Source organism: Budorcas taxicolor, chromosome 1, assembly GCF_023091745.1.
Source record: "Budorcas taxicolor isolate Tak-1 chromosome 1, Takin1.1, whole genome shotgun sequence".
Lineage (NCBI taxonomy): Eukaryota > Metazoa > Chordata > Mammalia > Artiodactyla > Bovidae > Budorcas > Budorcas taxicolor.
Window position 1 is genome coordinate 137,516,771 of NC_068910.1, and position 144,179 is coordinate 137,660,949.

The following is a 144,179-nucleotide window of genomic DNA, read 5'->3' on the forward strand; positions in this document are numbered from 1 at the left end:
TTCAGAGGTCCCATGAGTAACAGCACATGGCTGGCAACCAAAGGGAACAGGCAAAGAAGCTGGAGGAAGTTCATGACTGGGTGGATAGAGATGCTTCTCATTTTCTCTTGCTACACACACACACACACACACACACACACACACACACACACACTGCAGTTAGCTGTTCTCACCTTTTTAACCTACAGTTTCTAGCAGAGACTGAGGGAAGCCTTCTCATTAAGAACAATGGCTAGTTTCAGACCCAAAGATTAAGAGTCAACCAGACAAAGAAGAGGAACCATGTGTTCAGGCAGAGGAGGTGGCATGAAACGTCATGACTGGAGTGCTTAAGGAACTGACTGGCTTAGAGTGGCTGGGTATAAAGAGCTACGGGAGAGGAACCATCAGTGAGGCCAAAGAAGGTGACAGGCGCCAACTCATGTAGGGCCTGCAGGCCATATTAGGGTGCTCAAAACTCTGATCAAAAATCACGCAATGAAAGAGAAGTGACTCACTATCTACTCTAGACAGGCTCTGTCTTGGAGGCCAAGGGAGATGCAGTGATGTGGGCTGGATTTCTCTGGTGGTCCAGAAGAACTCGCCTGCCAGTGCAGCAGACACGGGCTCAGTTCCTGACCTGGGAAGATTCTACGCGCCATGCAGCGACTGGGCCTGTGGGCTGCAACTACTGAGCTGTGCTCTAGAGTTCAAGAGTCGCAACTACCAAAGCTCATGAGCCTAGAGTCCATGCTCTGCGACAGCAATGAAGACCCAGTGTACCTAATCAAAAAAAAAAGAAAAAAGACACGTCTGTTAACATTTTATTAAAAAGTGATGTTGACGGCCTTTAAGAAGCTCACAGATTAGCTAAGACAGTAAGACATGAGCAAATATAAGGGAGCCAATCAATGATAAAGGACCACATATAAAAGGAATGAATGTGAAATGTTGGGTTGCGGGAGGGAAAGAAAATTGGCTGGGAAAGTGGGACAGTGAGGGATTGGGAAGGAATGGAGCCTTGAAGGGTGGGTGCCATTTGGAAAGAGATGGGGAGATAGCCTTCTATATCAGACATTGCAAGAATAAACAAATGAGATCTATCTGATATATTTGGAAGAGACTGAGTAAGCCCACCTAGCCAAAGCATGGATGTGTGCAAGGAACATGAGAGAAACTTAAAAAGGGTGCATAAGATCAGGTCAGGACAGGTCTGACATGCAAGGCTAAGGAATTTGAATTTAAATTTTTGTGGGCAAAGAAGGGCCATTCTGCCCTTTTCAGTGCCAAACAACTTGAATAAGGGATTTTGTTTGATAATTAATATGGAACAAGAGAGATAACCAAGTCAGGGAGCCAACTTGAGAGGTCAGTGCTTACGCCAAAGTTCTGTACAAGGTTGGCCAAAATAAAGAAGAACCGAAAGACCAGAGGGAACAATGCACTGCATTATTTACATCTTTTTGCAGGAAAGTAATTTTCTTTCTTACCATGACGTACATTCTCTTTTCATGGTAATCTGCCTTCAAAGCCTTGAAGATGACTGTATTTAAAGTTCTGGAAGCCAAGTCAAAGGCATAGTATGATGTCTTTTAGGAACATGTACTCAAGTTTCTTTATTGGCATCTACCACTATATTTCATGTCCTAACACTCCTGTCTGCTGAGTTTCCTTTTTCTACAGGATGTTCATTATTGAAGGATTCTTGAGACAATAATAAAATACATTACAATTATTTAAGAGGATGTTTGCTTCTCTTGGGTGTTTTACTCACAGCACTTCTGTGGGTTTTCCCACACCAATAACCAGTCCTCCAACTCTCCAGACACCAGCTGGGTTCCTATAATTCAGCTCTGTTCTGACACCACCTACTCGGGGTTAGTCCAGGCTCTACAGGATTAAAGGTTCAGTCCCACAAAACTGTCCCACTTATAAGGAACCCAGGATTTTCAGATGCCAGTTGAAAGTACTGGGTCCCTTGGGTACCCACACTTCTGTCCAATTTGGTTACAGAATCAGGGGTTCCAAAACTCCCCCCACCAGCTTCAGGTTTGATCATTTCCTAGAATGGCTCACAGAATTCAGGAAAACACTTTACTGTCTACCAGCGGTTTATTATAGAGGGTGCAAATGAAGAGCCATGTGAAGAGGTATACAGGGTGTAGTCCAGAGGGGTCCTGAGCCCAGGAGCTTCTGTCCCTATGGAGATGGGGTGAGCCACCTTCCCAGAACAGAGATGTGTGTGCCCACATGGAAGCTCTTCCTGATCCAGGTTTTTATGGAGGTTTCACCACATATGTGTGATTGAGTAAATCACTGGCCATCGGTGATTAACTCAATCTCCAGTACTTCTCCCAGCCCAGAGCTTGGAGGTCTGAAAGTTCCAACCCTCAAATCACAGGGTGGGTTCCCACGGCAACCAACCCCACAAAAGATGTTACTTAGAGACCCACTAGAACCTCATTAGCATAAACTCAGGTAAGGTGGAAAGGGGCTTATTATGAATAAAATACCAAAAACACTTCTTTTCACTTCTATCACTCAGGAAGTTTCAAGGGTTTTAGAAGTTCTTGTACCAAGGAACTGGAGATGAAGACCAAATATGAAGGTATTGGGTTGGCCAAGAATTTCCTTCGGTTTAAAAAGAATTAGTTAATTATTTATTTTGGCTGCTCTGTGTCTTCATTGCTGAGTGGGGGTACTCTTGGTTGCAGTGTATGGGCTTCTCGCTGTGGTGGTTTCTCTTGTTGCAGAGCATGGGCTCTAGAGTGTGCCAGCTTCAGTAGTTGAGACACGAGGGCTCAGCAGCTGCAGCTGCTGGGCTCTAGAGCGCAGGCTCAATAGTTGTGGTGCATGGGCCTAGTTGCTCCAAGGCATGTACAATCTTTCTGGACCAGGGATCAAACCCATGTCCCCTGCATTGGCAGGCGGATTCTTAACCATTGGACCCCCAGGGAAGTCCTCCTTTGATTTTTAAGTGAAAATAAAAGATATGCTTTTCATTTTCACCAAGAACTTTATTGAACAATGTATTTACTGTTTTTTTCCTCTACCTTCTGCTGTTTTTTTCAGTCAACTTCAGAATTCCGTCTTCCCAAAACTGTTTATCTTTTGGAGCAAAAGACTGTTTCAGGTGTTTTTACAGTCTTTCAACGAATTAAAATCTTTTCGTTAAGAGAATTTTATAGAGACCAAGATAAATGGACATCGGAAAAAGCAATGTTTGATGAATATAGTGGATGAATCAGAACTTTGTAGCCAGCTTGTAACAATTTTTGCTTGATCATCAAAGAAGCATGCAGTCTTGCATTATCCTGATGAAAGATTATGTGTTTTCTATTGCCTAATTCTGGATGCTTTTCATCAAGTAGCTGCTTTCAGTTGGTCTAATTGGGAGCATTACTTGTTGAAATTTATTGTTTGGTTTTCTGGAAGAAGCTCATAATGGAGGACTCCCTTCCAATTCCACCATATACACAACATCACCTTCTCTGGATGAAGACCAGCCTTTGGTGTGTGGTTGGTAGCGGTTTATTTTGCTTGCCCCACAATCTCTTCCATTCCACATTATCACACAGTATCTAGTTTTCATCACCCATCACAATCTGTATTAAAAATGTGCCGTCTTTTTAAAGAGTTTCCAGTGAACACTTAGTGTTTTTTCATTATTTGGCCCTCCTTTGTAAAATCACGCAACTTCATGAGAACCCGCTTAAAAACCATGGAGCATCACCCCATCCCAAAACACACCATGTTCACACTTACACACACACATCCACACACACACATACAATTTTACCTGCAATCTGAGACAGCTGCAACTTGTAGCCTCTAGGTTAAGAATCCCTGTCCCTGTGTATCCAGGGAACAAATGCTGTCTGAAGGCCACAGAGAATTGAAACAAAATTCTATTACCTCTACAGTATTAAGTAAAAGGAAGAGAAGATATGAAATGTATTTCAATGATAAATTTTATTAGATTTTTGAAAGGTTTAAATGGTAAGATTCATAATAACAAAAAGCTTTGCAAGTACACACCATAAAATGCTAATAAATTTAAGGGATTCAGTTTCCACTTGTATATACCATATGGTACAGAGCTTAAAGCGGAAGAGAGGCCTCCTCATTTCCCCTTCCCCCCGTCCCATACAGTTGGCCTTTACTGGACTTGTTTTCAAGGATTTGTAATGTGGCAGAGGCTATGCTGGTTCACAGGTGATGGGAAAAAGAAAGATTGTGAAGACTCTTGTCTTCTAGGGAGGTTTATAGCCCTGGGGAGAAGAACAGGTGTATATAAAAAAAAAATCACACTAATAAAAGAAATCAATGATGTGCTAAAATAGACTTGTGGAAAAGCAGCAGGGAAGGAGGCAGTATTAATTTTGCCTGGAGGTGAATTTGAAAGGAGCCCTGCAGAATTGGGAAGAATGTTCAGGCCAAGTTTGTTCATTTTTTTTTTCTTCCCCTTTTAGCCATAGGAAGAGAGAATTCCAGGACACTTCTACCCTGGACTTGTCACTTGGACTCTGTTCCTGCTATTCCAAAAAGAGAAATGGCCAAGTACGTGCAACCCCCTCTTCAGTAATGACTGAAGTAGCTACTGTGTGTCAGGAACACTGCCAGGCAGTTTCTAGCTGTTCTCTCGAATTCTGATGACAACCAAATGGAGGGAAGTGTTAGCCCCATTTTTTCTGAGGAAACTCGGTTCTGAGTTAGGACTTCTCATGGTCATACAGTTAGAAAGTGGCTGAGACAGGACTGTCTTTTTCCTCTACCCCACTTGGTTGCTTTGCTGCTGCTGCTAAGTTGCTTCAGTCATGTCCGACTCTTAGTGACCCCATGGACTGCAGCCCACCAGGCTCCTCCATCCATGGGATTTTCCAGGCAAGAGTACTGGAGTGGGGTGCCATTGCCTTCTCCGCTTGGTTGCTTTAGGCCCATGTTAAGGGGCCTTATGATGTTGTGTGGTGCACTTAAGCACATGCACATATGTGCATGTGGATATTTGATACTTGTATGAATAAATGGATACCTGAGGAAAAGAACAAAAGACTAAACTTTCCTGTAGAGGCAGTTCCCAGGAAGCCTGTCTTTGCATCCTGCAGAATGAATTTATCTAACTAACTATTGCCATACCAGCTGTCAGACCCTGGGGTCCAGAGGGACTCACCCCAGCAGGGTGTGCCAGCCTCTGCTACAGGCAGTCTGAAGAAGTATATGTCTACCCAGCCAGAAGCCATACTTGTGCCTGAAAATTCACAGCACTACCTCTCAATTGTTCTGTCAGACTTTGCCACTGCATGCCCCGGATTTCACCACATGTAAAGAGGACTTGCTTTGCCTACAAAGGCTATAAGCTTCCTGACTGCATCAATGTTACCAAAAGGAACTCGGGTCTGCTCACCTGATATGCAGCAAAGCCAGTCTCCTTCACCAAGGAAAGTACAGCTTTTTTTTGCAAAGGGACAAGCAAGAAGAATGGGCAGCTAATGCTCAAAAGCTGCAAACTCCCTGATGACTTCAGGGAAGAGTCTTTAAGGTAACCTCTAAGGATGAGGGTCACGGAGTTCATGATCAGCTCGTAGACATTCTTCTGATTGGTTGGTGATAAGGTAATAGGGTAGTATTTCAGGATCTTAATCATCAACCTTCCGGTTCCAATCAGTCTGGGGTCTTGATGCCTGTGGTCAGTATGGAATCACCATACTAGTGATGGTGACTCTAGGTGGGGGGGTCTTAGTTTATGTAGAACAATACAAAATTATGCATCCAATTGTAATCTATCTTTGGGAGGAACTAGGAGTCTTGGGCAGAGAAGGCAATGGCACCCCACTCCAGTGTTCTTGCCTGGAGAATCCCAGGGATGGGAGAACCTGGTGGGCTGCCGTCTATGGGGTCACACAGAGTTGGAAAAGACTGAAGCGACTTAGCAGCAGCAGCAGCAGTAGCTGCAGGAGTCCTGGGACTCTATCGTTTTAATCATTAACTGCTTGAGTCTGTTCTTTGGAAACTCAAGGAAGGCCAAACAAGAAGCAGGGGCCATGGAGGAACTTTTGTATCCTGGAGGCCCTCCTTTTTAAAAATACTCATCGGTCTTGAGGGGAACAGAAGCAGGACAAGAAAGGGAATACAGTTTTGGATAGAGAGGTTAATCATCAACTCAGCAGGGGAACTCAATTTTAGTGAGACTTGGTTTTATCACCACCTTGCTCCCTGTGGCCCCTGGGGGAGCCAGAGCAGCTCTAAATTGGGAACCCCATCCACCGTTTTCATAAAGATTTACAGAGGCATAGCTGTCACTAGAAGCCCTTTAAATTATAGTGTCAAATACAATTACTGTTATTATTAGAGTAAGCACTTGATAAGTGCTTGCGAAATAATCAAACAAATGATGAATAAATGTTCCAGGAATTCAGATTAGTGTAGGGGAGAGGCCACTGAGTAAGGGAGACTGGAGAGTGGGAGAATTTGGCTATGTTGGCATATGGGAATGAGATTGGCAGTGGGGAATATTTCTGGAAGAGGAAAACTGCACCAGCATGCGGTTCAGCAACAAGCACTATTTATATGCAGCAACATCCTGGTGGTCAGAGGAGTTCTATAAGGAAGTTGTGTGGAAAGGTAACTCAAGATAGCCAACTTTGATCAAGAGTTGCTTTGTGCTGGGCACTAAGCTGTGTGCTTTACGTGGATGGCCTCCTTGAATCCTCACAACAGCCCCATGAGGTGATTACTGTTATAATCATCAGGAAATTGAGACAGAGAACTTCATTAACTTACCTGAAGTCTTTGTTGTTCAGTCGCTCAGTTGTACCCGACTCTTTGCAACCCCATGGACTACAGCAAGCCAGACTTCCCTGTCCTTCACCATCAGACCAAACCAGGCAGTGATTTGAATGCCAAACTATGCCCTGGACTCCCACAGTGGCAAAGGAGAGTTGCTGAAGGTTCTTGGACAGAGAAGTGGTATGGTAATATGGCTGCTGCAGAAAAAAAAAAAAAGCAATACAGTGCAGTAGTTAGGAGTTTGGACTTTGGCACCAAACTATCTGTGTTTTTTTTTTAAATCTCAGTTCTGCCACTTGGCAGCTGGGCTATCTTAGATGTATTATTTAACTGCTCTATGCCTCAGTTTCCTCATCTATAAAATGGGGGTAATAAAAGCATCTAGTTTTTAGGGTTTTATGAGGAATGTTCCCTGGTGGCTCAGATGGTAAAGAATCTGCCTTCGATTCAGGGAGATCTCAGTTTGGTCCCTGGGTTGGGCAGATCCCCTGGAAAGGGGAATGGCTACCCACTCTGGTACTCTTGCGTAGAGAATTCCATGGACAGAGGAGCATGAAGGGCTACAGTCTGTGGGGTCACAAAAGAGTCAGACATGACAGATCGACTAACACTTTCATTACTTCACATGAGATAATAAATGTAGAGCACTTCAAAACAGCGTTGGCACGTATGTGCATGACAGCTCTTCACTATTATCGATATGTTAGCTATCTGCTAGGTGAACTGGAGAGAGGTCAGAGCAGGGGCCCAGCAGGAGGCAAGGACTGAAGCAGTACTGCCTAGGGTGATGGCAACTGGAACAAAAGGGTAAGACATTTTAAAGTAAGATTCAATCAGCTTCATTAACTGGAAAATGAGATAAAGAAGAATAGTTAATAATGACTCTCAGATTCCTGGTCTCATTAACTGGGAGGAAAGGGGTGTCTGACAGCAACAGGAACGCTAGGAGAGAGCTAGTTTGTGGGGGGCAAGGCCATTTAGGGAAGGCATGGGTAGCATGTCAAGGGAACTCTGTGTTCTGTCGCTCACTCTGCTACCAGTTTGGCAGAAGTCTCCTTCTTCCTCTGGGCTTTCTCATTAGCAAAATGAAGCTTTTACACCTGAGAGCTCAAAATCAGATATTTTCCAATTTCACCTGAGAGTACCCTAAAGGGGAAATGATGTTGTCAGAATGGTTCAGCCTTTTTGAGGTTCGAGGGTAGATGACAAGAGGAAGGCAATAATAGAACGGGACTTCTCCCCTTTTTCTATTTTAAATTGAATTGTAATTGACATATAACACTGTATTAGTTTCAGATTTATAGTATCGCAATTTGATATTTCTATATAAAATGATCACTACAAGTATAGTTACCATCTGTCACCTTACTAACTTATGACAATATTATTGACTATTCCTAGCATATTCCCTGTCGTACATTACCTTTCATCCCTGTGACTCATTTATTTTGTAACTGGAAGTTTGTACCTCTTAATCCCCATCACCTATTTCACTCCTTCCCTCTGGCAACTACATGTTTGTTCTCTGAATCTATGAGTCTGCTTATGTTTTCTTTTTTTGGCTGCTAAGTCACTTCAGTCGTGTCCAACTCTGTGCAATTCCACATATAAATGAAATCGTACAGTATTTGTTTTTCTCTGAGTTATTTCACTGAGCATAATACCCTCTACATCCATCCACGTCATAATGGCAAAGTTTCATTCTTTTTATGGCTAATATTTCATTGCATATATATGTATATATATATACACACACACACATCACATCTTCTTTATCCATCCATATACCAGTGAGTACTTAGGCCCTTCCATATCTTGCCAACTGTAAATAATGCTGCAAAGAATATAGAGGTACCTATACCTTTCTGAATTAGTATTTTTGTTTTCTTTGGAAAAATATCCAAAAATAGAATTGTTGAATCATATGGCAGTTCTAATTTTTTTTTAAATCTCAGTTTTATTTAGTTTACTTTGCAATATTGTATTGGTTTTGCCATACGTAGTTCTAATTTTTTGAGGCACCTCCATACTCCACTACTCCATAGTGGCTGCACCAACTTACGATCTTACCAACAACGTGTAAGTGTTCCCATTTCTCCCCATTCTCGCCAACACTTGTGATTTGTTGTCTTTCTGAGAACAGCTGTCCATTCTGACAGGTGTAAGGTGGTCCCCCCTTATTTTTCTTCATTCCTCCTTAAATGTTGCTCCTTAGCCAGGCTTTGAAGATAGCTTGTCGCATGCATCCCTGGGGGAGAAGTGTCAGAGAAAGTCAAGTTCAGTGTTTATTTGATTTAGATGCTCTCTCTTCCCCTTGATTGGTTCCTGCCTCAGGCTTTGTTTTTCTACCAGATTAGAGAAGAAAGGGAAGCTTGTTTTTTAAATTTTTATTTATTTTTATTTATTTTTTGGGAAGCTTGTTTTTAAAAGTTCACTGTCCTCAGCACCGGAATGAGAGACACAGCACGTGAAACCAGAACCCTTGGTGGTGGCAGCAGCCCAACACAGCTTATGCTTACCCAGAGAGCACGCCTGAGGGGGTGGAGCACCCTTGCCTGGGACACCCCTGGAGCTAGCCTCCAACAGGTGTGTACAGCAAGCTTACTATTCAGAACAGCTATTGCAGAACGGGTAGGCACTTTTTTGAGAAGAGCTGCATTTCAAAATAGAGTTTTACATCAAGTAAAATAGAATAACAAAGCCAAGGCTTAATTAGGAAGATATTGAATGCATGCCAATCAACTGAGAAACACACACTGGGAGAAACATTTGTTAAAAATAAAGCACTACTTTCACAACATAGCAGGACAGTACTACACAAAGGAGGTGCTCTTTCCTCCCCTTTTTTTTTTTTAAGCTGACAACTGTGCTTAGACCATTTCCCTCAGGTTGGACAATATTTAGGAATTAAACTTAGGAAATAAAATTAATTCTTACATATGCTGGCTGATAGTCATTTAAAAATCTTAACTGGTTCTCAGGTTTAATGCTTGGAGGAAACTGTCATTAAGTAGCCTCCTTTCAGGCTTCCCTGGTGGCTCGGTGGTAAAGAATCTGCCTGCCAAGATCCATAAAAGATTATATTTTTATTACTATTCAAATGAGTGATTAAATTTACTCTTTGCAGTGAGCCAAGAGTTCACATGCATTCTTTAAACTGCTGGATTTTGTTGGGCATCATTTAAAACATTTTGTATGTTTCTTCTTATCTGTGTTTACAGCGTGTTCTTGAATAATGTTCATTTGTCAGGAGAACTGTGAGAAATAAATTATGTGGATACTGAAAAAAAAAAAGAATCTGCCTGCCAATGCAGGAGATGTGGGTTCAGTCCCTGGGTCCAGAAGATCCCCTGGAGAAGGAAATGGCAACCCATTCCAGTTTTCTTGCCTGGGAAATTCCGTGGGCAGAGGAGCCTGGCGGACTACAGTCCACGGGTTGCAAAAAATCAGACATGACTTAGCAACTGAACAAAAACAGATTCCTTTCAGTTAACACAGAGTCCTCACTGTCATTTGTGTCAGCAAATATTTATTGGGTATTTTTGTATTACATAAGGTCCTATTTATCAAAAGTATTTTAAACACTTTAAAGCACTGTGCAAAAATGTTAGTGTTCTTGGTGGAAGCATAGATTCCAAAAATTTCATGTTCCACATTTTACAGGTAGAGAAACTGAGGTTCTGGGGAGCAAACAGACTCACCAATGATCTTTCCCTAGTTTCACTAGAGTGCCAGGTTGTGATCATTCAAGGAGATGAGACATGCCAAGTAACTGATAGTCTAGTTCAAAAGAGAGGATATTGAGAAATGGAAACCATGGTGTTTTTTAAAAATTTTGTCTATTTTTGGCTGCCCTGAGTCTTCGTTGCTGCACGTGGGCTTTCTCTTGTTGTAGTAACTGGAGGGCTACTCTGTAGTTGTTGTGCCCAGGCTTTTCATTGTGGAGGTTTCTCTTGTTTTGGAACATGAGCTCTAGGGTGGGCATGCTCAGCAGTTGTAGCACATGGGCCTAGTTGCCCTGAGGCATGTGGGATCTTCCTGGACCAGGAATTGAACCCATGTCTTCTGCACTGGCAGGCTGATTCTTAACCACTGGACCATCAGGGAGGTCCCAGTCATGGTGTTTAATTCCTTGCTTGTGTCCCGTTCAAACAGCATGACTGATGTTTCTGAGGGTGAACTGGAGACCTAGGAGCCTGAGTCTTCCATGCAAGTTTGGAGAGAGAGTTCAGTTCAGTTCAGTTCAGTCACTCAGTCGTGTCCGACTCTTTGCGACCCCATGAATCGCAGCACACCAGGCCTCCATGTCCATCACCAACTCCCGGAGTTCACTCAGACTCACGTCCATCGAGTCAGTGATGCCATCCAGCCATCTCATCCTGGGTCATCCCTTTCTCCTTCTGCCCCTAATCCCTCCCAGCATCAGAGTCTTTTCCAATGAGTCAACTCTTCGCATGAGATGGCCAAAGTACTGGAGTTTCAGCTTTAGCATCATTCTTTCCAAAGAAATCCCAGGGCTGATCTCCTTCAGAATGGACTGGTTGGAGCTCCTTGCAGTCCAAGGGACTCTCAAGAGTCTTCTCCAACACCACAGTTCAAAAGCATCAATTCTTAGACACTCAGCCTTCTTCACAGTCCAACTCTCACATCCATACATGACCACAGGAAAAACCATAGCCTTGACTAGACGGAGAGAGAGTAGTGAAACCTAGCAGAAAAGAGGGCACAGAAGTGACCAGATGTGTATCCAGGACTCTCTGGAGAGATGGCAGGCTGCTGAAGGCTGCTGGTGACTGCCCTGAAGCAACGGTTCAATCTCTAGTGAAAAGCCTGGGAAACTTCAATGACTGGTTAAGTATCAACACAGAAAACATGGGGAAAGAGTGCAGTGTGGCGTGGGCAGAGCCCATCTTTGGCTCCGTCATTCCAACAGAGTCAATCTCAGTGAAACAATCAGAAATATGGACAAAAGTTTATATTTTTCAGAATTATTTATACTTGCCTCTGCACTCCTCATTTTTCTTTACACCCTTTGCACTAGTCATGCTGAAATTCTTGTAGTTCCTCTGTGCATGATCTATCTTTGTTCATGTCCCAAGGCCTTAATATAGGGCTTCTCTGGTGGCTCAGTGGTAAAGAATCCACCTGCTCATGCAGGAGATGCACGTTCGATCCCTGGGTTGGGATGATCCCTGGAGAAGGAAATGACAACCCATTCTAATATTCTCGCCTGGGAAATCCCCTGGACAGAAGAGCCTGGTGGGCTGTAGTCCGTGGGGTCACAAAAAGAGTTGGACATGATTTAGCAACTAAACAACAGTAACAAGACCTTAATATATACATTTACTTGGCCAGAAAGTCATTTATGTTTTTCTCTTACACCTTGCATGAAAACCTGATTGAACTTTTCGGTCATTTGGTCAACCCCAAATATCATACGTGTTATATTATACCTACTATTTCTATTTCCTTCCACTTTTCAGTTTTATTCCTCCTTCTACAATGAGCAAATTGTCACCTCCTTCCAGAAGCATTTTCTTGTCACTAAACATTTTGGGCTAAATTACGTCTCCTTAAAATTCTTGTGTTAAGGCCCTGACCCCATCCAAAGCCTCAAACTGAGACTGTGTTTGGAGATAGGGCCTTTAAAGAGGTGATTCAGTTAAAATGAGGCCCTTAGGATATGATAACTCAATCTGACCAATGTCCTTACAAGAAGAGGAAATTTGAACGCACAGACACCGGGAGTGCACATAGGCAGAGGAAAGACCACATGAAGACACAGTGAAAGGCCACCAAATGCAAGGCAAGGAGAAAGACCGTATAAGAAACCAAATCAAACCAAACACCTTCATCTTGGATTTTTAGTCTCCAGAACTATGAGAAAGTATATTTCTGTTGTTTAAGCCACCCAATGTGTGGTCCCTGTAGGTCCCTTCCTCTTTGGGTTATTGTAATCCCTTGTGCCTCCTCTTGGCACCTTATTTTCATATTAGATGCCTGCTTCCCAGGTCTTCTGTCACCTTTTGAGCTCCTTGAGGTCTCTCTAGACTAACTCAGTTTACATCTTCAAACCCAGCCCAGTGTCTGGCCCCTGATAGCCAAGGGTTCAATAAACGCAGGATGAATGACTTAATCTGAATGAAAACAATGTGCCTTGTAACTGATGAACAATGAGGAATAGGATAAGCAAATTATAGCATCTTTATAGGGCTAAAACATGCTTATGACTAGTTTTGAATAATGTAGGGGAAATGCTTATGTTCTTATATTAAGTGAAAAAAAAGGTGGAATAGCAGATTCTACCCTCAGGATGTGCACAACTATATTAAAACAATTCAAAGGAAATATATAAAATGCTCTCAGTGCCTTCTCCAGGTAGTGGCATGTTTGTCTTAGTTCTTGCCTCCTGTTTTGGAAATTTTCACCCGTAGCATTTCCTATTGAGAATCAATCTGTACTTACCTCCTTTGTTGCCTCTCTCTTTCTGTATTTCAACTCTCTGGTTTCTTATTTCTCTGTTTTATGAGTCAAGACTATAAACTCCTTGGAAAAGGAGCAGTGTTTTTGTACTAATATTTCTCTGGTGCTTGGCACACTCTATTAAACACTAAACATTTAGTCATTCACTAAATAATTCTTCAATGAATAATGGCAACAGCAACCACAAAAATGAAATTTGTTTTTAAGGAAACTCTTATTAAACTTCTTTTCCTTATGTCTGCTGCTGCTGCTGCTGCTAAGTCACTTCAGTTGTGTCCAACACTGTGCGACCCCATAGACGGCAGCCCACCAGGCTTCCCCGTCGCTGGGATTCTCCAGGCAAGAACACTGGAGTGGGTTGCCATTTCCTTCTCCAATGCATGAAAGTGAAAAATGAAAGTGAAGTTGCTCAGTTGTGTCTGACTCTTAGCGACCCCATGGACTGCAGGCCACCAGGCTCCTCCACCCATGGGATTTTCCAGGCAAGAGTACTGGAGTGGGGTGCCATTGCTTTCTCCTTTCCTTATGTCTGGCAATCTGGAAATATGTGAGGAGAGATGATGGCTTGTCACTATGAATGGAAGCCAGCAATGATTCAAGTAACCTTGTGTCAAAAAAAAAAAAGAATGAGATAGGCCCACAGTGATGAGAAATGTTATGCAATATGGGAAAACTTCCTAAAAGGCCCTGGGTCTCTCCACCCATGCAACATGCTGGGGGTGGAGAAAGAAAAATCTGACTCTATTTTGTCAGATTTCCTCAGAATCCCTTCAGAGTACCAGTCGGTCTATTTGTTCCTCTAAAACTTGAGGTCATGGTAAGATGATACATGAGTGTTTACAATGAAAAGTTACTATCAAAACATATGGAATGTTTGGTTTCCACAGCTATCACTTTTTGCTCTCTGACTTTAGCCTGTTTCTGGTGAAGTTTACTAGCAGATACCCACGGCCACACCTGTAGATGGGATGTCTCCATAAACACCAGGTTAAGGTCTTCTGAAGAGTGACTACTGGGGGAGCCACCGCAGAGCCCCACTGTGAGCTGGGCCCTCTGGGTTCACCTCAACTTCACACTCAAAACAGAAGGAAGCTTACTGGGCCTGAAGCAGAGGATGAATCTTAGAAAAACACAGCTGCCAGGGTTAGCGTGTGCATGCAGATGCTCCTCTGGGTAAATGCTCCTCCACGTAACGCCTGTGCATCTTTCTTATTTACTTGGCTCTGCAAGCTAAACTTCTGGCCTTTAATCTCAACCGACCTGAATGGATGCTTCTTAATTATGCCTGGGATGTAGTAAATTAACACCCTATTAGAAAGTCATTCAGGTATTAAATATTTAGGAACTTATTACAAGAGAATTGCAACATGTAAGCCCTCAGGCAGCAAAAGATGTTGCTAATCTGTTCCATGTATGAAGCAGTGCTAGCTGACAGGACAGGCTGCTGGTCATACATCCATTTCATCAAATCCTACCTTTTAAATAAGGAAAAAATCCAGCATAACCTTTCTCCTTCACTTTTCCTACTTATTACTATGATTACTTTTTTTTTTTTTTTTGGACCATGCTATGTGGCACACAGGATCTTAGTTCCTCGAGCAGGGGTTGAACCTGCCCCCTCTGCAGTGGAATCCATGGAATTCCAACCACTGGATCACCAGGGAAGTCCCACTACTTATTTTTATTTTATTTATTTTTTCTTTTTGCTGTGCTGGGTCTTCACTGCTACATGGGCTCTTTAATTTTGGTGAGCAGAGGCTGCTCTATAATTGAGGTGCATAGGCATATCACTGCGGCGGCTACTCTGTGGGCTCTAGGACACATGGGCTTCAGTAGTTGCAGAACTTGGGCTCAATAGTTGTGTCACACAGGGTTAATTGCTCCAAGGCACGCGGGATCTTCCCAAACTAGGGACCAAACCCTTGTCTCCTGCGTTGGCAAGTGGATTCTTTATCACTGAGCCACGAGGGAAGCCCCCCTTCTACTACTTATTATTAATTTTCTTCTTCTCTTTGGTCCCCTTTAAGTTGAAATTACGTCTTAGTTTGCAAAGAGAAAATATTCATTAATACAGCAAAAATTTCCAGGATTGAGTATCTTCTCTGTGCCAGGCATTGCTCTAGGCACTTGGGACAAACCAATAAATAAAATAAAGATCTCCATATTTGGAGCATATAAGGAGCATGTATTCCAACGGGGAAAACTGACAATAAACAATAAGCATACTAGCAAACACCCTCTTCCAACAACACAAGAGAAGACTCTAACATGGACATCACCAGATGGTCAATACAGAAATCAGATTGATTATATTCTTTGCAGCCAAAGATGGAGAAGCTCTATATAGTCAGCAAAAACAAGACCAGGAGCTGACTGTGGCTCAGATCATGAACTCCTTATTGCCAAATTCAGACTTAAATTGAAGAAAGTAGGGAAGACCACTAGGTCATTCAGGTATGAGCTAAATCAAATCCCTTATGATGATACAGTGGAAGTAACAAATAGATTCAAGGGATTAGATCTGCTGGAGTGTCTGAACAACTATGGATAGAGGTTCGTGACATTGTACAGGAGGCAGTGATCAAGACCATCCTCAAGAAAAAGAAATGCAAAAAGGCAAAATGGTTGTCTGAGAAGGCCTTAAAAATAGCTGAGAAAAGAGAAGCTAAAGGCAAAGGAGAAAAGGAAAAATATACCCATTTGAATGCAGAGTTCCAAAGAATAGCAAGGAGAGATAAGAAAGCCTCCCTCAGTGATCAGTGCAAAGAAATAGGGGGAAACAATAGAACGGGAAAAACTAGAGATCTCTTCAAGATAATTAGAGATACCAAGGGAACATTTCATGCAAAGATGGGCACAATAAAGGGCAGAAATAGTGTGGGCCTAACAGAAGCAGAAGATATTAAGAAGAGGCGGCAAGAATACACAGAAGAACTATACAAAAAAGATCTTCACGACCCAGGTAATCACGATGGTGTGATCACTCACCTAGAGCCAGACATCCTGGAATCCAAAGTCAAGTGGGCCTTAGGAAGCATCACTACGAACAAAGTTGGTGGAGGTGATGGAATTCCAGTTGAGCTATTTCACATCCTAAAAGATGATACTGTGAAAGTGCTGCACTCAGTATGCCAGCAAATTTGGAAAACTCAGCAATGGCCACAGGACTGGAAAAAGTCAGTTTTCATTCCAATCCAAAAGAAAGGCAATGCCAAAGAATGCTCAAACTACCCCACAATTGTGGTAATTGCACAATTGTGGTAATGCTCAACTACTGCACTCATCTCACACACTAGTAAAGGAATGCTCAAAATTCTCCAAGCCAGGCTTCAACAGTACACAAACCATGAACTTCCAGATGTTCAAGTTGGATTTAGAAAAGGCAGAGGAACCAGAGATCAAATTGCCAACATCTGTCAGATCGTTGAATAAGCAAGAGAGTTTCAGAAAAACATCTACTTCTGTTTTATTGACTATGCCAAAGCCTTTGACTGTGTGGATAACCACAAACCTTGGAAAATTCTTTGAGATGGGAATACCAGATCACCTGACCTGCCTCCTGAGAAATCTGTAGGCAGGTCAAGAAGCAACAGTTAGAACTGGACATAGAACAACAAACTGGTTCCAAATTTGGAAAGGAGTATGTCAAGGCTGTATATTGTCACCCTGCTTATTTAACTTATATGCAGAGTACATCATGAGAAATACTGGGCTGGATGAAGCACAAACTGGAATCAAGATTGCCGGGAGAAATATCAATAACTTCAGACATGCAGATGACACCATCCTTGTGGCAGAAAGCGAAGAACTAAAGAGCCTCTTGATGAAAGTGAAAGAGGAGAGTGAAAAAGTTGGCTTAAAACTCAGAAAACGAAGATCATGGCATCTGGTCCCATCACTTCATGGCAGATAGATGGGGAAGCAATGGAAACAGTGACAGACTTTATTTTGGGGGGCTCCAAAATCACTGCAGATGGTGACTGCAGCCATGAAATTAAAAGACGCTTGCTCCTTGGAAGAAAAGTTATGACCAACCTAGACAGCATATTAAAAAGCAGAGACATTACTTTGCCAACAAAGGTTGATCTAGTCAAAGCTATGATTTTTCCAGTAGTCACGTATAGATGTGAGAGTTGGACTATAAAAAAAGCTGAGTGCCAAATAATTGATGCTTTTGAACTGTGGTGTTGGAGAAGACTCGAGAGTCTCTTGGACAGCAAGGAGATCGAATCAGTAAATCCTAAAGGAATCAGTCCTGAATATTCATTGGAAGGACTGATGCTGAAGCTGAAACTCCAATTCTTTGGCCACCTGATGCGAAGAACTGACTCATTTGAAAAGACCCTGATGCTGGGAAAGACTGAAGGTGGAAGGAGAAAGGAATGACAGAGGAAGAGATGGTTGGATGGCATCACCGACTCGATGGACATGAGTTTGAGTAAGTTCTGGGAGTTGGTGATAGATAGAGAAGCTTGGCATGCTGCAGTCTATGAGGTTGCAAAGAGTTGGACATGACTGAGCAACTGAACTGAACTGAACTGATACTAGACGGGAAAAATTTATAGAATGTTTGAAGGTCATAGCTGATATGGAAAATAATGGATAGTGGGACCACATACTTTTGGGGCTGGTGGTGAAGGGAGCTGCAGTATTAAACAGGTGTTCAGCCTCATGGATAGACCAGAGCAGGTGTAAAAGAGTGGGAGGGGTTGAGGGGGGGTGAGCAGTTGGCCACGCAAATGTTTGGAGGAAGAGCATGGCAAGGAGGACCAGGAGAGCAAATGCTCTAAGGTTGTGTGTGCTGCTCATGTCAGAAGAACCCCAAGGACACCCTGTGGCAGGTTAGGAATGATCCTGGGGAGGAGAGTAGGCAGGGACAGGATGTTTTCGGCTTTTCAAGTCTGCATAGAAGTTGGAAGAGGTCAAGTGACTGAACCAGATAGTTCTTTGAACAGAGAGTGAGCTAATTGCCTGATCCTGGACAAGGTCTATTTCAGAGCTGCTGTCTCTAGGGTTGAATTAAATCATTCCTAACTTTCCTTCCTTTCAGTTCTAAGGTCCTGTGGCCTACATGTTATTGGAGCAGCAATTGCAATTGAATTGCAACTCAAAAATCTCTCACATTGGCAGGCATCAGACCTAACATCTTCAGACAAGCCTATAGGCCTCAGCCCTTCTGAAGGCATGGGACCGACCCCCTTGAACAGTTTGTGATGCTATTTAACCTTCTGACCCTCTGCTGCCCCTTTCTCCTTTTCCCTTCAACATGGTGTATTATATTTATTGATTTTCATATGTATGATCAACCTTTATATTCCTGGGATAAATATTAGTTGATGATGGTATAAAATCCTTTTCACATGTTTTTGGACTTGTTTTTCTAGTAGTTTAAAGACACTTGTGTCCATATTTATAAGGAATGTTGGTCTGTAGTTTCTTGCAATGTCTCTGTCTGGTTTTGCTTATTAGGTTAACGCTGGCCTCATAGACTGAGTTAGGAAATGTTCGCTTCTATTTTCTCTTTTGGAACAGTATGTGAAGAATTGATATTCTTCTTTATTTAAATGTATATATACTTTGTTGGTGAGGTCATCTGGTCCTAGGCTTTTCTTTGTGGAAACTTTAGAAAATAACGAATTAAATCTCTTTGTTACAGTTCTACTCAGATTTTCACTTTTGCTTGAGTCAGTTTTGATAGTTTGCATCTTTCTAGAAATGAACCCATTTTGTTTAGGTATCTAATTTGTTGAATACTATAATTATTCATAGTATTCCTTTACAAATCTTTTAGTTTTTATAATATAGGTGATGATATTCTCTTTTTTATTCTTGATTTTGGTAATTCTTGATATTCTTGAATCTCAAATTATCAAAATATTCAAAAATATTCTTAATTATTTAGATAAAGATTTGTCAATGTTGTCAAGTTTTTCCAAGAATTAAGTTTTGGGACAAGTTTTCTGTAATGATTTCTTATTCTCTATTCAATTTACTGTCATTTTAATCTTTATTATTTTATTTTGTAAATATACTATTAAATGTTTACATAATATTCCATCATGTGGATGTGCTATAAATTACATTCCAATTTTACTATCTTTAGGTTTTCCCTTCCACCATTTTTCCCCATTATGAATGATGTCTGAGTGACCTTCTCTATGTAAGCATTTTCTGTTTCAAACTCTTATATGAGTTAATAGAGGAGAAATGTCTTTGCAAGGGCATGCTGGTCCTTTAATTTACCCAGCTAATTTGTTATTAGGTTTCTATTATTGAAACATCTTGAGCAGATGATGTGAACATTTCTAAAGAAATGTACATATAGGATTGATACATATAGGATTATTCCTTCTTACCCAAAATAAGATAAAGAAATAAACACATAAATGGAAGGAGTCACTTTCAAAGTTCCAAAATAGGTATTCGAGGGATATGGTCTTTTTTAATGTGTTAATTTGACCAGAGTCCCCAGATACTCCGTCAAGCACAGATCAAGGTATTGCTACAAAGGTATTTTGTAGATATGATTAAAGTCCTTTGTTGACTTTCAGTAGGGAGGTTATCGAAGATGATCAGCTGGTTGAATCAGTTGAAAGGTCCTAAGAGCAGGGCTGACTCTTGTCTAGAGAAGAAGAAATCCACCTGAGTGTTCCAGCCTACCTTTACTGATGGTCTGCCCTATGGATTTCAGCCTTGTCTAGTCAGTCCCTGTGATTGTGTAGGCCAATTCTTTGCACTAAATCTCTAAACAGATATCTTCTACTGATTCTGCTTCTCTGATTGATCCCTGACTTTTACAAGGAGGGCCGGATTTAATAAAACTTCTAAAAAGTTAAAAATTCTAAAACTCCTTCTATTACACTTATTAAGGCTGTAGGCTAATCTATTCAAACTCTATTGAGAGGCTATGACCTAATGTTTATTGTTCTAGTTGCTGGGGTTATAGGAATGAACAAAATAGAGAAAGTTTGTCTTCATGGAGGTTACATAGCAACAATAACAATATTGACTACCTGCTACTACAGTCACATGTGGGGGATAAAAGGTGAATATGACTGTACCTTCTCTTTTGGAGCTTGCAATAAGTCTGTGAATATTTAATTGGTATGAAGGAGAGTGAGACTAAGCATGAATTTTAATTGTAGGAACACACAATTTCTAATGGAGAGATAAAATCAAGTGTTTCAGACACCCAAAGGAATATTCCCTTGAAGGAATATTTGAGATCTTTAAGATCCTGAGACTTCAACTTCATTTATATTTTAAAAATGAAACTAAGTTCATAAATGTATTTAAAGGTATCCTAAAGAAATCATATAAGGTTAAAAAATTATAAATGGAATTGTTAGTAAAACTCTCAAGAGGTTTCACTTTGGTGTTCTTTGTGGGCAATGTAAACAATTTATATTTAAAGAGCCCAGTGTCAAAAAACAATAAGGAAATAGTGAGATGTTGCTGGTGTTCTCCACCTTAACACCTTATTTTATTTCATTTTGTGCCTGAAGCTGCTGTGGAATTTGCAAAACCTTGAGCTGTTTGGACTCTGCTTTCCAGCCTGGATTAGGTTCCAGGTAACCTCATGGTGGAGTTGTCTTTTGGATCAACTTACTTTTGAAATGTTCCTGAAAGAAATTCTTTGGTAATGGGATTTCCATACAGTAGCTCAATCAGTACAGTATTGTCTTAATTTGCCAATTTGGTAGAGGTATTTTTTCTTTTGAGAAAAGAAGAAAAACAAGAAAAGCAAACAAAACAAAAAGGGTTCTTTTTCTTTATAACTATAAAGAAGCAACTGTCTTCAGCAAACAGACGATAATAAACAGCCTTCTAGTGATCTTGAGTTATGAACCCATAGTTTATAGCAGGATGAAAATCTATCGACTTGAAAGAGGCAATCATTCCCACCCAGCTGACCTATGCCGGTCCTTTCACCTTCACTGAGCAATTCTTTTCTGCTGCCTGGAGCGTAAAGGAAACAATCATCTGTAGCTGGGCTTATTCCGCGTTCGCTTTGGAAGCCAGAACTATCAGCTCTGAAAACAGGTCACGAGTGACTAGTAGTCCCTGAGAGGCTCACAGGAAGTAGTTGCAAAGGCAGGGGAAGTTTTTAAGGACTGTCCAAGAGGCCAGTGAATGGCAGGCGTTCAGGAGTTTCTCTGCTTGGCATCTGAAACAGCCACACGGAGGAGCTGCCTTGGGGACAGAATGACAGCTGTGAGCCTGGCACCTGAGCCCCATAAAGGAGGTGACTTTGCTCTGTTGTAAAAGAAGCCATGACTACACGTAGGGCTGGAAGGATGATCATGGAGGATTTACGGCATTAGCTTCAGAAACCCAATACAATAGTTCCAGGTGGAGAGTCAAGGTTGCGATGAAGAATTTCTGAATTAATTCCAGTTCTGTGAGGTTGGGATCCCATGACATCAGGTATATGTTTCTACTGATAATTGTTATCATGGATCATTTGTTACTGAAGTTTACACCTTACTGTTATAGTACAAATGTCAGGGGACAGTGGCAAAATTGCTATGGTACAAATGACAGGGTACAATTACAAACCTGACACTATTTTTCACTTGTCTTACTGGCTCAGAAAACAATTTCAGAACCAGTTTGGTCTTAGGAGTTACTAGGTTCTTAATGAAAATCATTGTCTCTCCCCATACAAATAGGCAGGATACCACAGAGCAGCCAACCTTTTCAGTAAAGGGCCAGATATGATAAATATTTGGGGCTTTGTGGTCATATGGTCTCTGTCACAACTGCTCAATTCTGTTGTTGTAACACAAAAGCAGATTTATGTTTATTTATGTAAATTTTACATAAACAAAAATGTTTATTTATGTAAATAAACAGACATGGTTGTGTTCCAATAAAACTCTATTTATAAAATCAGGCAGCTGCCTTGACTTGGGGCCCTAAAGTGTAAGAGCACAGACTTTGGAGCCAGGTTCAAATCCTGGCACTACTGCTAGTTGTGTGACCTTAGAGAACTTAGTTAACTTCTCTGTGCTTTCATCTTTTACCTCTCTCAGTTGATAATAGCTGTTTTTGTTCAGTTGCTAAGTTGTGTTCGCCTCTTTGTGACCCCCATGGACTGCAGCAGGCCAGGGTTTCCTGTCCTTCACTATCTCCCAGAGTTTGCTCAAATTCATGTCCACTGAGTTGGTGGTGCTATCTAATCATCTTATCTTCTGTTGCCCTCTTCTCCTTTTGTCTTCTATCTTTCCCAGCCTCAGGGTCTTTTCCAATGAGTCAGCTCTTTGCAACAAGTGGCCAAAGTATTGGAGCTTCAGCTTCAATATCAGTCCTTTCAGTGAATATTCAGGGTTGACTTCCTTTAGGATTGATTGATCTCCTTGCTGTCCAAGTGACTCTCAAGAGTCTTTCTCCAGCACTACAACGTGAAAGCATCAGTTCTTCGGTGCTCAGCCTTCTTTATGGTCCAATTCTCACATCCATACATGACTACTGAAAAAACCATAGGTTTGATTATAAACTGTTGTTATGAAGATTAAATAAGTAAATGTGTAAAGGATTAAATACTGCTTAGCTGATAGTAAGTGCTTTATAGGTGTTCATTAGATAACCAAGTGCTATATAAGTGTTTGTTAGATAACCAACCATCCTGTGAAGTAGGTAATAATATTCCTATTAAAATTGAAATTTTAAGAAATAAATGTTACTTCTAAGAAGGTTAATATTAGAACCTAGTTTTCCCATCTCCAGTACAATTGCTCTTCTTTGTCATCAGAGGTGAAATCATTATATCTAAACACAGGGAAATTCCCAGGAACAGCTTAGCTTGTATTTCTCCTCTCCCTATTAAAAGACGCTTACTGCTTGGAAGAAAAGTTATGACCAACCTCTGCATATTCAAAAGCAGAGACATTACTTTGCCGACTAAGGTCCGTCTAGTCAAGGCTATGGTTTTTCCTGTGGTCATGTATGGATGTGAGAGTTGGACTGTGAAGAAGGCCGAGTGCCGAAGAATTGATGCTTTTGAACTGTGGTGTTGGAGAAAACTCTTGAGAGTCTCCTGGACTGCAAGGAGATCCAACCAGTTCATTCTGAAGGAGATCAGCCCTGGGATTTCTTTGGAAGGAATGATGCTAAAGCTGAAACTCCAGTACTTTGGCCACCTCATGCGAAGAGTTGACTCATTGGAAAAGACTCTGATGCTGGGAGGGATTGGGGGCAGGAGGAGAAGGGGACAACAGAGGATGAGATGGCTGGATGGCATCACGGACTCGATGGACGTGAATCTGAGTGAACTCTGGGAGTTGGTGATGGACAGGGAGGCCTGGTGTGCTGCAATTCATGGGGTCGCAAAGAGTCGGACACGACTGAGCGACTGAACTGAACTGAACTATCCATGCAAGGAGGTACTATAAGCAGTAGTGTGCTGGCACTGGTTTGTGTTGGCTCATTAGAGCAGATTCCTACATTTTCAGGAATTTTGTGAGCTGTGTCTACTGTTGGTAGCTGGAATATGGCTGTGGTGGGAATACTGACACCAGGAAATTGGCAGGTGCCACAAATCAGGGCTTTTTTCCTCCAGGGGTACTGGGTCACTAGCATGTGATGGGCTATATGCCAGCAGTGAGCACTCCTCCAAGCATGGATACTATGGTCTGAACAGTGAGTTTGTAAACTACATTCAGTGGCACGTGACCCACCATATCCTAGGGCACTGTGGCCTGAGAAGAACGCAGATCCCTGGCTTTCTGTCTTGTGGCAGAGACAGAAAAGATTACATGCTTTGCTTAGCAACAGAAACGAGTTTGTGGTGGCCTCTGGACCCTGATTTCTAGACATCTGACTCACAGCTCTCCTCCTCTTCTTGTTCCAACACGCGCGCTCGTGCACACACACACACACACACACACACACACAAACACAGAGGCATGTGTGGTTCAAGCTAAATAGGGACAAAACGACTTAGGAGGAACTAAAGGAAATAGAGAGCTTGTTAGGTGAACACCATAAAGTACTTTAATGGCCACTTTTCATAGGAAAGGCAGTGAGTGCTACGGCATTTTTGCAATTGTTTTTTCTTTTTTAGTTTTTCCTAAGGTGTAGCCCTTCCTCAAAACCGTCCTCTAGCCTTTTGCGGAAGCAGCAGAAGAAATCCCAAAGAGGCTGGAGTCAGCCAGAAGGCCAGTAAGCCAAATCGCTTCCTCTTATGAAGTTGTGAACCTCAATTTTTTTCTCCATAAAACTGGGAAGCTTAGTCATTTCATTGTTAGTTTTGCATTGTGATTGTGAAAATCACTGAAAATTTGTTATTCATTTACTCAGCATATTTATTACTGAGTACCATCATGAACTGGGTCCTACATAGGTGCTAAGGATGGAAGAATCGGGTACCTGCTCATGAAAAGTCAGAGTCTGGGTGCTTAAACAGATAATCCAAAGCGTTTGGATCCCAGAGGCTGGATCCCTACAGCTTCATTTGGTTGTACTGATCAAGAGTTTGACCCTGGAGCCAAGCTTCCTGTGTTGAATCCAGGCTGTGTGCTGTTTATTAGCTCTGTGACTTTAAGAGAGTTATTTATTAATAGTATCTTTTCCTACTCTGTAAAATGAAATTTTAAGCTTTCCTCAGTTTCATCTGTAAACACTGAGATGATGATAGTACCTACTTCCTGAATTATTCCAATGATTAAATGAAATAATACATATAAAGCTTCCTCCATTTCTTCATCTTAAAAAATATAGATAATAGTAGCTACAGCTTTTAGTGTTGGTATTGCTGTAATGATCAAATACCATATGAAAGTAGTTGGAATTGTAAAAGCAAAAACATGAATGCAACATAGACTAATGGAAGACAGACATTAAACAAGGTACTTACTCAAAATTGTAAATGCAGTGGAAAAGATGAACAGAATAGGAATCCTTAGCCTGAGAGTCAGGAAAGGCATTTAACAGAGACGGTGTTTGAGACTGTAAATTCATTCATTCACATTTGACAACAAACATCTGACAGTCTACCATATGTCAGGCTTCATGAGTGGGCTCAGTCGCTTCAGTCGTGTCCGACTCTCTGCAAGCCTATGGACCACAGCCCGCCAGGCGCCTCTGTCCATGGATTCTCCAGGCAAGAATACTGGAGTGGGTTGCCATGGCCTCCTCCAAAGGATCTTCCCAACTCAGGGATTGAACCTGTCTCTACATACCTCTGGCATTGGCAGGCAGATTCTTTACCACTAGTGTCCAGTGGTAATCAGTCCTGGGGTTGGGAAGATCCCCTGGAGGAGGGCATGGAAACCCACTCCAGTATTCTTGCCTGGAGAATCCATGGACAGAGGACCCTGGCGGGCTATGGCCCACAGGGTCGCCAAAGTCAGACACCACTGAAGCGACTTAGCAGCAGCACGAGTGCCACCTGGGAAGGCCATGCAAGGCTTCATCTAGCGCTAGACCTGTAGTGATAAACCAAACCGACTCAGCAGCATGAAGAGGTGGCTTCTTGGGAGGGCAGGGGAAATGCTTTCTGCGTCCCTTCCCCTTAATTCCAAAACTCCTTTGCTCTTTACAAACATGGAAAACTGATACTTTCTCAGTCTTATGTAAGGTGCCATGCAAACATAGCCTCAAGACAAACCATTTCAAAAGACTCTCAAAAAGACTCACCACTATGTGGTGACTTGCTCTCTCAAAAAGACTACCACTTTTAAGCCCCTTCTAGAAAAATTCTGGCACTGTAGTAAGTCCTCATCTTTACAAAGTTGAAATCTGGTGGGGGAGATAGTGTTAAATACATATATAAACTCACAGGTAATTAAAATTGGGATGATGGTTATAAAGAAAATAAATGGAGGGCATCAGAAAATAAAGGAAAGAATGAATAGTTAGGGAAGGCCTTTATCAAGAACTGATGTACACATATTTAAGCCAAGAGCTGAATTTGCGAGGGTTAGCCAAGCAAGGAAACAAGGGAAAGAGAGAAAGAAATGGTTGTGCAAAGCCCCTGAGGGCAGGAAAGTGCAATGTGTTTGAGGAACTGAAAGAAGGCTTGTGATTGGAATGAGGTGAAGTAGGGAAAGATCTAGGATGGGAGGAAGGTGAAGGATAGGAGCGCCAGTAAAGGTGTAATGTTGGGCAGGCCACATCCAACACTGGACTTTGTAGGTCAAAGGAGTTCACACATTATTTTCAGTAAAATAAGGAGCAATTGAAAATGTTTGTCAGAAGCTATGCTCCAAGTCACACATAGTAATTCACTTTGCTGTTGTGTAAGAATGGGATTGGAAATGGGTAAGTATGAAATGGTTTCTGGGAAGGCAGGCCTTCCTGATGTGACAAGCCAACTCATTGGAAAAGACCCTGACACTGGGAAAGACTGAAGGCAAAAGAGAATGACAGAAGATGAGATGGTTAGATAGCATCATGGACCTCATGGACATAAATTTGAGCAAACGGTGGGAGATAGTGGAAGATAGGGAAGCTTGGCACGCTGCAGTCCATGGAGTCACAAAGAGTCAGACACACCTTGGCGACTGAACAACAAGGATGAAATTCGAAAAATTAGTTAGAGGGTAAGGCAGTAGTTCCAGGTGAGAGATGGAAGTGGCTTGAATTATTCTAGTGGAAGTAGAGACGGTGAGATATGAAAGGATTTGTAGTGGATTTGATAATGAATTGGAAAGAATGACCCCTAGGTTTCTGGTTTGTGGAGCTGCGTAGGTAACAGTGCCACCAGATCAGAACTCTTAGGTGAATGTCTGGTTTGGGGAAGAAGGGCAAGAGTTGAGTTTTGGATGAGTGAATTGATGAGGTGCTACTGAGGCATTATGTGACATAGGGCTCATGGATCTACGGGCCAGGGATTCGAAGTGAGACCTGGGCTACAGATATATATACATACCATTATGTTCTGAATGTACACACAGATGATAGCTATCACCATGGTGTTTCATATCATTTGGGGGAGCAAATATAGATAAGTGCTCTTCTCCTTTTGGTGGGGTGGGGGGGTGGGTTCCAGATGACTTTGAAAAGCTGATAGAAGCTATACTTCTTCCTTTAAAAGTATTTGTTTTCATTCAAGTTTAAGGAATTTATAGACCTCCTGAAGCCCATCCACAAGTTTTGTAAGGTCCATAGATGACAAAACCAAAGCAAACCAAAACAAAGACCAAAATCCAACAACAAATCCAAACAGACTGTTCAAACAGAAAAACGGGCCCTGGATTGAGCCTTGGGGAGCAGCACCATTTAGAGGTGAGACAGAGGTAGTGGCCGCAAGAGTCTGAAATGATACACACAAGGAGGGAGGAGGAAATAGGAAAGAGACATCGAAACAGAGAAAAGTGTTTCAGGAATGGGAGATAAAAGTTGCTGAGAGGGCTGAGAGATAAAGACTGAAAAGTATCCACTGGAGTTGGCAATAGCAGTGACCTTCGGGAGGCCCAGGACTATACTTACAAAGGGTTAGAGCTCTTGGAAGGAGGCCCTGTCTGCCCCTCTGCAAAAAGGTGAGTGAGGGAGATACTCCATGCAGGTGTGGGTTAATGAATAGACTTGTGGGTGTTTCCTCTTGACTGTCTACAATTTTTTTTCCCCCCAATGAACTAGAAAGGTAAGATGATGGTAAGAGAAGACAATCAAGAATAAGGGTGGGAAGTGAAGTGAGAGCTTACCAAATGACTGAGCGACTAAGCACAGGCACACGTGGAGGACTGTTACCTATTTGGAGTTGTAATTGGAGGTTGGGCCTTAAGGAATGAGTAGGATTAGAGGAGGGAAGGGCTGGGCTCAGCATGGACAGAGGTCCAGGCCCAGAATTATCTTGGGCCAAGAACCAGCGAGCCTTCCAGAACTTTTCAAGGTTTGCTCCACTCCCTTTTTCTTCATCTTTGGCTTCTCCTTTTCTAGCTTACCTTTCCCCTTAACCTATAAACATGCTCAAGCTTTTCCCAGTGACTCAGGAGTTCCTCCCATCAGTGTCCAAATTCTCTTTTTTCCATACCCAGAACATCTGTAACAGAAAACTGTTTGAAATATTCAATTGCCCTTTTCCTTCCTATAGCTTTTTCTTGTTTGGTTGTGTGTCGCCTTACTTTGGGGATGTTGGCTGTTTCTTGAAGTCTGGACCTCTCTGTGGTCTTTTAAAGGCATGAGTGCATCGACAAGTTCCTGTTGGGTTCCTTGGAGATACATGTAACAGCAAGACACCAGGGGAAACTCCTGCAGGATTTTAGATATGTTTGTGTTTTAGATAGTTCACTCTGGAGGCTGAGTGGAGGATGAATTTGTCTGAAGAGATTGTTAGGAGGCTACTGTAATAGTTCAGGTTGGAAAGGATGACTGGAATGTTTGCCAGGGGAAATGGAGGTAGAGATTTGAGGCTTATTAAGGAGGTGAAATAGAAATGACTAGATGATTGGATAAGACAAGGAGCTGAATCAATAATGACTCACACTTGGACTTTTCTAATGGTTTAGTGGGTAAGACTTTGCTTTCCACTGGAGGGGGAAGAAGCGGGATGGGTGGGCAGGTTCCATCCCTGGTCAGGGAACTAAGATCCCGCATGCCCTGCTGCAAGGCCAAAATAAAATAAAAACACTCACATTCATTCTCAACTTTCTAGTTCTGATGGCTGTGGATGCTGGTGCCAACAGCTGAGGGAAGGGCTGCTTTGAAGGCAGAGGACAAGTATAGTTTTGGACAAGCTGAGCTGTGAGGTGCCCCTATGATATCTAGATAGAGCTTCCTGGCAGGCAGTTGGATATTTGGGTCTAACTCTTGTGGAAGAGGTCTGGGCTGCAATGGCTGATTGGGTAATTGCAACCTTGAGGTTAGAGGTGATCTCCTAAGAGTGGAATGAGAAGAACTGTGGGTTCGGAGTCTTGCATATAAGGTGGAGACTCAGAATTAGTGGCACTTAAGGATGCCACCCAAGGAGGCAGAGGCCTTATTTACTGAGATGTTAGAACTGGAAGAATATACTCTTCTGCAAACCAAGAGAATGTTGAGATTCCAGAAGGTGGGAGTCATCTGAATTGTCAAATGCAGCAGAGAGACCCAGAAAGAGAATGCCTGCAGAATGCCACTAAGATTTGGGAGAGTCAGGGGTTCTCTTACCCAAGCAGGGTGAGGAAGGGTGTGTGTTGGGGAGAAGAGGGGAAGCTGGAATGCCCAGTGTCGAGAAATGAGGAAGTGGAGACAGCAGAGAGACCACTGTTTCAAGAGGTCATGAGAGGGAGAGGAGCCCTTGGAAGCTAACTGGAGAGGGCACTTGGAGTGAAGGTTGGGCACCATAGTTTTGTTTTTAGGAGCTAAGTTTGTTTAAAGGCCAAGAGAAAACAGCAAGGATCCAAGAAGCAACGAGAGGTGAGGAAGGAAGCTTTATGGGCTCAACCCCACCAAGACAGCTTCTTATACTTTGCCCAACAAATACCACACTCCTTATCTCATTTACTCATTTGAGGGAGGAAACAGACGGTGAGACTGACCCCATGGGTTGGAGACAGGGCTATAGATCCATCTGTGTACAATGTCCGCCCACACCACGCGGTACGAGAAAGTGCGCGTAAACTGTCCTGCTCCATGTGACGTAGGTGCCCAGGAGCAGCGTGTTCCTGGCTCCCGGTTAGGCGACATCGATGCCATGGGTATGTGCTGTCTCAGATGAGGTGTCACCACGTGTCGTGGATCAAGGGTAGCAACCCCCGACTTGTAGTATCATGTGCCAGGAACCAGAGCCTGAAAGCTCCCAAGGGCGGTGCACCAGAGGTCGGGAGTCTCTTCCTTACTTCCGCCCCTGCAGATGGGAGTTCTGTTGGCCGCGCGGTGAATGACACTAACAGTGATGGCGGGGCCTAAGGGGCGCGGGCGAGAGTCTCAGGGCGAAAAGATGGCCGGAGCCCGCGGCAGCAGGTGGCTGAGTGCGCTCCTTGTGCGAGTCGCCCAAGGGACACCGCGAAAACCGAACTCGCGATTTGTTCACCCGGCCGGAAGATCTGTTCATCTCCGTGCCCCGAGATAAATCTTTTGCTAGGGGAAGTATTTAATTTGCATCCAGCGCTGTCGGAAGAAAATCCCTACCGCTGGAGGAGATGTAGTGGGAGCGTGGGAGCTTTCTCTTGGGTACGCCTTCCAATCCTCCTCCCAAGGCTGGGCACCGCTGAGTCGGTTGTTAAATGCGATCTATAGTTTTTGGTTTCTGCAAGGGGGAGTGTAATGTTAAGGAACTGCGAGCCGAGCCAGGATCTGACCTCCTCTCCATCATTCTTGTACAAGCTACCTCTGTGACCTTGACTCTGGGCAAGTCAGGCTAGGCCCCTCAATACAACTCGGTTTCCCTGTTCATAAAATGAGGATTTGGACTGTAATCTGGTGTTTGCACGGCGGCCAAGATGGCAAATATCACCTCCTCCCGCCAAAAAAAAAGGCCGTCCTGCGTTAGAAACACCTACCCAACAGACAGCTCCTCTGCACCGCTCTTCCTCCCTCTTTCTTTTCTGCTCCAGCCTCGGGAAGGGGGGGCTAAAGGGGAAGATGTGGGCGGGGCCTGGTCATCGCCCCCGCCCACTCCGGCCCCGCCCCTCCCGGCGTACCCTCTGCGCCCCTCCGCCCTCCGCGCTGGATGAGGCAAGCACGTGACCTCACATCCGGCGCGGGAGTCCCGAGCTAGCCGCGCGCGCTCCCCTGTCCGCCCGCTGGCTCTCCCCGCAGCGTGATCCAGGCGCCACCGCTGAGGGGAGGGGGGTTCGCTTCGTCGCTGGCGGCGAGAGGCAGTTTCGGAGTGCAGAACGCCCCCTCCCCTGCCTACCTCCCCCTGTCGCCCGCCCTTGTTCTCTCCCTGCTCCGGCTGCACGCAGCCGCCGCGGGCGCAGACGAGGAGAGCGCGGACGCCCCAGCGCCCGGCTCGGCCCGGGCCCCGCCGCGGCGCCTCCCTCCCCTCACCCGGAGCCGCAGCGCGCGGCGGCGGCGGCTCCTCGAGCTCGAGCGACCCGCGGCCGCCGGCGCTGGCCGAGGGCGATGGGGCTGGGCTGAGGTGAAGCGGCGGCGGCGGCTACAGCGGCGAGCCCGGCCCCGGCCCCACACGGCCCTTTGGCAGCTCCGGACGGGAGGCCGCCCGGGAGACGACGCGGGGGCGCCAGGTGAGTGGCTCCAGCTTCCCCGTGACGGCGGAGGGCAGGGTGAACGGGGCGCGGAGCGGGTGGTGGTGGTGATGTGGGAGGTTGGAAGAGGTGAGTGGTATTGTTGGGGGTGGCGGGCACCAGGTGAGCTCGGGGTCGGCCTCCTCGGGCCGGAATTGGGCATCATTTTTCGGGGAAGGTGTGTGTAGGGTGAGGAGGGGAGCGCTAAGACTGCTGATTGTCTGGGACAGGTGCGGCGAGAAGAAGGGCTCCACGTTGTGGGTGTGAAGGCCTGGATGGACACGCCGCTAGTTGGGGAGGCAAGTGCGTTGGGGTTTGGGAGTGAGATGGTGAGGTGGTCCAGCGCTTTTAGAAAGTCCTGGAGATGGTGAGATCGAAGGTAGCGGTATTGGCAGGGAGCTTGATGGGTTTGCTTGGGTGCTTACTGAGGAATCACGGAGTAGTAGCTTTGCCAGTCACCGCATTAAGCCGAGTGAGGCCCAGAGAGGAAAAGTGACTTAACAACTTGCCAAAGGCCTCTCACTTCGGCTCTAGAAACACCTAGGGCCCTTTCCTCCAGTACTTCCGTGACCGCTCTCTCTATAGCTTTTCCTTCTCCCCGCGTCTTCGGGAAAGTTAGGTTCTGGTGGATGTGTGACCTGGGTTTTTTCTTTTTCTTTTGCGGCAGTGGGGAGCCGAGGGAATCTGATTTTGTTGTTTAGTCATCTAGTCGTGTCCGACTCTTTGCGACCCCCTGGACTGCGGCACTCCAGGCCTGCGTGTCCCTCACTATCTCGGAGTTTGCCCAAATTCATGTCCATTGAATGGGTGATGCCATCCAACCATCTCATCCTCTGTCGCCCTCTTCTTCTGCCTTCTATCCCAGCGTCAGGATCTTTCCCAGTGAGTCGGCTCTTCGCGTCAGGTGATCAAACTATTGGAGCTTCTTCGGCGTCGGCCCTTGCCAATGAGTATTCAGGGTTGATTTCTTTTATGATTGACTGGTTTGATCTCCTTGTTGTCCAAGGGACTTTCAAGAGTCTTCTCCAGCACCACCAGTGATTGGGGACTGACAAAAATTCAGAGCTTCCGAATTTGGAAAGCTTTTGTAACAGGTGTTTATTATTCCTTTTCCCATAGATCTGACAGAAACATCCTTGGATCTTGGTGTCTGGACATAGAAGGTATGAATCACTCACATAATTAACTACTTTTAATCATCAGTGTTTTAGAGCTGTATTTAGTGGTTATATTAGTGGAAAACGAATGGGCATGGAGTTGTAAACCTAGAAACAGAAACCTAGGTTTCCTGCACATGATTCCAAACTAAATGAGTAGAACATTTGTGTATGTAATGGCTATTTTGGATCTCTGAGTCAGGAAGTTAGAATTTTTTTAAATCTTTGAGAAATGCAGGGACATTTAAGATTATTGCAAAATGAACAGTTTTCTGAAGACTGCTGCTAATCTGATTTGATTGTCTTTTGAAGGGTGATTACCTAGTTAAAAATGCTGCCTTTGCTTAGAATTCAGCACACGTTTATTAATTTTGTTTCACTGGAATATATGTCGTATTCTTAGGATTGTTGCTTTGCAGAATAGGCTATAGTTGCCAAAGTAAAAGTTTGTGAGCATCCCATTATGGTTTAGCAACCCCTTTTCAAAGCAGTTGCTCGAAATAGCAGGCCTATTATTAATCACTGTCACGCAAGTACTTTTGCTACTGTCCTTGTTTTTGCATTACCCACCATTAGATCAGGTGAGGGTGAGACAGCTAAGTGAGATTTTTGAACATTAGAACAACAAAGCCTGTTTTTGATCAGAGAATTGAGTAGGAAAAATGTTGATCTTGGTTGCTTTAAATCCTAAGTAGTGCAGTTGTAATAAAAATATTAAGTAGCAGTCTCTTTTGAAAATAAAGTTGACAGTCGTTACTTTGACTCCATGTTCAAATTATGTAGTAAGAGGGCTGAGTTCTTTGTCTTGGAAGCTTTATTTGGAGTAGCTCTGGTTATTAAAATTATTGTACTGTTATTTTGCTTAACTTCTCTGTTCTTCTTTTTCTTTTTTTATGAACAAAGGAGAATACTAGTACTTACATCACAGAGTTTTGAGGACTAGCTGAGAGCGTATGTAAAGGAAAGAGCACTCTTCCTGGCACATAGTAAATAGTTTTTTTATCCCCTTCCATTCCATATACTGAATCTGGCTGTGCTAGTTTAGTATGGTGGTTTTGTAACCACTGTGAATATAAAGTTTCAAGATGTGAATATACTTTATTGCTAAAATTGATGGCAGTCCTAGGAAATGGGCAGTGATGAGTGATATGGGGCATCCTGTGGAATTTTGTCTTTCTTTTGTAACTTTTCCCACTGGTCTAGGTGATGGTGGAAATGGGAACTTCATGCCTGTGAATGACAATGAGGGTTGTAATTTCTAAAATCTTAGGAGACAGAAATAGAATTTCGTAATGATATTGATTACTTGGTTCATTTAAAGCTGGTTTCTGTTCACTGGTATACGGGGTAATCTAAGCTGGAGACCTTGTGAATGGATCTTAAGTTGAATAGGAGTTAGCAGCTTATCACTCGGAGAAGGCAGTGGCACCCCACTCCAGTACTCTTGCCTGGAAAATCCCATGGACGGAGGAGCCTGGTGGGCTGCAGTCCATGGGGTTGCTGAGGGTCCGACAGGATTGAGCGACTTCACTTTCACTTTTCACTTTCATGCATTGGAGAAGGAAATGGCACCCACTCCAGTGTTCTTGCCTGGAGAATCCCAGGGACAGAGGAGCCTGGTGGGCTGCCATCTATGGGGTCACACAGAGTCGCAGATGACTGAAGTGACTTAGCAGTAGCAGCAGCAGCAGCTTATCACTTACTGAAAACAACATTCTTAAAACAACTGTCAGTGGTATGCTAAAGGAACACAGTCTGATATCTGAGATCTACTTGCTACATATGCAGAAGGTTTGATCCAGTGATGGAATGTGCTCTGAATGTGCTATATAGCTCATCTGGTTCAATCTGGATCTGAGAGTTAGCTGATGAGATTTAGTCTTTGGTTTTGGAACATAGTTTTTCTGTGTGAAATGAAGACCACTGGTTTGTTGGAGAGAGTAAATCTGTAGTTATCAAACTGTATTCTGATTGACCCATTTAACTAGTCCAGGTAATGTGCAAGGAAATGATAGTTAGCGTCTTTAATCTTCATTTGTTGAGAGTAGAGGAATAAGAGAGGATCAGAATTGGGCCACGTATTTTAACATTCCGGTTAAAAAATAAAAGGTTCTAGGCTTTTTAATCTGGATCATTTATAAGGTAGAATGTGTTGAATTAATGGTGACGTGAAAGTCGTTCAGTCATGTCTGACTCTTTGCGACCCCATGGACTATACAATCTGTGGAATTTTCTAGGCCAGAATACTGCAGTGGGTAGCCTTTCCCTTCTCCAGGGTGTCTTCCCAACCCAGGGATCAAACCCAGGTCTCCCACATCGCAGGCAGATTCTTTACCAGCTGAGCCACAAGGGAAGCCACAAGGAAAGCCACAAGGAAAATTAATGGTAACTAGTAATTATAAAATTGAGATAAAAACATTTGTATTAGTAAGATTAAACATAGAGATAATATGAAATGTCATGAATAAATGGTAATTGGAAGAAACGATCACTGTTACAATGGTGAGTTGAAATTATTTTTTGATCTTCAGTAAGAAAGGAAAAAAGTGGAATGAAGGAAAAGGAGAGTTGGCCAGGTGTCAAATGTCTGAGAGTGAGGAAAGTTGAGGATGAGGAATGCTGAAGAGTTTCCATAGACCAACTCTCCAGAGAGAACTTTCCTAATACCAGACCTCAGGATACTTAAACCCAAAGGCTTGTACTGGGGCCTTTGCTAGGTGAGATAGTAAGTCATTAACTCAAATAACAAACTTAGAGACTGTCCAAATTTAAAAAGCACTTATGTACCATAAGGTGTCTCCCCAAGGGAAGAGTTCTTACAGATTTATGAAAATGGAGCTGCCCAGAGGCGTGTGTCTTCGAAGTTACAGGTGAAAATGCATCTTTCACCCCTTCTATCACCAAAGGCCACTAAAACTAGTATGAGCTGAGAATGCAGGAAGGAGTAGTACTCTGAAGTCTCTTTTTTGCATGTGACCTGAGATGAGTGAAGTAAGTTGTAATCAATCTTTTAGTCAGAATTTCTGTCTAGTTAAGCCTTTCACTTACTTGCTGTGGATCTTGCTTTTAAATAATCTGTTGAGGGAATTCCCTGGCAGTCCAGTGGTTAGAACTCTGCTTCCACTGCCAGGGGCCTGGGTTCAGTCCCTGGCTGGGGAACTAAGATCTCACAAGCCACCCCCCCCACCCCGAGAACCCCCCACCTCCACCAGAAAAAAAAAAAGCCATTGACAGTCAGATACTAGTTAGGTGAGAAATAAAATTTCCAGGAACAGTGAGTTGGAGTAGAATTTCCTGAGTACATGATGTGAAACTTGCTGATGTCTATATAATCTTTTTCAAAAATTTTAAATAAAAATATTTCTGACTGTTGTTGATAGCGAAGTCAAGAACTGTTCTACCTTAGCATAGTTGATTAATTGACTCTTACTTAGTTTTTCTTATTTTTTTCACAAAAGATTGATGAGTTGGATATTGAAATAAGGAGGTATGAGATTGGAAAATAATAATGTTGAACAGTCAAAGGTTATTTAGATTAGTCCCTTCTTTTTATAGAAAAGGAAACTGATGTCTGGAGAGGTAAGTGACCGCATGTTGGTAAAGGAGAAGCTTTCGGTTGGTTGGGTATTCTTTTCACCCTGTCTTTAGTTTGAACTGTGTAGTAATGGCACATCTGAAAGCTTGGTGGATGTTTGTGGGTTTGTTTTTTCCCTCTGTTGAGAACCAGCTTTAAAGGATTGCTTTTGAGCATTTGACAGACTTCTGTTACATTTTTAGTTTATTTTAAAGTAAGTCCTGGAACAGCTCTCACATGTGTTTAGTGTGGCTTCTTCACAGCATCCTATGCTCTCTTTTTCCCACTTGTGAAGTAGGATGGAAAACATGTTAGTAGCTTACTCTGCTATATAAAAGACAAGTGTTTTGAATCCTAATTCTTTCTGATCTAAAGACCTGAGTAAAGTGAAATCCAGGTTTATGTAGGGGCTTTGGGCTTAAATTCTCATTTAAGGTAAAATCCTGTGTAGTCAAAATCACCTGTGAAAAAGTGGTTTAGGAAGGCACCAGTTTGAAAACTGGTTAACCTACCTACTGTTTTTCAGTTCTCACAAGCTAGTGTTTTCCCCAGCTGTTAGTACAGGTGACTTTTTCTGGAGTCGTAATCTGGAAGGGTGACTGGACTTTGGATCGACTGAGGAACAACAGAGTCAGTCTCCATGACCTGCTCACTCTGGGACGAGGATGTGAGGGCAAGCATCCTACCACCGTTAGAGTGTTTTGTTTTTTTTTTCTTGCAGCACAGATAATTGGATTGATGTAATTGAATCCATGTGTGATGTGATTCTACAGTGTGAATAATAGAGAAAGAAATTAGGTGTTTTAGAAAATCTGTTTCCCTAGGGTCATACTGGGTGTTTTATACCACATACTAGCATAATTAAGGGCTAAGGAATAAAGTTGGGATTATTAGGGCACTGTTGGTACTTTTTGTAATTTTAGGTGGATATTCAGCTACTTTCAGTGTTTTTAAGAGTGAATGTCACCTTACTGGGATTTGCAAGATTTGCATTATCTTGAAACAACTATAAGTTGTTAATATTTTCCATGAAGCCTAAAGTATTTGAACTTAGTGTCACTCTGGGGGTAGCACAGTAAGAAGACCCCATCCTTTAAAGAAATGTCATGGTGTCTAAAGATTTAACAGTCATATGCCCCAGTAGAGGGCATGGTATATTGGTTAAAATGTGACCTCAGAGCCTTATACATATAAGAGATTTTGAATTCCAGCCTCATTGCTTAACTACCTCTGTAGTTAAGTAGTTTTTAGTTTCTTCATTTGCTGAATGGAGATAATAAAACCTAGAGAGTTCTGAGGGTAAGAGGCCCAGTAATTGGTAAATTACTATTGTTAGTTTAATAATATTTAACATAGTCAAAACAAGCCGCACTGTGTGTCTTTCTGTGTGTGTGATGAGAGAGTGTGTGGATTGTGATTGAGGATTGCTTTTTTCAGCTAGAGTAGCAGGCCATAATGATACACTGTTTAATTCAGGCTTTTCATAGGAAAAATACCATGATTTTGCATCTTTGGTAGCAACATCCTAAAAAGTGTTAATTTCATGTGTCTCATACATTTGATGTATATTTTTATCTTGATGTTACTGGGTATGTCTTCAGACTCTTGCCCCCCCCATCCTCTGTATTACTGTTACCTTTTTTTTCCTCTCCCTGGCTACATTATAAAATTTAAAAATATGTTTAATTATGCTTTCTTAGTAGGATTTTATGTTCCCTTATTTAGAAATTCTGATTAGTGAAATATGTCTTCGTCTTTTCTTTAAAAAGAGGGCTTGACATTTGTTTCACTTCTGTGGCCTTTGGATTGATTTTGTTAAAATGTGAGTCACTGGTTCTTCTTGGACCAAATATTTTTTCCTTACTATTTTTATTATATCCCCAAGCACCAGAGTTCTTACTTGCCTGCTAATTATCATAATATAATTCAGTTTACTAAGTAAAATGTAAAGTACTACAGGCAGGTGGCTTAAGTAGCACTTAATTACTTGAAAGACTAATTAGCAAATTCTTAGTTAAAATAGATTTTTATTTTATCTATTTGTTATTTACTTATTTTTATTTATTTGTTGTTTATTTTATTTATTTAATCTATTTTTATCTGAGTTCTTTTGATGTGAAAATATACTTGTTATAATCCACAGGTATTTTCTGTTCAGTTTTTAGTGAGAAGAATAGAAAAACTGCTTAATTTTGTCAGGTTCAAAGCATCTTAATGTGTTCTTTCCCCAAATCCTTTCTCTGCATCCCAGAGTGAATGACCTTTTCTGCATGTTCTTTTAAAAGTTGTGGCAATTACCGCTTACTGTAGTGCATAAGAGTTGTGATTTTATGGGCAGTAAGGAAGGAGGCTGGGTTAGGGCTTCTTGGTTGAGCCCTGAGATTGTGTTAGCATATCTAACTGTTGGATACTTTGTTAGATCCTGTCGGTGCCCAGCACAGGACTGAATGTTGGCTATACATTGATAAGTGAGTTCTACCTTCTTAGAGGTACACAGTCTAGCAAGGAAACTCAGAACTGCTGCATTGCACCCCATTCACATTGTCTTCTTTGGGAACGTGGGCCCCTCCTCATGGCCTTGGGTCTCTTTCAGTTGAGAGAAGTTCAGAAGCTTCATTACATACAAGTTAATCCATAACTTTATCAAACAAGGTCTTTCATCATAATTTGATTCTGTGCCATCTTTTAAAGCTCCATTTCCAACCATTCCTCAGAGGCCATCCTCTGCTCCAGCTAGTTCAGGCAACGTGTATTCCCTGACATTTTCTCCGAGTTCTCACCTTAGCACTTCTGCATGTGGTAATTCCTCTACTTGGATTCCATCCCTCTCTCGTTTCCCATCTTTGTACGGCTTGTTTGCCTGATGAACTTCACCCGTCAGGTCATCAGGTCTTAGATAAGGGAGAGCTAGCTCTTTTCTGCAGGCTTCTCCGTCCCCTTCACACCTCTTCCTCCCTCCCCGTGCCCCTCCCTGCTCTCAGTGCTCCCGTGATGCATACTTTACTGCAGTGTGCAACACTTGATGTGATATGTTTGTTTGCTTACTTACTTGTCTAACCTAGATTTGGCTTCTTGAGGTTAGAAATGTAATCTTTGTAATCTCCAGAATGTAGCACATACTTGGCATGTGTGGACATGACATTCCAACAAATGATTTTTTAGGAAATAAGAAATAGTGATCAACCATAGTGATTCTTGCTGGAATGCTAATGTAATATTATTAGATTTATTTTGAAATATTAGAGTACTTTGGCAAAATCTTGGTGTTCTCAATTTGCCTTTCCCTAAATCAAACAATTGGTCTGGGGTTAGATTTCAAGATACTAATACTTGGTTAGGATAAAGGCCCTGTTTTAAGTTCATTGATGAACATGTTGGGAGACTTTCTGTCCATAATAATGAAAAACTGACCATCAGTGGTCTCTAAAACAGAAACAGAGCTTTTCAGTCCAAGAAGAATGGTTGATCCATGGGGTTGCCACAGTGCCAGCTCCATCTGCCGCCACCAGCAGCACCCCTGCTGCTTCTGGGCTGGAGTGGATGAAATGACTATGGGGAGACCCTTCAGGGAAACTCAGTCAGAAGTACTCTCGACTCTTACATGAGCCAGCCTCTCTGCGTGCTAGAACCACAATGCCCGCTCCATACTTTAAAAAAGGAAAATTTCATTACTTAGAGATTCATCAAAGCTTCCTAGAGAAGGTAGTTGACCATGGTCTGGAAGGACTAGCAGGAGGTCTTCAGCCAGACTGTTAGGTAGGGGAGGGCATTCTTTGCAGAAGAAACAATGTATATAAAGGAATGGAATGAGGAATCAGTAGGGCTCTTAGAGGAACTGCAAGCTGTGTTCTGTATAGGCTGGATTAAGGTTTGTAGGAGGTGAATAATAACCATTGTTGACTGGAGGATGATGCTGACAGCTAGGCAGGGCCAGGTTCCGAAGGATTATTGTCTTCGAATTAGTTGTGACTTTGTCTTGGAGCCCTGTCGGGCGTCTTCTGCCCCAGTTTCCCATGGAGGACAAACACGTAGTAGTGTTGTGTGTTGTAAACTTTCCAAAGACTTGCTAGTAAAAAGGCTGCTGCACTTTGTTTAATTCAGTACTTTTCTTCAATTTATATGAGCAGGCAATGCCTTTACAATTTTGGAGGGACTTTTTATCAATTGGGAAATGCTGCTGCAGACAGTAGGAAGCTCTGGAAATTTTAAACAAAGAGAAATGATCCTATCTGGTTCTTCTATTGATTTGAATGAGGGAGACTGGAGAGGGCTCTGGACCCGAGCTGAGGCATGCCCGTGCAGATAGGGGAGGTGGGTATGAGACAAGCAGAGATGATAAGGCAGAGCCCAGATGGATATAGAAGGTGTGGGATAGGTAGGAGTCTAGGATGACTTCCAAATTCCTGGCATGGCTTTTGAGGCAGGGGCTATCTTATATTAAAGGAGTGGAGGGGAGCTAGTAGTGGTGGCAGCAAGTGGGGGAGTAGGTTTTTGGAAGACGAAACAAGCCTTTTGGGTGTTAGCAAAATGTGGTCAGTGGATGTTTGACTCTGTGGGTCTGGGAGAGACCAGTGCTGACAATACTGATTGGTGGTTGCCACGGTCGATGGGACAGTGGTATCACCCTTTGCTCCTGAAAGAAGCATAGAGAATAGTAATGGCTAAGAAGTGGGCAGAGGAAGTGGAGGCTTGGGGAGTCTTAATAATTAAGAAGTGGGCAGAGGAAGCGGAGGCTTGGTCACCTGGCTACCTGCCCCATGGCCCAGGCTAGTGTGACAGGAAGTAGAATCCAGCTGCATTGTGGCAGGTAACAAGGTCACTTGTGCTCTATCTCGGGAACTTGGTCACTGTTTTCTGTATGAAAGCGTGTATTTCAAGTATGTGTTGCTTCCAGATGAATTTTTGGAAAATGGATGGTGCTATCTACATGACATCCCTTAATTTGTTGATAAGGCTTTTCGATATAAAGTCATTCCATGCTTGGCCTTCTAGGGAAAGTGCAAAATGCTAATCTTAGTTAAGTGAAGATTATTTTCCTTCAGTTTTTAAAAGACAATATTGATTGAAAACTGGTAAATAAAGTAGATAATGCCAGTTAAAAGTATTTCGTAAACTAAAAATCCTTCTACAAATGTCAGTCAATAGTACCCAAACACATTGATTTTTTTTCTTTAATCCTGAATAGTGGATTACAGAATGACCATAGGAAATGAGGAAGTTTAGATTTCTGTGATAGTTGTGCCTTGAGTAACGCCATTATCCTCTCCAACAGAAATTTAAAGTTCCATATTATTGAAGTATTCGTTGAATGCAGAGATAAGGGCTTTATACTTGCTTTCCGTGCTGAGTCAACTTGGGTAGGTTTCAAATTGGAGAAAAAAGAGTAAAGTGGGTTTTCTCACATTCATATAATTGAGAAAAGCTGATCCAAGTGCCTGTCGGTTGTAGTTGTAAATGTGCAGGATTGGACTTTTTGTACAGAATGATTTTCTGGTGATTTTGTGCTTCTTTGTGGTTGAGTCTTTATAATGTTTGGAAGAATGAAATGTGAGCCATATTGTAGTATAGATCATGAGTAAATTATATTTTCTTACAAGCATAATACAGTAATCCTGAAGTGAACTGCTGAGTTAATGAAGAAAAATTATTTGGAGTTTGTTGTTATAAGAAAAATGAACAAATCTGTAGTCCATGTGTGACTCCTTAACATACTGAAGATTTAGAAGTATAATTCTCTGGAAAGTTCTCCTGTTCACCCCTCTTTTTTTTTTTTTCTCTCTCTCTTCTGTGCCCCCGCCCATTTCTAATCCTAGTTCTTCCTTTCCACTCTGCTGCCCTATTTTGATACTTTTCTGTGCAAATGATCACTTTATGTTTTAATATTCAACTACAATGTAGTCTTTCAGAATACTTTTAATCATCAACTTAAACGTGCCAATAATGCACTTCACTCAGCTGAAATGACAGTGCTATAAACACTACAGTCCTGGCTGTTCTTTGGAGGGAATGATGCTAAAGCTGAAACTCCTGTACTTTGGCCACCTCATGCGAAGAGTTGACTCATTGGAAAAGTCTCTGATGCTGGGAGGGATTGGGGGCAGGAGGAGAAGGGGACAACAGAGGATGAGATGGCTGGATGGCATCACTGACTCGATGGATGTGGGTTTGGGTGAACTCCGGGAGTTGGTGATGGACAGGGAGGCCTGGCGTGCTGGAACTCGTGGGGTTGCAGAGTCAGACACGACTGAGCGACTGAACTGAACTGATAAACACTGTCCTAGGAGCATGCATTGATGGCTGCATCACTGGGGTTAACTGTCAACCGCAACAGTGACATCTAAGCCATATCCCAGTTGTAACTATGCTAAAATGTGAAAGATCAGTCTTAGAATTAATGTGTCTAGATTTCAAAGACTACCTTTTGAACTGCTGATTGAAATGTCAAATAAGCTATTAGGGATTTGGATTAACAGCATTACAGTTTAGAAGAAATAGTTACTAATTTGCATTAAAATAGAAACATTCATGTATATATTGCTTAATGAAAACCTTTACCACACCTCTATAAAGTAACTTTTTAAAATTGAAGTATAGTTGATGTACAATATTATGTAAGTTACCCATGTAAAATAATAGTGATTCACAATTTTAAAGATTAGACTTCATTTATAGTTATCATAAAATATTGGTTGTATTCCCTATTTTGTACAAATATCCTTGTAACTCACTCTATACATAATAGTTTTACCATTTAATCCCTTAACCCTGAAAGTCTAACTTTTAGTTTGGGGAATTAGACTCAACCAATTTGATTTATTTACATAGTTGTTATTAGACTCCTGATTTGTCAGTTCCTGTTGTATCAAATGCCCATGCTCTATAGTTTCTTCTGTGAGTGTTTAAAATACTCTCATTAGTTTCAAGTAGGTTTTTTGTTTGTAAGTACTCATTCTCACTCCCAAAGGAAAAAAAAGTCCAAAACTTTTATATTCTGTTTCAGAAGTCTAACAATGCAGAGAGGAATTTGAAGAAAGGGTTTGTGGTAACATACACGTATAGGTACATGTGTGATTTCTAGTTGGGATTGTTGGATCAGAGTATGTAGAAGGTTTAAGTTTTTGTATATAGTCAGTTGATTTTCCAGAAAGCTAGCACAGATTCACTCTTAGCAGCAATGTATAAAGGTGCTTGTTGTTGTTGTTGCCAGTTTAATAGATAACTTTATCACATAACTTCATACTTTACCTTATCTTGTTCTCCAGTAGGATCATGAGCTCTTTAACTGTTAACTCTTTTCCCTCCTCCCTGGTTCTACAACACTGTACCCTAAATTCTAGTTTCAGACAAGTGTGAATTTGGGAGTCTGTATGAAGGGAATAATATCTGCCTTCCCCTCCCCATTATCATGTGTTTTATGTTTATTGTGATGTCTTATTTTCCATTGAGACACATGAAACAGAAGTTCTATTATGAGCAGCTCCTACTTTGTCATATTAGTATTTGCATTGGTACTAAAAAACAGCGTATAAAATTTCTTACCTTTACTCATACTTAATCAGTGATTGCCTTGTCAAAGTTCTGAAAGCTGTCAGTCTTTCTTACCAATGTTGGAGCACCACCTCGTGGTGAAAGAGTGCAACAGCGGACTGTGTACACCGGCAGTACTTCAGGAGGCCAAAAACGCACGGTGGGGATGAGTCGGGATTTATTACAGCCGTCTCATTTTAGTGGAGAAATGGAAACCAAGATGGGTGAAGGAACTTGCGAAGTAGTTCATGTGGAGTTAGTCGACATTTAAGAACAAGTTAAAGCTGACTTGAGTTCTGTACTCTTCTTTCTGTTGTTTTTTTTTTTTTTGTATTTTGGGATAATGTTGTATATCTCTTACTGTTCCTAATATAGTAACGAACATGGCATATATGCTCACTTAAGATTTATAGATGAATTAGTTTGATAAAATAATTTAGAATTTGCTGTTGCTTATGCTGTATCTTTGGTTAGTACTTTTCCTCAGTGGAGCCAAAATATGGAGGAAAGAGAAAAATAAAATAATAAAAAAATAAAAAGAGCCAGCTGTAGCTTTTTGAAGTATACTTGTTAAGGGAGGCTTCAAATGGCTCCTTTACCATGTCTCGGGTAAAATAACAGTGAGAGAGAGTGCTATTCAGGCACAGAGTGGAATGCTTTAATAGAGACCATTGGAGGTTCCCGTAGGTTCAGGCCCACAGGTGGCCATGTGTGGTGGATTTAGAATTCTGTGCATATGCTCAGTCTTCTTTCTCTCCTTATCTGTTTAAAAATATTATTGCACAGAGATGGTAGGAGCATTCAAAGAGTACTGAAGTCTCCTCCCTTCCCATCCTGACACACACTAGCTATGTCACCCGTTTACAGATCTGTTCAGCCTTTTGTTTTAGAGGTGGGTGCCAGTTTTCTTTTGAGGCCTTTTTGGTTCTGCCAGTTTTGAATATTCACTCTTTAGGACTGGTCTTAACCACAGTGAGCCTTTCTACTAGTAAGGTTTTGAAATAAATCTAGCAATTAAAGTACTTTCAAAACTCTCCCTGAGTAGGGAGTTTTAGAAAGTTGAATACATGAGAAAGATTTAAGGGGAAGTATAAAAGTGTTAAGATCAGAGTAACTTGAATAAATGAAAAAAATCTCATATTAAGTAGACAAACAACTATTTAATTATGCAAACTTCGTTATGATGTATGTAAATGGTTAATTTTACTCATTTCCTTTTTAAATTAAAAGAATGAAAGCATAGATGCCATTTGTCAGTTCAAAGGTGCCTTCTCCCAGTTTGTACTGATTAAATGCTATACAGTTGACTGTAATACTCAAAGCCATTATGTTGTGTAATGATAGTCTTACCAGATGGAGTTTTCTGAATAAATGGGTTTCTTTCTTTCTTTAAATAGTGTATATAATAGAAAATGATTAAAATGTATGTACATATGCTATAGTGCAGGTTAAGTTAGAACTCTTAATGTTCTTAAATTGACCCTAAGACAGAAAATTGCATTACCTTTCCTAATTATAACTTATTTTGTTAAGCTATCACATTGTTTTATAACTTACAAAAAATAAATTATACAAAGACTGCACTTTGCAAATGTAAATACAGTTTTGGTTTGGTGTATATTGGATACAATGGTCTTCCTTAAGCCTAAACACAGAAACAAAAGCATGTATTATAAGAGAAAGTTCAAGATGGGAAGTGATAAAATGGGTATTGAGTAGAGCTTTGTTAAAATTTAGCTGGTATCCTTGTAAAATTTCCATGTATTCACTAAATTATATTATGTCATTCTTATTGTTAGGAGATGACTTGAGTGCTAAGTTTTACCTTTTTCACAATTTTGTTACTGCAGTTGGGAGATTGAGACTTTTTTATTCTTTTTACACAAATATTTGTATAGATATTAAAATTAAGGTTGTGCAGTGAGTAAAGATTTCATGTTTGTTAGGTCACCTTTTATTTCAGTTGACTACTGCACATTTTATTTCAGTAGAACTGTTTTTGAATTGCAGAAGGTCATCTTAATTGCTGAGGATGCTACACATTTGACAATGAAATAATACTCAGAATGCTGGCTGTGCTGTTTATTCTCTAGGATTTTTATGACACCTTTTGCTTTGTGGTCTTGAAAGATGTATTTATCAAATCTTTATTTAACATGAGTAGGTATGTTTAATTCTCAGGAAAAAGAATCTAGAACTACAGAATAAAGTAGGATGATTGATTTTGTTTTTCAACAATACAAGGTAGCCCAAAAGTTTAGTGCAGTTTAATTTTAAGACTTCAAAAGTATGTGTTTACAAACTTACGAAGCGCATCATTGGAGAACTTTTAAACTCTTAATTTTGTGAACATTAAATAGTACGTTTTTATTTCTTTTAACTCCAGTCTCCCTGAAGTTGGCAAATACCACCTGAAGTAAAAAAGTAAAAATATTTATTCAGAATATAGCTTGCTTGAGGTTTTACTTGAGTGGCAGATCATTAATGAAATCACCTTGTAAAATTGTCTACTTTGGAATTTTAGGCTGGTACATATCCTCAAAGAAAACCCGCCACACATACTGTTATAATATTGTTACATGTATATTCTCTAGGCACATACATATCCTCAAAGAAAACCCTCCACACATACTCTTATAATATTGTTACAGCTCATGTGAAATTCAGGTTTGAGGCAAAGATACCTTAAGTTTCGGGATTTCTGTTCTTGTTGAGGCCAACTCATCCTGTTTTAGGAAATGAGATCTGACTCTTATTCTAGATTTAATACTGTACATTAGTAGAAAAAAGTTAACTTTCACAAAAATTAGATTTAGTGAGTTTTATTCCTGATAGCTTCATTTTGTCCTGTGCTTCTGTTCTTACTCAACACAAAAAAATCAGGTTCATTGTAAATGCAAGGAAGGGTTTGGTTAAGCACAATAGCCTATAAGCTGCTTGCTGTTTAGATAACATCAAGGCTCGTCATGCACTGTGAAATTGAGACTTCAGTACACTAGCTAGATGCAATTTATTCAAATACTAGGAGCTCTTCAGTGGCAGTCAGATGGCAGAAGGTGTATCTTCTGAAAATCCACTTAAAATTGGTACACTAAAAAATTCTGAATTTTAGTGTCTTAGTCATTTTGAAAACAGTTCAAAAAGAACTCAAGTACGTGGCAGAAAATTCTCATTTGAATGAATTTTTATGCGTAGTTTTATTGTTTTTGTTAAGAGCTGGCTTTTGAAAGTTCTGCTAATATCACGGTTGGAAGGAATGATGATATAGTGCTATTGGTAAGAAAAATTTCTCTGCTTTTTATGATCTAGAAATTGACTTGATTAAAAAACACATACACTCAAACCACCAGAAGTTATACTTCTGTAAGTCAGTGGATTTTAGAAGTTTGATCTTAAAGCTTTAAATATTTAATTGGATAATTAGTAGACTAGTGCTTAACATGTATTTTCACCTTTATAAGTAATATATTTTGAAATGCTTATGTAGATTTTTATCTTCATAGATATGTCATAGAAATGTTAAGGGATTTCCATTTATGTACATGTTTTTAAAATTTAAATATATATTTTCAGCATGTTTATGTTCAAATGTAAGCTGTTGCAGTTGTCTCACTGGGTTTTACTAAAAGTTTATGTGAAAGTGAAATCTTGGTAATTTCCTTTGAAGTATAATATATCTAGAGAGAATAGTAATTGGTGACTTTTAGAGAAACTTTTAATTTGAATTACTTAAATTATTTTTACTATTTCAACTTTGGTAAAACTTGGTAAGACATAAGAACTTTGCCTTAAAAAGTAAGTTAAATTTCGGAGAAATAACACTTGTAAGATGAGTAATGAGGTAATATGGTCAAGAATTATGTTTAAACAAGTGGGAATTCGGATTGTTCTAAGCAGTGCATCATGTAATAGCTCATTTAAGTATTTTTGCTGTGGTCATATGAGATGAAAATGTAGTTATCTTAGACTAATGTGTACTCTCTCAAGAGATATTTTAAATAGTTATGAGTATATGAAATTAATGAAAACATTGATTTTTAATGGCAATCCTTTTTCTACAATTATAAAAGCATGCTTATTTATCTACAAATATATTCTATGTTGAAAAATTAGAACTTACGTAAGTGAGGAAGTGCATCTATGTTTGTAGGCAATGGATAAAAGACGAGAGTGAAGAAGGATTAGAGTCAAAACCCAGGAGTAAGAGTTTATGGATAATACCTGATACATAATATGTTGAATCAGTAGATTTGGAACTCAGAGGCAGAGTCCTCAGGATCTTATCCCTTGGTGCCAGGAATGACTGTTCTCTGAAATTTTTCTTCTATTTTCACCTCAGATGGGCAGCTTTTAAAAAAAAATTATTTTATTCAAGTATGGTTGATTTACAATGTTGTGTTAATTTCTGCTGTATAGCAAAGTGATTCAGTTATTCACACACACACACACATACATACATTCTTTTTCACATTCTTTTCCATTATGGTTTATCACAAGATATTGAATATAGTTCCCTGTGTTATACAGTAGGTCTTTGTTGTTTATCCATTGTATATCTGATAGTTTGTATCTTCTAATCCCAAACTCCCAATCCATCTTTTATACGTATTAAAAAATAGAAAGAACAGAATAGTATCATTATTAAAGAGTAGAATAATTAGTATAATGAACTCTAATGGACCATCACTCAGCTTTTGAGTGAGCTTTAGCAGTTATCAACTCATGGCCATTCCCTGGTCCATAATAATTTAAAAGAAAAAAATGTTTTTTGAAAGTAAGTTCAGACCTGCAAAAAAGTTGGTATGTTTATATAAAGTTGGTTGTTGGTTCCTTGATTCTCCTTCTGATATCTGCATAATCTAAAGCAGTGTCTCCTGCCATAGTCTTAATATTGATAATTTGTACCCCCTCACCCCCACATGCAACTAGAAATGATAATTTTACTGATGTCAAAGAACCAGCTCTTTTTCTTTAATTTCATTTATTTCTTCTCTAAATTTTAGTCTTTCTCTTAATTGCTTACACTGGGTATTCCTTGCCATTCTTTTCCTGCTTTCTTAAGAACCTTATAAGAGAGTGCTTTCATTTCTCAGTGTTGTTTGTGCCGTTGTTGTATATAATTACCCATATAGTTACCATTTCTGGTGTTCTTCAGTCCTTTGTAGAGATCTGTATTACCATCAGTTATCTTTTTTACCCCCTGTGTCTGAGGACTTCCCTTTAACTTTTTATAGTGTAGGTTTGCTGTTGGTGAATTTTTACCAGCTTTTATATCTGAGAAAGACTTAGTTCAACTTTGATTTTGGAAGATTTTTTTTTGCTGGGTATAGAATTCTCTTCATAGTTTCTTTTTCTTAATACTTCAAAGATCTTGCTCTGTCTTTTTACCTGCATTGTTTTTAGCAAGAAATTTAATGTCATTTTAAATTTATTTTCATCACAATTTTGAGCAGTTTGATGATGATATGCCTTGATGTAATTTCTTAATGTTTTTGCTTAGTGTTGGTTGAACTTCTTGGATCTGTGGGTTTATACCTTTTCATATAATCTGGAAATTTTGGGGCCATTATAGAATTACATATTTTTTGTTCCTTTCTACCTTATGTGCATATCAGAGTACTTGAGGTTGTTTCACAGCTTACTGATGCTGTTATGCTAGCTTTTTTCCCCCTCCTTAGTCTGTTTTTTCCTCTCAGTTTTAAATTTTGGATATTTCTGTTACTTTGTCTTCAAGTTCATTGATTTTCTTTCCCCTGTAATACCTAATTTGCTGTTAATTCCATCTAGTATATTTTTCATCTCAGACATTATACTTTTTATTTTGTGTTCAGTTTGGTTATTTTTTATATCTTTCATGTGTCTGTTTTGCATGATTAGTCTTTCCTCTTGTGTTTTGAACATGTGGACTACAGTTACAGCAGTTGTTTTAACGGCCTTGTCTACCAATTCTGTTGTCTCTCAGATCTAGGTCCTCTTTGGTCCATTGATTTTTCTCATTATGGGATGTCTCTTTTTGGTTCTTTGGTTCTTTGTCTCTCTTTGGTTCTTTGTTAGGTTTCAGTTGGATAGCAGACATGGTACTAGATAGTTTGCATTCCTGTAAATCTCCTTGGACTGTGTTCCGTGAAGCATTTACTTGGAAACAGTTTTATTCTTTCAAGTCCTAGAAGTTTTGTTTGGCAGGACCAGAGTAGCTTTTAGTTTGGGGCTAATTTGAACCTACTACTGAAGCAAAGTGAAAGTCGCTCAGTCGCGACTTTCTGAGAAAAGTCATACTCTCAATCTGACTCTTTGTGACCCCGTGGAATTTTCCAGGCGAGAAAACTGGAGTGGGTAGCGTTTCCATTCTCCAGGGGGTCTTCCCAGCCAGGTCTCCCGTGTTGCAGGCGGATTCTTTACCAACTGAGCTACCAGGGAAGCCCACTGAAGCAAAATCCTCTGGGTCCTCCTGATTCCATGCAACTAATGAGGTTTCCCACTGTGGTTGGTGGGAACAGGTACTCTCCCCCGTGTGAACCTGATGCATTCTTCCCCTAAAACCTTTTGAATGGCTTTCTTCTGGTCTTGGTAGTTTCCTCACACAGAAATGCTGATCAGTATTCAGTTGAAGACTTGAGAAGAATCCCCACTTTGCAAGTTTTTAGTGTTCATGCTCTGTACACACCTCTTCTCTGGTAATCTGCCTTGCAAACCCAGTCACTTTGGCACGTCCTTAGACTCGCAGCTTCATCTCTTCAACTTGGTTGATTGCTGGGCTCCCCCTAGGTTCCTTGTCCTACCTTTTTTTTTGTGTGGCATCCTGTAATTACTCAGAGTGTAAACTGAGACAATTATAGAGCTCACCTAGATACTTCCCATTTTTATATCAGTTTCTTCCGTTGAGTGAAACAATTGTCAACAGTTGAAAGAAATGGTGACACAGTTGAAAGTGACAGCGGTTTTTTCTTGGCTCCAAAATCACTGCAGACAGTGACTGCAGCCATGAAATAAAAGACGTTTGCTCCTTGGAAGAAAAGCTATGACCAACCTAGACAGCGTATTATGAAAAAGCAGAGATATTACTTTGCTGACAAAGGTCCGTCTAGTCAGAGCTATGGTTTTTCCACTGGTCATGTATGGATGTGACAGTTGGACCATGAAGAAAGCTGAACTCTGAAGAATTGATGCTTTTGAACTGTGGTGATGGAGAAGACTCTTGAGAGTCCCTTGGACTGCAAGGAGATCCAAGCAGTCAATCCTAAAGGAAATCAACCCTGAGTATTCATTGGAAGGACTGATGCTGAAACTGAAGCTCCAGTACTTTGGCCACCTGATGGAAAGAGCTGACTCATTTGAAAAGACCCTGATGCTGGGAAAGATTGAAAGCGGGAGGAGAAGGAAATGACAGAGGACGAGACGGTTGGATGGTATCACCGATTTGATGGACATGAGTTTGAGCAAGGTCCAGGAGATGGTGAAGGACAGGGAAGTCTGGCATGTTGCAGTTCATGGGTTCGCAAAGACTTGGACATGTCTGAATGCCTAAACAGCTTTGGTTGACGTCCAGTTCCTTGAAAACTATATAGTTTTAGATCTTTTATTAATTTTGTTATTTTATTGGGTTGGCAAAAAAGTTCATTTGGCTTTTCCATAATATCTTACGGGAAAACCCAAATGAACTTTCTGGCCAATCCAGTAGTTAGGATGGCTAGTCTGGTCTGCGTTTTTACATCTTGGTTGGAAACAGAACTGTCTTCCATTTAAGTATTTGAATAAGTTCTTCCCCTCAAGAAGCATATTTCAGGTGGTGATGGGAAATGGGGGTCAGAATTATATGTTTTGGTTGTTAAAAATGACTCTGGGAAATCCTGAATGATGATCCTGAGATTCAGGCCAGGATTTAAGGAAGGAGCACAGATTAAAGGGTAAGAACCCCAGATTGGATTCTTTAGTGGGGACAGTGTCAGAGCAGAGTTCCTTTGCCTTATGCTTTGAAGGTAGGCATGTGTACATTTGAAACCTTGCAGGATTGGACTAAACCTTACAGGCTCAGGCAGCAACAGCTGACCTTTCTGCACGGAAAGAGGTTGGATTTGCTCATTCTGCATGTCATCTATGGCATCAGGTGTATAGCTCTTGAGAACAACTGCTACCTCAGGTCATATTGATTTGATGGGACAAGCTTACATTGGTGGGATGACTCTAGTACTGTACTTTTTTAGGGCTGCAGCACACCCTAGTGTGAGAAGAAATTGTCACTAAATTACCTAAAAGGTTTTGTATGATAATGTGACTTGTTTTCCTCTGAAAAACAGGATAACTCTGAGGCTTCTTTTCCGAGATGGCACCAAGTCCAATGTATATGTGTGTGTGTCTGTGTATGTGTTTGTCATCAAATTCTTGCATTTTATTTCTGTGGAAAGCCCTGACTCTACTTAACCTCTGGCCCTGTCTTCAGGGCTACCACAAGGTAGAGAAACTTTGAGTGCCCATTCAGGACACATCAGTGTTTTTTATTGGTCATTTTCTTGATGACATAAATCAGGAGATTTCAGTAGTCTGATGTGGGGGATTAAGTTGAAATTCTGCAGTTGGTTTACTTTGCTATTAATTCATATCAGATAAACATTATATAGCTAAATTCTTTATCAGGTCAGTCAGGAAGTATTTTTTGAGTACCAGCCATGTGTCAGGATTGTGCTGTCCACCAGGTAGATGAGTGGAGGCATGGCATCTGGAATGAGGGAGGTAACATTTGCACTGTGTTCTGCAGAGGTCAACCACATCTAAAGCAGTGGCTCTCAAATTCATCCACCTCAGGGCTCAGACCTTTTTACATTCTTGAAAATTACTGTGAACTCTAAGAAGATTTTGTTTATGTGGGTTTTATCTGTTATTGCCACATAGAGCTTTAAAAACATTAACTTACTAAAGCAGTAATAGATAAGTACATTTTCCCAAATAAATATATATATTTTCCAGAATCCAAAAAAAAAGGGCAAGAAAACCTGCATTGTTTTACATTTTGCAGCTCTCTTTAATGTTTGAATTTAATCTGTTTCTTAATACAGGAGGTATTTTTTTGTCAATGAGCTCAATAAAGTTTCTCCTAGAAATGAGCATCATGGTAGTCAGGAACAATAAGATTACTCAGTGGACCTGGAATCAGGGTGGTCTCCAGTAGGGGTCCACGTGCATTAGAGATTGACCCTTGGCCAGGGATTGCCATACATGTGGTAGGTGCTTAGTAGATGAGTCTGGAGAGTGAAAAAGGAAAATTCTGTAATTTGTCTTAGAATTTAAATGACTTTGCAGCAAGGCTAGTGCTAGTATAAATTAATTAGTGAAATATATCAAGTTTTATGATAGTAGTAAGTCATTCAGTTTCAAGAATTGGCACACCATTGAAAATATTATGAGAATCAGTTAGCACGTTAGTGATTACTTAAATATCAGTTAAACTTTTATCCAAACAAGAAGTCTGATAGTATGCAGTTACTATAAGATACTATAATCTACTAAGATGTTTGTTCCTCTTTTCCTCAGTTATCTTTAATTGTTCTGAAGCACACGACCTTTCTAACCACTGTAGATATGGACAAAGAAGAAAGAAAGATTATCAACCAGGGTCAGGAAGATGAAATGGTAACCAGCTTTTACAATTTACTTGTGAAGTGTGAGTTTATTTTTCTAGGGAAGTAGAAAAGTACATTTAAAAAAACACTAAAATAAAATACAATAAAATAGCAGCTAAGTCAATGTGGTTTTTTCCCTTCTGGCTGTGTTTTTGAATTGGGATTATGTAGTACCTCTGGTATTAGTATGGTTCTTGTATGGTTCTAGTGTGCTTCCTGTTTCACTTGTGAACTGTTAAAACTCCGAGGAAAATGTTTTTTCATTTGATAGAACTTAAGAAGTTATGTTAGCTAATGCTTATATATAGTCCTAAATGCAAAATTTCTAATTTTTCCTTTATAAGAAAGTTTAAAATCAGCTTAATAAAACTCCAACTCTTTCTTGGTGGTGTATGTAGGGGAAAGATAGGGTTGTTTACATTGAACTCTCATAACATTTGATATGTGATTATTAATCACTGTGTCCATGCAGGAGATTTATGGCTATAATTTGTGTCGCTGGAAGCTTGCCATCGTTTCTCTTGGAGTGGTGTGTACCGGCGGCTTTCTTCTCCTGCTCCTCTATTGGATGCCCGAGTGGCGGGTGAAGGTGACCTGTGTGAGAGCTGCAATCAAAGACTGTGAAGTGGTGCTGCTGAGGACTACTGTAAGTCCGCATGATTACTTGTAGTGGATTATTTGTGGGGTAGAATGATGTGTTTATGTGTATTCTGCTCAAAATAAAATATGATGAGAACATCATTGCTAGGATACAATGAGAAATACTAATCCTGGTATTTCTAAAGCATCTGTGTTCCAAGTGACTAATATCCCAATGATCTGAGTTCAAAGGAATCTTGAAAGTGAAAAAAAAAAAAAGCGACAGTGTTAGTCACTCAGTCATGTCTGACCCCTCGTGAACCCATGAACTGTGGTCCACTAGGCTCTTCTCTGCCCGTGGGCTTCTTCAGGCAAGGATACTGGGTGGGTAGCCATTCCCTTCTCCAGGAGATCTTCCCGACCCAGGAATGGAACCTAGCTCTCCTGCATTGCAGGCAGATTCGTTACTGTCTGAGCCACTCAAATCTACCCTTTTTTATAGCTCTTGATGCACTGAGAGATTAAATAGATGGCTGGTCTGTCAAGGTTACCCGAAACGACTGTATCCCAGATCCCTTCTACTATGCAGTGCTGCTGCTCCCCAGGTTTTGTTTTGTAATCCTACTTGGAAGCATTTTATGAGAGGCTTTAATACCTAGTCTCAGTATGTAGATGGATTAAATCAAGAAATTACTCATAATCTTTTATGAGATCCTCTATCAGTAAAGAATGACGTATATAAAATGGTAAGCAATCAAGAACACTTTGTGTTTGAATTTATGCATCTTCATGAAATGGTTTAACATTTAGTGAGTAGAAAGTGACACTTTCTCATTTAAAGATTAGTATTAATAATATATCATGTAAAAAATGGAAACTATATATGGTTATATAATATATAATTGACTCTTTACCCTTATTCCTTTCTCTTTGAAGGATGAATTCAGAACGTGGTTTTGTGCAAAAATTCGCTTCCTTTCTCTAGAAACTCCCCCATTTTCAAGTTCAAAATCTCTGGTTAATAAAGTTTCAAATGGCCATGCAGTTCACTTAACTGAAAATCTGGCTGAAGAGAATAGGCTTGAGATGAATAAATACTCACAGCCTCAATCACAACAGGTATTGTGATCTTGTTCTCAATGTTTCTTTAAAAACTGGAATTGTTACATTTTATGCTACGGTAGTCTATAATTTCGTACTTATTTTTAAGATAAAACTGTATGCATATAAAATACCTGTTTATCACTATATGTAAACAGTTTAAATATTTACTAGAAGAAATGGATTATGTCACATGTGATTGCTTTAATTTTAATAGTTATATGCTAAATTTGTGTTAGTAAACTTAATTATTAACAAGTGATGATAATGCTTTTTGATGTAACCTTTTTATATGTTCTACAGATTCGCTATTTCACCCACCATAGTATGAAATACTTCTGGAATGATACCCTTCACAATTTTGATTTCTTAAAGTAAGTATTCTTCTTTTGTTTGGATTGTATGAGGGTCTTGATTATGTTTTAGATAGAAAATAATTCATTTTAGTGTTATATAAGATGGAAGATTTCCCTTCACTTATTAACTCCCTGGTGGTGTTTGAATACTCAGTAATATTCAGTAACCAGTTTAGAATAAACCCCATCTGCAAGTTGTATCCTGGCAAAATTGACACAAAAGTTAGAAGCACCATGCTCCCAAAATCCAGTCCGAGTCTTTTTCTTTTGGAGGATTCATCTCAGAGTAAATTTTGAGTATACCTCTTAGCCTGCCAGAGTATCTGAATTATCACCTCTCAATTTGCTGATGGTTTCATCCATTTGTATTCAGTGCTTGAGGGATGGAGTGATAGACAAACATTAAATTTAACTTTCATATGTGGATAAAGATAGGACATGGTCAAATGTGTTAAGCCTTGGGTAGGATAAATTGGAATAATTCCTTAAAATTTGATTTTTATGGAGACTTCAGGTTACATCAGGACTGAATTTACTAGGATTTTATTTATTTTTGGTTGCACCATACAACTTGTGGGGTCTCACCTCCCTCACCAAGGATTGAACCTGGGTCATAGCAGTGAAAGCCCCAAACCCTAACCATTAGGCCACTAGGGAACTCCTTTAGGATTCTATTTTTATTGCTGTTAAAGTGATTATCGTAAATACCCATTAAGTATCCTTGCTTGAGAGTGGCAAAGGAATTCTTAATATTAGCAGTAAAAAGAGAATCACCTTATGAACATTTAAAATATTCATGCTTGGACTTTTTCCCTAAGACATTTCCTAAAGAATTAGATAATTCTAAAGAATATTGCTAATATTCCTGAAGAATTGGAATATTATGGAATGGAGCAGAGGAGTTCCACCTGCCTAGTTGTGAAGACCATTTCTAGTTAAGAACCATTGCTTGTTTTTTAGAGAATACTGCCAGTGAACTGTCATTTTGTTCTTAAAAAATTTTTTACTTGGAGTGCCCTGGGGGAAAATAGCAAACATGTTTGCTATGTAGCCTTTTCCAACCATAGCAACTTGTAGGATTTAAACTTATTCCAATGATAGCAGTTAATTAGGGAGCTTAGTTTTTTCTTTTGGAAAAAGTAGAAAAAGATTGGAGTTAAATGATGTGTCAGATTCTCTACAGAGTTTTTGGGAATAGTATCTCAGTTAAAATAAGCCTTGAGAGGAAAGCAGGTATGTTAGTCGAATCCCAGTTTTAATCATTACAGATTTTAGACATTGCCTGTGACTTAGACGGATTTTTCACTTCTCCTTAGATGAGAGAAGAATTCAGCTTGATGCTTTTTGTAGAAAGAAAAATAACTGAGTAGGACTTAGTAGTGTGAAGCTTCAACATTTAAGAAGGGAAACTCGATAAAAAGTAAAGTTTGAAACACTCAAGTTAGTCGTACTTTACCTTTAATATTTTTGGTTATTAACTGTTACAGCTTTGGCAAAGACTTAAAGGAGAATAATATTGTTATATAATCTTATCCCATGATAGATACATTGTATAGCTTAGAAGTTGCCACATTTGAGATTTAGGCCTTTTATTACTGTTTATCTTAGGAAGTAAAGATTTAAAAATTATCATCCGTTGTCTCAGTTTTTGTTAGGGGTTTCTATTTTTAAGGAAATCACACTTTAAAATCAGAAATAGAGAAAAATTTCTGATTAAGGCATTAAGAAATTTGGATATTTTAAACTTTGTTTAAAGTAAAAACTTTGGATTTATTTAGGGGACTGGATGAAGGTGTTTCTTGTACGTCAATTTATGAAAAGCATAGTGCAGGACTGACAAAGGGGATGCATGCCTACAGGTAATCTTTATCCAACTAAAGTTAGATCTATTATCAAAATTCCGAAATAAAGTAGTATATACAGTTTACCCTTTTACCATATAGTTTTAATGTTAACAATTATTTAAATATTAAAACATAGTATTTGACAGCTTATTGATATTTTATTTGGGTGAGACTCTTCAGTTTAAGAATTATAAAAGTGTTGAAGCCGATTTTGAAATGAATATCCCTGAAAATATACTGTATTTCATCATTTCTAAGGTGCACACTTTCCTACGTTTTAACATCTCTATAAGGAGGGTGTGTCATACAGTGGGTGAAGTGTCACCCTTTACTTGACAGCATTTTAATCTTTCTTAATAGTGCATAAAATCATGGAATGTCTTACAATTGATAGCATCTTCGATTTACTGAAATATTGGGAATTGTAAGCATGAGCTCAGATTTACTAAAATGAAAATTTGTAAATTGAGAGACAATATCTTTTTTATAGTGTTATTTGCTAAGGTATAAAAGTATACTAGTGTATTATGTATTGTAAAGATAATGCCATTTTCAAATTAGGAATTTTCTTGTACTCCTGTAGCATGTTCTTTTAAAGGGTTGCAGTATAAATTCATTCAATCAGACTTATGCTTCATAGAACACGAGAATTAATTTATCATCTAGAAAGTGCTATTATAAGGAACTTAAGTGGAAGATTTTAAGCAACCTTTCTTAAGCATTAAAAAAACGGCGCAAAATGTATACTGTTTTGAAATAAACGTTTTTAGTGCAATATTCTTATTAGAAAAATAGTATAGGACACCTCAAATTACTTATGTAGTCTCTTGAAAAAATTAATTGCATTTCAGAATTGTTGAGCTGTATTGTGTTTATGGGTGGAAAAGAAAATCTTTTGCTGAGACGGTTTATTGTAGATTAGTGGGAGAGGTACTTGTCACACAAAAGAGAAAATAATAACAGTGTAGTTATCCAATATTGACTATATTGATTTAAATACTGTAGATAGAGAATTTAAATTGTAGAAGACAACTGTTTAGAAAAACGAATGTTTAAGTTCCAGAATTTAGGAGCAGTTGGTGTTTTGAGCCTTATCTAATGCAGTGCCTTCTGTAAATTGTACTGTTATAATACAGTATAATGTAATATTATTGTTATTATATTTTCCTGTTATAGAAAATTGCTTTATGGAGTAAATGAAATTGCTGTGAAAGTGCCTTCAGTTTTTAAGCTCCTGGTTAAAGAGGTAAGACAGTTGTACCTGTCTTAACATTTGTGATCAATAGGTTTGTCAATTGAAAAGAGCCAGGATTTAAGTAATAAGATATTCTTGTTGTTTCCTAACTTATCTTTGCTTATTATTTTCCTTGGAAGGTCAGAAAGATCTTTCTCCAGTAGATTAGTAATTTGGGGGGCATGATTACTTTTTTATTTTGTCTGATTTTTTTGCTTTTCTTGTCTGTAAATTTTCTTCTTATTCTCATGAAGTTGTGCATCTAAACCTTGGCCTATTTTGCAGATGTGTACCTCTGTCTTCCCCCCTACCCCCCGATTTTAAAAATAATTCATCATGTTTTCTTCATGTGGTACACTGTTAGTGACTAGGCATCATGCCAGATGTTTGCAGTAAAAACATAACATGATGAGTGACAGTGAAGAATTCGCACTTTAGCCTAGGGGGAATACATGTCAGTAGTTACTGTGGTGACTTCAGTTTGTAAGAGCCATAGAGGAGGCATAAGTAAAGTGTTGCGGCCTGTAAAGAAAGAAAGTAGCTTTGCCTAGGAGGGTTAGGCTCTCCAGGCTTCTTTCTGATTTTGGGCTAAAGATCAGAATTAGCTGTAGTGGGTCAGTACTTTGAGTAGAAGTTAGATTGCCTTCCGTCATTTCTTGAGAGTAGCTATGTAATGGAGCTTTAGAGCACAGCAACATGTAAGGAGTCGGAATTAGAAAGACTGGCTTGTAACATGACTCCATCAGTAACTAGCTCTGATCATTAGAAGACCTTTCTCTCTGCTGCTCTTGTATTGGTAAAATTGTAGTAAATCCTTTAATGGCCTCATTTGATTTTGAAGTAAAATAGGATTATGTATGTAAAAGTGTTTTGAAAAGTACAGAAACATCAATTTTAAGATATTGGAGATTATTAATGAAATTGATAAAAATACTATAAAATTTGGGTAGTCAAAGTCTTTAGCAGGACTCCTTTTTTTTTTTGAAGTAAACCCGCCAGTTGGTTTTTTATTAGCCAAATCAAATGCAAACATCTTTTAAATTTTTTTAGATTATGGAAGAATGGTAACACATTTATAGGAGACTTGGAAAATGTAGAAGAAGGTTAGATATAGTTCCACTATACATTATAATTCTTTTTTTAAGTAAATTAAGGTTTTTAATTGGAGTTTCAATATCAAACTCTCAAAAATTAATAGAATAAATAGACAGAAAAGTAGAAAGATGTAGTAGACCTAAAAAGCAGTGTGAACCAGTTCAACATAGTAATAGTTAAGATTCATATAATTCTCACATAACAGCAGAATACAAATTCTATATGAGTTCCCACAGACTGTAAGCCAGAAGACACTGGAACATGTCCAGGGACATAAAACAAGGTGGAAAAATTTTATGGTCTAAAGGTATTGAAATCACACAGTCTGTTCCCTTTATCACTGTGGAATTATGTTAGAAATCAGTATCAAAATATACTTGAAAATAACACACATAGTTTCAATTGCTATGTGACATTTACCATTAGAGATCTTTGACTAAATTAAAAGCCTCAATAAAGTTGAAAGACTGAAAAAACTCAGAAGGTGATTGCAGAGAAGAAAGGATTTAAATGAGAAATTAATATCAAAGATACTTTAAAGGTCTCATGTATTTGGAAATTGAACATCCATGTTTAAATGATGGGTGTATGTAAGAAGCCATAACAAGGAAAATTAGAAAATATTTGTAATAGAATAAAAATGAAAAGAGCATTTATCAGAATTCGTTGCATGCAACTGAAGCTGCTTAGTGCAACTAAAAACAATATGGAGTCTTGAATAAGGTATGAGAACAGAAGAATGGACAGTAACATAAAATTTTGTGAAATTTGAACAAAATCTGTGCTTTTGTTAATAATACTGTATCACATGTTAATTTCCTGGGTTTTTTTTTTTTTTTAGTATTTATGTTCTCAGAATTGGACTAGAAATTTCAAACCTCATTCAAATTTTTTTTTTAAGTCACTAAAATAATAAGTGTGGAAGTGCACACACGCACATGCTTTCATCCACCCAGCCAGCCTACGTTTTTTGGTTGGTGCATTTAATCCATTTATATTTAAGGTAATTATCACTGTTGGTGATTCTGTCACTAGTTGTTTTGGGTTTTATTTTTGTAGGTCTTTTCTGCTTCTTGTGCTTAGCAGGACTCCTTATCTTTTTTTTTCCATTCAGGTTTTAATCCTCATTTATTTCCTTAGAGAAAGCAAAGCATTGTAACTTATATCATATTTGCCTTCTCTTTGGACTTCAGTAAACTTTTGACTTATAAGTAAATTGATGTTTCAGGTTTATAATAAGTAAATTTTCCATTTGGTTAAACGTTTTGTACTCTTTGGCGGCACCGTAATTATTGAAAGTAAATGTGTTTTATTGCTAAGGCAAAGTGAAAAACTGCTAAATTTACACATTTTAGCTGTTTCTAGCTGAATCTGTATTTGGGTTTGGTATCAATCTAACTGGATGCTCTCAATTTCAGTTAAGCTTATTTAGTCAAATTTTAGTAGTTTGATGATTCTTTTCTAAAAAGGTAGTATCTTGCTCTACTCTTTGGGTAGTTAATTACATGTTGCCCTAGGGTACTATAGGGTAATATCTTGTTAGTTATTTCTTAAATCTGTATGGTTTTAAATCTCATTCAATTTGACTTAAAAATTTTGTTTTTTAGGTTCTCAACCCATTTTACATTTTCCAGTTGTTCAGTGTTATACTCTGGTGCACAGATGAATACTATTACTATGCTATAGCCATTGTGATTATGTCTGTAGTATCAATTATAAGCTCCCTGTATGCCATTAGAAAGGTGAGTCCAATTTATTAGGGTTTTCACAACTGTATTTGTACTTTGTAATAACACATAAGGTGTGCAGAATGATATTTGGTATAAAGCACGTTCTTGATACAGTTTTTCTTTTAGTTATGTGAATATGTACTCCTTTGCCCTCTTTTTGAGGTGGGGGAAGGCAGATGCTTTTTAAAGTCAGAGTATCACTTGATTGCTTTGGGACTGTAGGGGTCTCTAGTTGCTTATCTTAGACTGGAATACTGGAGGGCTGAATCTCCTGTTTTTAGGGCTGTCATGTTAAAGTGCTTCTTATTTTGTTTGGGGCTGAAACATTGATCTTTGAATCTTTTGGTCTTGACTTTTTTAAAGGTAGAATAATATGTGTTTATTATTAGCTTGTGTGCTAAGTCACTTCAGTCATGTCTGACTCTTTGCGCCCCATGGACTGTAGCCCACCAGACTCCCGTCCATGGGATCATCTAGGCAAGAATACTGGAATGGGTTGCCATTTCCTCCTCCAGGGGGTGTTCCTGACCCAGGTATCGAACCCGAGTCTTGGATCTCCTGCATTGCAGGCGGGTTCTTTACCACTATATATTAGCTTATCTTAGTTTATATTACCCTTGCTTTCTAGTAGATTGAAGAGTGAGTTTATATTAATGAGTTCAAAATTTTTTTCCTCTGATTCAGCAATATATTATGTTACATGACATGGTGGCGGCTCACAGTACTGTGAGAGTTTCAGTTTGCAGAGTAAATGAAGGTAAGTACTTCAGTTTACTCTTAGAAAAGTAAATAGAAAAAGATATCCACTGTGCACTAATGTGTGAAGCAAGCCCAGTATATTATGCATATACACGTAGTTCCATAAGAAACAGAAATGTGTGTTTGGATTTATAGTCATGTCTCTGTATCAAGTTCATTCATTTATGTGAAATTTTTTTTTTCTGTAATGTGTCAGCCACTGTGCTAGGCTCTCAGGATGGCCATAGTCCTTGCCATCACTGAACTTCAGTCCAGTTGGAAAGACAGATGATAAACAGAACAATGAAGTGTGATAAACGATAGGGAGAGTTCAGGGAACTTAGAGTTCATTTAATACAGGTGTCTTCTATATAGACATCTTTCTAATATAGGATGGCTGCTTTGAACAGGTATATTTTAAATGATTGGATTAGCCAGGTAAAGTATAGGTGAGAAAGTGATAGGGCAGGGGTGATGTGAGAGTTGGACTGTGAAGAAAGCTGACTGCCGAAGAATTGATGCTTTTGAACTGTGGTGTTGGAGAAAACTCTTGAGAGTCCCTTGGACTGCAAGGAGATCCAACCAGTCCATTCTAAAGGAGATCAGCCCTGGGTGTTCTTTGGAAGGAATGATGCTAAAGCTGAAACTCCAGTACTTTGGCCACCTCATGCGAAGAGTTGACTCATTGGAAAAGACTTTGATGCTGGGAGGGATTGGGGGCAGGAGGAGAAGGGGATGACAGAGGATGAGATGGCTGGATGGCATCAATGACTCGATGGACGTGAGTTTAAGTGGATTTCGGGAGTTGGTGATGGACAGGGAGGCCCGGCGTGCTGCGATTCATGGGGTCACAAAGAGTCAGACACGACTGAGCGACTGAACTAAACTGAACTGAGAGAGGGAAATAAGAGGGTTCTAGTGCCCAAAGACCTGGAAATTAAAGAGAGTTCATTTGTTCATTGCAATAACTGGAAGAAATTCAGTGTGGCAGATGCAGCAGTTAGAGGGTAGACAGTCTTTTAAGGCTTGTGAAGGAATTTGGACTCTCCCAAAAGGCAGTGGAAAGACATTGAAGGGTTTTAAGCAGGAGAGTGATATGATCATATTTGCCTATTTGAAAAAATCCTTCTGATTGCATGTTCAAACTTATTTAGAAGGAAGTAATATTGAAGGCATGAATGAATCAGTGTGAGGGTTGTGGAGATGGAGGGTGGAGAGATGGCTTTGAAAGATACTTAAATGTGGGCATTGAACAAGATTTGATAATAGAGTGGTGTCAGGCTGGCGGGGGATGGATATTGGTGTCATTTAATTAAATAGGGAACACTGGAGAAGAAGCAGAATTGTAGGGAAGGATAATGTTTTGGACACATTGGTTTGTCCGGTGAGATATGGAAGAGGTTAAGGATACAGGGGAGGCAGCTCAGCATCATGGGTCTTGGAGACAGCAGCCTCTTTGATTTATCAGGAAAACCAAATCAGTGTGCATTCTCTTCGACTTGGTATCCCACATCCAAGTGTGAACCCAAGTTAGCCAGCCGGTTGTTTTCTTTGCGCTTCTTGGTCACTTGCTACTTTAGCTGATAATATCACCTTTCCTAGGTGCAGTCTTAAGATGTGTGGTTTATTGGTGTTCCTCCCCTTCCCACTCTGCCGTTGCCAAAGATGCTGGGCATCTCTCAATGTATTTCTTCCTTACCCCCTCAATAGTCCAACAGATCATTGATACTTAGATTCCCCATATACTTAAGGGTTAGAATTTCAAGTGGCATGAGGGTATTGAGTCAAGTTTTTAAAATAAAGGATCATATTAAGAAATGAAGAGTATTATACTTAATACATGCTAAATAACTTTAGAATTCTTTGCTCTTAGCTTAGTAAACTACTTATACCTTTTTTTTTTTTAAGAAAGAAAAGAATATTTGTCCTAAGGGCCAATATCACAAACAGTAGTTTTCTCTTCATCCATCTTTGCTTAGAAACTAGTGTAAGTCTCTTCTAAGCATAGTTTAATAAAATCTAGGGGTAGGGGAAAAAAGAATGCCCAAATATAAGGCTACCTTTTACTTGAGAAGATCTTGAAAGAAGTGTTTAACTAACTTGAATATAATACATAAATTTCTAAGGAAATAATGAACTATATATGATAGTTTTATACATTTATTTGAAATAATATCTAAGATTTTGAAACTATTTTAGAAATATTGAGAAGACAAACAATATAGATTATAAATAGTAGCCATAAGGAAAAGAATGCTGTTAGAAAAGAAAGTGTTAAAATTTCAGTGCTTTTCTCTGTTTCCAAGGGATTATAGAAATCTGAGATTGTGTACCTGTTGCAGGGGGGTGTCCTGGGTGGACTTACTGCCTGTTTAGCTCACAGGGCTGATAGTTAAGGTTGACCATCCGCTATTGAAATCCACCCATCTGTTAGTTTAGAGGGGGCTTGGCATTAACTGTGTGCACTTGGCATACTATCCTGGGACAAACTAGCTGACACATTATAGACACTGTGCTCTGTTAGCTTAAGGAATAATAATTTTATTTGTCAGTATTCCTCATCTATTGGAATTTTCTTATTTAACTCCATTATATTTTTAATGTCTTACTGAGATCAGGTGACCTTTGGATAGATCTTTAGTTTGTTGTATTTTTATTACAAGTTAAAGAATACTCTTTTCAGACCTTTCTTTCTTTTTCTTTCCTTAAATTCAGAAATAGAAGAAATCTTTTCTACAGACCTTGTGCCAGGAGATGTCATGGTCATTCCATTAAATGGGACAGTCATGCCTTGTGATGCAGTGCTTATTAATGGTACTTGCATTGTAAATGAAAGCATGTTAACAGGTAAACTAAATTAAATGAGTAAAAACCAGCTGAGTTGCTTATAATGATATTAGGACTAAGTAGTTACTGATTAAGCTTGTATCAGCATTAACTGCAGTTTGTATCCTTTACTCACAAACGTCATGTAATAGATATTGAAGTTTTCTATTTTTGAGGGAACCAAATCCTGCATTATACTCAGCTGTAATACTAAAGTATAATGCTGGTGCTCACATCTCTTGTCCAGCTTCTGTGCATTCTTCTGACAGGAGGAAATGCTTTATGGGAAGGGACTAGGAAAAAAGTTCTTTCCCCACAGCATATTTATTGCTGTTCACTTTGATGTGCAAAGTGTAGGAATAAGAGAGTTGATATTTTTGTTAAATTGGGGGAGAAATAGACTTCAAAATAACTTCCCTTTGGAAATTCAGAATCTAGAGGTGGAGCTGTATACCTTTTTATCATATGACTCTTTTAATTGTCATAGTCAGTCTGGCAAGAAAGTGATTCTTATATAATACATTTTTGAACTATTGAGAGTCTGTCTTAAAACATATTCATGCACATAAACATCCCTGAAAGGTGAGGGAGGTTAGGACTGGATCTTCACATGCTGTGTGTTCTTGGGATTGCAGAGTGCTTCCCAGGTTAGTTCTCAGGGGTGCTGTGGTGATCACAGAACAGGTGCTGTGGTAATGACAACAACCTTGTCTTCTTATGAAACTTGATGTAATTATTTCCAAGTGATTACCTTTGTGTCACAGATGACTTTCGAGAAATACTGTGGAAGACAAGATTTGCTATTTCTGGGTAAGGAAATTGGAAGACAAAAGGCTGATTGATTAAGCTGTATTATTCACATTTGAGAACTTTTAATAACTGTTGTCAACAGTATTTCACATTTAGTAAATGTAACAGCTCAAGATTTGTGTGTTTGATACTGATTTCTATGCTTTAGTTTATGAATTATTTTTTTTAAAGGAGAAAGTGTTCCAGTGACAAAAACTAATTTGCCAAATCCTTCGGTGGACATGAAAGGAACGAGAGATGAATTATATAGTCCAGAAACACATAGACGACATACTTTGTTTTGTGGGACAACTGTTATTCAGACTCGTTTCTACACTGGAGAACTTGTCAAAGCCATAGTAGTTAGAACAGGTAGAAAATACTTAATCTTTTCTTGCATGGTTTAGCACATTTGATGCTTATAGCATGTTTAAAGAGAGATTCTGTTTTGAGAGATAATTATCATTTTCTTATAGAGTTACTATAGAATCATTTTCTTCTTTCCTTTTTTTTTTAAAAAAGGATTTAATACTTCCAAAGGACAGCTTGTTCGCTCCATATTGTATCCCAAACCAACTGATTTTAAACTCTACAGAGATGCCTACTTATTTCTACTGTGTCTAGTGGGTGTGGCTGCAATTGGGTTTATCTACACTATTATCAATAACATTTTAAATGAGGTATGTATGTGGGAAACCCTTAATAGAGTTTGATTCTTAATTATCACATGGCTATTGAGGATTTGAGATGTGTTTAGCGAGACTGGAAAATTGAAATCTTAATTTAACTTGGAGCCATATGAGACTTGTAGCTGTTATGTTAGAAAGTACAGATGTACATCACCATCATAGCAGAAAGTTTTTATCAGGTTTAGATGGTCTTTTATTTACTTTCTTGTGACTTACGGGAGAAGTGATCACATACTCACCAAAAGCTTTATTCTTTTTTCTTTTTTTAACCTCTGGTATATACAGCATTAAAATTATTGATGATTACTGAATTGAAGATATTTCTAAGGGACCTTGTTAAATTTCTTTTTTCTGTACCTTGTAAAGACTCTGATAGTAGTAAGAGTCAGTATCTAAAAATGTTTACTTTGAAGTATGTAGTGTATGAAGTATATGGGGCTATTAAAGTAGGAATTAAAAAAAATAATAGCTCTCATTTCACAGCCCACTGACGATTCATTGAGCTTTCTATTTTGCAGCATCTCTAAAGGGGAAAAAAATTATAAATAATTAATAGATGAATATATGTGTGCTTAATATATAAAATTAAATACTCATTGGATTAATAAATATTTAATAGTAGCGGGGTCTGACATTTATTTTTATGTTAACTGTAGGTTGAAGTTGGGGATATAATCATCGAGTCTCTCGATATCATTACAATCACTGTGCCGCCTGCGCTTCCTGCTGCAATGACCGCTGGCATTGTGTATGCCCAAAGAAGACTGAAGAAAGTGGGGATTTTCTGCATCAGTCCCCAGAGGATCAACATCTGTGGACAGCTGAATCTTATTTGCTTTGACAAGGTTGGTTCAGTTTCATAATCATTCTTAAAGGTCCCTCTGTAGTTTTGTAAAGCTAAAGTATTTAGATTAATGGTTTCTGTGTTCTTTATCAACTAATTTGCACGCATTTTAAAAGAAATGTTTTTCTAATTTTCCTTTTTCTTAAACTTATTTGGCATCTGTATCATTTTTATATTATTTTTTCATTTTTTAAAATTTTTATTACTTTTGATATTGCTTATTTGCCCACATCTGCAATTAACCAGTCCTTGTAGAATTATACCTTGTAGTAGTAGTTAAATTTATTTGCTCTTTCATGTTTTTAACAGAATAGACTTCATACAGATATGTTTTCTGGAATGTTATTGCTATGAAGTATATACATTTAGTGTTTGCTCTATGATTTTATTGAATGTGTTATAAAATTACAAAGGACACTGATTATATAATTTCATGTGAAAATGACAGATTTTTTTACTCGTTTGAAATACAGAGGGTTCTCCTTTCCTCACGTGGGATCAGTTTTTCTGAAAGTTCAGAGAACTAAATCTTGACCAGGTTCTTTTGGGTAACTGATATGATACACATTTGATTTTTGTGTATCACCTTTATTATCAAGAAAAAAAAAGTGAGGTGTATTTTGTTAAGAAAAAAGAAAGTCATAACTTAATGACTGTTTCATATTAAATTAGTCTGTTCAGAAAATTTTTTTTATGTTTGATCTTTTTTGGAAATGTTTAAAAAGTTTTTAAGCAGACCCAGAAGTGGAAAAAAAGATGTAAGTGAAATAAACTCATTTACCCATTATCCTACTTAAACAGTTAACCAGCATTTTGTCAGTCTTAACTTTATTGTCCCCTCATTTTGAAGGTGGCAGCATTAGACGTTATATTATTTTATCCGTATATTTCAGTATGTAGCTCTAGAAGATAAAGTAATGTTTTAAAAACACATTACCATTATCACTGCTTACTACTACACTTAACAGAATTAGCAGCCTCTGTATTACCTAATATCCAGTACATATTCAGGTTTCCCTGCTTTACAGTCTGTGTTTTCAGCTGTAATCCAAATACAGATTGCAACGATTGCAGTTTATCGATAACCATTATTTTTCTTGCCGTTCTTTTCCAGTCATCTTATTGGAGAACCCAGGTTATTTATTTCCTGAATTTGGCTGATTACACCTCTTGATATCATTTAACTTTGTTCTTCTTCCCTGTTTTGGCTCCATATGCCCTAATCTCTCCCTCCTGTATTGGCATCTATTGTGATAGGTTGAGTGGCGCATTGTTCCACTGTTTAATAACACAAGCACATAAGTATACCTTTCTATACATATCTCCCCCCACCCCACCCACACAGAGGAACTGTACCAAGGGAGTGTTCTGCACCCTTTTCCTCAATTTTGTCTTGAAAGTTATTCTCTGTTAGCACACACACACAGATCTTACTCATCTCCTTCCCCATTTTGTGTCTGTATAGCACTCTATTATGTAGACATGGCATAGTTTTTCATGATTTTGTAAATATGTGCTTTTTTTTTTTGAAGACTGGAACCCTTACTGAAGATGGTTTAGATCTTTGGGGGATTCAACGAGTGGAGAATGCACGGTAATTATTAGCTAGACTTGACCATTTATTGTTGTTGTTGTCAGTCACTCAGTCATGTCTGACTATTTTTGACCCCATGAACTGCAGCATGCCAGACTCCCCTGTCCTTCACTGTCTCCTGGGGTTTGCTCAAACTCATGTGCATTGAGTTAATGATGCCATCCAACCATTTCATCTTCTGTTGTCCCCTTTTCCTCCTCCCCTCAATCTTTTCCAGCATCAGGGTCTTTTATTAGTTTATTTTTAATAAATATATTAATATATGAAACATTCAGACTCATAGAAAATAATACTACAGACAGCTCTGTACCCACTACTGAGATTAAACAGTTGACATTTTGCCATATCTGTTTCAGATCTCTGAAGCAAAAAGATTTAAAACATTACAGATACTGCTGACATCTTACCTATCCCTTTGTCTGTCTTTGCTGTTGTTCTGAAGTGGTGTTGTTATCCTTGCATGTTTTTATAGTTTACTTCCTGTGTATCTACCCATAAACGAGATCTGTCCATAAATAAGTATATACGGCTGATATGCACTGTATGTGTTTTTGCCGCCTTTTGGCTTCATAACATTGTTTCCAAGATTCCTCCATGTTGATATGTATAGATCCAAATTATGAATCTTAACTATTGTTTAGTATGCCATTGTGTGACTAAACTGTAGTATTTGTTCTTCATCCCAAGGGCAGTTTCAGTTTTTCTCCATTTTTCCTTCCATACTCATAAACAGTGTTGCAATTAAAGTTCTTAGGGTTACAACTCCTGTGAGTATGTGGTTGAGTTTGAGTAAACCAGTTTCTTCACAGTTTCAGTACTGGACCGTACAGCACATGTATGGCCACAGCTCCAGTAGGTACCAGAGAGTAGCTTACTCTCTAAGTGGCGGTGCAGACTCACTCTCCCTCAGTGTTTGGGTGATCCTGTTGCCCCGCATCCTTGCCAAACTTGGTATTGCCAGACTTCTAATTTTCCCAAATGACTAGCTATGAAATGTTATTTCATTGTGGCTTTGTTCGGAGTTTCTTCATAACTTATAAAGCTGAACACTTTTTCAGATTTTTTGAAGGAGGATTATTTGGCATTCTGTGTATTGTCAGTTTATATCCTGATTTTTTTTTTTAAATGGTGTTGTGTGTCTTTATCTTATTCATTTATTAGAAGTCCTTTGTATTTTCTGGGTGATAATCTTTTTCAGTGCTCTGCGTTATGAAAATATTTCTCCAGTCTCTTGTTTTATATTTTTTTACTTTATTGCTATCTTTTGATGCCTAGAAGTTTTACTACTATAGTTGTGTTTTTGCTGGGTTTTTTTTTTCCTCTCTTGAAAGTATGGGATTTTGGTGTATACAGTTTGAGAGATTGTTATTTGGTTCATGTAATGTCAGAGTTGGCACATCTTGGTAAATAGCATATCACATTGTGAACTTACTTATCCCTAATGATGCCTATTGCTTTTAATTCTGTTTCATCAAATATTTGTGTGCTTACATACCAGCTTGCTCTTGCCTGATATATGTATATAACTATGTATCTTTTTTCCATCTCTTTTCACTCTTTCTCTGCCATTGTGTTCACACTTATTGTGATTTCGGATTATTTGAAATTATTTCTACCACCGACTCTCTTACCCCAGTTCCCACACACAGTTTCCACATTTCTCTCATTTTTTCAGAATTTATACATCCTAATCTTTATTACTTGTCCGTAAGTTACTAATATTCATATTTAGAGTCTGAAGTCTATGAATGTCTTTTTTTTCTTTTTTTAAGATTTTATTGCTTCTGTTCTAAGTTGTGGTTTTTGGCCTCAAGGCATGTTGGCTCTTAGCTTCCTGAACAGGGATCGAACCTATACCTCCTGCATTGAAAAGTGAAATCTTAACCCTGGACTACCAGGGAAGATGCTATGGGTGTCTTTATTAGTTTCTAACTCCATAAAACCTATAGACTGTAGACTACTTTTACTTTTACCTCCCTTTTTGTATGCATTTGTTATATAGCATTTTATGATTTTTATGATTTTGGTTTTGTATACAGTCTACATGCTAAGATGTACCTAGGTGGATGGATGGGTTTGGTAACCATTGTTTCTTATATCCCATTCCTGTGGATTAAATTGCCATGTTCGTAGATGTCTTAGTCTTCTTTAGTAACTTTTTTTTCTCCTTTGTTGTTTAAAAAATACTTCTTTATGCTTGATTTCTGCAGTTTCACCATGATATTTTTGTTTGTTTGTGTGGGACTAATTCTGCTTCTTGATTCCAAAGATTCATTCTTTTCATAAATTCTGGAAAGTGTGCAGCTTCTTTTTAGTCCCATTGTGGCTTTCCCCCCATTCTTTCTCTCCATCTGGAAATCCCAACCATATCCTGGATAATAAATTTCATTTGTTTTTTTTCAAATCTGGCTCTCTCCTTTCCCCACCATGGTGTCGTGTTCTTTTTCGAAGTCTATAATTTTAAAATGCTTTCTTTGCATTCTTTCAGATCGCCATTCTATTATCTCCAGTTTATGGGATTCTAATTCTGTCTTTGTTGTGTCTATTGAGGCATGAGAATTATTTCCTGGTTCATTTTTAAATTATGGATTCATCCTTAGCGGAGTTTTTTTGTGAGACTCCTTTGTAGCTGTGTTGTGGGAGTGCCTCTCCTGAGAGTTTTGACCTTTTTTGGCCAAAAGTAATGTCAGTGGTACCAGGCAAACTTTAATGTTACTTTTATAACTTGGGGATTTCTGGACTGGACAGTAGCATATATATTCAAACCCAGATGCCATCCTGAGTAGCTTAATGGTTTAGAGTTCAGGCCCTGACGCCAGACCTCTTGTGTTTGAACCCTTGCTTTGCCACCTGTGTGCTGTGGCTTGGCAAGTGGCTTAAACCCTCCTGCTTCAGTTTCCTCATCTATAAAATGGTGATAATAAAACACCTTTCTATGGTATAGGATGAGATGAGGCAAGTAAATTTAAAGTTCTTTGAATAGTGCCCAATACATAGTAAATATTACATAGATATTAATTATTTTCTTGAACTTTGGGTGAGGGGAAAGGGATAAGCTTATTCTTACTTACGCATTTGAGTCTGTGGGTGAATCTTTTCTTTTTCCAGGGTTGTAGTTCTTCAAGAGCGTCTTGGTGAGAGGGATTCTCTCAGTTCCAACTTCCTACTTTGCATGTGCCCAGGGCTTTGTCTCTTGTTCTTGTGTGGTTATTAAAACCCAAGGCCTTAAGGGTACTGAGAGGGCTCCCCTCCCTTCTTCCTTCTCCCCCCCGTAGTCACAGCATCTGTTTAAGGTCATACCCCTTTGGTTGTCCTTTCCCTGTTTTTGGCACTTAAAAATTTCCCTTTCTTTCTTACAAGCTCAGGTTTGTATTTGAAAGGTAGTGTGTTACACAGTCATTTTATGTTTTTGCAAGAGATTTTTTTGTGTGTTCTAATTTCCCATATGTCCATAGACAAGCGTTTTAATTATTATTTAGTAAGTAGTATTTTCTGTACCAGTACATCTGGTCTAGTTATTTAGAATCTAAGAGAATACTATATTTTACTCATGTATAATAATTTTCATGGAAGAAAATATTTTTGAATGTCAGAATGTATGATGAAATGAATACATGCAATATGTACGTAAATGAGAACATTAAATTTCTACTTTTAAAAATAGTAAAACCTGAGAAGTTCTGTTAAACTACTCTCTTCAGTCTTGGGGTTTATGAATCTAATTCAGTGCGTTTTCTGTATAGTTTTCTTTTGCCAGAAGAAAAGGTTTGCAGTGAGATGTTGGTAAAGTCTCAGTTTGTTGCTTGTATGGCTACTTGTCATTCACTTACAAAAATTGAAGGAGTGCTTTCTGGAGATCCACTTGATTTGAAAATGTTTGAAGCCATCGGATGGGTAAGTTCAATGTTTTAAAGTACAGTTAACTTCAGGAAAATAGTAAAAATTAACTTGCAGAAGAATTATTTCTTCAACTTGTTTTGATTTTGGTCTGTCTCATATAAAGAACTATGTAATTTCTAAAGATATGTCACCGGAGAAATATTTACAGTTGTGTAGAAATTCTGTTTTAGTTTAATTGACTCATTCAAACAGCCTTTAATAGAGGAAGACCTGGACCGGCTCAGGGCCCTGTTGTATGTTTACGGGAGAAAGCAGGATCATATCTTGAGGCAGTAGGTCTAAGCAGTAAGGTGATCTCAGTGACTCAGTTTGTTGGCCATAGGGAAAAAGTATAGAGTGGTCATGTGTCTTCAGGCCCCACATTCTACTTCCTGTGTCCTTTCTCTGTCTCCTTCTCAACACACACATGTGCACACACACATGCTCAGAGAGGTTTCTGTTTGTTCACTTCTTTGTTTTGTCATCGATTATTTTAATTTCCGAGTGCTTGCTCTGGTTGTTAGTATTTTCCAGCATCCAGTTCTTGTTTTACAGGTATTAGTTTGTTTTTAAAGTTCCCTTCTTGCTTCTGAATTTTTCATTTTCTCTAGGTTCAGTTTTTTCTCCCTTCCTACACTTAATCTTCTCCTTTATACTTTTAAAAAAAATTGAGGTGTCATGGACATCTTCCTGTTGATTATCAGTATATTTCTTCATCCTACTTTCATATTTAAGAGAGTGAAGGTTTGATTTGATACTCTGGGTAGGTGCTGCAACAAGGTTTTTATCCTTGCCCATATGTATGTTGGTCCTGAGAAGTATGTTGGTATATTGGTTTTCCTGGGAAGGGTCTTCCCTGAATGGGAAGGCTGCCTGGGGGAGCCTGTTGTAGTGGGGCCCCATCAGCAGGCCTTGAGTTCAGGAGAGAAGTAGTAGTCTTTTGGTTGCTTTCCCACTCTCTCCCACAGTGCTTGCACAAGCAGTACCCAGGAATACTGCCCCTCATTTTAGCAGCCCTTCCTCCTCTCAGGGATGTAGTTTATATCTCTATAGAGTATGACCTCTGTGACTTTTTTTTTTCTTTTGCTTTGACAAGCTATTCTGATTGATAAGTTTGATCCCACCTCTTCTCTGTGTCCTTTCGTGTTTATCCTGGGCTCCTGTTTCCTTATTGCAGTATCCATCATTGTATTTCAGTTCTACTCTGTTTACTTTTACAGTGTTATTTCTTTTCCTGTGTGTTTGGTTAATATTTTGAAAGGTGGGGTTAGGGGGGATGAGTGACAAAGTTCTCTGCCATCTTCTGAAAGCCCACAGTAAATACTCATCAACTTTAATTCCTTAAAAGAGGCCCACTTCTTTTATAAAGAGTAAAACAAAGTATAGTTGATTCATCTCTGATATTTTCTAAAGCTTTTCTCCAGCTGATTTCGGTAGATTTATTGCTCTGTATGTGACCCTTAAAAAGTGGGCTAAATAAGTCAGTTTGTAGAGTAAATAGCGTGCTTTTTTGACTCAGATGCTTTGATATCTGATCTTACCACAGAGTATCTATGGAATGTTTTTACATAACTAGGCACTGCTGTTATTTAAAGTGATTAATACCATGTAAGATGCATGCCAATTTCAGAGGTGTTAAAATGTTTAAGAATTGTGTAAAATTGGCTAATTCAGCATAGCTCTCTTCCCCATCATTTTCGCACTCATGATTCCTTCACTTACAGAGTGAAATTAGTTTCTTATTCATATATGTGTATTCAATATAAGTTTTTTTATTGAATTTTCCACCAAAAATAGTTTAATATTAAATTTCAAGGAGCTAGCATAATAGTGCTTTAATTAGATGTGTTCAGACTGGGAAAACTGGGCTTCCCTGGTGGCTCAGTGATAAAGAACTCACCTGCCAATGCAGGAGACGCAGGTTCAGTCTCTGGGTCAGGAAGGTCCCCTGGAGAAGGAAATGGCACCCACTCCTGTATTCTTGCCTGGGAAATGCCGTGACAGGAGCCTGGCGGGCCTACAGTCCATCAGGTCGCAAAAGAGTTGGACATGACTTAGTGACTAAGCAATAACAACGACAAGCTGGAAAGCTAAATTTCCAATTCCTGCCTCAGTGAGCTCCTGACCCAGTGGTTCTACTAAACATATCTGAGCTCTGCATATTTTGAATCCTCTTCTGTTAGCAGCAGGGAATCTCTGGATGATAGACTAAAAATTTTTGAAACTGCAGGGACGTTCTGTATTTTACAGAACTAGTCTCTAGACTTAATTGGTTATAGGTGCAATATTAGAAGTTTTTCTCTATTTCTTTACTAACCTCTGCCTCCCCTCTCCCACAGGTTACTAGAACTTTAAAACTAGCTTTATTTATACTTTGTTTTACTTAAAAAAAAAAAAAAACAACCTTAACTGAGGATAGCCATAACGTTTTATTTTAAAATGGAACCAGTGAGTTGAATTTATGAGTTTCATGAATCAGTGTGTTGATTATTTTCCTTTCAGATTCTGGAAGAAGCAACTGAAGAAGAAACAGCACTTCATAATCGAATTATGCCAACTGTGGTTCGTCCTCCAAAACAGTTGCTTCCTGAATCTGCACCTGCAGGAAACCAAGAAATGGTATGGAACTGCCTGATAATTCTTTTGGTGCTTACATTTTCTCCTCATTTTAAAATATTGCTGGAAGATGGAATCACATGTCCTTTTAAAAACTCTAATGCAGATATGAATATCTTTACTGCATTTATCAGGAACTATGCCTGGTGTGTTGGAGGCATTCCATGGAAAACATTGAGATTTAATTCTCAGTGCTGTTCCTTTCTTTCCTACTTACCAAGCAGCTTGGAGCCTTGTGATTTAGATGCATGGTGGTTGAGACTTTTAGTTTGCATCGTATTCCTAGGATTTAGTAAAAAGAATACGTGGAAGCCTTTATTTTTAGGTTAATTTTTAAATATATACCTCTTAGTTCATTTAAGAACTTAATATGTTAATATTCCTAGAATAGCAAAGTGTTTTAAAATACTCAAGAATGAACTTTTCTTTTTTAAGAAATGGGAGCTGGTAGAGAAGCAATCTTAAGACCTGACTTTGAAATATTAAAAATTCTGTGTTATGTTCCAAATAAATTTGTGGATACGCAGTTAAATTTTTTTTTCACTTGAGTGTGTTAATTGACTTCATCTGTACTTTTACTTTATTCTTTTTGTCTTCTTTTCTTTTTAGGAGCTGTTTGAACTTCCAGTAAGTGAAGAATGTTTACTCATTACCTAAGTATATCGTAAAAAAAAAATTTTTTTTTAATTGAGGTATAGTAATGATGCTGGGAGGGATTGGAGGAGACAGAGGATGAGATGGCTGGATGGCATCACCGACTCGATGGACGTGAGTTTGAGTGAACTCCAGGTGTTGGTGATGGACAGGGAGGCCTGGCGTGCTGCAATTCATGGGGTCGCAAAGAGTTGGACACGACTGAGTGACTGAACTGAACTGAACTGAAATATACTGGTATATCTGTTTTAATTCTTTGAAAAATAATGGTTTGTGCATCTTTTGAAATTCTGTAGGCTGTTTATGAGATAGGAATTGTTCGCCAGTTCCCATTTTCCTCTGCTTTGCAACGTATGTGTGTGGTGGCCAGGGTGCTCGGGGACAGAAAGATGGATGCCTACATGAAAGGGGCACCAGAAGTCATTGCTGGTCTTTGTAAGCCTGAAACTGGTAAGGAAGCAGCAAGGCTTTGAGTGAAATTCTGATATTTGTGTAAGCTGGTAATCACAGTTCTAACAATGACCTTCATTTTCTCTTTTTTAAAAGTTCCTGGTGATTTTGAAAAAGTTTTGGAAGATTACACCAAACAGGGCTTCCGTGTGATTGCTCTTGCACACAGAAAATTGGAGTCAAAACTGACATGGCACAAAGTGCAGAATGTTGGCAGGTACACGTTGATGAATGGTTTTGCCTACAGTTTCCAATAAGGCATCATTTATGTTTATGAAAGTCTTGTGCAATCATTTATATTCAATTTATTATTTATTAAGTAAATGATTATTGGATATGTGCAAATGTATAGCATAATTCAATGTTTTAGGCAATTGAGATAAAAGTACAACTCCCTGGAACTATTTTTGATTATTTTTTTAAATGTTTATTGAGTGCTTGCTATGTGTTGGGCATGTCGAAGGAACATAATTATGTTTTTGGTAAACATTCTACGGAAGTTTATTTTCCAATGATCTACAGTTATTCCTTGGTATCTATAGGGGATTGGCTCCTGGACCTGCCATGCAGATTCAACTGTGGATCTTGTAGTACTAATAGTATTTATTGAAAAACATCCATGTGTAAGTGGACTGACACAGTTCAAACTCATGTTATTCAAGGGTCACCCATACTTGCTTTTGCCTAGTAGTTGAAACCAAGTGCTCATTTGATCAGAGTATCATGAGTCACAATAACACCTTCCACCCTCACCGCCAAAGGTTAGATGGCCATTACCAACATCACATTTACCTCCAGTTACAGCTATGTGTCACATTCAAGGATTGTCCTGTTATAATAAGACTGATCTAGCCTAACCTTTTGAAAATAACACTTTTGGTTAGGAATATTTCATGGTGGACTTAGCACTTCAAAGCAGAAAGTAAGATTGGCTCTCCTGCTAATTCTGCCTATCAAATAGACTTTTCTTTTCACATCCCTACTGTCATTGTCTCTCATTCAGGGACTTAGCTCTTTTCTCCACTTTTCTCTTTGTCTAATCTGTGTACCACACTCTGTCCACTGAGAGGTTTTAACATTCAAATCTAATACCAGTCTTCTACCTGGAATTCTTATAATAAGTGACTCCCCATCACCTTTCAGAGGAGTTCTTGATCAAGAATATAAATCAGGAAAGAAACAATGAAACACATACTTAATTTTTTTAAAAGGGTAAATGATAACAGATAATTATCAGAAAAGGACATCTAAGTGGCCACTGAACACATGAAAATGATGAGACACTTCAGTTTGGGGGGAGCTACAGAATTAAACCACAACCAGGGTTTTTTCTTAAAGTTTACAAAATTCAAAAGATTGATGATATCAAATGTTAGCAAAGGCTTGAGAAAATTTTAACAAAAATTCTCCAAAGAAGACATGCAGATGGCTAACAAACACATTAAAAGATGCTCAACATCACTCATTATCAGAGAAATGCAAATCAAAACCACAATGAGGTACCATTTCATGCCAGTCAGAATGGCTGCGATCCAAAAGTCTACAACCAATAAATGCTGGAGAGGGTGTGGAGAAAAGGGAACCCTCTTACACTGTTGGTGGGAATGCAAACTAGTACAGCCACTATGGAGAACAGTGTGGAGATTCCTTAAAAAACTGCAAATAGAACTGCCTTGTGACCCAGCAATCCCACTGCTGGGCATACACACTGAGGAAACCAGAATTGAAAGAGACACATGTACCCCAATGTTCATCACAGCACTGTTTATAATAGCTAGGACATGGAAGCAACCTAGATGTCCATCAGCAGATGAATGGATAAGAAAGCTGTGGTACATATACACAATGGAATATTACTCAGCCGTTAAAAAGAATACATTTGAATCAGTTCTAATGAGGTGGATGAAACTGGAGCCGATTATACAGAGTGAAGTAAATCAGAAAGAAAAACACCAATACAGTATACTAACGCATACATATGAAATTTAGAAAGATGGTAACGATAACCCTGTATGCAAGACAGCAAAAGAGACACAGATGTATAGAACAGTCTTTTGGACTCTGTGGGAGAGGGCGAGGGTGGGATGATTTGGGAGAATGGCATTGAAACATGTATAATATCATGTAAGAAACAAATCGCCAGCTAGGTTCTATGCAGGATACAGGATGCTCTGGGCTGGTGCACTGGGATGACCCAGAGGGATGGTATGGGGAGGGAGGTGGGAGAGGTGGTTCAGGATGGGGAACACGTGTATACTTGTGGCAGATTCATGTTGATGTATGGGAAAACCAATACAATATTGTAAAGTAATTAGCCTCCAATTAAAATAAATAAATTTAAATTAAAAAAACTCAAAAAAAAATACTGCTGCTGAACTACTGTAAATTCATAAAGAACTTGCATAATACCTATTAAAATCTAAGTTTACTTATGCAATTTGACCCACCATGTACAGTCCAAGGAATTCAGCTGAAAGAAATATATCTATGTGAGATAAGATTCAAGTTAAAATAGGGTAAATATCATAAATATGATAGTGGTTATGAAGTATTAATACTTTTAATTATTCTGAGCTCATTAAATGAAAAGTGAAGTGCAGTGTTTATAGTGCAATCCCATTTTTCTGGATGAAAATTAAGGGAGTGGAGTGGTTAGCTAAATAATAACTGAAAGGAAAAGGAACTTTAGGAATTCTACCCATTAAAACAGAATATTGGGGGGGATTTGGCCTAAGAAGGGACATAAAAAACACAGCAGTAATCAAATGGTTTGAGGCATATTTGTGATTAGGAGCCACACATGTGAAATACTGTATCCTAATTCCTACGAAGGGTACGTTAGAGTTGCCTTTTTTATAGCTTTGCCTTTTGCCACTCTTCCTCCCAGACCTTAAAAACTGAGAATTGAGTTGCCTCTGGTTCTTGAGCCTGTCTTTCAGGCAACCTTCCAGCCTTGGACCAACTGTTCTATCTGCCAAGGATACCCTACCCTCCCTATCAACTCCTCTCTCTCTCTGCTTCCCTTCTTCATCTTTCAATTAAGATCTTTTCCATGTTTCCATTCTACCTGTGGGAACAGATTTTGGCATTTCTCTTATAGCTTGAACCTGTGTATCTTGAATTGGTTATTATACTCTTCATTAATTAGAGGGCAAGATTTCTATGACCGGCATCACTCATAGGAGAGTTAGGAAACTGGCTGCAGGCAGAAACCAGTACAGGAAAATGGTTACAGAGCTTTGACCCAGTAGTTTTACATTGGCACAGCTTTGTGCTTTGAAATGCATTTTCAAGTTTCAAGACTGACTTCTCCTGTTACCTCCAGCAGTATCATTTGTATAAAGTTTTCTAATTATTCTCTAATATCTTTACTACCCATTGTATAAATATATAATTTTAAAGGTGTTTAGACTTAGTTGCTGTTTACTTAAGCACTCTTATAGTTTAATTTTGTGTAGAAAAACCACTTGGTTAATCCAAGTCTGAAATTTTGGTCCCTAATTTCAAGCCCTGCTCTCTCCATTGAAGAGAGTATTTCTCTTCAATGTAATAGGATTTCGATAGCTTTAGTTTAAGAATGCTGCTATCGCTGAACAGACTTCTCCGTTACAGTACTGAAGCACATATTATTTTTGTGTGGTCTCTTTGCTTGCATGTCTGTTTCCCCACAAAAGGGTCTTGAGAGGAGGAGGAGGAGTAGTGTTAGTAACTCAGTTGTGGCTGACTCTTTGCGACCCCATGGACTGTAGCCTGCCAGGCTCCTTTGTCCATGGGATTCTCCAAGCAAGAATACTGGAGTGGGTTGTCATTGCCTTCTCTAGAGGATCCTCCCTACCCAGGGATTGAACCCAGGTCTGCATTGCAGGAGGATTCTTTACTGTCTGAGCTACAGGGAAGTTGAGAGTAGAGATCCTGGCTTTTCATCTTTGACCTTCCAGTGACTTGTGTGGTACTTGGTGCATAGTAGATAATCACCTCTCTGAAGGAACAGCATCTTGATAACTACTGAAAATGAACATTGTAGAAAACCCATCTCTGAGTCCTGAATAGATCTCATTGTTGGACTGCTAATACTTTTTGCATTGCACTTCCAAGATCAAGATTTTGATCGAGTTTTATAAAATTCCTCAAAGACTTGATAGCGAATTCAGTATAACTGTTGAATGTGCCTGTGGTACAGTTTTTTCCTTTTCTCTTAACATTTAAATTAGAGTATGTTGTGTGGGAGGACAGTAAGGAATAGATATATTTTATGTTTATTCAGTTTGTAGGTAGGATACAAGATGAATATTCGTTAGTACAAGAAGAGTTCTGTGTCTTATTACAAAGATATACATTTCCTAAGAATCTTTATAAACCCATGTTTCAAAGGGTAAAACTTAATTTCAAAATGTATTTCTTGGGAATTACTTTTTCAGATTTAAACTTTTTGAGGTTGAACTCATAAACTTATACATTTATTCAGCATATAAAATGTTTTTAATTTATAATTGATGGCTATTTTAAATTGCCTTATCAACAAAGTGAACAAATGCTTGTTCTGTTGACTAAATCATTATGTTAAAATTTCTTTTTCTGCAGAGATGCCATTGAGAACAACATGGATTTTATGGGATTAATAATAATGCAGAACAAATTAAAGCGAGAAACCCCTGCAGTACTTGAAGATTTGCATAAAGCCAACATTCGCACCGTCATGGTCACAGGTCAGACTTTGTAAAAGGACACACGAAAAAACTCTAAGAGTGTGACTCTTAGAGTTCACGTTATCCATCATTAAGGAATGATCAGTGCATTATAAAAGCCTACTTACCACTATATAATTCCATCTAATACTGCATTATTATCAGTCAAGTAATTAAATTTATCATAGAGTAGCTTCATCCTACGTTGCCCTGTTTTCAGCTCTGAATACTTTTCTAAGATAGAGGACAACTTCACAATACACTTTGGAAATCCTTTAGATCTGTTTATAATAAGTATAATAAACTAGTGAAGGACATACTATGAATATTTAGCTGTGCTCTTTTTTGTTATCTCTCTCTAATCACGTTTCTTTTAGCAGTTATTTTCCTTTGCTTGTGTTAGTTATTTGTAGATTTGTTTTCTCTACTAGAATATAAGATTTTTGAGGATGAAGAATATGATTGATGTATTTTGGGATTGTCTATAATTTTTAGAACTGTGCCACCAGATACATCGGAAATGATTGGTTAAATTATATTTTTATGTATAGAATAGTACGTTTATTATTGTTTGAATGTGTAATAGTGAAAAGAGCCATTTTTTGGTTTCTTTTTTTTTTTTAATTTTAATTTTTACTTTATTTTACTTTACAATACTGTATTGGTTTTGCCATACATTGACATGAATCCACCACGGGTGTACATGCGTTCCCAAACATGAAGCCCCCTCCCACCTCCCTCCCCATAACATCTCTCTGGGTCATCACCGTGCACCAGCCCCAAGCATGCTGTATCCTGCGTCGGACATAGACTGGCAATTCGATTCTTACATGATAGTATACATGTTACAATGCCATTCTCCCAAATCATCCCACCTTCTCCCCCTCCCTCTGAGTCCAAAAGTCTGTTATACACATCTGTGTCTTTTTTGCTGTCTTACATACAGGGTCGTCATTGCCATCTTTCTAAATTCCATATATATGTGTTAGTATACTGTATTGGTGTTTTTCTTTCTGGCTTACTTCACTCTGTATAATCAGCTCCAGTTTCATCCATCTCATCAGAACTGATTCAAATGTATTCTTTTTAACGGCTGAGTAATACTCCATTGTGTATATGTACCACAGCTTTCTTATCCATTCATCTGCTGATGGACATCTAGGTTGTTTCCATGTCCTGGCTATTATAAACAGTGCTGTGATGAACATTGGGGTACACGTGTCTCTTTCAATTCTGGTTTCCTCAGTGTGTATGCCCAGCAGTGGGATTGCTGGGTCATAAGGTAGTTCTATTTGCAATTTTTTAAGGAATCTCCACACTGTTCTCCAAAGTGGCTGTACTAGTTTGCATTCCCACCAACAGTGTAGGAGGGTTCCCTTTTCTCCACACCCTCTCCAGCATTTATTGCTTGCAGATTTTTGGGTCGCAGACATTCTGACTGGCATGAAGTGGTACCTCATTGTGGTTTTGATTTGCATTTCTCTAATAATGAGTGATGTTGAGCATCTTTTAATGTGTTTGTTAGCCATCAGTATGTCTTCTTTGGAGAAATGTCTATTTAGTTCTTTGGCCCATTTTTTGATTGGGTCATTGATTTTTCTGGAATTGAGCTGCATAAATTGCTTGTATATTTTTGAGATTAGTTGTTTGTCAGTTGCTTCATTTGCTATTATTTTCTCCCATTCAGAAGGCTGTCTTTTCACCTTGCTTATATTTTCCTTTGTTGTGCAGAAGCTTTTAATTTTAATTAGATCCCATTTGTTTATTTTTGCTTTTATTTCCAGTATTCTGGGAGGTGGATCATAGAGGATCCTGCTGTGATTTATGTCGGAGAGTGTTTTGCCTATATTCTCCTCTAGGAGTTTTATAGTTTCTGGTCTTACATTTAGATCTTTAATCCATTTTAAGTTTATTTTTGTGTGCGGTGTTAGAAAGTGATCTAGTTTCATTCTTTTACAAGTGGTTGACCAGTTTTCCCAACACCACTTGTTAAAGAGATTGTCTTTACTCCATTGTATATTCTTGCCTCCTTTGTCAAAGATAAGGTGTCCATATGTGTGTGGATTTATCTCTGGGCTTTCTATTTTGTTCCATTGATCTATATGTCTGTCTTTGTGCCAGTACCATACTGTCTTGATGACTGTGGCTTTGTAGTAGAGCCTGAAGTCAGGCAAGTTGATTCCTCCAGTTCCATTCTTCTTTCTCAAGATTGCTTTGGCTATTCGAGGTTTTTTGTATTTCCATACAAATCTGGAAGTTATTTGTTCTAGTTCTGTGAAAAATATGGCTGGTAGCTTGATAGGGATTGCATTGAATTTGTAAATTGCATTGGGTAGTATACTCATTTTCACTATATTGATTCTTCCAATCCATGAACATGGTATATTTCTCCATCTATTAGTGTCCTCTTTGATTTCTTTCATCAGTGTTTTATAGTTTTCTATATATAGGTCTTTAGTTTCTTTAGGTAGATATATTCCTAAGTATTTTATTCTTTTCGTTGCAATGGTGAATGGAATTGTTTCCTTAATTTCTCTTTCTACTTTCTCATTATTAGTGTATAGGAATGCAAGGGATTTCTGTGTGTTGCTTTTATATCCTGCAACTTTACTATATTCATTGATTAGCTTTAGTAATTTTCTGGTGGAGTCTTTAGGGTTTTCTATGTAGAGGATCATGTCATCTGCAAACAGTGAAAGTTTTACTTCTTCTTTTCCAGTTCGGATTCCTTTTATTTCTTTTTCTGCTCTGATTGCTGTGGCCAAAACTTCCAGAACTATGTTGAATAGTAGTGGTGAAAGTGGGCACCCTTGTCTTGTTCCTGACTTTAGGGGAAATACTTTCAATTTTTCACCATTGAGGATAATGTTTGCTGTGGGTTTGTCATATATAGCTTTTATTATGTTGAGGTATGTTCCTTCTATTCCTGCTTTCTGGAGAGTTTTTATCATAAATGGATGTTGAATTTTGTCAAAGGCCTTCTCTGCATCTATTGAGATAATCATATGGTTTTTATTTTTCAATTTGTTAATGTGGTGAATTACATTGATTGATTTGCAGATATTGAAGAATCCTTGCATCCCTGGGATAAAGCCCACTTGATAATGGTGTATGATCTGTTTAATGTGTTGTTGGATTCTGATTGCTAGAATTTTGTGAAGGATTTTTGCATCTATGTTCATCAGTGATATTGGCCTGTAGTTTTCTTTTTTTGTAGTATGTTTGTCAGGTTTTGGTATTAGGGTGATGGTGGCCTCATAGAATGAGTTTGGAAGTTTACCTTCCTCTGCAATTTTCTGGAAGAGTTTGAGTAGGATAGGTGTTAGCTCTTCTCGAAATTTTTGGTAGAATTCAGCTGTGAAGCCGTCTGGACCTGGGCTTTTGTTTGCTGGAAGATTTCTGATTACAGTTTCAATTTCCGTGCTTGTGATGGGTCTGTTAAGATTTTCTATTTCTTCCTGGTTCAGTTTTGGAAAATTGTACTTTTCTAAGAATTTGTCCATTTCTTCCACATTGTCCATTTTATTGGCATATAACTGCTGATAGTAGTCTCTTATGATGCTTTGTATTTCTGTGTTGTCTGTTGTGATCTCTCCATTTTCATTTCTAATTTTATTGATTTGATTTTTCTCTCTTTGCTTCTTGATGAGTCTGGCTAATGGTTTGTCAATTTTATTTATCCTTTCAAAGAACCAGCTTTTGGCTTTGTTGATTTTTGCTATGGTCTCTTTTCTTTTGCATTTATTTCTGCCCTAATTTTTAAGATTTCTTTCCTTCTACTAACTCTTGGGTTCTCCAATTCTTCCTTTTCTAGTTGCTTTAGGTGTAGAGTTAGGTTATTTATTTGACTTTTTTCTTGTTTCTTGAGGTATGCCTGTATTGCTATGAACTTTCCTCTTAGCACTGCTTTTATAGTGTCCCACAGGTTTTGGGTTATTGTGTTTTCATTTTCATTAGTTTCTATGCATATTTTGATTTCTTTTGTGATTTGTTGGTTATTCAGAAGTGTGTTGTTCAACCTCCATATGTTGGAATTTTTAATAGTTTTTCTCCTGTAATTGAGATCTAATCTTAATGCATTATGGTCAGAAAAGATGCTTGGAATGATTTCGATTTTTTTGAATTTATCAAGTTTAGATTTATGGCCCAGGATGTGATCTATCTTGGAGAATGTTCCATGAGCACTTGAGAAAAAGGTGAAATTCATTGTTTTGGGGTGAAATGTCCTATAGATATCAATTAGGTCTAACTGGTCTAATGTATCATTTAAAGTTTGCGTTTCTTTGTTAATTTTCTGTTTAGTTGCTCTGTCCATAGGTGTGAGTGGGGTATTAAAGTCTCCTGCTATTATTGTGTTATTGTTAATTTCCCCTTTCATACTTGCTAGCATTTGTCTTACATATTGCGGTGCTCCTATGTTGGGTGCATATATATTTATAATTGTTATATCTTCTTCTTGGATTGATCCTTTGATCAGTATGTAGTGGCCTTCTTTGTCTCTTTTCACAGCCTTTGTTTTAAAGTCTATTTTATTGGATATGAGTATTGCCACTCCTGCTTTCTTTTGGTCTCTATTTGCATGGTATATCTTTTTCCAGCCCTTCACTTTCAGTCTGTATGTGTCCCTTGTTTTGAGGTGGGTCTCTTGTAAGCAGCATATAGAGGGGTCTTGTTTTTGTATCCATTCGGCCAGTCTTTGCCTTTTGGTTGGGGCGTTCAACCCATTTACGTTTAAGGTAATTATTGATAAGTATGATCCTGTTACCATTTACTTTATTGTTTTGGGTTCGGGTTTATACACCCTTTTTGTGTTTCCTGTCTAGAGAATATCCTTTAGAATTTGTTGGAGAGCTGGTTTGGTGGTGCTGAATTCTCTCAGCTTTTGCTTGTCTGTAAAGCTTTTGATTTCTCCTTCGTATTTGAATGAGATCCTTGCTGGGTACAGTAATCTGGGCTGTAGGTTATTTTCTTTCATCACTTTAAGTATGTCTTGCCATTCCCTCCTGGCCTGAAGAGTTTCTATTGAAAGATCAGCTGTTATCCTTATGGGAATCCCCTTGTGTGTTATTTGTTGTTTTTCCCTTGCTGCTTTTAATATTTGTTTTTTGTGTTTGATCTTTGTTAATTTGATTAATATGTGTCTTGGGGTGGTTTGCCTTGGGTTTATCCTATTTGGAACTCTCTGTGTTTCTTGGACTTGGGTGATTATTTCCTTCCCCATTTTAGGGAAGTTTTCAACTATTATCTCCTCAAGGATATTCTCATGGTCTTTCTTTTTGTCTTCTTCTTCTGGAACTCCTATAATTCGAATGTTGGAGCGTTTCATATCGTCCTGGAGGTCTCTGAGATTGTCCTCATTTCTTTTAATTCGTTTTTCTTGTTTCCTCTCTGATTCATTTATTTCTACCATTCTGTCTTCTTTTTCACTAATCCTGTCTTCTGCCTCCGTTATTCTGCTATTTGTTGCCTCCAGAGTGTTTCTGATCTCATTTATTGTGTTATTCATTATATATTGACTCTTTTTTATTTCTTTTTTTTTTTTTTTTTTTTTTCTTTTTTATTTCTTCTAGGTCCTTGTTAAACCTTTCTTGCATCTTCTCAATCCTTGTCTCTAGGCTATTTATCTGTGATTCCATTTTGATTTCAAGATTTTGGATCATTTTCACTATCAATATTCGGAATTCTTTCTCAGGTAGATTCCCTACCTCTTCCTCTTTTGTTTGGTTTGGTGGGCAACTCTCCTGTTCCTTTACCTGCTGAGTATTCCTCTGTCTCTTCATCTTGATTATATGGCTGCGTTTGGGGTGGCCTTTTTATATTCTGGTAATTTGTGGAGTTCTCTTTATTATGGAGCTTCCTCACTGTGGGTGGGGTTGTATCAGTGGCTTGTCTAGGTTTCCTGGTTAGGGAGGCTTGTGTTCTGGTGGGTGGAGCTGAGTTTCTTCTCTCTGGAGTGCAGTGGAGTGACCAGTAATGGGTTATGAGACGTCAGAGGTTTTGGAGTAATTTTGAGCTGCCTGTATATTGAAGCTCAGGGGTGTGTTCCTGTGTTGCTGGAGAATTTGCATGGTATGTCTTGTTCTGGAACTTGTTGGTCCTTGGGTGGAGCTTGGTTTCAGTGTAGGTATGGAGGCATTTGATGAGCTCCTATTGCTTAATGTTCCCTGAATTCAGGAGTTCTCTGATGTTTTCAGGCTTTGGACTTAAGCCTCCTGCTTCTGGTTTTTAGTTTTATTTTTACAGTAGCCTCTAGACTTCTCCATCTATACAGCACCGATGATAAAACACCTAGGTTAAAGATGAAAAGTTTCTCCACATTGAGGGACACTCAGAGAGGTTCACTGTTTTTGAAAACAATGGTCTGCTTTTCTGGTTGCCTGATGTCCTCTGCCAGCCTACAGAAGTTGTTTTGTGGAGTTTGCTCAGCGTTGAAATGTTCTTTTGAGGAATTTGAGAGGGAGAAAGTGGTCTTCCCGTCCTATTCCTCCACCATCTTAGGACCGCCCCCCTGGTTTCTTTCTTGACTACTGCATTCAAAGGATTTTCTTGGTGTTAACACTGTTGATAATATTAGATAATTACCATTTCTTAGCTGTATGAAATTGTGGCAGCTCTGAAGTTTTCTTAGCAAAAAATCAGATTTAAGGCATTTACTTTATAACGTTTGTGTTCAGTAAGAGACTTATAGAGAAGATCTGTGTATGGTTTTATGTTTAGGAACTGTGAGGTCCGTCTGATACCAGATAGCTTAAGTAACCAAATTTATTAGCGTCCCAGCAATTCTTGGTTCTAGTGACTTTGCTTCAAAGCTCTTTCTGTCTGTATCGCTTGTCCTTGTTGTCCTGCCATGACAGAATATGGTGTGTCCCAAGAGGATCTGTCAGGTCACAGGAAGACATGCTTGGAAACAGTGGGTAGGATTAAGGGAAGAGGAGACAATAGTACCTCTTCTGGTAGCAGTGGGCTCCCCAAACCTTTGCCTGCTTCTCCTGTACATTTGTATTTTCCACCTTGATCTTGTCTTTAACAGTGTGTTTAATACTTTCCTCTCATGAATGAGAAGTTGTCTGTCTTGCTTCCCTTTATGTTTTATAAAGATTGTGTACTTGTTACTTTGCTTTTTTAATTGTTGTTGTTGTTTGTGTGTGTGTGTGTAATCTTGCCTTTGTAATTCACTTTTTTCTTTATGTTGTGCTCATATTCTTGTATAGATTACCAGTCACTCCTTGGTTATTTCAACAATATTTATTGAGCACTGTGCCAAGCATTCGGAGAAGGCAATGGCACCCCACTCCAGTACTCTTGCCTGGAAAATCCCTTGGACGGAGGAGCCTGGTAGGCTGCAGTCCATGGGGTCGCTAAGAGTCGGGCACGACTGAGTGACTTCACTTTCACTTTTCACTTTCATGCATTGGAGAAGGAAATGGCAACCCACTCCAGTATTCTTGCCTGGAGAATCCCAGGGACAGAGGAGCCTAGTGGGCTGCTGTCTATGGGGTCACACAGAGTCGGACACGACTGAAGCAATTTAGCAGCAGCAGCAGTGCCAAGCATTGAATGGGTACCCCTAGTGCATGACTCACAAAGGTTGAGAATGTATTTGACTTTAACAGTTGTGGGTGAGAATGTTCTGACTATTTAGTATCTGTCTTCTTTTGATTTGAGGCTTCCTTTGATATATGTATGTCCTGATTAACTTTTAACTCCAGGATAACTTTTAAATTCCAAGAGTAAGGACTATACATTAACTTCGTTTTGCCCAGCCCACTTATGGGGCCTGTAGTAGATTCTCAGTAAATACTTGTTGTTTAATACATTTATGTTTTCATTTTAATGTTAATGTATTTTCAATGTTTTGAAAATTAGGTGACAACATGTTGACTGCCGTCTCTGTAGCCAGAGACTGTGGAATGATACTACCTCAGGATAAAGTTATTATTGCTGAAGCATTACCTCCAAAGGATGGGAAAGTTGCCAAGATAAACTGGCATTATGCAGACACCATAACACAGAGTAATGATTCATCAGCAATTGACCCGGAGGTAATGTCAAGTAGAGTTTTCTTTTTTGAAGCTTGCTTATTTTAATTTATTCTGAAATAATAAAAAGTGGTGCATTAAAACTCAACAAAACAAAAAGTTAACAAAACAGAAGCCTGAGCCCTCTCCTCAGAGACTTGGATTCACTAGAATGAGGCCAGATGCAGTATCTCAGTGTTTCAATTTTGATGTTTTTAGCCAAAGTTGAGAAGCACAGTTTTATACTATAAGAATCCCAAGTATTTATCTTAGTTTAAAAGTAGTGATAAATGGTGCAGATGGTCCATAATATTTGGCTCATGGATCATTTCAAATTGAAGCTGATATTTAGACTTCCTAAAGTGTTACTCTTTAAATAATAAACAATATAGATGGATTATCATAAAATTGAATTTTCTTTAACATTCAATAAATGTTTAACAGCGTTTTATATGAAACATCAAATGAAAAAATTTAGTTTTGGGTCAAATATGTTCAAAATAGGATTCTTTTACTTGATCTGGCTGCCTAAATACTGTTCTGAATGTCTTATACACAGGCTATTCCAATTAAATTGGTCCATGATAACTTAGAGGATCTTCAGGTGACTCGTTATCACTTTGCAATGAATGGAAAATCATTTTCAGTGATTTTGGAGCATTTTCAAGACCTTGTTCCTAAGGTTAGTGATTTGGGTTATGTATGTTTTTATATGAATATATGGCAAACAGTATTTTAAAGAAATTCATGTTTTTTCCAGTTGATGCTGCATGGCACTGTGTTTGCTCGTATGGCACCTGATCAGAAGACCCAGTTAGTAGAAGCATTGCAAAATGTAGAGTAAGTATTGGTGGGTCTTGGTTTTGTTTTGTTTTGGTGGCCACACCGCACGGCATGCAAGATCTTAGTTCCCCTACTGGGGATCCAACCCGTGTTCCCTGCAGTGGAAGCTCTGAATCCTAATCACGGAACTTCCAGGGGTTTTCCTGTTTTTGTTTAATACTTATGAATTGTAGTTCTGTTTTCAAAACCAGAAAAGTAACTAATATTTCATGTATATAAATGTGTCAACTCTAAGACAGCTAAGCCTCTTTAAAAGAGACTTCCTGGTGGCTCAGTGGTAAAGAATCTGCCTCCAAAGTAGAAGACCGGGGTTCTCTCCCTGGGTCGGGAAGATCCCCTGGAGGAGGAAATGGCAACCCACTCTAGTATTCTTGCTTGGACAATTCCACGGACAGAGGAGCCTGGTGGGGTGTAGTCCATGGGGTCCCAGAAGAGTTGGACATGACTTAGTGATTAGGCAACCAACAAGTGCTTATTTATTTAAAGTACATATCCACCATTCCTCTTCTAGGTGATATCCATGAGGTAGAGTTAATTCACTCAGCTAGATAGAAGTAATGTTACAGTTTTAGTAAATAATGATGTTTTCAAGTTTTTAAAGGAGAAATCTTTACTGATAGCCTTAAAAGTAAATGCCAAAGATTAGGCTGGCCTGAGTCCTTTGTGCTAAAGATTGGGCAGTTGAGATGTTCATGTGATAGAAATAGAACAGTGACCCAAGTCATTTGAGTTGTAGGCTGGTGCTATTTGCAGAGTAACATGCCCGTGGTCGTTATAATGAAAAGATTCATTAGTTAGCACTAGGGGAATCTTAGTTTGTTAACTCTTCCTAGTACTATACTGGAGGAAATCTTAAATTAAAAGTTCTATATTTTAAGAAATTAATAAAAATCGTAACGTAATTTTTGTTTCTTAGTTACTATGTTGGGATGTGCGGTGACGGCGCAAATGATTGTGGTGTAAGTATAGACTTTGTGATTCACAGTTCTTTCTCTGGCTAAGTCAAGTACCCAAGACTCAAAAGAATTTTCTTCTTTAATCCATTAGGCTCTGAAGAGGGCACATGGAGGCATTTCCTTATCAGAGCTCGAGGCTTCAGTGGCATCTCCCTTTACCTCCAAAACTCCTAGTATTTCCTGTGTGCCAAACCTTATCAGGTAGTATACATTAGAAATCTTGCTCTATTAATCCAGAAAAAAAGGTCATAGGAAGTAATATGAATTTGTTTTAATGGTGTGTTAGTGCACTTGATCTGTAATGCTTTAGCAACAGATTGATTGCTACTCCTCATTTCTTCCAGTTCTGCTTTGGCTTAGTTCTTTTTGGCAAAAAAGTGCATTGTTGTAACTTGAATGTTGATGTTCATCTGTCAAGATATAATTGTGGTTTGGAGGAGGCATTTAGAATACTTCTATTCACATGCCAACATTTGTTTTCACAGGGAAGGCCGTGCAGCTTTAATGACTTCCTTCTGTGTATTTAAATTTATGGCTTTGTACAGCATTATACAGTACTTCAGTGTTACTCTGCTGTATTCTGTGAGTACTGACATTGCCAACAGAGATGGTTCTTAGTGTTAAGACATTTAAATTAAAAATATTGGGCATATATGTTTCAGTTTGAATATATTCATTAATTGTGAAACTTAAATAACTAGCACCTATAAATTTTCCTTTAGTTTGCTGAATTTTGAGTAGCAAATTGAAAATCTCGTTAATCTGGAATAACATTTTCTTTAAGGCCAACAGCTGTGGCTTCAGCCTTGTGAATAAAAGAACTGTGTTCTTTTTTTGCCTTTAGCACAGATTGGACATTTTTTTTTTTCAGAACTCTTCAAAATGTCAAGCTGTGACATATTTTAGAATTGCAGTTAACTTTGCTATACATTTATAAGGAAAGGCCAGAATGAGAGAAGATGTTTCAGATGTACTTTTAGGACTTGTATAAACAAGTGATGTCCTTAGGTATGCCATGGATTTTGTGGTTGAAGTGATCTCACTTTAGATTTTTCTCTGAGTGAACATTGGTGAGATGCCAAGGAGTCTTTGTGAAACTATCCCTTTTTACCATATGTGGAAAATATCAGGAGGGGTGGTGTTGGATATTAAGAAAGCTTCAAAATATTAATTTTCAAGAATGTTGAATATTGTGGGTAGAAGTCTGTGCTTTCTTTTTGCCAAAAAACTTTTAAAGGTTTTTATTGAATGGATTTTTAGAAGCTACCTTTTATACTAATATATTAAATTGTAAATATGTTCTGTTTCACTAATTTAAAAGCAAATGTGTTTAATTTTTAAGCAGGCCAAGTGTCATTTTGAAGTTGTCGTTATTGGGGGGAAAAATTAAAACCAAGGAGGAAAAAGCTAATAAAAGCAGGGGGAAAATAGTGTAAAAGTGGTACTATAAGAATAGTTCCTGAACTCTAACTATTAAAAAAAAAAATTCCTTCTCTAGATCTTAAGTAACCTGGGAGACTTCCAATTTCTCTTCATTGATCTGGCAATCATTTTGGTAGTAGTTTTTACAAGTAAGTATTTTGTTTTGTTACTGTTTTTAAAGCATAGGAAATTCTGATGTGGCTTATTAAACTTTGGTAAATTTACATGAACAATTATAACACAGTGCACATCTTTTCATTTTCTATGTAAGGTTCTTTTATTTCTGATTGTTTATATTTTGCCCCATTTTTTTAATTCTTTCTCTATTTTTTCCTGAAATATTTGAGAATATGTTAACATTATCATGCCCCTTTGCCACTGAATGTTTTAGTATATATTGCCCCAAAGTCATTCTCTTGTCCAGCTAAACAGTTATAAAGACTAAGAAATTTAACATTGATACAGTATTACCTAATCCATACCTGTATTCAAGTCTTGTCATGTGTCCCACAAATAACCCTTAAACCCATTTTTCCCCCTAGTCTCTTGGCCCAGGATCTAGTCCAAGCTCACAAACTTCATTTAGTTATCATATCTATTTTGTCATCTTTAATTCAGAATACTACGTTCAGCCTTTTGCGGGGGACTTCTTGATGTTGACGTTTATGAAAGAAGATAATCAGTTATATGGGTTTGTCTGATGTATTCTCACTAGACTCAGGCTATGCATTCTTGGCAGGAATATCAAAGAAGTGATGCTGTGTCCTCCTGAGTACATCATATAAGGAGACAAGGTGTTGGTTTGTTTCAGTATTGGTGATGTTAACGTCAAAATAAATAATGATGGTAATGAGATATGATCTGTTTAAATAAGTAATTGGGAGAGAAGGGAAAGCTCTTCCTTATAGTAAAGTGCTAACTAACTATATAGAAGGAACGATTGGCTTATCCAGTGGAAAGACCCTGGTCTTCCTGACATTTTAGAAGAACTTTTCGTTGTGGGGGTGCTCTCCTGTGTTTCAGGTTACAGTATCTCTCACCTCTACTCCCTCGATGCCAGTAGCAGTCTCCCATTTTTGACACCCAAAAATATCTCCAGACATTGTGAAATGTTCTCTAGGGGTCATACTTACTTTGGTTGTGAACCACTGAATTTGTCAGTCTTTAGTGAATGCTAAAACTAAGTGAATGGAAGTCAATAAGAAACAGGATTTTTTACACAGTCTTAGCATCTTTCTACAAATTACTTATTAATTGCAAAGAGAAAAATAGAAATATTACGGTGGAGAAACTTGGCAGCCACCACCTTAATAAGTGATCAAAGTCTTTTTTTAATGTTACTGTTATGTTTATATAGTTTCAAACCTTTGTTAATGTCTTCTTAGGAAGAAATGTGTATTATTTTAACTGTAGCTTTACAATTAAAGATTCAGAAATAAATTCTTAGTTAAACATATAAGGGTGGTGATGATATGTGCTTATACTTAGTATGCTTTTTACTTGTACTAGTGTTTCCTTTGAATTTTAGTAGACTAAAAAGTACTCCTGAGCCATTTCTTGAAAAAGCTTAAATTGTTCACTTTTACAGATTACTTAAACATGTATGGCATCTGGCTTGGTTTTTGGAGGTTTTTCATGTTACAGATTTGTTAGAGAAAAATAGTTTTTCTAAGTTCCTAAATGAATCTGATTATGTATTTTATAATGACAAATTAATTTAGTTACAAACCTTTCCTCTCTTTCTCTTCAATGTAGTGAGTTTAAATCCTGCCTGGAAGGAACTTGTGGCACAAAGACCACCTTCAGGTCTTATATCTGGAGCCCTTCTCTTCTCCGTTTTGTCTCAGATTATCATTTCCATTGGCTTTCAGTCTTTGGGTTTCTTTTGGGTCAAGCAACAGACTTGGTATAAAGAGTCACATCCATATTCATAGTAAGTTGGTCAATCCATTAAAAAAAATGTGTAGAGTGTATGGGGTTGCAAAGAGTCAGACATGACTTAGAACGACTGAACAACAACAGCAATGTATATGCATGTAAAAATACGTTTAAATTTATGTAAAAATTGCATGCAGCTTGATTACACGTTTAAATAATTTGACCTGCATTTGACTTTATCTGTAGGAAGATGGTCAAGCCAGGTCCTAATAATCATGACCCAGACGGACCAGTTTCTTAAGTTGCTACTGAGCCTTGCTTTCCTTATGTATAAAATGAGAAAAGTAAAATTAATTACTAGGGTCTCTTCTAAACTCAGAATATATATGTGTCTAACTTCTCTGTCCTCACTTTGGGAAATGGTATTTTGAAACTTAAAAAATTTGAGTAAAAGTATTAAGTGGATCTTTTATTTGTTTACGAGCTGAATGTTTTCCAGTTCACAAATTATAACATTTTTAAAATTAATTACACATAGGTAAACATAAAGTCTCTTTCCCTTTACTATGCTGAAAGTGCATGCTCAGTCACTCAGTTGTGTCCAACTCTTTGGGACCCTGTGGACTGTAGCCTGCCAAGCTCTCTGTCCATGGGATTCTCCAGGCAAGAATATTGGAGTGGGTTGCCACTTGATCCTCAAGAGGATCTTCCTAACCCAGGGATCAAACCTGCTTCTGCATTGGCTGGCGGATTCTTCACCACTAGCGCCACTGGAGAAGCCCCATGCTAGAAGTACTCTGCAAATTAAAAGAGTGGGGAAAGGGTTTATTAAAAATAATGTCTTATTAATTAACGAAGTTTCTTTCCTGTAATTTTTTTAAATTGACTGAAATGTGACTAGAAAGAAAAATTGGTTTCCTTTGGGACATAGATACTGTGTTTACTAATACAGGGGTTTTTTTTTATGTGTTGTAGTGCTTTTAATACAACAGGAAGCCCAGACGGGAATTCTTCGCATTTGAATGATGAAACCAATCCTGATAAACATAACATAGAAAATTATGAAAATACCACAGTATTTTTTATCTCCAGTTTTCAGTACCTCATAGTGGCAATTGCCTTTTCAAAAGGAAAACCCTTCAGGCAACCTTGCTACAAGAATTGTAAGTCTGGCATTTACTGTGATTTCCATCTTGATTCCCTTCTTCAAAAGTAATGCAGGAGTAGAGTTAAAACTGTCCTTTCAAAATAAATAGATCTTCACAAATAGAATGAACCTAGTGATTTAGATGTTTACGGTCTTGTTTTATTCTCATGATAGCTGCCACCCTAGGTTTAAAATTAAAGTCAGCAGTTCTAAACATTCCTGGATTTCACATCCTATTCCTCTGGCTCCAACTTTTATTTTTACAGCCCATTGGAAAGTTAGAATTAGCTCCTCACTTGGGACAGTGGGTATTATACTTTACTTCTGGGTGGTCTGCACAGTACCAGCTCTTTCCTCATTTTTGACACCGTTTCAGCCAGTATTCACCTGGAGTTCTCCGTTTCTGCCACCATTGCATCTGCCGCAGAAGGGGCCAGTAGAATGGAGGCTTGTGCCTATGAAAACTTGTTTGCCCGTGGCTGTAAGAGACAGCATTTTGATTGATCACAGTTAGGGTTTTGGGGGGAAAAGAAATCATCACCTTACATAAGTTGCTGGTTTTAAGAAATTGAAACTGCAGTAATAAATATATCAAACAATGTTAATTTTTTTTTTTTTTTTTTTGCATAGGACTTTAGACTTTTGCAGTATCTTGGGGTGAATAGTGATTATTCTCTTGCTGTAAGGAAGTCTCAGTGTTCTGGTTGGCACAGTGTTGGGTCGCAGCTTTTGGCGTCTCATAGGAGGGATTACTGTGCACATCTCTGTCTCATGTAGTGTTTACAAAGCATGTTCACATACATTGTCTTATTTAGTCTTTACTTCTACCCTCTGGTTCGTAGGGCAGGTTTTATTACTTTATATTTTAAGCAGGTAAGACTGTTCAAAAATTTAAATGTCAATAATTGAAATTTGTTTTCTACTTTTTTCCTTAAAAAATGAGCTGATATTTCTTATTTAATAAATGAAGACTGTTTTAATATGAAAATCATATTAAAACCATTGGGGACAAAAGGCCTTGGATAGAAGGTTTATCATTGTACTTTTTAAGAGAACTTCATAACTAAAGTTACATTATTATAAGATGAACTTGTCAAACTTAAGGTTGATATATTTTATCTTTAGTTGGGTATCTTAAAATTTCAAGGAAATACTGAGCATGCCCAAGGGCAGCTAAAACATCTATCAAAGAGCAAAACTAGTTGGTAATAAGCAAGACAGGCACACCAGGAAAGTTCATTTTAGAGATCTAAGTAAGTCCACTGTATTAGATATTAGATGCCTATTTTCAAATGCATCTGTTATATTATTATGGGAAATTCCAAAAAAAATTAAAGGCTTAAATATTTTGTATTCCTCGTTTAACTTCAAATTGATTTAAATAAACTCAATTGTTGATGGCCATACTTCTTTTTTTAAATGTATGTTAAAAATGATATTTTAGTAGAAATGTAGACACAAAACCTTTGTCCTTACTATTAGCAGCTTGTGCGTTCTGTCAGTAGTTATGGAAGTGCATACTGTCATAAAACATGCCTCCTGAAAATGTAATAGAAACAGGAAAGTCAACATATATTAATACATACTTTGCTGATTTTCACATCTTGTCTGTCTGTCTGTGATTGAAGTCCCCTGATCTTGGAATGTAGTTGATACTGGTAAGTAAAGAAAGAAAAGTAGAGAAGAAAGTAAGAAATGACAGAAATAAGTATTACTGTATAAAGTGATATACAATGTAAAGTGTAAATATAGATGCAGAAGAGTAGGAAAAAGGTTAAGGCTTTCCTAGAGTGGACATTAGCCTTTCCTTTTCTAGAATACAGAAAACAGGTCTTCACTGGAGCCTGCTACTTGCTGTTCTCGATATCTAAACAGTATAATATATTCAGTCTATCTTGAGGTGGTTTTTTTTCAAGAATTAACCTTAACCTTAGGCATGTAAGGCTTTATAGAGTTTTTTGCTCACTTCTAGTGGTTCAGTTTGATTCTAAGTAAAAGCCTAATTTCAGTCTGGTTACCTATTTTTGATGTTAGTTCAGCCAAGGTATATTTTCGTGCTTGACTATGCTGTCATTTCAAGGACCATGATCACATGGATGTAGTTCTAACACTCTCTCTTAACTAGATGTGATTTCTTGGGATCTGGCTTCAGTTTTTGCTACAAAATTTAAAAATTTTGATCCCTATAATTTACTGCTTGTGAAATCCAGGTTATTTTTCAGTTTTTGAAGGCATTATTACTGACTTGCCAGTGTCTTTCCTGTTCAGGCCTGTGTGATTTTTCCTTGCCTGAATTGGTTGGAGCAGATACCTAGAGGCTCTGAAGGATAAGGTGACCTTTTAAAGACAAGTAACTGGGTAAGGAAGGAAGGATTAGGAATAAAAAGACTCGAAATTTGTGGTTATAGGTCAGACGATCCTGGTTGGTATTTTTGAAGAAGGAGCAAGAGGTATATGTCAGAGCCATAGACAAGTATTTTGGATCTATTTACTCCATATAGGTTTTTGTTTCTGAGTTACTTACTAAGGTAAATATGAAGGAAATCCTTTATGGTGCCTTATTTTGATGCCATATTCCATCAAAAGGAACCGGTATTAAGAACAATTTTGTGACGCTAAGGCTGGGACATATGAATAATAAATCTACTCTTTCCTATAGGAGCCTCACCATATCCCCATTTTATAGCTAAAAATTTAACTATGAATGACTTGCTGATGTTCACATAGCCTTGTGGCAGTATCTGAAACAGAATCTAAACCTTTAACTTGTGGAATATTCTCTCAGCCACCGATCACCACCAATACAGAGTTTGATAGCTGTCTTCTGGTGAAGAGTATTCCTTGCACTTCATAGGATTTACTAAGGAATCACTGACTGTGCCAGGAGATTCCAGGAGCTGAGAGCACAGTCTCCTAGAAACTCATACCTCTACAAAATGAACGCCTGATTTTTTCATTCTTGGTTGAAATTCTTATTCATTTTTCCATTTTTGTTATTATATAGATCTGCCAGCCATCTACCACCCTTGTCAAATTCCTTTGAACAGTGCCTCTTTTTCTCCCCTGGCTAAACAAAGGAAGGATTCAATTATTTATTTTCTCCTTCAGATGGAAATCTTGGCAGATTTTTAGAGGTGTGATCAAAAGTAGTGGTTATAGGAGAAAGACAGATGAGAATTTGAGAATATTGTTAAGGTAAATGTAAGAAGTGTTTCAGCTTAAGTAAAAAAAATTTTTTTCTCTTCTGGTAATGTGTGAGAACTAGATTGAAAATCTGTTTTTGCTTATCATTGTAAAAATGCAGTAGGATTTGGAAAACATTCAATATAGGCTATTACTTCATTGAAACAAAACATTTTCTGTCTGTTTCTCTCTCTGACACTTATGTTGGGACCTTTTTTTCCCCCCCAGTCCTCTTTCTGATTTAGTTTTTGTGTGTTTTTTGTGTATGTTCATGTACTTCCAGCTCGCAACTTTCCAAACACTTTTTCTTTAACTGACCATATAAATATTTGAATGGCTGTGTAACATGTATTACTTTTGTTGCTACATTTATTGAATAGAATGTTGTATTTCCTGTTTGCAATTTAGTAGAAATTTGGTAAAAAAAAAAAAAAAAATCTAGAAAAACATTCCTTCTTTTATCTTAAATGGGTTCCAAATTTTTCACCCTGTTGGTCAGAGGCTCATAGTGAAAAGATTTCTCACTTATGGCATGATTGGTAACACAACTTTCAGCCTAAGCTGCTAGAACAATAAATATCTATAATATATATACAGCAACAAATATATATATAAAACAGTATTGTTTCTATAGAATAATAACAGTTGGCCTATAGTCTTCAACTGACATAGTAACAAATTTCATATTTACAGATGTCTCCCACATTTAAAAATATTGAACCCCTTGCCCCCCATTTACAGTCTGTAAATAGGATATCAAACTTCTTTACTCAATCTGAAGGATTCACAATAAGGTTTTGATTATATGTGGTCATAGTAAAGTTTGAGTTTGAAGCTGACCTCAAATAGGAACTTAGAAATAAATATTCCAGACCAAGGGAAAACAGAGGAAAAAGTTGGAATCTGTCAATATAATTGAGATTATCTCTGAGCCCCCCTCATAGCTTGTTACATAAGGGTGTGCTTTTATGTGCATGTGAAAGTATGCATGTACAGTTAACAAAACTGTCATGAGCAGGGAGTTTTTTGTTTTTGAGTTAGGAAAGAGATACAGAGTGCTGATGGATGGACTTTACCATTTCTGCCTACAGCAGCAAGCCACAGGGTTAGCCCACACTTAAAGTAGCAGGTCAAGCAATTCCTGGGTTTTGGCTAGTGTTTTCTGTGGAAATATTTTCATGGAGGAGATTAATGAGAAAGTGGGATTCACTTAAGTATAGAGTATAGAAATGTAAGTATAGATATAGAAATATACTTACATTCAACTTAGAATGCCTCTGTTTAGGATTATAACTAATACTGATGATAAATGTTATCAGCATTTTTACAAACAACAATAATTGTCTTTGCATATAGTTTTAAATGATAATCTCATTTTGCCGTAAACAGTCTGGTCTCCTGTTTGTGAATTATAGATTGGCTTGATTATCTTATAAAGTGGCTGTCTGTGATTAGTACAAATACATGTCCATAAAGGTCCATCCCTTATTTTTTTTAATAAATGCTGATTATTTTCACATTACAGAAATAAATCCTTTGGGCCTGTATGATCTATCATATTGTAGGAAATATCATATAGCACACATTTTATATACTTCATCCATCTAAATAGATGTATTCAAATCAAGTTTAGGGTTGACACTATACCAGTTGTTAGTAAATGCCTTTTTACTCAAAGGAACTCCGTGATTTAATTGTTTTACTTTCTTTTCCAGATTTTTTTGTCGTATCTGTGATTATGTTGTATGCTTTCATATTATTCATCATGTTGCATCCAGTTGACTCTATTGACCAGGTTCTTCAGGTAAGGCTTAAGCACATCAGTTATTACTGGTTGTCTGAAAAATGATAGGATCTGGGGTAGCAGTGGTTATTAAGATAGTAGGGGAAGATGACACATTGTTATTACACAGCAAATGAGAGTGCTGGGTGATTGCTAGGGCTTAAGATTTATCCCCCTCCGTTGCTCTTATGTTACTGGGGGAAGAGACTAAACTGACTGTGTTTCTTTTTTCTAGTGTGTTCTAGTATAATTTTGAGCATGCCCTCTTCAGCTTTCTAAAGTCCCAGTTGTTTTTCAGAGTGTTTGTACCACTGTACGAGAGCTTTTGTTCCACATCATTGCCAACATTTGTCTAGTGGGTATAAAGATGTCATGTGACTTTATAAGTAATTTTGATACATGGTTGGGTAGGATCCGTATTCTCACCTCACGTTGTTCGTGTTGATCTTTTCGGCTGTCCTGAGCTTTTCCTCCTTCATATAAGTTTTAAGTGTAGTTTGTCAAGTACCAGGAAAAGCCCTTTTGGATTTTTTATTAGAATTACACTGGGTTTATCAAAAATTGAGGGAGAGGCTCTGTTTTCTTCAGAATATCTTTTTCTCTAAAGGTTTTTATTACAAGTTTTTATTAGATTTATTCCTGTAGTATTAACGGGGTTTGTTCCTCTGATATGTATCTGTTTAAAATTACATTGTGTGATCCTTTTATGCTGGTGAATCAGTGCAGTTATTTGGACATTCATCTCACATCTATCAGCTTTGTCAGACTTCATTCTTGGGTTTTTAGATTCTCTTAGATTTTGTTTTAGACACTTATCTATAAATAGTGACTTTTTTTGTTTCTCACATTTCAATCCTTAAGTCTTCTATGTATTTTTCATGTCTGTTAACAACATGAGTGTTGGTGTGATAGTAATGTCCTTACCTCTATGGGGAGCATTCCTAGTATTTCACCATTGGATATATTATGGGCTGTAGGTTTCTGGTATATACATTTTACCAAGTTGAGGAAGCTTACTTCTATGGTGTTGGTGACATAAATATTTAATTTTATCTAATGCTTGTTCTATAGCTGTTGAAATAATCACATAGTGTTTCTCCAAGGACAATGTGGTGAATTACAGTTGACTGATATTCAAATGTTGAACCAGTACTGCATTTGTAGAATAACACCAATTTGGTCACAGTGCATTCTTTTTGATATCTTTTTTTAGTTTATTACGATATTCTTCAGGATTTTTGCTTTTGGTTGCATGAGTGAAATCAGACTTAGTTTTCTTTTTCTTGATGTTATTGATAGGTTTAGATATAAAACTTAAATGAACTTTATGGATGAGCTTTATTTCATTGACTTTTCTATATTTTAACTAATTCCTTTAATGGATATTTAGGTTGTCTCCACTGTTTTGCTATTATAAACAGTGCTATATTTGCAGATTCTTGCATACTTCATTAAGAAAGACATATTTAGAAGTTAACGTCAGTAGAAGAATTTCTTGGTCAAAGGATGGCAAAGATATCTAGAATCTGAATTTTTATAAACATATATTACTGGACTCTGGAGAATTTGGCGGTTTATAGTCTTACTGACAAAACGTGGTCCACTAGAAAGGGAATGGCAAACCGCTTTGGTATTCTTGCCTTGAGAACCCCATGAGCAGTATGAAAAGGCAAAAAGATATGATACTGAAAGATGAACTCCCTAGGTCGGTAGGTGCCCAGTATGCTACTGGAGAAGAGTGGAGAAATAGCTCCGGAAAGAATGAAGAGACGGAGCCAAGGCAAAAACAGTGTCTAGTTGTGGATGTGACTGGTGATGGAAGTAAAGTCTGATGATACAAAGGAACAATATTGCACAGGAACCTGGAATGTTAGGTCCATGAATCACGGTAAATTAGAAGTGGTTAAACAGGAGATGGCAAGAGTGAACATTGACATTTTAGGAATCAGTGAACTAAAATGGACCAGAATGGGTGAATTTAATTCATTTGACCATTATATCTACTACTGTGGGCAAGAATCCCTTAGAAGAATTGGAGTAGCCCTCATAGTCAACATAAGAGTCCAAAATGCAGTACTTAGTGCAATCTCAAAAATGACAGAATGATCTCTGTTCGTTTCCAAGGCAAACCATTAAGTATCAGAGTAATCCAAGTCCATGCCCCAACTGCTAATGCTGAAGAAACTGAAGTTAAATGGTTCTTTGAAGACATACAAGACCTTCTAGAACTAACACCAAAAAAAGATGTCCTTTTCATCATAGGGGACTGGAATGCAGAAGAAGGAAGTCAAGAGATACCTGGAGTAACAGACAAGTTTGGCCTTGGAGTACAAAATGAAGTAGGGCAAAGGCTAACAGAGTTTTGCCAAGAGAACAGACTGGTCATTGCAGATCCCCTTTTCCAGCAACACAAGAGACAACTCTACACATGGACATCATGTGTTGGTCGATATCAAAATCAGAAATCAGACTGATTATATTCTTTGCAGCCGGAAATGGAGAAGCTCTATAACAAGACGGGGAACTGACTGCAGCTCAGATCATGAACTGCTTATTGCCAAATTCAGACCTAAATTGAAGAAAGTAGGGAAAACCACTAGATCATTCAGGTATGACCTAAATCAAATCCCGTAGGATTATACAGTGGAAGTAACAAATAGATTCAAGGGCTTAGATCTGATAGACTGCCTGAAAAACTATGGCAGAGGTTTGTGTCACTGTACAGGAGGCAGTGATCAAAACCATCCCTAAGAAAAAGAAATGCAAAAAAGCAAAACGGTTGTCTGAGGAGGCCTTACAAATAGCTGAGAAAAGAAGAGAAGTGAAAGGCAAAAGAGAAAAGGAAAGATACATCTATCTGAATGCAGAAATCCAAACAATAGCAAGGAGAGATAAGGAAGCCTTCCTCATCAATCAGTGCAAAGAGATAGAGGAAAGCAATAGAAAGGAAAAGACTAGAGATCTCTTCAAGAAAATTAGAGATACCCAGGGAACATTTCATGCAAAAATGGGCTCAATAAAGGACAGAAATGGTATGGACCTAACAGAAGCAGAAGAGATTAAGAAGAGGTGGCAAGAATACACAGAAGAACTATACAAAAAAGATCTTGATGACTGAGATAACCACAATGGCGTGATCATTCACCTAGAGCCAACATCCTGGAATGTGATGTCAAGTGGGCCTCAGGAAGTATCACTACACACAAAGCTAGTGGAGGTGATGGAATTCCAGTTGAGCTATTTCAGACCTTAAAAGATGATACTGTGAAAGTGCTGCATTCAATATGCCAGCAAATTTGGAAAACTCAGCAGTGGCCACAGGACTGGAAAAGATCAGTTTTCATTCCAATCCCAAAGAAAGGCAATGCCAAAGAATGTTCAAACTACTGCATAATTGCACTCATCTCACACGCCAGTAAAGTGATGCACAAAATTCTCCAAGCCAGGCTTCAACAAAAACAGTACATGAAACGAACTTCCAGATGTTCAAGCTGGATTTAGAAAAGGCAGAGGAACCAGAGGTCAAACTGCCAACATCTGTTGGAGCACAGAAAAAGCAAGAGAATTCCAGAAAAACATCTACTTCTGCTTTATTGACAGCACCAAAGCCTTAGACTGTGGATCACAACAAACTGTGGAAAACTCTTAAAGAGATGGGAATACCATAACCTTACCTGTCTTCTGAGAAATCTGTATGCAGGTCAAGAAGCAACAGTTAGAACTGGACATGGAACAACAGACTGGTTCCAAATCAGGAAAGGAATATGTCAAGGCTGTATATTGTCACCCTGCTTCTTTAACTTACATGCAGAGTACATCATGTGAAATGCCAGGCTGGATGAAGCACAAGCTGGAATCAAGATTGCAGGGAGAAATATCAATAACCTCAGATATGCAGATGACACCACCCTTATGGCACAAAGTGAAGAGGAATTAACCAGCCTCTTGATGAAAGTGAAAGAGGAGAGTGAAAAAGTTGGCTTAAAGCTCAACATTCAGAAAACTAAGATCATGGCATCCGGTCTCATCACTTCATGGCAAATAGATGGGGAAACAGTGGAAACAGTGACAGACTTTTTTTTCTTGGGCTCCAAAATCACTGCAGATGGTGACTTCAGCCATGGAATTAAAAGACACTTGCTCCTTGGAAGAAAAGCTATGACAAACCTAGACAGCATGTTAAAAAGCAGAGACACTACTTTACTGACAAAGGTCTGTCTAGTCAAAGCTATGGTTTTTCCAGTAGTCATGTATGGATGTCAGAGTTGGATCATGAAGAGAGCTGAGTGCCAGAGAATTGATGCTTTTGAACTGTGGTGTTGGAGAAGACTCTTGAGAGTCGCTAGGACAGGAAGGAGATCGAATTAGTCAATCCTAAAGGAAATCAGTCCTGAATATTCATTGGAAGGACTGAAGCTGAAGCTCCAATATTTTGGCCACCTGATGTGAAGAACTGACTTTCTTCACAGAGATGAGAAAAGGGTCTTAGAAAAGACCCTGATGCTGGGAAAGATTGAAGGCAGGAGGAGAAGGGGACGACAGAGGGTGAGATGGTTGGATGGCATCAGCGAGTCAATGGGCATAAGTTTGAGCAAGCTTAGTTTGTGATGGACAGGGAAGCCTGGAATGCTGCAGTCCATGGTGTCTCAAGGAATTGGGCACGACTGAGCAACTGAACTGAACTGATAGTTCTTTTTTATGAATTTGCTTTAAATAGTATAGAGTTTGAGTATTACCTCATTGTTAGATCAGTGTCTACTTCATTGTTTAAAGATAGGATTAAAAAAAAAAATAGGGACATGTTAGAAGTCATAATCTAGTAGGGTATGGGCTTTTGAATTTGAATAGGAATTGTCTCTTTAAGTTCAGCCATTTAATGTATATTTTAAACATTTAGTTACTGCACTTTACATTTTATCATCTGAAAAGTGGATGTAGTATCTCTTTGTGGCGTTGTTGAGGATTGAGTAGATAGTATATGTGAAAGTGTTTGGTATATAAGAGGGATTAAATAAATTTGGAAATTATGATATAATGTTATTACATCAGCTACATACTATATTACTTTTGTCTTACAGATAGTGTGTGTACCATATCAGTGGCGTATTACTATGCTCATCATCGTTCTTGTCAATGCCTTTGTTTCAATTGCAGTAGAGGTAAGTAAGCACCTCACATAATCAAATGGCTACCTTGCTGCTTTGTGATTTTTGGTGATTTAATGGTAATGCAGAAAATGGAAAGGTAACATTATGGAAATCCAGAAAGAGTTTGTTTCACCCTAGTTAAATTCTTTCAGCCTTCTCTTCTCACTTTTTCTATGAGCTAATAATAGTCATATTAAGAGATATGAGGGAATTCCCTAGTGGTCCAGTGATTAGGACTCCACGCTTTTACTGTGGAGGACACAGGTTTGATCCCTAGTCGAGGAACTAGGATCCTGCAAGCCACGCAGAGTGGCCCAAAAAAAAGAGAGAGATGACTTACGTACGTAAATAAGCAGTTAGAAATCAAAAATTAGTGATTGAGAGAGGATTGGTGCTCTGGTGGCCCATAAACTGGTAAACCGAGGCCGTGAGCTCAGAGTACCACCCGAGTCCTGTGATGTACAGTAAAGCCTCACATTCAAGGCAGGAGAGGGACAGGGCTGTCTCCATGAAGCATAGTAAACATGAATAGTAAGAGAGTTTACTGAAAATATAAAATAATGACTGTTATAAACTTACTCAATTGCTGGAGCTTCTCCCTTGGTATTTACTTTAAGTTTCCCTAGAAGGAAGAGGTCTTAAGTACTCTTTGATCCATTGTGTACCATCGGTTATTCTCTAGGATTGCCTTTAGGTCAGCTTTTCTAAAAGGAGATAGTAAGTTCTCATTTGCTGCTTATTAATAAAATTTGGTCTCTCAGAACTACTGTTATAATTCGCTCTTAGGGTAGAAGTATATCAGATGAAGAAGGAGATACAGTTGTGGTTTTTTCTTAAAATTTATGTATTTGTGGCTATGCTGGGTCCTTATTGTTACACGTGGGCTTTCTTTAGTTGTGGTGCATGTGCTTCTGATTGTGATAGTTCTCTTGCTCCAAAGCGCAGGTTCTAGAACTTGCAGGCTTCAGTAGTTGAGGCACATGGGCTTACATCTTCCCAGACCAGGGACTGAACTTGTGTCCTCTGCATTGGCAGACAGATTCTTAGCCATTGGACCACCAGGGAAGTTCCAGTTGTGATGTTTTAAGTTAAGGGTTTCATAAGAGTAGGCTTTTAATTAAAATTAGGTATTTGTGGAAAGTATGTATACTTTAGAGATAATAGCTCTAGACTTAGAAATTATGTTTAATTTGTTATCTTTCTAAAAAAATGACTTGGTATTAAAATTGGGGCCATAGTGGTAGCCTGGTAATATTATGGTACTGATCTTTTTCAGTTGCCCAGTTTCATGTATTTTTGCTCTTTTACGGAAAGCACATCTAAGATAATGTATATTAAAAGCTTTCCTTTTTCTATAGTTTATCTTTTCACATAAATGTTATTTAAGATAAAATATTTTTAAAAAACAGATTTCTGGGGAATCCTTTCTAATCTCCATTGATTTATTCTTGCTTACTATCAAAAGAATTACTTTTTCATCATGCTCACATAGGTATATTTAAATATAAATAATTCATTGTTACAAAAAAATTCAGATTATAAAGCATTATTATAATATGAGAAAGGCCTGAGGATTCATATAAAAGCCATATTCTGTAGAAAATTTAGAGACCCCATTTTACCAAGAATTTTGTGATGATTTATATTTGTTATAAAAGTCCTGTTGTTATTCTTTATCCTTTTTCAATATTAACTGAAATTCTCTGTGTGAAAACCAAATCATGTTTTTCACTAATGTTTCTGCATTGTGAGAGCTTTTTTAAACGTGTGCATTAATAAAGAATGATGTAGTTGTTTTTCATGCTTAACTCACTGGACTGTCTCTCAGAATTTCTTCCTTGACATGGTCCTTTGGAAAGTTGTGTTCAGTCGAGACAAACAAGGAGAATGTCGCTTCACCACCACACAGCCACCACAGGTTGGAAACCAGCCCTTACTCAGTTCTTCTCATCAGCTGTGTACTCTGCATTGTGTAGGATGTGTAGGATGGTATTCCGTTGTGTGTTGCTCAACGTTTCCCTCTGTGCCTGGTATTTCATTTTTTTGTAAAGACATCCTAGAAAATTCATGGCAAGCATTTGTTACAGATGTTTTAGGACTTCAGAAATTTCAAAATCTCTTTTCCGTTCCGATCTCTTTCATGTCAGTGTGTGAAGGTCTTGTCCTCAGTGTTAAGAGTTAATTTTCTCATTTCTGTCTGGCTTTAATTTTGTTTCTGGTTTTTATAAAGAGTCCCATTAGAAGCTAAATGAGATGGATGTAAATAAAGTAATGAAATGGAGATTGGTTCTTCATGGATCAGTGTTCAAAAGTCAAAATTTTGAGGAATTATTTCTGATTCCTTGTTAGTTACTGTACCTTAATTTTAGGTTTCCCCAATCTCTCATCATTCAGAAAAAATTTCAGAGAGAGTGCTCATTTTTACGCAAACCATGGTATAGGACTTTTTACTGTGTTTGTGGTAAAAAGGAAAGAGAAACAGAATAAAACCAATTTTTTTGTGTTAGGATGTTGAAATTCTTGACAGAAAATATAGGTTAGTCTTATTTTTTAAACCAGTACCATTGAATCACAGCACTGAGGCAGCTTACTGAGTGCAGAGAACTTGACAACTCCCTCATTTTGCCCATTGCTATTTGTAGGTTCGGTTTATACACATGAGTTCTAAACCTTTTACTCATCTCACAGACGCTTTCCGAATTCAAGAGGATTCCCTGGCATGGGTCACTCACTTATTTTTAGCCTTCTTTTACCTGAGCAGCTGTGTTCTGACCTTTACTGTGGTAATTCATTAGGCTTGGTGCCTAGCATTGTATCGCAGGATCACTTTATAAGAGGTCCTGTAGAGCACCATTTCCTCTTCTCATGCTCGATGATGAGTAGGGACAGTTTTGTAATGAAAGTGATGAGTCTGGAATCTGCTTTCGCTTCTTTTTCTCAATGCAGTGTAATACCCAGTTGTCCCCAGTAGTGTGACCAGAGCTGTATTAGAGACTCAAGTCCTGAGAAACTGTATTACTTCAGAGGGTTAAGTCTGGGTCATATCATCAGTCCTCATATGAAATGTCTGTACTGTCAAAGCCTTGGCCCAAGAAAACATTTCTGTTGAGTTTTTAGTTTTTCCAAAGATATCTCCGACAATTAATCTAAACAGGAAATGCAGATTCTGAAGAGGAACTATACCCTGGTTAAGTCAAAAGTGGGTAGCATAAAAGCTCCTTTAAACCATTTGAATTGGAAAGCCCTCCTCACTTTTCAATCAAAATTAAGTGGCAGAAAATTCTATCATTTGTTATATCTGTTTTCTAAAAATTTATAAGTAAGAATGTGTCCTTACTGTATTTAGGAGTGTGTGCCTCTCATGTGAAGCTGTACCTCTGAAGTGCAGTGGCGGGGAGTGAAGGTAGAAGAGTGGTCTAGAGCAGGTGGCTCCAGCAGGCCCACATGTTTACCAGTCCTGAGCATCACTGAGTAGACAAGAATCTTGGCCTTCATTATCTAGGGTCATGATTTAAGGAAGCATTTTTTAAATTACTGGCTTTAGTAAAGAGAGTTCTTAGAAACTCAGCACAGAATGCTGTGCTTTCATCTTATGACACTTGTGTTTGTAGTTCACTCTCACCGTTCGTATTTGGAGACCCATCAGTTAGTCAGATTCCTATAAGACTCAGCAGAAATAATTACACCACCACCACCACCCCTTCACCCCCCCCCCCCCCCCCCCCCACTCCGCCGCCAGATTCTTCCAATCTTAAGGTGTTTCTAACTTCGGTTAATATGTAAAGAGCATTCAGTCAGCTTGCCATGGTTATGCAGCTTATGAGAGTAGCAGAGCTGGGAGCTGAAGCCAGGGTTTCCGTTTCAAGAGGAATGCCTTTTCCACTATGCCACGCTGCCTCATGTTATGGGGCCATAGAGACGCAAACTGACATAACAATCAAGTGACAAAATGGAGACAAGCAATAGCTTCTGTTTCAGTACCTACTTTTTATGGTAGACACTGGGAGGTATTTTGTATAAATTCTCTCTAATTGTTACAATCACCTAAGAGATTGGGATAGAGAGATTAAAGATACTGCTGTCTTCACAGATGAGGAAATGGTGTTAGAACTGGAATTCAAATTCACCTTTATCTGGGTCCAGGAAAGGCTGCAGAGGCTTGAACATTCTTGAAAAACCAAATAAACTTTTAGGTGTCATTTAATAGTAGATATTTTAGATATGGGTTTTATTTATTTATTTATTTTTGCCCACTGAACATTCATGCAGCTAACCTAATTTAGATACAGGTAAGGTTTTTATATAATAGTCATTTATTTCCCATGTTTTTTATTGTTAATAAAATATTAATAAGTTTTTTTCTTATTAACGTTCAGTGGCCTCAGTAAATGTCCATTGAATCAAATTGAATCAAATGGTTAAATAAACCATTTGTAAATAATCAAAGTTAAAACTTATATGTAACTAAGTATTTTTTTTTCTACAATGACCTTTAGTGGCCCCAGATATTAATACTTATTCTCTGACCAAAAAGAAAAAGTAAAGGAAAAATGATTGTTGAAATGGCAGTGATTTTCAAGCGAGGACGTTCACAAAATGCCTGAGCTCAACCCTTCCTCTGCTGAATAAGAAGTGTTCAGTGGAGGACCCCATCACCTGTGGCTTACTATGCACCTTTCCCCGTGCTTGAGAAGATCTGTGCTTCATATTCTCTTTTAAAGAAGCGTTTGTGTGTATCTTCTGTCTGATAAACTGAGGCTGCTTAGTGCTGGATGTAAAACTAAAGTCATTAATATCAGGTATTTTGATAATGCCTGAGAATTTGTCCTGATTTTGTTTTCCTTTTAGAGGGAAAAAAATCCAGATGTCAGCCATAGTCTTTATGCCACTTAGGATATTATTCGAGCTTATTTAGATAGAATGCTAATTCTGATTGTCTTTGTTTTATATTCAGGATTGGTATGAAAAAAGACTTACATGCATACCACAGTACCATTACAGCATTTTCCCCATAGCATAGCTTTATATTTTACTTTCTACCCCTGAAAACATTTCCTAAAAGACACTGCTAGGAGTAAGCTGGGATTGGGGTTCTGGAATGAACAGCCTGGACTGGTCTTCTAAAAAGCAGGAGAATTTTAACTTTTTGAAAGTTCTTTGTGGTTTCTCTGCTGGGCTGCAGTAGCTGCTTTCCCTTCTCTCAGGGATACACTTGGTTATTTAACCTTTCCTTTCAGCAGCAAGTCACAGGCTCCTGTTACTGGGGCTCCTGTGTTCTGCTTCAGGGACTTGGCCTTGATGTTTAGGGAGGCCTGGTACACACTCTTAGCCCTGTGATGCAGCTCTTCTCTCTGCTTGCACAGTGCTTGCCTTTGTCCTCTTGCCACCGTCTTCTCTCCCTTGATTTAGTTCTCATTTTGGCATGCCTGTAGCACCTTTTATTTTCTCTACCAATGAATTAGATCGTTTGAGGATGTCTGTGGTATGTTTGTGTTTGTAAACTAACAAGTCTGTGCTTGCTTATGGTGTATTTTTGTGTATAATCTTTAGGGGAGGTGAGGGTTCAAGAACAAAATATGAATCTAATGTGGAGGGGGGGATCCCTAGTGTTCTATGGGACTTAATTTATTATAACAAGTGTATGCTGCTTTTAATAGGGGCATGGGTTTGTTTGTTTTTTTAAATACACTTTAATGTAAAATGAATACTATTCAGTTGTGATTCTGTTGGCAATGGAATTTGTTTAAAATGTTATTGCTTGCCTTATCTTACTGGTGGGGAATGATGGATTTAATTTGTGTGTGTGTGTGTGTGTGTGTGTGTGTGTGTGTGTGTGTGTATCTTACATTTGAATACACCTGACTGTGACTTTCCTTAATTCAGCCTGTTATGCATTGCTTTCAGCCTAGCTGGCTCATCTGGGCAACAATGCATATATGTTTCTGGTCCCCCTCTCTTCTTGTTTTTAAAGTCACCTTCCTTCACCATTCACCCTTGTCCGTCATCCTTTAACCATGTCATTTGTTGTAAAGTAAAAAGTGACAGCTTTCACATTGATTTAGGAACAGTGATTTTTTTTTTTCCCTGTAGTTAGATTGAAGAATTTGAACAAATCTTGGGGAAAAGATAGGTCCAAGTGGTGAACCATGATTTTAGATTAAATATTAAGGTATGTCGTGCATATGCCTGTATTATTATTCTTTGGATCACCTGAAGAATCCTCTGTCTAGTCTCTTCTGTATTCTAAGGCAGATGTTTTCCTGTGGATTTCCTTTAAGGTGATAATAACTGTTTTTAGCTATGATATAGAGGCTACTAGATAAATAATCCTCAAATCTGTATCCCCACTCACCCACCCTACCACTAATTCAATATAGCTTACTTGGGACAGGCCACAGGTTTTGCCTTTAAACTCTTGGTAATGGTGCAGCGTACTGTATTTTGTTGACAGAGTAAACTAGAAGGCCTTTAAAAGCACGTTGTTACGGTATCTGTGTATTTCATGGGGTTGCAAAGAGCCAGACACAACTGAGCGGCTTTCACGTCTTCCGTGGTGTCTTACATTCCTGGTGCTCTGCCGCGTGCCCATCCCCAGTTTTGAAGGAGGAGAGAGTAGTAGGTCCTGGAGACCTACCGAGTAAAAGTATGAAGAAATTTTTAAAAGGTTTTCATTTTAAAGTATTTTTGCTGTTCTCCATTGGCCAATTGAGAAACCTGTGTTTCAGGATCTGTGTTACATCAAATTTGTCTTTCTCGATCATGAAGTTATTTTGAGAGTTAACATTAGAATGTCTTTGTCAGTTACATTGTTTCCATTATGTGAGATTACAGGTGATCCTTGAATATGGCAAGGATTAGGGTCGCTGACCCTCCCTTCAGCCAAAAATCTGCCATGATTTATATAATTTATAGAACGCCCAGATAATGGGGTCCCTCCATACCTTCAGATTCACCCAAGCATGGATCATGTGGTATTATACTATTTACTAAAAAAAATCCACGTGTAAGTGGACCTGCGCAGGTTCAAGCCCATGTTGCTCAAGGGTCATCTTTACTTCAGTTGAGATTACACCTGGTTGTAGCCTGGGTTATATGTTGATGGCAAAACAAAACAACCTAGGGTTTAAATTTTCTTTGTAGAAGAAACAGTCAAAGTAATTTAAGAACTGACTGTTCTTAAGAGATGAATCTAACTACAGGTTTCAGTATAGTTCATTTGGTTTTATTTCCAGTTTCAATAAGACAAATTCTGAGGACCTGTATTGAACTTACATTTTTTTGTGCAGTAACCAGGAACTCTGCTTTCTTGTTCTCCAAGAACTATCTAAGATCACATTCAGTAAAAACATTAGGATTGATCAGAAGGATTTCTGCGACAGCAGAGCTTTTTATAGTGAAATAATACTAAGAAATAGTACTTGCTTTATACCTCTGTTTCCAATTGTGGAGCACCAAGGGGAAACCATCATAAAATAAATTTGTTTTTTTATGTTAGTGAGAATGTAGTTTTAAAAGAAGTGATGGACATTAAACATGATCTAAGCTCTGATTTTGACCTAACAATATTTAAATAATACTTTGCAAGGTGATACTAACAGTAGCAGTGGTATGTTTACACCGTTTTCTTCCAAAAATGATCAGGTGGTTAAGTTGCTAGAAGCAATAGCACCAAAAGATAGTTTGGGGCTTTCATATAATATTAACAATTTTTTCTCTTTCTGAATAGTTTAAAGTTATTCTCAATACATTAGATGTTTTATGTAATGGAATCATAGCCTCCAGGTATATAAGTTATTTTTAAAATGTGTATGCATACAAGAGGAGATAGGAACATAGAACTAAATAAAATGAAGTAAATTACATAGATAATTTTAAAACTATACTCTTAAAAAAAATAATGTTCCTAATTAATTGAAAGCTGACTTTTTTAAGTGTATTTTTTTTTTCATGTATTTCTTGTGCTCAGAAGTCATTTCCTCTTATTTTTCTGTGCTGATGAACTATGCTTTAACAAAATTGTTAACAGCTCTTAATTTACTGGGTGTCCCTTTTTTTTTGCTTATGTTCTTAGGAGTCACTGGATTGGTGGGGGAAATGCTGCTTGTCTTGGGCCCTGAACTGTAGGAAGAAGATGCCAAAGGCCAAGTACATGTATCTGGCTCAGGAGCTCTTGGTTGACCCGGAATGGCCACCAAAACCTCAAACAACAACAGAAGCTAAAGCTTTAGTAAAGGAGAATGGGTCATGTCAGATCATCACCATAACCTAGCAGTGAATCAGTCTCAGTGGTATTCTAGTAGCAGTACTAAGGAGAGTGTGAATGTAGGACTTTATCTGATCCTGTGCGTCACAATGGCACCCTTTCAGTTTGTCCCCCTTCCAATATAGTATTTGAGAGCTTTTTTTAAAAAACAGAAACAAAAAGAAATTGGCCTGCCAGTTAAATAATTAATTATCTCTAAAGTCCTGTACCTTCATTCAGTAACTCTAAATATTACATTTCTAGAACTTGCTTCCTTGTTACCCTCAGTAATACTCTATAGGGTAGAGAAGAAAGTTGGTATCTGAAAGGTGTTTAGATATTATTTTCTAAGACTTGTTAGTTTATGCCTTTAAATTTATTTTCACAGCCTCCTTTTTAGAAAAAGTCATCATTTATATACAGTCCCTAAATTTGTGATTGATAAATAAAATGGGTGTTAATTAGCCTCCAGTGAAAATAGGTAAAAAGCCTGTTTTCATTTGATTTCAGTATTTCTCCCAAAGAAAACTTTGTATACATACACCAGTTCCCTTTGATAGCCTAGAGTTAGGAGTGAGTTTAGGGTGTTGCTTATAGAACAACTCAGGTAATTTCCATTTATGGTTCTATATTTTCTGTACAGACTGCCTGGGTCTTATTTCTCTATCAGCAAGGTGCTTCACTGCCTTCTTGAGGTGTCCCTCAAAGCTATTAAGTGCATCTTGGCTGCGTCTGGTGTCCGTAGTGTAGCCTGCTTCAGGTATACGCTTAAATACTTTTCAGTAGGAGGGAAGCTCATTCCTTTCGGCAGTAGATGTAGGTCTGTCTTTCTAATGTACCTTCATACCTGTTTTTCCCCCCTCAGGTTTTATATTATTTTAAATGCCTTTTTATTTTCATTTACATCTCTTATTACCTAAAGACATAGGATAATTGTCTTTCGGTTTTTTGTGTTTTAGTTTTGGAGTTAGAATTTTCCCTCTTAAAATTTTGAAGGTTTGGTGTAGGTCTCTCCTGTCCATAATGAGGCTTATAAAATGAGCAGCTTTGAATGACTGCTTTTTTTTCAAACCAGTATGAACCTGGTGAGTTTTTTTTATGCCATTAGGTGGCGCCAGAGGTCAGAGCGTACCTATTTTGGATTGGGTGTTTGCAAATGAACAAATTGGGTTGTGGAAATATCTGGGAGAAAAAAAATGAAGTTTAAAAAAAAAAAAACAAACATATTCATTGAGCCGAAAGAAATGTGGAACATGTTTTTCACCTTTCTGTTTTTCCTGGTTAGCGTTTAAATTCTAAACAAAATTAAGGTTTGGCAAAGCCCGGAGTTCTGATAAACAGGAAAACTGATACTGCTGTAAAGTAGCTACTAAACTACTAAGACTGTATGATCTTATCCTCTGTTCTTCCTTGACCAGTAGCATGCTTGTGCTTTCTGCTTCTAACTGATCATTATCTTCCTGATACATATTTACCAATTTGCTCACATGTTACCCAGAACCGTAGAACCACATGGTTCTAATTTTTTATGCTGCAGAGACCTGATGATGTTTGGTAACTGTAGAAAAATGTAAGTTACACTCAGGATCACTGTTACTGCTATGGCCACTGATGATTCTTACAAAAATATAATCGAAGTTTTCCATCAAAAAGTATGATACTATATTAATACACATTAGATGATAAGAACAGTTGTTCCATGAATGATTCTATGAAGCTATGCATCTTAGACCTCTTGAGCTGTGAATTAGCACTTTTTTCTATAGTTACTCTTTTAATCATTTTATAATTTCCACATTCAATTCACTTTCAATATATATATGAGTGTATCCTTTGATTTAAATACTGAAGCGTATAATTAATTGCTAAGTAGCAGCTTAAAATCCAATTATTAGATTGTATTTAACATCCTTAAGAGCATGATCATAAAAGAGCTATATTTTTGACACCCTCCCCCCTTTTTTAACTTTTAGATTTTATAAGGGTTTTATATCACATCTTCCCATATTGTTTTCAGAGGAATGAGGTTTTTAGGTAGGTAGACAAAGCATTTGTAGGAGGTTAGATTTGAATATAGACAAGGTGGGTTGTTCAGGTTGTTATTGGATGGCTTCCAGAATGTAATTTGAAGAATGTCTGTGAGTCCAGGTGTGGGTCCTGCTCAGTGCCATAGATAGAGTCCTCTCTCTGTAGGTCACCATTACATAGTAATTTCGATTCTGAATTTCACATTAAATTATTTGAGTGTATACAGATCTAAATTTTAAAATCTGTACATATATTATTTTGAAGTATTAAAATTAATAAATATTGCTGATTTAAATTTTATTTATGCATATACTTAAAGGACAGAAATGTCCAGAAAAGTAATTGTTAAATAATATGTAACTTTTTAACTTTTTAAATAAATAACAAGATTTTTAATGTGTGTCTCCCTCAGGGTTTAAAGTTTTTTTTCCCTCCCTCAAATATAAATAGTGGTAACTATATGTTTTGTAACTTTTAGCACCAACTGCTGTAAAGCGATGCTGCAAATAATGCTTGAATAAAAAGTGGCTAAGCCAACAATAAAATAAAAACTTTTTATATTAGTTTTGTAATCCCTACATTGGAAAGCTTTCCAAATTCTACTTGCATTTAAATAAAACTGTTGCAGTTTTTACTATTTATTTTGTTTCCCATGTTTAAGAAAATAACTGCACAGTTTCAAAGGCATGGAAAATTATATCAGCGTTTATGTACTCTGTTCCCAAAATGGCTATGGATCCAGTGTCCAGAGAAGAGCAGAATTCCAGCTTTAGAAAACATTCTAAGATTTCACGCATGCAGTTTTGACATATCTGAAAATAGACTTTTGTATATTTGTGGTGGGAGGTGGTTGGGAACTTTTAACAAAATGTTAATTTTTGTACAGTCTGTGGGCATTTACACATTTTTTAATGCATTAAGATTTGGTAATTATGTGCACATTAAATTAATAGTTACTTTCTGTTATGATTTGTGAATTCCCTAAGACTTTGGATTTTTTTAAGTAACTTTATATCAGAAATGATACTGCATCTTTATATTTTTAAAATTGTATTGCTGCTCAAGAATGGTACCCTGATGTCAAAAAGGCATACATTCAAATTGTACATTCAGCACTGTAAATAACCTTATGAATTTTTTTTTGATTGAAGCTGGTCACAATAAAGATTTAAATGAATGATACAACATTTCTTTTTTTCTGTGTCTTTATATACATTTGTTTGCTCTTCAGTTATGTGAATACTGCCCACTCTGGATTTATTTTCCTGCTTAATATTTCCCCCGTTTCTTTCTTTTAACTTTGAATTTTTCAAGAAAACAGTGCAGCTTTCCACATGTCACATGTCTGTGACCAGTCCATGGTAACCCATCAGTCAGATGCATTGTAGAACCAAATGTTAGTATCAGGAGATCTGAGAGAAATGGTGAAATAGAAGACTGGGGACTCAGAATTTATTAATAGTTAGGAAGATCAAACTAAAAGCTGATGCCACGTAAGCCATGGTAAGCTTGAGGTGAAGTGGCACCCGTGGATGTGAAAAGAGCACTCCATGGAGTGGGAAACCTTGGAACTAACTACTGACCACAGGAATCCCAGAGAGGGCAGGATGCACCTGGCCTTCTGTTTGGGTAGGAGGGCTTTCCTTGTATCATAGCTTCTGCAGGAGCTGTGTGTCTGCTGTGAGCCAGGTGGATGGTTGCCTGGTGTAAGACCTAGTTTGAGCCCAGGTTCCTTCCATTCAGTGTGGGTTGATCCTGTCCCTTGCACCACAGCCTGCTGGTGGTGGTACAGTTGTGCTTGTCTCTCCATCCTCTTCCCCCTCCATCAATTCCAGGTGTATACTGCAGGAGAGGGCAGAGGGAGTCCTGGGAGTTTGAATGAGATTGTCCCCATGCCAAGTTGGGGTTGTGGTTACTCTCCAAGCACAGAGAGATCCCTGCTGTGCCCTGGCCTTAGAATCTTAGCCCCCCCCCCCATTGGAGGAAGAAAAGCATATCATTCCAGTGGACAACCTGCTTTTGAATGGCCAAACCCTGTAAGCCAGGGTTCTGTGACTTTGATCCAGAAGCTGCCACTTAGGACAGCAGGTTCCTGACTTGTTTCATGGATTCAAAATCCAAAGGCCTGGAAACACTGGTGGTGTCATTACTTCAGTGCTCAAAGTCCTCAGTGGCTCATCATTTTGTTCATTGAATGAACTCAGTGTTCCTCCACTGTCTGCAACTTCTGTGCCCAGTGTTCCCTCCTTGGGTGATTATAATGTCCTCTCTCCAAAATAAAACTTGGAGGTAATTCTTGGAAATCTTCCTGGGGAAATAGGCCAAGGAAGCTTCCCCTGAGTTTGACTTGAAGTTGTACTTTGATCCATAGCACCTCTTCCAGGGCTGGCTCCCAGCATTTGATGGGCAAGGGGGCCTTTCACTTGGTGTGGTCATGTATGTGCACAGCAGACATCCTGTTGGGGAGCTGGTTCGGGCTCTGGAGTTGCTTCCCTTGATTTGAGTGGGAAGACGGGCCTCCCGCAACACCTGGGATAGGCAGTGGCTTTCCCTGTGGTTTAGGACTATATGCCTTAGAAGGTAATTTCAGTCAGTTTAGCGTTTAATGGGCTTTGCCTGCATTTGGCTACATCAAAGGCTAAATAGATTTCAGTTACTTTTCTGTTAAACCTGCCAGTGTCCGTTTGGGGGACTTTTTTCCCCAACCAGGATAAAAGAAAGACCATTTCTGCAGTACCACTCTAGTCAATAATTCCAGAAGTTAATGTTTATTCTTTTGCAGTTCTGCCACTGGCTTTTCCCAGTATTTTTAAATAACTATCTTCTTTCCTTTTTTTCTTAAATAATGCCATTTTCCCTTCCAAATTATATTTACATTAAAAAAATTTTAAGTGATACTAAGCACATTTGATAAAATTGCAACCTCACAGGTATGTAAGGAAGTCGCCTTTTCTCTAGTTTCTCTCAAAGGGGGAATACTAAAGTTTCTTGTGTGTATTCTAGAAAAAACATATGCTCATGTTTTAAAAAATCCTACACATTTGTGTAGAACCCCATGTTATATGCTACACAGCCCTTTTTTTATGTCATTCAGTTTATTTTAGAAAGTTACATCAGTAGTTGCAGCTAAAATCCATTCTTTTCAAAGTCTGCAAGGCATCGTATTGCATGGATGTACTATAAATGACTACTTCCCTATTGATGGCCATTTAGGCTTTTTTTTTTTCCTACTCAGTTCAGTTCACTCACTCAGTCGTGTCCGACTCTTTGCAACCCCAATGAATCGCAGCACACCAGGCCTCCCTGTCCATCACCAACTCCCACCCAAACTCATGTCCATCGAGTCAGTGATGCCATCCAGCCATCTCATCCTCTGTTGTCCCCTTCTCTCCTCCTGCCCCCAATCCCTCCTAACATCAGGGTCTTTTCCAGTGAATCAACTCTTCACATGAGGTGGCCAAAGTATTGGAGTTTCAGCTTCAGCATCAGTCCTTGCAGTGAACACCCAGGACTGATCTCCTTTAGAATGGACTGGTTGGATCTCCTTTTTTCTATTACAACCCTGGAAATGAATGTTTGTGTAGATGTCTTAATGAGCATTTCCATAGCGTGTATTTTTAGTAATAGAACTATTGGACAAAGAATATGTATATTTAAAATTTGGCTGATACAATTACATTTTCCTCCCCAAAGTTTGCTACTATTTATATTCCCACCAATGTATGAGAATGTCTACTACTTCATACTGGATAAAACGCTGGATATTTTCAGGCTTTATATTTCAGTGTGGTGTTGGCACAGGGATTATCAAATAGCCCAGAACACAGACCACACATTCATCCAGTGGTGATCTGTGACAGCGCTGACATTGTAGCTCTGAGGGAAGAAAGGATATATATGTAGAACAACTGATCTACTGGAAAATAAATTGTACTTACATCATACACAAAAATCAATTCTAGATGGAAGAAAGACCTAAATGCAAAGGACAATATTCTAAAATGTAGTTATTACATGAGAAGTTTTTTGGTTTGTGAGGAGAGGAATTATTTTGATAGACACAAAAAACAAATCATAAATATTAATAACTGCCTATATTAAGACTTCTGTTCAGTAAAAGACATAAAGGAGGTGAAAAGGCAAAGCACATATTAGATGAAGATATCTGCAACAAACACTTATAATCCACAAAGGATTAATATCCAGAATACATAAAGAATGTCTACAATTCAGTTTTTAAAAGACATTTTTCCATGTAGAAAAATGGTCAGAAGAACCCAAGTTTCTCAGAAGATTGGCCCTTAAAAATGTGAAAAATGCTCAAGTTCGTCGTTCAGTAGGAAAATGAAAAACTAAAACCACAGAGACAACTCTTTCATATGAATGGCAAAAATTAAAAAACATTTCAAGGCATGGGTAGAGATGAAGTACAGGACCTGTTATACATGGTAGGTGACAACATATATTGGTACAACTACTTTGCAGAGCAGTTGGACATTTCTATGTTCAGTTGAACATGTGGACACCCTCAACCCAGCAAGGCCATTAGGGAACATACTTGAAAACACTTTTAAAAAGTGAGTGGAGCACTTGAGAATGTCCTTAACCTTATTATTCTTAAAAGGGGCAGAGGGGAACCTGAGTAGAATCGTAGTGAAGTAGAAGATAAAGCAAGGTCCCGAGGAAGTGTAGACCAACCAGGGATATATGGCTGCTGCAATGATCCTTCTGTGTGACACTAGACACACATCAGCAGGTCATACTGTGCCATTTATGAAGAAACTGCACCCCTCCTGCTCATCTTTCAGCTTTGGCAGCAGGACTTGGGTTACATACAGTCTCTTTCAAAGTTTGAAGATAGCTGTCATTTATTTGTCATTAAAAAACCAGAATATGCCCTCTGCGATAGGGCTCTTGCCATGACTTTTGTTCTGGGAAAGTCTTTATCTTCAGGATGCAAAGATACTCCTCTCTTCCTTTGGAAAGTGCCAGCTCACATGCAAAGCTCTAAACCATTCAGTTGCTTTGGGGTGCAGCAGCATTTCAGGTAAGGCCAAATATTCTAAAAATTAAGTGTGGGTAACTGGAGGGCTTGGCTAGTCTGTACAAATAACAAGTAAAATTTAGTACAAGATGTACTAAGATGGTTTATTTGACATTACACGTGGGAAACATTGTTTTGGCAGATTAGTATTACTGCGTGTATTTCATGGACAATTCAGTGCCTTGAGTACTAATTTTTAATTAAGCATCTTAGAACCAATAGTTCCTTATTTATGGCACAATCAGAAATACTTTCAAATTCTAGCTCTGGGACCCTGGTTAAGTTACTTACCCTTTCTGTGCCTTCAGTTGCATCATCCTGTAATTACGGATAACCCAACTCACATGGCTCAGACTGCAGTGAGTCCACCTGCAAAGCGGGAGATCTGTGTTGGATCTGGGTTGGGAAGATCCCCTGGAGAAGGGACCGGCTATCCACTCCAGTATTCTTGCCGGGAGAATTCTATGCACAGAGGAGCCTCCTGCTACGGTCCTTGGGGTCGCAAAGAGTCAGACATGACTGAGTGACTTTCACTTTCACAGGGTTACTGTAAGGAGTATATGCATTAATTAAATACAGTGCTGAGAGCAGTGTGTGACATAAAGTGATGAAGTACTGTTAACCTACTTGTCTCAGTGTGGCTGAGACTATTCATTATTTTGAGCCGGTCCTGTGTTAGTGGAGTAAGAAGGCACTGCAGATACAGCGTGATAGTGATTAAAAGAATCAGGCAGTGGTTGCTGCTATTTTAACAGACTTCGCTGTTCCCTTCAGGGCTGTAGGTCATAGGCACCCCTGGCTAAATTATAAATAATTAAAAAAAAATTTTTAAGGTGAATCCAAAAAATTAATAAAATCAAGAGCAGGGTTATTTTCACAACGGGCACTGCTCTGTGATACCTCCAAGCTTGATTGTGAGAAAGATTATTTTAGTTCTTGCTATGTAAAGATTTAAAGGTATTACCTTTTTCATAGCTTGCAAATGCTTTAATTTTACCGATTTGAATTAAGAGTGGAAAATCAGTGAATCAAGAGGACAAGACCTCGGAGTGTAAAATGAATGTCTTTTCACCACCCAGGAAAAATCAGCACTGCTAAGAGGGAGACGTAGTGTGGATCCGGGTAACATTTAAAGTCAGTGATAATCCGGATGAAAGGATCATGCAGGATTACGAGCGTTTGCCCTTTTGCTTGTAGCCCACAGATCTGCTGCGGACGCCGTTTCAGACATGCTGAGGAGCGCTCTGCTGTGCGCAGCGCTCTGGCTCCTGTGCGCGCAGCCCTTTCCCTGCCCACCCACCTGTAGGTGCGCCTTCCGCGACGCCGCGCAGTGCTCGCGCGGCACGGTGGCCGGCATCGCCGCGCTCGGCCTGCCCACCAACCTCACGCACATCTTGCTTTTCCAAATGGGCCGCGGCACCTTGCAGAACAACAGCTTCAGTGGCATGACCGTCCTGCAGCGACTGTTGCTGTCCGACAGCCACGTTTCCGCCATTGCCCCAGGCACGTTCAACGACCAGATAAAACTTAAAACCCTGAGGTTATCGCGCAACAAGATCACTCATCTCCCAGGCGCACTGTTGGATAACCTGGTGCTCCTGGAACAGTTGTTTCTGGACGGCAATGAACTAAAGAGCCTTGACAAAAACCTGTTTCAGAAACTGGTTCACCTGCAGGAGCTCTTTCTGAACCAAAACCAACTCGCTTTCCTGCCTGCTAGCCTCTTCACACACCTGGGGAGCCTGAAATTGTTGGATTTATCGGGAAACAATTTGACCCACCTGCCCGAGGGGTTATTTGGGGCCCAGGTTAAGCTTGAGAAGCTTCTGCTCCACTCGAACCGGCTGGTCTCTCTGGGGTCGGGGCTGTTGGACAGCCTGCGGGCCCTGACGGAGCTGCAGCTCCACACCAATCACCTCCGTTCCATCGTCCCCGGCGCCTTCGACCAGCTGCGAAGCCTGAGCTCCTTGACCCTTTCCGGAAACAGCCTCGAGTTCCTGCCCTCCGCCCTCTTTCTTCATTCTCACAATCTGACCTTCCTGACCCTGTCTGAGAACCCGCTGGAGGAACTCCCCAAGGTGCTCTTCGGGGAGACAGGCGGCCTGCGGGAGCTGAGGCTGAAAGGCACCCAGCTGCGCACCCTGCCCGCCGCCGCCTTCTGCAACCTCACTGGCCTGCGCATCCTGGAGGTGTCGCTGAGCCCGGGGCTGAGCGCGCTCCCGGAGGACGCCTTCCGAGGCCTCGGCGAGCTGCAGGTGCTCGCCCTGAACTCCACAGGCCTGGCCTCCCTCCCCGCCGGCCTGCTCCGCGGCCTCGGCCGGCTGCGCCACGTGTCGCTGCGCAGCAATCGGCTGCGCGCCTTACCCAGCGCTCTCTTCCGCAACCTCAGCAGCCTGGAGGAGGTCCAGCTCGACCACAACCAGCTAGAGATCCTGCCGGGCGACGCGTTTGAGGCTCTGCCCCGGCTGGCGGAGGTCCTGCTGGGACACAATCCCTGGCGCTGCGACTGTGGCCTGGGGCCGTTCCTGGCGTGGCTGCGGCGGCACGCGGGCCTCGTGGGTCGAGCCGAGCCCCCGCGGTGTCACGGGCCCGGGCCGCACGGCGGCCGACTGCTCTGGACCCTGCAGGCGGGCGACCTCGTCTGCCCGCGCTCCGAGTCATGGATCCGGCCAGTGGTTGAGGGCCAAAGTCAGGACCATAGCCTGTTCTGGGGTCTTTATTTTCTGCTTTTAGCCGCTCAGGCTCTAATTACCGGGATCATTGTGTTTGCGATGATTAAACTCGGCAGGCTCTTTCGGAAATTAATCACAGAGTTCTGGTTTGAGGCGATGAGAAAACCTTGCAATTAATTAAAACGTGACCGGAGTATTGGCAGACGCGGCTCCGGGGAGAGCTCAGATCCGCTGACGCTATCTTCCTCTTCCTTCTTCCTCCTCTGCCATCTCCTTCCCTCCTTCTCTTCTCCCTGTTCAGTGACGCCTCTCCCTCTGAGCCCCCGTACCATTTACAGTGGTAAACCGTGACTGTCTGTTGTGCCTGTCTCCCTATCCACAGTGTGCTCCTGGCAGCGCGGACTGCGACGGCCCCTCCCTGTGCCCACAGTCGAGGGTGGCTGGGTGGGTGGGGTGACGAAGGCGGTCTCTGCACTGTGAACTGAGGGTGGGTGCAAAGGAGACAGCCAACTGCAGCCTCCCTCCTGCACCTGGTAGATGTCTGGCAAATGTTTGCAAAATGAATAAATAGAATGCGTGGGATCCGGCGATGGTGGGTTTTCCTAGGGGAGAAGATGGGTTGCTCTCTTTCCCTTTATCTGAAAAACAGAACTCTTTCATAGTTCTTTTCTTCCCGTTTTTTTCTCGCTTTACGTATGTCTGACCTGTGGGATTTGGGGGAGAGCGCTGAACTCCATCCACGCAAGAGTATGGATAGGCTTGCGTGACTGATGATGGGCTGAGAGAGAGACAACCCAGCCCTCCCTCCAGGAGCTCGGTACCCAGCGCGGTGCGGGCTGAGTGCCTAGGAGCTGGAGAAGGGCTGGCAGGCACCAGGGCGGGTGGGACCGGGGTTGGGGGAGGAGCGGGGACGTTCCAAGGGCTCTCAGCGTGCTGCTGGGAGATGCTGTTGATCCTGACTGTCGCCGGCTGCTGCGTGCCCGCGGAGCCCTGCTCTGCTTGTTCACGTGATCTGTGAGTTCCTGCTGGAGTCCTACAAGGGTGAAGTCTGTCATTTCGACACTGGGTTGGTTTTCATTTCCTGGAACTAAAGGCTACCTCATTTCACAAGCATGTACGGGACACCTGACAGTGACAGGTGTTCATGCACGTAATGATGAGCTTGGGTTCTAGTTTATTATGCTCGGATCACATTCTCATTTATTCCAATTGAAGGCAGTAAAACCCTCCTTTCTTTAATTGGGTGTCTGCTTGGGAGAACCAGTGGTTAAAGCATGGACTGGAGAAGAGTCAGAAACTGGTGGGTTGGGATCCCAGCTCCACCTACTAACTGCATAGGTCTGTGGGCAACACCCCTGAAATCTCCAAGCCTTGGTTTCCTCATCCCTGGAAAGGGATAAATAGCACCTGCCTCTTACAGTTGTTGTAAGAACTAAAGACAAGCTTCTGATGACTTAGCCCAGTGCCCTGCATACAGTAAATGCTCAATAAATGGTAGCTCTTATTATTAAAGGGCAAGCAATTATTACTGCTGTCACAGTTTTAAAAGAGCTTTGAGCTGGTCGTTTTTCTTCTTCTTTTTTCCTCTGTTGTATTTAAAGGTGAGACCAAACATCCTGGAATGGGTGATTACATTCAAGTTAGTCTGTCTTCACTTGTGAGTGGTCTCAGCCCTGTGTGGTCAGGCTCCGTGCTCAGGCTCCAGAGAAATAGATCCTCCAACAACAACCATTGGATATGGAGCAGAAGAGCTGGGGCTTCCTGGCATTTGTAGGTGCACTTCATTTTCAAGATCAAGTTCTGATGTCTCCTGGTGAAGTCTTCCTGGCTGCCCTGGCAGACTAAAAGTGTCCCCTTCTGTGTGCCCCCCTCTCAGGCTGTCAGGCATTGGGCATGCTCCCCACTCCATCTAGCCCGCTCACCTTGCACTCTAGGGGAATGTGTGTATGTGTGTGTGTGTGTGTGTGTGCCTCCTTATTTATTTCCACTCCTCCACACTGAAACTACCTACAGCATAAAACTCAGACTTTTTTTTTGATGGACTATGGACTCTAGTCCTAACCGCCCTGCTTTCTTGCAAGGATGAAATAGTCCAGGCCAATGCATATGGGGCTTGATAGATGTTGGCTATTCAGAGAAGGCAATGGCACCCCACTCCAGTACTCTTGCCTGGAAAATCCCATGGACAGAGGAGCCTGGTGGGCTGCAGTCCATGAGGTCGCTAAGAGTCGGACACGACTGAGCGACTTCACTTTCACTTTCATGCATTGGAGAAGGAAATGGCAGCCCACTCCAGTGTTCTTGCCTGGAGAATCCCAGGGACAGGGGAGCCTGGTGGGCTGCCGTATATGGGGCTGAACAGAGTTGGACACGACTGAAGCGACTCAGCAGCAGCAGCAGCAGAAGTTGGCTATTCCTGTGATTTGCTCTCTTAGAACACAGCGTGTCCTAGCGCGTCTCAATGCCTTTGCCCACATGTGTTTATTCAGCAAATGTTTATTGACCACCTCCTCTGTACCAGACACTCTTCTAAGCGAAAGGATAAATAAGCAAATAAAAATAGCAAATAAAACAAAATGTTTACATCTAAACTAAAACATCTCCCCCAAACTCCTGGTCATTATCTTCAAACATTCAGAAACGTGTGGAGAACGAACGTCTTTGGACACCTTAACCAGCTGTGTCAAATCTTTATACTTTGCTTTATTTGCTTAGATATTTTTTTAACCAAATAAAATGCAACAGATAAATTTGAAGCTCCTGTCTCTGTCTTTCCCCTGTTCTCATTCCTTTCCTTAGAGGTAACCGCATTAATAAATTGAATCTTTCACATCCCTAGGTGTCTTTTTATACTCTTACTACATGTGCCCACAACTCTTTAAGCAAGTGGAATCCTTTGCCTATTTTCAAGGTTGTCTATAAATGCTACTTTGCATATAGTATTAAAATTTTTTCCTGGGCTCACATTTTTGAGATTTATCCACCTGAAGTATTTGGCTCTAGTTCATTTTAATAGCTACATAATAGTGAATGTATATACCACAACTTATCTGTTCTCTTGTTGATGAACATTCACTCCCAGTGTTTTTTTTCTTTTCTTTTTATGCCCCGTTACTCTACAATTTCACCAACTCTTGATAACATCAAAATTTTAAATTTCTGTCAATCTGAAAAGTATGGAATGATATCTCATAGCTATTTTATATTTCCCTGATAACTAGTGAACCTGAACTTATCTTTAAATGTTTATTGAGTGTTTAGAGCCTTCTTTGAATTATCTGTGCATATACATCAACCAATGCATGATGGGACATTTCGTCTTTTCATTATTACTAATTTGTAAGAACTCTCTACATATCCTGGACACTAATGTTCTGTAAATTATATTCTTTGCAAGTACCTTTTTTCACTATCTGACTTTCTTAAAAAAGGCTTTTATTTGTCTGGCTGTTCCGGGTCTGTGTTGCTGTGTGAGCTTTTCCCGAGTAGCAGAGGTCAGGGGTTATTTTTGTTGTGGTGCTCGGGCTGCTCATTGCAGTGGCTTCTCTTCGTGGAGCATGGGCTCTAGAGCACAGATTCAATAATTGTGGCGCATGGGCTTAGTTCATCCACGGCAGGTGGGATCTTCCTGGACCAGGGGTCAAACCTGTGTCTTCTCCACTGGCAGGTGGATTCTTTACCACCGAGCCACCACGACTGAAGCAATTTAGCACTCATGGACTTTTGTTTTATGGATGCAGTCTCTTGGATTTCTCTTAGGATACTAGAATTTAACATTTTATAGTTTTTAAAAAACTTTTTATTTTATATTGGTGTATAGCCAATTGACAAACAATGTTGTAATAGTTTCAGGTAAATGGTGAAGTGACTCAGACATACATATACGTGTGTTCATTCCCCCAAACTCCCCCTCCCATCCAGGCTGCCACATGAGCAGAGTTCCATGTGTACAGTAGGTCCTTGTTGGTTATCCAAAATTTTGAGGTTTTAAAGGCTTCCTTTCTGAGCTGTATCTGTTTTCTCTGGGATTTGTTGTTGTTGTTTGCTTCCCATAAGTGCTTGGTTATTGGCTCATACTTGAAAAGTGAGGCAATAAAAATCACCGACTCTGAGAGCTTTGTGCACATGGGCGAGCTTCATGTTAAGGGTTCTGGAGTAGCAGGCTGAGTATTATCCTGGGGATCTCGACAGGCCAGAATATTTGTGGAGGGTTGTTTTCTCTAGCACAGTGTACTTTTAAAAACTAATTTGTTTGTTTTCCTAGAGACGGAAGCAGAGGCAACTGTCCCATATAGTAGCTTTCAAACAGCCCCCTGGATTTTAATCCCAAATCTCACACCCACGTGTCCTGCACTGAGTGAGTGAGTGAGTGAAAGTCACTCAGTTGTGTCTGACTCTTTGTGACCCCCATGGAATTCTCCAGGCCAGAATACTGGAGTGGGTAGCTTTTCCCTTCTCCGGGGGATCTTCCCAACCCAGGGTTTGAACCCAGGTCTCCTTCATTGCAGGAGGATTCTTTACCAACTGAGCTATCGGGGAAGCCTGAAAACTGTCCTTCATTGTTCCCGGTATAATCAATTTTCAAACCCCTCTGGAGCTCTGTTAAGGAAATGCGATTGCTCTGCTCAGCTACCTTCAACTGTTCTGTTCCATAAATATGCTGAAATCTCTAGTCCATTGATAATCTTTTTCCATTCCCCGTGATGTAGTGGGTTTATCATTTCAGTTCCTTTGCTGCTATCTAAGTGGGGTCCCTGCAGGGAGAGGAGATAAATGCGGACAATCAATTTACATGTTTAACTGCAAGTCCATCCATTTATTTTCTCCAAGTTTCCAATCCCCTCTCCCCTCAGCGTGTTGTAATTGGCTTCTCTTTCTGAAACGACTGCAAGTTGGACTTTGAATCCCTGCTGACATTGCGATTGACCAAGTCAGTTTTGGGAGAAGTCACCCTGGGCTTCCCAGCTTTTAAAAATCATCATTACTACCAGGGCGTGCCGAAGGCAGGGAGATTCCAGGACTCACTGCCCAGTCATTGCACACACCCTCATTAGGCATCTGGAATGTTACAAGATGATTTCCTCACCATCATAAAGAGACAAGCATTAATTGAATTCAGTGGCTGGATCCGGAGTACCGGGAGCCTGCAATGCCCCCAGGGCGGAACAATAAACAGCCCCTCCCCAGTGACACTCTTCCTCCATCCCCTTCCACCTCTCTGTTGATGCTTCCAGGTGCTTCTTGCTTTTATTACCCCAGCACAGATATTGATATTTTCAAGTCCACTGCTTTGGAGGGTTCTGTGTTCCAGCATCTGCCGCATCCAACCAAGCTTTATTAAACATCTAATACATGCTTAGTACCATGAAATCAATTTTCCTAACCCTCAAACTGCCCTGAGAGGCAGTTGTTATTATCCCACTTTGTTGATGAGAAAACTGAGGTCCAGAGTGGAGCAGTAATGTACCTAAGGTTATGATTGGCTGAGCTGTCTGTGAGCTCTAGTCTCCTGGCTTCTGGCCTAGACTATTCCAAGCCCCCAGTGCTTCTCCTGGTATGGACAGGTCACCTGCTCAGCCCAGGACATGATGAATGTGGGAGGCAAGCACCAGGAGGACATTCTTTTGTGGGTGTAGACATCCTGACCTAGGAGTTCTAGTCCCTTAAGCCTACTGGGGGCTCCCTGAGAGCTGAGAGTCATTCGGGGGGCTTTGGTTGCTGAGAAGGAGGAAAGAAGAGAGATATAGAGAGAGGAATAGGGAAGAAAAAAGAGTGGGAGAGAGGTGGTTGAGAGGACAAGGAAACAAGAGAAAGGAAGTAGAAATCTAAGTGCACACCATTCTGACAGCGGCTGGAAGGGTGGCCTCGACCCAACAGTCACCGTCAAGAGCCCGTGGGAGGCACTGTTGTGCGGTGGGAGTGGCAGAGGGTTGGTCTCAGCTGTGGGTCTCAGCAACGCCACTGACTGACTTCCCCCATCCTCTTGGGGGTATTATCAGAGTCAAAGAAAGGGAGTTCCCTAACAGTCCACTGGTTAAAGCATCACTGCAGGGTGAGCAGTTTCAATCCCTGGTCGGGAAACTATGATCCCACATGTCACATGTAGCCAAAAAAAAAAAAAAAAAAAAATTGAGTCTAAGATGATCATGGGTGTAAAAGTGCATTGGCAACCAGAGTTCTGTTCAGCAGGGAGTGGTCTCCTTGTTGTCAGCACATCATGAGGGGAGAGTGGTTTTTGATCCAGAGCCTCCACATCTCAGAGCATAACCCAAAACAGTCCTGCTCAACACAAAGAAGACCCAGGATGGAAAAACATCACAGAGGATGCAAAGGGACAACAGGGACACAAGCCTTTCCCATGGTCCTGGCCTCCCTCCACAGGCCCTGCAGCCCAGAGCTCCCACATCGCGGGGGCTGCCAGCCTGAACCCCAGTCGAACCCCAGAGAGCTGGGGGCTGTCTCTGCCTTGACAGAAGGCAGAAAGCTGGGCCTCCTTCCTGGCCCCAAAGCCCTAGTGATTCAGATCCTCAGTGCCATCAAAAGAGAAACAGATAATGTCAGTATTTCTGTGTTTTTCCCCCTTCAAACTCAAGGTCAAAGTCAGCCTGAGTTTAAATTCTTTTCAGCTAATTTGTAGGGCAGAGGTAGAGGAGAGGACTGCAGTGAAACCCTGCGGCCCACCCAGCTTTGGGAATGCTAGTGTTCTAATGAGTTATTGGCTTCATGTCTCCAGCACTGGCAGCACAGGCATGTTCTTTACCACTAGCACCACCTGGGAAGCCCCCTGCATACAACTACAATGCCTTAAAGAATCTATTTCCACAAGCAAGTAGTTATTCCCTGTGGAACATAATGGCCAAAACAATGGCCACCAAAGATGTCTGGGTTTTAATCCTCAAACCTATGAAAGTATAAATAGTTTACCTTACAAGGCAAAAGGGGGTTTCACAGAAATTTTTAGGTTTAGGATCTTGAGTTGAGAAGATTATCCAGGTGAACCCAATCACAAGGGTTCTCATATGTGAAGGGAGGCAGAAGCTGGAGAAAGAACTGAAGATGTGACGACAATGCTATTGGCTTTGAAGATGGAGACAGGGGGCCATGAGTCAAGGAGTGCAGGCAGCCTATAGCAGCTGGAAAAGGCAAGGATGTTGATCCTCTCCTGATGCCTCCTGAAGGAGCCCAACCCAGCTGACACCTTGAGTTTAGGCCAGGGAGACACATGTTGGGTTGGTGGTCATTCACTATTACAGCAGTAGGAAACTAACTTTTCCCATTTCCATGCCTCGATCACAGCATCTAGCAATGTTTACTGTAATTCTACTTGTGCGGATCTCCTTAACTGGGCTCCTTGGAATAAAAGCTATATATTAAGTAGCCTTCTGCCATGGTGCTCCTGGGTCTAATAGGTGCTCTCCTAAATGAATATTCTTACCTAATTTGAACTCCAGAATCAGACCTGACAGAGGTCAGCTGCCACACAGATGTCCTGCCTTTTAAAGAATTAAATATTCTTCCTTTTTAAGGTTTTGGAAAATCAGGATTTACCACGCATGTAATTATGAGCACAGGTTCACATAACTGTTCTCTGAGAAATTGTGACCTTTGTGTGTGTCTCTGAAGCTTAGAGAAGAGATGGCAGGAAGGAGAAGGGGCCTGTGGATAAGCTGCCTCCTTAGGTCTCCAGGAGGATGATTTGGGATGTTGGCCTTCACCTTGAATGTTATGTGGAACCAAGATTAGTAATTAATCTAGTGGAGGCAGGGTAATAGAAAATGATTAGGGCGAAGGGTGGGAGGGGGAGCTGGTGAAAGACTGGAACCCAGGGATATGGAAACTGGTTGAGAAGCAGGGGTGTTTAGTCTGGAAAGGAGAGGATTTGGGGGGCTGATCTCTGAGTTTAGGGCTTCCTAGGTGGCACTCATGGTAAAGAATCCACTTGCCAGTGGAGGAGACATTAGAGACTGGGGTTCAATCCCTGGGTCGGGAAGATCCCCTGGAGGAGGGAATGGCAAGCCACTCCAGTATCCTTGCCTGGAGAATCCCATGGACAGAGGAGCCTGGTGGGGTAAAGTCCACGGGGTCGTAAAGAATTGGACATCACTGAGCACACATACATCACTGTGTTTAACCAGTTCGGGGTTGCTATGGGGAAGGGAGAGGAACTTGTTTCATGGGGTCCCAAGGGACAGAACAAGGACCACTTGGCAGGGAATACGTGGTGGGTGGTGGGGGAGACACTTGGCCCAAGGATTGGAGTGGCCGTCACGTGGGGGCATGAGCTGTCTCTGTGAGCTGCTCAAGCTGCAGCTGAGCCACCCGGAGATGGAAGGAATTCCAGTGTTTGATGGAGACAGGTGTGAGGCTGGACCATGCCCTTTAAGATCCTTCTCCCTCACATGGCCTGTGATTACTCTACCTTGCCCCGGGTTGACCTGGGCAAATACAGGTGTAACCCACTCCCCGGACTCTGGCCTCCGGAGACACTGGCCATGGCCTTGTTGAGCTGCTTTGAACAAAAAGAAAGAGCAATTTGCTGACACTGTGTTGGTGCCTAATGCCCTGGGGTCAGTCACGTCCTCAGACATAAAGCCTGCTGTCCCAACAGCAGGATTTTTGCAGCTTGCTCTTTTCAGGGAGGAGGCCTGTCACTGGCCAGCAGGGCCTCCCAGGGGTTTATATTCCAGATTGCTTTGGAAAAGCTCAGCCCTAGGTTCCCACAGTCCTTCGAGGGCTGGCCCCTGGCCAAAGTGTGTGTTAGCTTTTCTCCTCACTTCCTGTGCCCTTCCTCTAGACACCCACTCCCCCAACTCCTCCACTCCGCCCCCCAGGGATCAGATCCTCACTCTGATACTGACCAGCTGTGTGACTGTGAATGAGTTCTTTCCCTTCCCTGGGCCTTAGTGTTCCCAGTGGTAAAGTAGGGGTCTGAATCAGAAGGCCTCTCCCACTCTGATGCTACCGGAGCCCAGAATCTAGACCCTGAATAAAACACTTCCCTCCTTTGTCCGTCTGCCTCTGTCCTTTCAAAGACACATCCCTGCCACTTGTCTCCCCACCCTACGCTGCCCTTGAATAATTGAATGTCTCATCTCCTTCCTACTACTTAAGCAACTACAAAAAGGGCCCCTTTTCAGTCTGAGTCTGTCCAAGCGTCTCTGTCCCCACATGCATTCCTACCACCTTTGCAGAAGCGCATTTTAGCGTTGTTCTCATGGGCTCCTGGTTGGAGGCCACCCGGCGAGGTCCCCTCTGAGCCCTGGGTTTAGTTGGCACTGTGCCTTGGCCCAAGGCTCCCAGCTAACTGGGAACAGAGCCTGCCTGTCCTGCAGCAGCTGCCTGCCACCTCGTCCCTGCCACCCTCTGGCAGTCCTGGAATCTCGCTCATCCTAGCGTAATGGCAAGAGTTCTCTGGGTAATCATGGCCCTGGTCTCTCCCCCCACCGATGGCTGGACACAGGTGTTCTTGGAACAATCATGGTGAGACCTGGGTGAGGAAGTGTTTTGTAAGCAGCAGAGTTCTCTGTGAGGAATGACTACATCTGGGAGGTCCACTGGGACAGTCAGGCAGGGCCTCCCTGTGATTGGGCTCTCCCTGGTAGCGTCGGGAGAGGCATGTTAGGTCATCTGGTGCTACTGGGCTTAGACACATTGAGTCAGATGCTTCCTGGAAAGAGAGAAAGAGCAAGACAGAGACAGAGGGACAGAACGAGACAAAGATTGCGTGTGGACTCCATCTTGGCTGTGCCCCTCACTGCAGGGCCCTCGGCCAGTTCTCCGAGTCTGTGATCTCAGTTCCCTCAACTGCAAATCGAGAAATCTGCTCTCAATGTCAGACCACCACAAGCCCCTGCTCTCAGTGAGTTTCAGTGAACTCAAGGCTCTTCTCTGCCTCCCTGGGACATCTGAGTTGTCACCAAGGCTGAGGCAGCAGGGAACAAGAGTGGTCTGGGCAGAGGAGGGAGCCAGCGGGGCCATGGAGATCCCTGCTTGGGCTATACCCCCACAGCCCTCCCGCACTGAGGCGTCAGCCTCCTGACAGGCCTGCAGTGCCAGCCTCTTAATCAGAGCCCTGCCCTTTGGACGTGGTTTATAGACCGAGGTATGGGATGTCACTTAAACACCCAGTGGAAAACCAGTTCCCGCATCTTTGTTTCTTCCTGAGGAATACCTGCTTCTGTTCAGATTAAGCAGGTGGTCCTTTTTTGGGCTTTTAAAGACTCTCCCTGTTAAAAACACTTAGATTTTATAAGAGGTCAGCTCCAGCATGGGTGGGTCTGGATTTCTGGGGAGAAGCCCAGTACCTTGACACTTGGCCTAGGCAGCAGAGTTGGCCTCATGGCCACATGATGTTCTTTCAAATCTCAGGTGAGTAGAGCAATATTTAGGGCAAGTTGCTGGAAAGAGAAGACGTGGGAAGTGGTTCAGTCACTCCCCCAGGCCCCCTAGAAGATGTCCCTGAGACAAGCAAGCAGTGTAGAGCTGTGAATGGCTTTCTAAATTCCCACGCATAAACCCATACAGAAAAGTACATGAATCACATGTGTGCCACTGGATGAATGATCACAAACTGAAGTTTGAAGTTTCACTTCGAGTCTCATTCTTGAATCCCTTTTAGTTCTTCACTCTTGTTTTTCCTCCTCCTTTCCTTCTTCCTTTTAACTTAGGTTTTGTTTAAAAATGTTTTGTTACATTTTACTTTGTTGTTGCTCAGTCGCTCAGTCCTGTCTGACTCTTTGTGACCCCATGGACTGCAGCGCCTCAGGGTTCCCTGTCCTTCACTGTCTCCCGGTGTCTGCTCAAACTCACGTCCATCGAATCGGTGATGCCATCCAACCGTCTCATCCTCTGTCGTCCCCTTCTCCTCCTGCCCTCAATCTTTCCCAGAATCAGGGTCTTTTCCGAAGAGTTGGCTCCTCGCATCTAGTGGCCAAAGTATTGGAGCTTCAGCTTCAGCTTCGGCGTCAGTCCATTCAGTGAAAATTCAGGGTTGATTTCCTTTAGGATTGGCTGGTTTGATCTCCTTGCTGTCCAATGGACTCTCGAGTCTTCTCCAGCATCACAGTCCAAAAGCATCAATTCTTCGGTGCTCAGCCTTTATGGTCCAACTCTCACATCCATACATGACTACTGGAAAAACCATAGCTTTGACTAAATGGACGTCACGACTATACTGACCTTTCATTTGAGCTACCTCAAATCCTTTCTGGAACTGGAAGGGATGAGAGTAAATATGCAAAAAGATGAATGAGTGTCTGGATAAATACACAGTTCTCGGAGATGACTGGGAAGCTGGTCCACCCAAAGTCACGAGTCCTGAGGACCATGACTCCATCCTAGACATGAGGAAAGGCTTCCCGGGAGGGATGGGTGATCAGAGCAGGAGACAGCCAGGGGGAATCCTTGTTCAGTCCTGACACCAGCTCTGACATCAGCTCCCTCCTCCTTGTCACTTGTCACCTGGGTCTCCACTCAGCCTGTTAACCACTTGCCACTTCCTTCTAGGTTCCAGCTGTAATAAGCTCCATCATGGCACTTCTGTCTTCAAAATCCTCTGCTGTCAGGAGCAAAGCTTAGTTATGTCCCTTAATTTGTCACCAGGGAAATGACTGATGCCAGAGAAGACAGCCTGTCATTCCAAAGACTCAGGTGATGGCTCTGACGATGGAACCCAGTCACTACTGTCATTTACCCTTGTTTTCCCCTCCGAGTAGTAACCACAGCTTCATTAATGAAGACCAGCAGCTTGTTCAGCTGTCTTATTTCTTATGCAAAAGCTGACCAGAAGGCCGTTTTAAGAATAAAAAGGTGTGGGGTAACAGAAAATGCAGGGTTCTAATCTCAATGTTTGACCGAGACGTCTCTGGAATTCAGTTTCCTTTTCTAGAAGAGTGTAGATTTAAACTAGATGAGGTCTAGGGTCCTTTCCAGATCTTGGCTTCCCCCTAATACCTCCTCAGAAGCATATGGTTTGGGTGAGCAGTATTGTGAGGACCCTGAACACTTTTAAGTGACAAAAGTGGTTCTGGAGAATAACACATGTATAAGCAATTGTTTGAATGAAAGAAGAAACAACCCCAATTCTTTCTGATACTGATTTTATTTAGAAAAGTTTATAGATTTATTTCCTTTTTGCACAAGTCCTTAAAAGGAGGAATGGGAACCTCACCATGAAAATGTCTCAGTTTCTTAACAGTAGCTGCCATGACCTTTCAAGGTACAGGATTGAATAGATGGCCTAGAAACACAAGTTGGGAGTTTTTTGAAGCAAATGAGGAGCAGAATTACAGAGGCCTCAGCTCAGGCAAGCCATCTGAAGGGGCTCCAATTTGAAATGCTCTTTTTAGGTCCTACTATGGAACTGAGTTGCTGAAGGCTCCAAGTGCGATGAAACCTCTGAAGAGCTAACTATTTATGACAGTCTGTTATTCTGTGAAAAAATCTGGGTCTGGGACTTGTCCAGACCCAGCCCAGCGGACTCCCATCCTGCAAGAGCCACCACTTCCCCAGCCAAGTCTAGAAGGAGCCTGGTTCCCTCTTTGCACCTGTGTGGTGAGAGAAGGCCTTCTCTGGTCTTGTTTACCATTTATATATAATAAATAACAACGATAATAAATTAAGCTGGAGGCTGTCGAGTCTGGGTACTGATGTATGTGGTGCACAGTATGGAGTCAAAGGGTCTGAAATTAGTCAAAATTAGGGTGTTAATCACTCAATCATGTCCAGCTCTCTGCAATTCCATGGGTTATAGCCAGCCAGGCTCCTTTGTCCATGAAATTCTCTGGGCAAGAATACTGCAGTGGGTAGCCAATCCCTTCTCCAGGGGATCTTCCTGACCCAGGGATTGAACCTGGATCTCCTGTATTACAGGCACATTCTTTACCATCTGAGCCACTAGGGAAGCCTGAAATGAGTCAAGGCAAATGCAAATATGAACTGTGAACAAAAATTTCCCACCTCCTTCTATCCCTTCTCTTCTCCCTCCCTCCTTTCTTTCTTTTCCTTTATCAGATGGAATGGGATGAAAATTTATGATTTTTTTCACAGAAAAACAGACTGTTATAAATAGTTAGCTCATGTAATGTCCCCACTTTATGGATGGGAAAACTGATACCCAAAAGGGAACAGGACTTACTAAGGTCCAGATTCTGGGCCCCTGGCTGTCCCTGACTGTCTTAAACATGTTAGTCTAGCTAAAAGCATCTTCTTGCTCCTTTTTGGGTTGTACACAGAGAGACATTTGTAGTGGGAGTGATGAGCCAGGCAAGTTTCTCACAGTGGGGAGCAGGAGAAGAATAGGGCTCCTCAGATTGAGCCCACGTGCTCCTGTGTTTTTGTGTAAACTTCAATCATGTAGGGCTTTCAAACCAGACCTGTTCATTCGTGTCATAATTAAGGAAAACACAGCTGCTCTCCCTGCGCTCATCTCTGACCTTTAATTAGGTGTGGTGACGCTCTGGAAGCTGTTCTAGCCATGAGGACCAGGAACTTGCTAGTTTAATCATTTCAAAGGCTGCTCTGTTTTATTATGGTATAAAATTTGGAAGTCTCACATTAAAATGTACAATTAAATGTAACTCAAATAAATTGCTTTAGGCCAAAGAGAACTTTTCCCTTCTTCTTCTAGCTCTGTCCCCTTCCCACTCCTGTCTGTTGACTATTTTAAAACTCCCTGAATAGCTTTGAGGGAAATGGAGGATGGGGCTCTTTGAAAAGCAGTGTTTAAAAAGACATTTGGCAGCCTTGCTGGAGTCAGTCTGTAGATTCAGAGACAGCTACTGGTTAGGCTCACACTGTCCTCTTGGCGTGACTTGAGGCTGCCAGGACAACAAAGCAGAGGCTGAGGCCTCATGGTCCAGGTGGGCTAGTCTGACAAAGTAAATGAAACTGTAGCCACCACCAACCACCCTCCTGGTTTGCAGTCAGCTATTGAAGCCCAAATCTCTCAGCCGGACATACAAGGGCTTCACGATTGACAACCAGCACCCTTCAAACAGTACCCTTTCCTGCCTTTGATCACCCCGCGGCCCTTGTCTGGAATGCTTCCTCACCCCCTTCAAACCGTTGCAGAACCCCATTCACTCTCCGAAGCCTGCAACCCCCTCGCCATGGCTTCCTTGATTTGTCTTGGCTGGGGAACCTTGCCCTCTTCTGTCCTTTCCGGACACTCCGCTTGCATGAGGTCAGGACCTGTTTTAGTTTGGGACGCTTTATGGTGGCTGTTTATGTGTCTCAGGCCCCTGAGACTGACCTCTCAGGATGCGGCCTTGAAGGTCATTCCAGTTTGTCTCTGCAGACAGTTTGTCCCTACAAGTGCTTACCAGGAGCTCAGCTGATGGCCACAAAGGTTTGCTGGGACGTCTGTTCATCTGGACCGTGAGCCTAACCTATCCCTGTGGTCCTACCTGCACGACTCACTTAGCAAAAGAGCGTTTCACTCGAGGGCTGGTCCTGAGCAATGGAGGTCCCTCCTGAGAAATACTGAGCCCTCGATCATAGGGGCCGGCATGGAGGATGGGGTCTTTAAAATATGGGGAATTTAAGGAATGTTTTCTTCAATGTAAAAATCATCAAGTCAATTACAGAAAATGTGGAAAATTACAGAAGACAAAAAATTATAGGGGAGGGAATGATGGCTCATATGCTCGTTACCCAGAGGCAGGTCAGTCTCTCTCAAAGGCCCAGACATGTCTGCTGGGTGAAGTGAGCTGAGTTCCAGCCAGAGCAGAAGGGTGCGTTCTGTGACCTGTCCACGTCCATCTGAACCAGGAACCAGCTTCCTTAGTCTCTATATTTATCTTTGATAATGTTTTCAGAGAGGCCTAATTTTAATTGCATAGAGAAATATCTCACCAGTTAAACAATGATCTTCAATTCTGTCCAGCATAATTCAGTATGAGAATTGTTCACACATATATATTATATACATATATGTATCTCATATCTATATCTATATGAGATATAGATATAGTTGTTGTTGTTTAGTTGCTAAGTCATGTCGGACTCCTTGCAGCCCCATGGACTTGTGTCCATTGAGTCGGTGATGCCGTCCAACCATCTCATCCTCTGTCATCCCCTTCTCCTCCTGCCTTCAGTCTTTCCCAGCATCAGGGTCTTTTCCAATGAGTTGGCTCTTTGCATCAGGTGGCCAAAGTATTGGAGCTTCAGCTTCAGCATCAGTCCTTCCAATGAATATTCAGGGTTGATTTCCTTTAGGATTGACTGGTTGGATCTCCTAGCAGTCCAAGGGACTCTCAAGAGTCTGCTCCAACACCACATTTCAAAAGCATCAATTCTTTGGCTTTCAGCCTTCTTTATGGCCCCACTCTCACATCCATACATGACTACTTGAAAAACCATAGCTTTGACTAGAGGGAACTTTGTCTAGATGGACCTTTGTCAGCAAAATGATGTCTCTGCTTTTCAATATGCTGTCCAGGTTTGTTACAGATTTCTTTCAAGGAGTAAGCATCTTTTAATTTCATGGCTCAAGTCATCATCCTCATTGATTTGGGAGCTCAAGAAAATAAAGTCTGTCACCGTTTCATTTTTTCCCCATCTATTTGCCATGAAGTGATGCCATGATTTTAGTTTTTTAAATGCCGAGTTAAAAGCCAGCATTTTCACTCTCCTCTTTCACTTTCATCAAGAGGCTCTTTAGTCCCTCTTCACTTTCTGCCATGTGTATCTCTAAGTGACTTGAAAGATAAAAGTGTACACCCATGTTAATTGCAGCATTATTCATAATAACCAAAAGGGAGAAGCAACCCAAATGTCCAAAAGCACAAATGCTGTATGACACAACTTATGTGAAGTGCCTAAGCATTCATATTCATTAAGGTAGAAAGTAGAATGGTGGTTGCCAGGGGTTAAGAGAGGGAGGCATGGGGAGCCAATGCTTCATGGGTACAGAGTCTCAGTTTGGGGCAATTCAAAATTTTAGAGATGGATCGTGATGATGGTTGCACAATAATATGAATATGCTTAATGCCACTGAACTGTACCCCTAAAAATGGTTAAAATGCTAAGTTTTATGTTATACGTATTTTACAACACAAAAAAAGGAATTTTCCTATCAAATTATGTGAGACAGAGTTGAAGATCCTTGTTTAACTGGTGAAACGTTTTCCTATGCAATTAAAAACGAGGCCTTTTTGAAAAAGATAAACACAGAGACCCAGTCTAAATGAGCTGGTTCCTGGTTCACCCCATGTGGACAGGTCATAGAACCAACCTTTCAAGTCATTTGGATAAATATATATAAGCTTCCCAGGCTTAGCAGTGAAGAATCTCCCTGTGACACAAGAGACACGCAGCAGACCTGGGTCCGACCCCTGGTTGGGAAGATCCCCCTGGAGAAGGAAGTGGCAGCCCACTCCAGTATTCTTGCTGGAGAAATCCCGCGGACAGAGGAGCCTGGCGGGCTACAGTTCATGGGGTCACAGAGAGTCGGACACAACTTAGTGACGAAACAACAACATATACGTGTGTGTGTGTGTGTGTGTGTGTGTGTGTGTGTGTGTGTGAAATTGCTGGGTCATACAATAATGCTGTGTTTAATTTTATTTTATACTGTGGTACAGTTGATTTACAATATATCAGTTTCTGGTGGTCAGCAAAGTGATTCAGTTATTCAGATAGATATATCTATTCCTTTTCAGATCCTTTTCCTATATCGTTTACTACAGAGTACTGAGTAGAGGTCTTTGCTTTGTTTAATTTTTAAGAAGCCACCATGTTTTTATATACAACAGTAGCACCATTTTTACATTCCCAGCAGCAACACACAAAGGCTCCAGTTTCTCCCCATCCTCCTCCACATTTACTAGGCTCTATTTTGGGGATAGTAGGCACCCTAATGAGTGTGAAGTGATGCATATGGCTTTGGTCTGCAGTTCTCTGGTGACTAGTGATGTTGAGCATCCACTCATGTGCTTGTTGGCCAGTTGCATATCTTCCTGGAGAAATATCTACTCAAGCCCTTTGCCCATGTTTTAATTGGGTTGTTTGTTTATAAGATTGGTTTTTCCTGTGTGAAATCCTCTCTCCTCCACCCATTGCTTCCAGGCTTGACAGCCTCTGACCAAACAGCCTCCTTGGGACACTCATAACTCTAAACACATCATCATCATCATCAGGAACAGAACGCGGGGATAAAGAACCACCCCATGACACCTGGACAACTACCACTAATAACCAGTTATGGATGGAGATGAGTCTGGGAGTTGTCACCGAGGATTTTAAAAGGCAACTTTCAGAACCCTCCCACACTGTTGGTGAGAATGTAAATTGGTGCGGCCACTATGGAGAACAGTATGGAGGGTCCTTTAAAAACTAAAAATAGAGTTACCATATGATCCAGAAATCCCACAGGCATATATCTGGACAAAACTCTGATTGGAAAAGATACATGTACCCCTAAGTTCACACCTGCATTCCTTACAACAGCCAATATGTGGGAGCGACTTAAACGTCCACCAACAGAGGAATGGATAGAGATGGGTTATAAATATAATGGAATGTTACTCAGCCAGAAAACAGAATGAAATATGCCATCTGCAGCAACATGAATGGATCTAGAGATTATCACACTAAGTTCAAGGAGATCCAACCAGTCCATTCTGAAGGAGATCAGCCCTGGGATTTCTTTGGAAGGAATGATGCTAAAGCTGAAACTCCAGTACTTTGGCCACCTCATGCGAAGAGTTGACTCATTGGAAAGGACTCTGATGCTGGGAGGGATTGGGGGCAGGACGAGAAGGGGACGACAGAGGATGAGATGGCTGGACGGCATCACTGATTCGATGGACGTGAGTCTAAATGAACTCCGGGAGTTGGTGATGGACAGGGAGGCCTGGCGTGCTGCGATTCATGGGGTCACAAAGAGTCGGACACGACTGAGCGACTCAACTGAACTGAACTGAACTAAAGGAAGTCAGACAGAGAGACAAATATCCTATGATATCACTTACATATGAATCTTAAAAAATGAAACAAACGAACTGAGTTACACAACAGAATCAGACTCACAGAAATAGAAAACAGATTTAGGGTTACCAAAGGGGAAAGAGTGGGGAGAGATAAACTAGGAGTCTGGAATTAACAGATACACACTACTATATATAGAATAGACAAACAGTAAGGACCTACTACATAGTACAGGGAACTATATTCAAGAACCTATAATAAACTATGATGGAAAAAAATAAGGTGACTTTCTACTTGTTTGTCCCATTAACTTGTTTGTCCTACTCTGTGTATTTTAAGCATTTTATTCTGCCTTCATGAGGCTGGTGTACGATTCTTTAAATGGCCCAAATCCTGACACTTTGGGACAAGTAGGAAGATTATAAAGTCATTTTCTTAAAGACTATCCTTTCTCTGAGAAGTAAAAAGCAGCTGTCCTGTAAGAAGGGGAGGATGGGGAGGAGAGAAGGGCCCTCCCAAGCACTGAGCACCTTCTGTGATCAGGACTGAGCTGGGTGTTTCACCCATGATTTTTCTTCTCATCTGAGTTCACACACAGAAACAAGGAGGCATGGAGAGGCGACTAACTTATCAAGGACCCAGTCAGAGAAGACAGGCAGAGGTGGAAGGCACTCCAGCAGTCTGAGCCCTTTTCTGTGGCAGCAAGAAAAGGGTGCAGCTGTGGTCCCTGGTGCAGGGACCATACCTGAAGCTAGTGTCAGGAACCGGTTTCAAGAAGAAGATATAATTTGTAGTATCTCTCTCTTCACAATCCCACTCTCTCTGCTGGACATTTCCACTCAACCTCTGATGCATTCAATCCTCTGTCACCCCCCCAAAGCCCCATGTCCCCTCCAGGATGGGCCGTTTGTCCCACCCTTCTCTCCGGGACCCCGCTTCCTACATCTGCTCTGGTCCTGCACACTACCGCCATGTCTATGGGCCCCATCCGTCAACTGCCACCCCCATCTTAATGCTCCATCCTGCTGCTCAGCACTCCTACCTTCCTTACTGCTTTCTGGTCCCTCTGCTGGGCTCCTCTTCCTCTCTCTGCCTCAATAATATTGCGGAGCCCCAGACTGCCTTTCTGAACCCCTTCTTACCTTCTTACTCTGCACCCAGACCCCTGAGAATCTGATGCCAGCCGCAAGCTGTCTCCCTAGAAAAGTGCTCCTGCACAGCACATGCTTCGACAGGCCACCTCAGGGGGTCACAGGTGGCCCCTCCCTCTCGTCCTCTATGTGTAGAGCCTGCTTGAATGGCTGGGGTTCTTGGACTCCACATCCAGCACCTTTTCTGGACAGTGTCCTTATTGACAGTTCCTCACATCTCCATCCCCACCCAGACCCTTCTCCTGAGCTCAGACCCTGATCTTGGACTCTGCTGGGCAGTCTACATTGTGGTCCCTTAGGGCTCAAATACAGTCTGTCCAGGTGACTCTGCCATCTCCCCACACGCCCTTCCCTGTGTTTCCTCCTCTTAACAGAACTCACCATCCACTCAGTCACTCATGCTGAATACCTGCCCATTTTCCTTCACGATTTTTTTCTCTTTCATCACCTGTGGCATGGACTGCTGCGAGTTCTTCAGGGGCTGCTCACCCCTACTTCCATAGTTATAAGAGCTTTGCTTTTATACATGGCACTCAGCTCAACACTGCATTTCCCTTACAAGTAGCGGCAGCCACGCAACTAAGTTCTGACTGATGGAACGTGATCAGAAGTGGTATGTATAGCCTCTAGGTCATTTCTGTAAAGAAAAGGACTGAGTCCTTCACTTCCTCTTTCCTTGCTTTTCCTTTGGCTGGAATATGAATGTGAAGGCTGGAGCTGGAGCAGCTTTTCTGGATATGAGATGGCAACCATGGTTTGAGATGGGAATTCCATCTCAGTCAGATAGATGAGAACCCAGTACCTGAGGCAGCACCATTCCAGCTCTAGATGGAAAATAAGCACTCATTTAAACTCTTGATTTTTCGGGCTCACTTTGTTGTCGTCTTACCCATATAGTAACAGCTCTCACATAACCACCATAACCAATCCATCACTGTGTTTAATTCCTAATATAACGTTTGATTCAGGTTTCTCGCTCAGTCCTTGTCTTGTCTTAGCTCAGGCTTTCACCGTCTCCCCTCTGAGCTATTTCTAGAATTGTTTTCATGTCTCCATACCGCTACCCCCTCCTCTCATGCAATCCATCTTCTGTACTGCTGCCAGAACTGTCCATCCTCTGCATCAGTGATCCTCGACCTCAGCACTCTTGACATCTCAGCCTGGATAGTTCTTTGTTGGAGGGGTACTGGCCCATGTCTGGGAAGGTGTTTAGCAGCATCTCTGACCTGTACTCACTAGATGCTACTTGCATTCTCCAAGTTGTGACAACCAAAAATGTCTGTAGTCATCGCCAAATGTCCCCTGGGGAGCAGGGTGGCAAAATCACTCTTGGTTGAAAACCACTGCTTGACCCCAAGCTGATAAATCTCTCCTCGACCAAACACTTCCATGGCCCTCCACGGCCCGCAGAATGAGTCCGCTGGTGGGACCCTGCACACGGCCCACTCTGCTTTTTTCCCAGATAGTGCTGCCACAGAACCCTCACACACACCTTGCCTGTGGTTTATTTGCTACAGCTTGGATATGCCATGGTCTTTGGTGCCTGCGTGCCTTTGCAAATGCTATTTGTTCTTCTCAAAGTGCCCAAAGGCCTGACCATCCTACCAGGCTTAGACCCAGAGTCGTCTCCTAGGGGAAGCCTTCCTCTTGCAGCTCAGGCAGGCTGGGCAGCTCCCTTGTGTGGCCCCACCTCACACAGGCCTTATGCTCAACTGTGACTGTTCATGTGTTTGAGTCCCTTTCAGACAAATTCATTTCTGTATATGGGCCCCTGGCCAGACCTGCTTTTCACTGAACACTC

At 40.0% G+C, this 144,179-nt stretch overlaps 2 protein-coding genes across 2 annotated transcripts; both read left to right on the forward strand.

The window, feature by feature from the left end:
- Positions 1 to 32,478: 32,478 nt before the first annotated feature.
- On the forward strand, positions 32,479 to 113,703 carry ATP13A3 (ATPase 13A3). Its single transcript, XM_052637396.1, has 33 exons — positions 32,479 to 32,524; positions 53,145 to 53,243; positions 53,706 to 53,879; positions 54,749 to 54,931; positions 55,217 to 55,287; positions 57,048 to 57,128; positions 58,290 to 58,359; positions 61,050 to 61,184; positions 61,857 to 61,929; positions 64,626 to 64,757; positions 65,718 to 65,897; positions 66,048 to 66,205; positions 66,871 to 67,059; positions 68,591 to 68,652; positions 72,396 to 72,546; positions 75,034 to 75,150; positions 75,757 to 75,774; positions 76,098 to 76,251; positions 76,348 to 76,468; positions 80,833 to 80,957; positions 88,803 to 88,978; positions 89,514 to 89,636; positions 89,715 to 89,794; positions 90,714 to 90,756; positions 90,845 to 90,954; positions 91,239 to 91,335; positions 92,252 to 92,324; positions 93,931 to 94,108; positions 95,029 to 95,216; positions 100,099 to 100,187; positions 105,245 to 105,325; positions 107,142 to 107,231; positions 113,385 to 113,703. Exons 2-33 carry the CDS (start codon positions 53,193 to 53,195, stop codon positions 113,580 to 113,582), a joined length of 3,771 nt encoding a protein of 1,256 aa, XP_052493356.1. The 5' UTR covers positions 32,479 to 32,524; positions 53,145 to 53,192; the 3' UTR covers positions 113,583 to 113,703.
- An 8,153-nt stretch (positions 113,704 to 121,856) lies between these two features.
- On the forward strand, positions 121,857 to 123,476 carry GP5 (glycoprotein V platelet). Its single transcript, XM_052649861.1, has one exon. The coding sequence runs from the start codon at positions 121,857 to 121,859 to the stop codon at positions 123,474 to 123,476; it is 1,620 nt and encodes a 539-aa protein (XP_052505821.1).
- The last annotated feature ends 20,703 nt before the right edge of the window (positions 123,477 to 144,179 follow it).

What these genes read in the sequence shown, in the direction of transcription:
- ATP13A3 (XM_052637396.1), top strand. Translation starts at nt 53,193, where the DNA reads ATGGACAAAGAAGAAAGAAAGATTATCAACCAGGGTCAGGAAGATGAA. An exon ending in CACAATTTTGATTTCTTAAA is followed by an intron (nt 55,288 to 57,047) that starts GTAAGTATTCTT and finishes GGATTTATTTAG; the next exon opens with GGGACTGGATGAAGGTGTTT. An exon ending in AGCCATAGTAGTTAGAACAG is followed by an intron (nt 65,898 to 66,047) that starts GTAGAAAATACT and finishes TTTTTAAAAAAG; the next exon opens with GATTTAATACTTCCAAAGGA.
- GP5 (XM_052649861.1), top strand. Translation starts at nt 121,857, where the DNA reads ATGCTGAGGAGCGCTCTGCTGTGCGCAGCGCTCTGGCTCCTGTGCGCG.